The sequence below is a fragment of the Falco biarmicus genome, chromosome 1 (genome assembly GCF_023638135.1).
Source record: "Falco biarmicus isolate bFalBia1 chromosome 1, bFalBia1.pri, whole genome shotgun sequence".
Taxonomy (NCBI): Eukaryota; Metazoa; Chordata; class Aves; order Falconiformes; family Falconidae; genus Falco; species Falco biarmicus.
Window position 1 is genome coordinate 15688624 of NC_079288.1, and position 113134 is coordinate 15801757.

Genomic DNA, 113134 nt, shown 5'->3' on the forward strand with positions numbered 1-113134 from the left:
GTTCACAGGAGCCAGCAAATAAAACAGGCACGTCTATAGCCACCTCCTGCATTTAGCAGTAAACAGATTATGCCGATAAAGGAGAAGAAAATGCGCTGGCGGGAGCGATTTCCGACTTTATGCTCGTCACTCATTACTTACACTGGGAAGGAATTTGTTTACGTAATTATTTTTAGCTTGACAGCATCTCTGAAGGCTGCAACGATTCAGGTGCTGCCTGCCGGCCCCCCAGCCCTCTGCTGCGCTCCCCGTAGAGACAAGCCCCCACAGCAGGCACGGGAAGGGTGCTCTGCTCCTGCCACCGCGCCAGCCCCAGCCCCGCACCAAATCCAGCAGCGCCCACAAGCCCTTATGCAAACTCTCTGTGCCGAAAACACCTCCGCCGGCCTCAGCTGCAAACCCCCTGGCTCAGGTTTGGCATCTTACCTACAGCAGGGGGCATCCCTGGAGCCACCGAGCGCCCTGCCCAGCAGCCAGGACCACCACCAGCACACCGCACCTGGCGGGACATGCTTCGGCAGTGAGGGTTACACTGGTGTGAAATCCAGCCCTTGGTGCTGCCCCGCCGTCCTGGCCCGTGGCAGCACAAAGCGTCCGTTACTTCAAGGCAGTTTTAGCAATGCCAAAGGCAAAGGTTTAATTCAAAGTGAAACGCCTAGGAAAAGAAGGCCTTTCCTTTTATAAACAATTTATATTATTTGACTATTACCTGATCTGAATCTCTGCTCATTACCCCTAGCGATAGTAGACAACAGCTGTTAGGTTCACTTTCTCACGTGTGGTTGATTTTTTTTCCTGTGTGTGCAGAGTAAAGTTACATCAGATCGCTACAGAGATATGTTCAGGAGTGCTCCGGCCAAGCAGATCCCACACATGAATGCGTCCTCGTTAGTACAACTGATTTTCATTCCTCCTGCGATGCTGCTCGGACTGAGAGAGCAGGCAGGACGCTGCTCCTCCCAAGTCTGAGCTCCGCTGGCTCCTCTACAGCAGCTCACATCAGCTGCCGACTTTTTTTTCCTTTTTTTTTTTTTTCCTTTTTGGCTGATTTGCTAGATAGGATAAGTTGTTTTCAAACCACTGGTAAGAAAACATCGTGCCTCACTTCAATACTTGTACTTCAGAGGAGTACAACAGCAGAGGGGGAACAGCCAAAAAACTGGGTAATTTGTTGGGTGGTTTTTTTCCTTTTTCAGCCATCTTCTTATGAAGCCCTGTGCACATTCTGTGCCAGCAAGAAATCCCAGCGCTGGGACCTGCAGGGGAGGAGAAGGGGAAGGAAGGAGAACAGCACGTGCTCAGCCTCACCACACCGTGGCCAGCACCAGCACATCGCGGCACCTGGGGCTGTCACCAGCCACTGCACCCGCAGCAGCTGACGGGGCTCGTCCCCACCCAGACACGCTCTGGACCCAACCCCGAGCATGCAGCCCCCTCCTCCAGCCAGGACAGACGGATGGACGGGACCATTCGCACGCTCACTGGGAAGCATTCATCCCCAGGTACCTCTTACCATTTACTGCCCTTCCTTCGGCGTCTCCTCCTCCTCCCGGAGCTGCTGCCTCCGCGCTTGGAAGTCTTCATCTGGAAGGTAGAAGCAGGCAGGGGCTGTTGGGGGCTGCAGCTGCTTCCACGCTGGGATGCCGGCTTCTGCACCAAGGTCCCAGCTCCATTGGGTGCCCCAGCGGGGAGGCAGCCCAGCCTCTGCCCCCGAGCAGGGATTTCCTGGCCCAGACAGACAGTTCCCAGGGACTGGGACACAGGGACCCTCTGCCAGAACACACCTGAGAACACTGGAAGGAAGTTTTGGCCCATGGGGCATTTCTGCCATGTGGTCCCACCTGAGCCAGCCCGGGGTGGCCCAGGCTGACACAAAACCCACTGCCAAGCCCTGCTGCTGTGCAAATTCGGCTGACAACAGATTTGCCAGGACTGTGCCCCAGTTTGGGGCTTCACATCCCACAGGGCCACACAGCCCAGCTGCAAGCCCCTGCAGCTCCCGAAAAGAGGAGATCCTGTCCCTGGCCACCCCTGCAAGCACACTGTCACAGGAGAGCTGCGTGGGACCAGGGATGAGCCCATGGCATGGGTGGCCATGCCCTGGCACAGAGCTGATGGGAGCCACCTCCAGCAGAGCGATGGTGTGGGGCAGGATGTGGCCAGACCCCACGGGAGCCCAGCTCACCATGCTGAACACAGCACACACAGCACAGTACAGCACGGCACAGCACGGCACAGTACAGCACAGCACAGCACGGCACAGTGTGCCATCTCTTACCACATGAATGTCCTTCGACATCATCGAGAAGATTTGCTGTGGAAGCCGCTGTCCCCAGCCTGCACCCTCTGCTAAGGAAAACCAGTCGTGTGGCCAGGCCGTGGCCGTGGTAGCACAAACGCCCTTCCCAGCCATGGCCCAGCCGTCAGAGGCAGCGGGAGGCTCCAGCCAGACTAGACCATGGCCTTGGGTATCCCCAGGAGCACCCGAGTGAGGCCATTCTGACAGCCCCGCACCCCCCCACAACTCCCCAGCCCCTTTTAGGATACACCTGGTGCTTCAACAAGTGTTTTCTTTTTGATTTCCTCATCTTTGTCTTCTCGGAGAAGGCTCTGGCAAGTTCAAACAGCTTCTTGCGGGTGGCTGGAAGGAAGCAGCTGGCTGAGGGTCTCACCCCAAGACCCTCCCAAAGCTGCCAGGGGTGATGGGGAGGAGACAGCCAGGACCAGCAGTGTGATTGCTCCTCACCAACACCCTACAGTGATGCCCTGGGCTCCCCAGTGGTCCCTGGCGGGGGGTGCTGACGTTTTTACCCTTTCACTGGGATTTTTGTGACCTTCCCTACCCACGACTGACCCACACATCCCCAGTGTCTCAGGTGGCTGCAGCCGGACTCAAGCTGCCCCAAAGACCTCGGTCTGTTTTGCGATGGGAGAGGTGTGCTGTGACTCGCTAAGTGGAAAGGACTGGAAAATGGAGAGTTACTGCAAACCCTCACCTTGCTTTTCTAGGATCCACACAAACTCTGCCCAGAAATTCCTCTACTCCCCAGCACCACCTGCATCCTCAGCTCACACCACAACCCACGTGTGCACCAGGGACAGACGGATTGCGCAGAACCGGGGCGCCAAGACCCAGGTCTCCATCTCCCATCTGTTGTGCTGGTGCCCAGCCCCAGCGTGAGGCACAGGAGCTCCCTGCCACTGCTGAGGGCCAGGAGAGCACTGGTGCAGCGAGGATGCACCAGCCCAGGGCTGTAAAATGCAGCTTGAAACTCAACCCCAAAGCGCCAGTGCTGAGGCTGAGCACCCTCTTAGCACAAGGTGCCACTGCAGCGCACAATGGCCTGTGCCCTGCATGCCACTGTGCCAGCCCTCTGCGTGGCTCCCAGGGTGATGGGGACATGCATGCCCAGCTGCCCAGAGAGGAGATAAGGAACCCACACGCATACGTGCTGGCACGCGTGTGTGCACCGGCCAATGTGCACACACAGGCAGGCTCCCACCTCCCCCCAGCCCTCGCAGGCATCCCGGAGCTTGCGAACCAACTCACATTTTCCCATGTGTTTCAATTTGTCTCTGAATAAGGCATCATCAGACACGGCACTGCCGGCCTCGCTGGTTACAGAGGGGGCTATGTCACCTGGAAGGCAAACATCTGGTCACCGGGAGTGCGTGCGCGGTGAGGGGCAGCTCGAGACAAATCATTTCTGTGACCCAATTCCAGCGCCAGTGAAGCGCAGCCCTGCCACGAGCAAAGCTGAGCAAACGCAGCAGGATGGGGGCAGTGGCACCCCGTGGCTGGCTCCGGGCGAGGACCCTCTGCGGGTACAGCCCCCGAGCCTGTGGGTGCAGAGCTGCCAGCGGGCAGCATGCCCTTAGCCCTGCGGGGCTGCTCACCTTGAGCTGCCTGCGAGCAGATGTGGGGTGAGCAGCAGCTCAGCCTCACCACCAGCACCACTGCAGGGCAGGATGGTTCCCTCTGGGCTGCTCCAGGGACAGCAGCCCCAAATTACCCTGGCACTGACTGCACGGTGGCTATCAGATCATGCCCATGCTCAGCGCCGGGGATGGCTGGGTCACTGGATCAGGAACAGACGTTCAGGTGGCCCAGTGCCTCAGGTGGAGCAGAGACCCCAGCAGCCATGTCTTCCTGGCCACCTGGGCCCATGCCCTCCCCCAGGCGCGGGTGCCCCCGAAGCGCTGTGTGCCCCGTGGAGCTCTGCCATGGCGGCTGCGTCTCGCCTGCCCCCGCACGGGGCCACCAACAGACACCAGCTCTAATTCTGACTCTGGGCAGCTGTTCTGCTCACCGAGGTTAATCAGGATTACCCAGGGACAGTCATGCCTCCCCGGCACAATCCTCCGCTCTGGCCAAGACAAGGGAGGGCTTTGTCTCCCCTGGGAAGAGGAACCCAGCTCTTCCACCCGCAGGGATGGAGGGAGGCAGGATGCAGGAGCACCTCCACGTGGGGAGGTCAGCAGCACCCCTCCCCATCACCCACCAGCTCCTCTCCCGTGCTGGGGGGGCAGCAGGGAGGGACCAGCCAGTTTCCTCCCCCCGCAGCCACTTTGGAGGCAGCTGGGCAGAGGGCTGGGAACACAGGAGCTGCGGGGCATCCCGCTGCCAAGAGGCACCGCTCACAGGCATCTTGTAAGTTACCTGATATTACGGAGGAGAAACCGAAGTCGTTGCTGACAGCAATGCTGCTCGACTTGGATTTTTTTGACTCGTATTTCAATCGATCTGAAAAACAAAAAGCCCGGCGCCCTGCTTGATCAGACCCCCGAGGCAGCACATGTGGCTCTGCTCCCCTCTCCCCTCACAGCCCCCACAGCTGCAGAGGGACAGGCTGATGGCAGGGGACGGAACTCGGGCTTCACCCTTTTGGCAACCACAAGCACTTAGATGCGAGCCCACAACAGCAGGCGGGAGCGCTCCTCTCACCGCAGCCCACGAACCACCCACCCACCACAAGCATGCGGCGAGTGCTCCGGTGGTTCCCAGCCGCGGCGGCCGGGGACAAGCCCTGCCATGAGGATGTGCCAGGACCCTGCAAAGCACCAACGAGACCTCTGAGGGAGATGGCCCCTCGGCTGCGGGGCTTGGAGCCGGCAGCTGTGCAAGGGAGGGAAAGGGCAGCTCTTTGCTCAGCAGCAGCAAAACCACTGACACCCTCGAGCCCTGCCCGTGGCGCCAGGTGAGCAGCCAGCTGCTGGCCTGCCAGGAACGAGTGTGGTGACAGGGAAGGAGCAATCACAGCAAAACTGCTCTCCAGTTCAGGCCCTGCCAGCACCTGGGGAGGGCACACAGCTGGGCAGGGTGCACGGGCCAGGCTGGGCTCAGAGGGCATTTCCGAGGCTCCTTGCTAGGGATTTTGCTGGGCTTTGCCAGAGACACCACAGAGAGGTGGCCAGGGGGAGGACAGCCTCGTGTCAGGCAGCTGAGCACCACGAGAGTGGGGAGCAGCCCACTGCCTGGTGTCAGCAGCTCAGACCACCCACCACCAGTCTGGCCGCATCCTGCGCTGGCTCCACTTTGGCATGAGCCGGACAACGCCGCTAGCAGCCAGTGCAACAGTGGGGCATGCACCTGAAAAGCAGAGGTTTCTGAAGGCACTTCTCACCTCTCTCCAGGGCAAGGAGGAAATCCCGGTTCCTCTGGAGCTCTTTCATGAACTCTTCATTTTGCAGGAAGAGTGCGATCCGCTCATCTTCCAGGTACTGCTTCCACCGCCGCTCCTGCTCCAGGGAGCCCTGGCCACGCGGGGCAAGCCCCCGTGGCACAGGCTGCCGGCAGCCGTGGGAGCCCTGGGCAAGAGGCAGATGCGGCAGAGGTCGGTCGGTGGTCTCAGTGCCCGCGCTGGCACACACAGGAGGCTTCCTGCAGCAGCGCCTCAGACTGACCTTGGCCTTTTGCTCCTCTGTTATGCTGCTGCACCCGCAGCCCTGATGGCCATCGACTGCTGCTCCCCATCGGGGTCCCTCCCTCCTACACCCAGCGCCCGACAGCCCAGGGCAACCGTCCTCCCACACTGGCTGCGCTCGGGGCAGTGTTGCTGCAAAGGGGACTGAGGGGACAGGGCACCGCTGCCTCTGCCCGGCAGGAAGGGGGACCGGGCGGAGGGAGGAGGGGATGGACATCCCATGTGGGAATGGGGACCTCTTGGTCTGGGGTCAGCGTGGCACAGGGAGGAACTGGTGCCTCCAGAAGAGCTTCTCTGCAGAGTGCAGACTTGCCAAGATTTTTAGCTTTAAACAATGGGGTTGAACCAAGATAGAATCTGGTGCGGAGGCAAGGGAGAAGGGTCTCAGCCAGTGTCGCTGCTTTTATTTCCCCCTATCTAAAAAGCAGAGACTGCAATTTCCACTGACAAACATCCCTGCGCGAGGCACCTCATGCTCTACCCCCGCTCCCAGAGCAGTTGCACCTGGGGAGCAGCAGAGCTGCACTCTAGCTGCAGCCTCATCCTTGCATACAATATTTATCTGATTTGTAGCTGCCCTCAGAGACACATAAAAAGCAAAATCACACAATTACCATGGAAAGAAAAGGGCAGCTGCTCCTCTCCTCCCCCTGAGCCCAAATGAACTGGCACGTTCCTATTCCCAGAAAGGTAATATAGCCCACGAAGCTCAACTTGCAGGGCAATCATTTATGAAAACGTGGCAGGCCACCTTTGGAGCCAAAAGGGGAGGGAGGAGCTGATGCACGGGGAAGGCAGGGTGCCTGCAACCCCCACCAGCCCCTTGCTGTGACAGGAGCCTCATTTACGAGCTGGCTCCAGTGTTAGCAAAGGGGCCGAGGGATGCCCCGGGCATGCAGCGTGCCTGGAGCCGAGCTGGGTGCCCAGCACTGTCTGTCCCCACTGCAGGCAGGAAGGCACCCACAACCCCAAGCCTTGTGGCTCCAAAAGTGCCACAAAACACATGCAGACTCCAATTTCCTAGGGCCAAATCCTCTGGTTTGCACTACATTTTCCACCCAAGTTCCACTGCACCAACCCTTGTGCCCTGGCAGTGCCGCTCTCCCCCAGCATATGCTGGTCCTGGTCCCTACCTCACCAGGGTAGCAGGTAAGATTTTCAAGTAATTTAAAATATTAGGTGCTTATTGCAAGCGGCATTACTGGCACTAACTGCCAAGTAAACACCAGGAAAAATATCAAAGCCTCGCTGGGAGAGTCCTCTTTCACACCTTGCTCACTTCAGCCTCGCCTTGAACAACAAGATGCACTCCAAGACTTTCAGCTTGGTCCGCAGCCAGCACCCAGATGCTTTCAGAGCTCTAACGCTGCAGGTTGTGACCAAGGATGGGGTTTGGTGCTCCGTGTCACACCGTGGAGCCAGGGCATGGGCTGGAAGGGGCGGCAAGCCTCACCTGCGTGCTGGCAGTCTGCTGGGGCAGGATGCGGAGGAAGTCCTCAGGGAGGTTGCCCAGGAGCGGCGGGTTCCAGTTCCTGTAGTGCCCAGGCACTGGGGTGCTGCCGGGCCCTGGCACGTCTGTCCTGCGGGGCAAGCACAGACAGCACCACTGGTGAGGGAGAAACCCGACGTCTGCCACCACAGCAGGGCACAGGGCCCAGCATGGCAGTCCCCGCCCCGGCTACACGAGGGGTCCTGGGTACCAAAAACCCACAGTGCACCTCCCAGACCCATGGTGTTAGCTCTGGGGAGTGAAAAGCTGTCCTAGCAAGTTTGGAATCTTTGGGAGCTGCATTTCAAGCCTTGCCCTGCAACTGTGCGAGCTGGATTTCCCTTCTCCTCCCCTTTTTGCTCAGACTCCCAGCAAACAGCCCTGCGGAGCCCCAGCACTGCAGGATTTTGCTTACAAAGCTGATGAATGTCTCTCACCAGATGTCACAGCCCGCCTGCACAGCCAGCAGCGCCTTCACCCCAAGGGAGCTGGCACAGGGGTGGCCAGGGCTTTCCTGCAAGCCCCAAGCCTACAGCCGAGGCGGTGCTGCTGGGGGACAGCCCGCACCCCCGGGGCCAGAGACCCCCTGGGGCTCAGTGATCCAGCAGCAGCAAGTCAAACCAATCCGAGGACGCCCTTGCCGAGAGCCACAATGCGTGGGGCCCCCGCTGCCCAGCACCTGGTGTTTTTGAGCAGAGGCAAGCACTCCCCACCCCCGGTAGCTGATTTTTGCCATTCCACACACTGCCGGAGCAGCTTTCCAGGCCCCTCAGCTGCTCGCTTTTTAGGGCCTCGCAGGGATTTTTTTAGCCAGCTGTGAGCTCCATTCATCTCCCCTGGCTTGGTCTCGCCCAACCCTAATGAACTGATGCCAGATGCCCCTTGCTGGGGCCAGCTAACACACAGCAGGACCCCTCGGGCGCCAGCACAGGGTGCTTTGCCAGCCACCATGAGCAGAAGGCACGGTGCAACCGTGGCATGGGGCTGGGGGCTCACCTGGGCGGTGGGGTGGGCGGTGCGCGGGGGTAGCGGCTGCGGAACGCCTGGCTTTCGTAGGCGGGAGGGGAGTAGACAGGAGGGGGCTCCTCATCCGAGCTGTCCGGCTCCAGGGTCCGCTCCAAGATCTGCAGGGCGAGAGGACAGTGTGAGGGCGAGCCAGGGAAATGCGGGCCCCCGTGTGCGGAGCAAAGTGGGGACAGCACAGGCTGAATGTCACTGCGGAGAGGATCAGGGCAACCTCCTGGCACTGTCCCCCCTGCACTGCGGAGCTTTTGGTGGAGTTTGGAGATGCTGCTCTCAAGGGATGAAGTGCTGCATTTCAGGTGGGTGGCTGAGCCCGCCCTGGGGTGCATGCAGCCCTGGGGTGCCCCTCTGACAGCAGCAGAAGGGTCTCTGTTGCGTTCTGGGGTGGGAGAGCACTCCAGCTTGAGCCTCAAGCACTGTCCAAGACAAACCAGCCAGGCTGCACACTCCAGATCTGCCAAATTGGGCACTCAAATCTCTGCCTGCCTGCAGCAGCCGAGTAGCACCATGCTTGGGCAGAAATGAGGCAGGACGAGACAGACGCCCGCTCATGATGGGCCAGCATGGCAGCCAGGAGTCCAGGCAGGGAGCCCCCACCCACAGCCACACATGGAGGCCACTGACGGGGGTTACCTCGGCGGGGATGCTGTCCTCCGAGTCCGAGCTGTCGTCACAGCCGCTGCTGTCCAGGTTCATCTGGAGGAGCTGGTCGATGGTGGCATCCACAGCGCCGTTGTTAGCTCTCAAGACGCACTCAATGATGTCATAGTCCATGTTGGGGAACATGGTCTTGAAGTCCTCCATGGCCTGGTTGAACTCCAGCCGGCGGACCTGCCTGGCAGGGCGGCTGTTGTTGAGCTCCTGGGCGGAGGAGCCGCCACGTGAGCTGCCGTTGCTGCTGCTCCGACGGAAGAGGCTCGTCATGGCGGGGCGGCTGGCGCAGGGCCACAGCGGCTGCGGTCCCAGCTGCAGCGAGGTGGGCGCCCACCACCACTTGTCACGGGGCGCTGCCCCAGCAGCCGGCGGGGAGCATGGGTGGGCAGCGGGGGTCCCGCTCCCCCTGGCCAGCAGCACCGCGCGTCAGCCTCCGGCACGCTGCAGCATCCTCCCACCTGTGGAGGGGAGAGGGGAGAAAGTCACCCACGGGACAGAGCACCCAGAGGCACCGTGAGATCCCGCATCTTAGCAGAGACCATTTGATTCAATTTGACCCATCCAGCCACATCCTCGTGGGACCACCCCATCCCCGCAGCGGGACCGATGCCAGAGCTTGGATGTGCCACGGCAGGTGCTGTACAAACAAAACGCAAGGTAAGAGAAACGGCATTAATTCCACGGCCAAAGGCTCCCTGGATTTAACATTTCCAGGTTTAACATGTTTTTATAAACACAGTAAAGTCTCTCTTTAAAATAAAAAATTGAGTCAGCTCAGAGTTTCAGAGCAGGGGGCTAAAATACTCTGCAGCACGGCAAATCGACCCTTGGGAAAAGCCACCAAATCCAAGATTAACATTCACTTTAAAACCATAAACAGATTATAAAGCTACTGCTTCTCATTTGGAAATGCAGGGCCAAATTCAGTTCTGGATTAACTCCACTGTTGAAGCAGAATTACCCCAGGAACGCTTTAGATCCATAATATCATTTTCAAAGGCTTTTTCCTAAGTGGGCAGGCAGAGAGTTCAAGATAACTGTCCCTAAAATGGTATTTAATTCAGAAGAACGTGCCAAGCACACTTCTTAGCGAAACAGGGTATAATCAGATTCAAAGCCATTAAGTGCAGCAGTCACCTCTGAAGGTCACCCGGGCTCCCCCCTGCCCGTAGCGAGGCCGTGAATGACAGCCACATCCCCAGCGCTCGCCCAGCCTCGGCCACCACGCCAGCAGGAAGCCCCCAGCTGCTCCAAGGGGCTTCCAGAGGCTGCCGAGAGCAAAAGGCACTTGCAAAACGTGGGAAACTCAGTGTGATCTCTGGTACAAGGTTACTTTTGCAATGCAAGTTAACCCCTGTTTTCATCCCCAGGGACAGCCCTGCTCTGGCTTGGTACCCAGAGGAATCGCTGACAGCTCCAGAAGACAAGGGATGGTTCCTGCTCCATAGGCACGCTCCGCTCTCCCTCCCTGGTTGGTTTTTTTTGTAATCCTGGGTGCATTTGTGTGCCGCTGAGCCCCATGAGCGAGCCTGAAATGCAGCTCTGTGCAACCACCGCCACAGGCACCCGACCAGAGCCTGCACCTCAGCCAAGGGCAAGTGGTCCCTGGCTGAGTATGGGGTGCCACCTTCCCTGTGGCATTCGCTCACCCCGCAGGACAGGACCCGTGGAAAAGCAGCAGGAGGATCACTGCTGGGCACAAGGGGCCATTGCCAAACAGCACCAGGAACCCCCAGCTCGCTCCCCACTTGCTAACAAAATACATTTAACAGATCGCTCAGCTGAGAACTGTTTCCATCCCCGCGTCGCTCTCTGTCCCCAGGATCTGCTCCAGCTTGCCAGGAGCCAGGCGCGGAGCAGTGTTGTGTGAGCAGAGCAGGAACAATTCCGACAGCCCTGCCCGGCTCTATTCACTGAGGACAAATAAATCTGCTGGAGTCAATTAATAAAATACTGCTTCTCGGTTCCTCCTCTGCTACCATGACTCATTCATAGCAAAAAGCCGGCATTGTTCACACCTCTGGTATTATTCTTTAATTGCAATATTGCATGGCTGGTTTAGTCACATATGAAATTGAGTTATAACATATTCAGAGAATACTCACGCTCCTTAAAAGATTTGGCTACTCCAGGAGGATGGGGAAAGTGCCTGGACATCAAGGGGAAAACTGCTCATATAGGATACACTGCAAACATACACATGACCCAAATATGAAGATGAAAGCTTCTGCAGAGAGCCGTTAGCTCAGCAATGACATGCTAGCCCATAAACCTCAAATAGTACCATCAGCCCCCAAAATGAGCAAATGGGCTTGGAAATCCCCAGATCTATTTAAAAATCCTAAGATCTATAAAGTATCAAGAAGCACCTGTTGCTTGGGGGCTCTTCATCTCCCAGCGTTTGATCTTTGAGCGTATATTTAAGGTCCTCCCTGTAACCACAAAGGCCACCACTGCCAGGCGCTGGCACTTCCCCTGTGACCCCTCTGCCTCGCCAGGGGGGAACCGGCCACTCCCGATGCAAACGCCTCTGTTCAGGGGAAGATGTGAGTCAACGTGACATGACGGTCTGGGACATCTCACTGAAATCTCAGCCCGTCCTGGGTAGCAGGGCTGAGCGCAGCAGCACGCCAAGTAACTGAAAGCTTCTGGTCAGAACACAAACTAAATCAGGGACGCGGACAAGATATTTATATGCCAAGGAGGCTCTGCTGCACATCTGCCTTCAAACAGCCCGGAGGGATCACACTGCTGGGACCCTCCCCACCCTTGAGATACGGCCGCAGGCTGCGGGGCTTGCAGGAGGCTGCTGCGAAGGGCACGTTGGGCAAAACCAAGGTGCAGCTGGTGCCCCCAGCACAGACCAGTGCCCCCAGCACAGACCAGGGCAGCTTGGCGTGCCCCATGGGCAAACACCACTGTGGGCAGAGGTGGCTGTGGTGAAGCACTGCAAATGCAGGCTTTTAAGCCCATTTTTGAAGTCCTGCTGTTAACACAGAGAAATACAAACCACTACGCCAGCATGAGTTAAACATCAGAGAAAAGCAAGTCATCGCATCGTCAGAAGTTAATTTAAAAGATAAACCCGCAGTTGCATTGACAGGATCCTCCCCAATTCCTGCTCATCTGCATCAGCATCTTCAGGCGAGCAGTGGAGAGGGCAGTGGGACCCCCAGCTGCCAGCATGGGGAAGGGGCTTGGCACATTTCTGGCCCTTGTTTCTGTAATGTCAGTGAAGGGCTGGGAAGACGCCAGGAAAAGCAAAACCCTTTGAATTTCCCAAAAAGGAAAGAAGAAAGCTGGTGTCTGCCTGCCAGCCCAGGCATGAGCATGGGCATGCTTGGGGCATGACAGGGTGCAGACTGGGCTTCTCTTCACCTTGTGCCCCCCATTTGCAGAACAAGGCTGTGATGACTCATTTAGCTGTTGCCTCATCAACTTTCTTCCTGTCTTAAAATAGTTCTTGCTCTGCTACCACGCAAAAAGGACCCTGAATGCTGTTATTCATTCATCTAAACCCGGGCACAGGCATAATCCTCTGCCCTTCTGCTGCACCCAGCACAGGAGCAGCTTAAAGGCTTTGCAAGCTCTGGGTGTGCATGTCCCCATCCCACAGGTTGCAGGGAGCAGCAAGGTGGCAGCCGGGACCCCAGTGGGGCTGGCACTGCCCCCGTGCCCCCCACCAGCGCAGGGTAAAGCCTCCCATCCCAGCAGGGTCATGGGGCACAGGCAGTGCCTAGTCCCAGCTCACCCCAGGGACATGGTGGCAGCTCCCAGCAGAGCCACCTCCGTGTCCAGCAGCCATGGCTGGTCCCAGCACTGACCTGCGCCATGGAGAAAGTGCCAGGTGACATCCCAACACCAGGCTGGGGACCAGGCACAGAGCCAGCACTGCCCCTTCCACCACAACGCTGTAGTGGCAGACCGGCAGGAAAGGCTGCCATGCTGCCATGTCCACAGGAGCTTTTATTGGAGCAGCTCTGCACTCCAGGATGGGAGGCTAGCACCAGAAATGCCCACGCAGGTTTCGCCATCACTGCCTAGCCAGGACAGGGCAGGATGCTTGCCAGCACACGGCCAGGGTCGCTTTCACACTGCACGTTGCACTCAGGCATCAGCACATGTTTGGGTCCAGCTCCTGCCATTAGGTCCTCACTTCAAAAATAAAAAAATACAACCAAACAAAAGCCGACCTTTGGGGAGGAGGCTCACCCCTGCAAGCCCATGGGTGCACCCTGCCTTTCCTCCCACCCGAGCCACTAACAACTTGCACAATTCAGATCTGTCCTCGCCTGAGCCAGAGCCAAGAACAGGACGTCGGCAGCCACGAGAAACCCTTAATAAGGCTCCTTGGGGACCAGATAAGGCATGCACAGCCTGGGGGAGCACGTCCCCCCTGGTGCCAGCCGGCACCCCGCCTCTACAAAGCTGGTTTTCACCCAGCCCCGGGCATGGGGCACTCGATGCCTTGGAAAAGCAGACTGGGACAGCCCCAGAGGCTGCAGGCGCTTCGGGTCGGCTCCAGGCAGGAGCAAGCACGGTGCAAGGCACAGAAGAGGCTGCCTGCAGCTCAGCCAGCAGCCATCCAGGAACAGCGCAGATGAGCAGCTGGATAATCCCAGGGGTTGGCTGAACTGGTAATGTCATGCTGGAAACAACAGTTGCTCTGCTCTGCGAGGAATGCAGCCCAAACGGAGGAGCAAACAGCTGCAAAAGCACTGGGACTGATGGCTTGCAGCATGGGGAAGAGCTTTGGCATCAAGTGCAAACGAGAATATTCCCTTCCCCAGTGCCTGCTGCAGCTCAGACAACAGATGGGATTGCTCAAACACCGCTAAAACAGCCCCTTTTCCCCTGCTATTGCTATGCTCTGCTTGTAGATCATTCTTGCAAACATGCTGGAGCCATGACCCCCCTTTGCAGCCAGGACAGGGGTGACACCACGGAGTGCTTGTTCCCCCCAGGCCGGCACTCACCCGCTCCCTGGGGGTACCATCGCTCGGCAGCGGCGGCTGCGAGCCCAGGCCTGTGATGACTCAGCGGGGGGATGTGGAGCAGAAGCGCAGAAGGCATCTCCATGCACAGGATTATCCAGAAACAAGAGCTGCCAGCGCCCCGTCTTCTGGAGGGAAGACTCCCGGAGGAAATAATGGCTCCGGCCAGAGCAGATTTGCTGAGGTCTGCCTGCAGCCAGCCCCTGCAAAAGGATTGCTGGATACAGGCACAAGAAGTCCAGGAACATGACCGCTCTGTGGCTGCAGGTGCGATTACAATAGGATTAAGACTAGGATGAAAAGTAAATGATGGGGAACAAAAATTACAGCAGTGTCTACCAGCAAACTGAAAGGCAGAGCACATGCCGAGAATGTGTAGGATGGGGCTTTATCAGTCTCTCCAAAATCCCCTCTGTCACCTTTCTGTCTGCCTCAGGGGATGTGTGTGCCCACCTCCAGGGCCCACAGCCTGGGAAAACTGCTTGCAAGCAAATCCTTTTTCACGGAAACAAATAAGCACCTGAGGATCCTCTTTAATACTTGTTCTACCTCATATTAAAATGGCTGGGTTTAAGCCCTTTTCAAAGTAAAAAGCAATCAGGAAGGAGAGCAGCAGTAAGCCCTGCTTGAGAACCTGTGCAGCACGTAGCTCTGCAAAACAAAATTCCCCTCTTGGCTCAGAGAGCAGCATTCAAGGCCAGAGGAGCAGCCGAGAGGGGACCAGGGAGAGCCACGGAGTGACTCTGGTCCCGACACCCGGCATCATCAGTGTTACTGCTCAAGCACTCTCACCTGATGGCTTTACTGGGGAGCCCGTGGCCAGACCTGCGCTCTGAGATGCACGATAACCATGTTTAAGAGAAGAAGCGTCAGCTGCTGCTGCCTCGGGGCACCCATTGCTCGCCCAGCTGTGGCCAGCCATGCCATCCATCCAGACAGATTTATGAGGGCCCTTTGTGAGCCGACCAAATGTCAGCCTTCCACAGCACCCAGACGGCTCATAAACCAACGACACCCAGCTAAAAGCTGGGGGGCCGCACTCAGCTGGGGCAGGAAAGCTGGACACGGCTCTGCCAGGGGCCCCTCGACCCCCAGAGCAGCACCCGAAGCACCCATCTTCTCCCCGCCAGTGCTGGGATGCAGTGGGATCTGCAAGGGGGCTGCCCAGCACTGGAGGTCCTGGCACTGCCAGCCACACCGGGATGCCTCCAGCCCTCTCTGCCAAGGGAGGGCAGAGCCAGCCCCCTGCCCTTCGGCATTGTGCCGTGCTAATCCTGGGCTTTCACACATTTGCCAGGCCAGAGTTACAGCCACCCGCCTCTCCCCGCCCCAAACTAAGCCTATATTAATGAGGTAGCGCTAGATCTTGATCAAAAAGTTGCCTGCTTTTGGAGGCTGCCTTGCACTGGTTTCATTGAAGGTAATTTGATCTTGGTAGGACGACATTCCTAAAATAGTTGAGAGAATTCAAACATGAAATAAGATTTCCAGGAAGAGATTAAAAAAAAATAGGTCAAGCAAGTGTAAGCGGTTAAAGTAACCAGCATCCCTTTGTATGGTTTAACTGCATCTCTGTTCAGCTCTACCTTATATCAACATGTAATAAATTAGATGCAAGAGGTTGCCTAAAGCGGAGAGGACGATGTAAGATTATTCTGCAAGGTGGCTGAACACTGGTGACCTTTCCTCCTCCGGCTTTCACCACCACCATCAAAACACACATGTTCCAGCTGAAAAATCAGCTTAAAGCTCGTTTGAAACGGCTACGAGGAGCAAGTGTTGCCCGGTGCAAAGGCACAAGCGGCAGCAGCATGGTCCGGGTGCCAGCACTGCCGCTGTCCCACGGGAAAGCCCTGCACCCATCATCAAACTCCCTGCCTCAGTTTACCCACCCATCTCCAGCCTTGCAGGAGGGAAGCCCAGGCACCCCCACGCTTGCTCGCATCCCCCCCTGTGCCGGCCACAGCCGTCATGCAAAGCCCTCGCGCCATATGTCACACAAACCCACCTTTAACTGCTTATCCCTTCTTCTCCCTTTGTGCTCCCGGCTCGGCACAAAAGCCCCGGGAAGCAGCAGGGAGTGAAAGAAAATAAAAATTCCTGCAGAGACAAAGGTGTGCGGCTCTCCCCAGAGTCGGACTCAAGTCAGGGGGTGCAGAGAAGTCACCTCCGAGCAATTTTCGGGTTAGATTTGGTCAGCAAGCACCTAAGGGGGAGCAGGCGAAAGCAAACCCAGGCTGGGGGCAGGGTCAGCCCCACTCCCCAGCTAATTAGCACGGCTGATTCACAAATGCTAATTTGCCATTTTAGGTCAGGGGTCAAAGAAATTAAGGGACCAGAGGGAAAAATGGAGAAAGAGCCTGAGCAGAAGCAGCCCCTTCCCCTCCAGCTCTTTGCATAGCAGGAACATACTGGAAGTGGACTTGAATGGACTGGAATTAGACTGGGCTGACCCTGCCCCAGCCTGGTGGTGCACAGCATCTCTGCAGGATCTGGCCCAGGGCATCCCACAAAGGCAGGCAGCCTGTCGGCGACAGGCAGTGCAGAGCGGGGCCAACACAGGCAGAAGGCGGCACCGAGGTGCTGCCCAGCTACCCTCCAGCTCCTGCCGTCAGGGTTTAAGGGCCATCGCTTAATGTGCAAAGGAAAAAAAACCCGTATTGATTCGCCTGAGGCTCCATGGAGCAGTGAGACCGCACAAGTTTCTATGGAAACAAAATTAGTTGAGTAAAACTCTGACTGCACGGTGAATTATTTACCAGGACAGGCTCCTGGCCATTAGGGTCTGGTGAAAAGCTTTAGAGGTGATCACTGCGCGGGCTGCTGGCAACCCCCCTTGGGACGCCGAGCCACGGCCGGGGAGGAGGAAAGCCCCTGGGTTTCCACATGGTGGGCAGGGTGAAACCCGCCAGGATGCTGGGGGCACCCAGGCAGGAAGGTCCTGCACCTCCATCGCCACGTCTGCAGTTCAGGCGTCCCTGGGGAGAGGACGAGGGTGCTGCGGGGGGACAACAGGGAGATGCAGCAACGGGAAGATTGTGATGAGCGGGCAGGAATAAGCTGGCTTCAAAGAGAAGAGCTGCAGGCGTCCGAAGCTGTTGCCTTCCTGGGGGTTTTCATGACAATTTGACCATACCGATGAGCAGGGATGCTGCTGGACCGGTCACCAGCCAGCTCCTGCCCTGCCCTCCGGGAAGGCGAGTGGGCACAGACGTCCCAGCAGAGCCTCTCCAGGGAAGCCAAGGGAGCCCCGGCACTGTCCTGCGGGTATTGTGGGTGCAGAGGTGAAGCAGAAGACACCAGCCCACCCTCCCCAGCAGGACTCCTTGCCTTCCCCCTCCTCTCCAGCCCCTTGCTGCATGGCAAGGCAGCGACACGTGGCATCAGGCCAGTGAAAAGGCTCCTGCCTGATGCCCGCCTGCCACACACCGGCCACCCCGCGTGGTTGCCCATCCCTTGGCACCCAGGACGAGGGATGAGCCTGCACTGCTGCCATGCCACAGGCAGGAGCTGGCAGGAGCCACCCGCAGCCCCGCTCAGACTGCAGTGCCTCTCAGCACCGCACTTACAAGTTGGGATCGCTGGGAGCCAAGACCAAGGGGAAGAAAGGGACTAATTAAGTTGCAAATGGAGAAGCTTTTTTTTTTCTTTTATGAGTCACTAAGCCATATGGCTGATGCAAGCTATCCCACGAAAGTGCCGAGCCGACAATTCGGGCGCTGCTGTACCCTCGTTGTCCTGGGACACGGCGTCACACTGTAATTGCGCTGGTCTTTTGTCCTCCCTCGCGCCGGGTGACATTGCTCAGCAGAGGAGAACCTGCTTGAAACGCTATACCTCGCCAGGGACAGATATTTAATTAACACCAATACGTCATGCCCCTCCTGCCAGCCTCAAGAACAGGCTCCTCCATCCTCGGCACAACAGGACTCACCGCGGCACAGAAAAGCCCTTGGAAGCCGAAATACCAAGTTTGCTCTGTTCCTTCTGCTCCATCACAGCACATCTCAGTTTTATACAGAAAGTATACAGAATGCTAACCTGGATTTGAAGCCAGGCCAACGCTCAGATAAGCCCTCAGTCTCCTTTCAAGCTGAGCAGTAGCCTGCTCCCGTGGCAGCACAGCCCTGTTTCTCAGCAGCAAGGGAAACTCAGAGCCCCCAAGCAGCAGCTCTGCTCACTGTCCCCTTCGCCCACCAGCCACGTACTGTGCCCAGCCACCAGACTAGGTCGCGCTCTTCTTCAAACTCCCATCTCGCTTCTGTCTCGTTATTTTTGTTTGCAAAACTAATTCACATACAACCTCACCGTTGTCCCGTCCCAGTTGCTTTGCACTGGCCTGACCATGGCAATTGCCAGCCAGGGAGATTAAAAGCCACAAGGATTTTATAACTAACAGTTTAGACTCCAGGAGCGTGGGAATCCTCTCCAAAGGTTGTCCCCCACCCCCATCGCTGCCTTACAGCCCCAGCACATGATTCCAACACAACCCAGTGCCATCGGCCAGGGCTCTGGCTATCGTTCCCTCCCAACCCATGCCCAGCCTGGCTCTATGGAGGCATGAGGGAGAGCACCAGCAGGGTCCTGCTGCAAGCTGTGCCCAGGCTCCGGGTCCCCCCATCCTGCCCGCCCCCTCACAGATGGCACCTGGAGGTGAAGGCAGGGCAGAGGAGGGTGCGGGTGCAGCCTGCGGTACCTCCCTGTGCTCCCCAGAGCTTCCTGGCTGCTGCAAAGGTTGCACTCATGTGCGTTCCACCACTGCCCAAAAGCGTGGTGGCACAGAAAAACCCCACTGTTAGAACTGACTCTGTAACCGAGGCAAATACTGAAATCAGCTTTGAGCCTGAATGTCACTGTAACCCATCTAGCAGCATGCCATGCCCCATTTTCTGGAGCTGATTGGCCTGTTTCCCCCCTGTTCAAGCCCTGCTTTCCCACGCCAAGGACAGCGCGAGGCTCCATCGCCGGCATGCTTGCGTGCTCAGCTGCGTGCGCCTTCCCCGGGGAAGCGAGCGAGAGGCAGGGATCGACAAGCTGTCAAGCAGAAGGAAGAAATACCACTTCCAGGAGTCAGAGCTCATTTCCCAGCAATAAAAACAGATTGGGGCTGGGGGAAAGCACCACTAATGGGGATGTATATCCCACACCGCTTCAGCTGCCGATAGGAAAGGACCTAGGGGCTGCAGACTGGAAAAACAAAAGCCATCAACAAATGCTTGGATTTAAGCAGTACAGCCCTAGACTGGACTCGAATCGGCACATAAAGGATCTGCCCTTCCCCACAGGGATTACGGCTGTGGGCGAAGCCCTCCACGTGCCAGCCTCAGCTCCCCAGCTCCTAGCTACAGCTCCACCAGCAGATGGGAAAAGAAAACCTTACTGCTTCCTCCTGGGGGAATTGCTCAGGTCAGCATCCTCAACCTCCCCACTCTCTCCTCCAGCCCCTTCAGCTCCATTATCCCCACTCCACCCACTCACGCTCCTCTGGGGACCTGAGGAAGGGCCAGAGTACCCACTGCTCATAAAATGCCGCCTAGAAATAAAGACCTAAAGTGTTTGTGGTTCCTGGAGTTATTTGTGGGTGGATTTTACCTCCTTTTCCATCTATTCTTGGTGTGTCTTGGCAAGGAGGGTCCTTACCGGCGAGCCAGCAGCCTGCCTTCCCTCTGCCAGGCTCGCACCCTGCAGCTGCAGAGGATATGAGAAGGAGAGTTATCTCCCCAAAACAAACCCCAGAAGATACAGGAGGAACCCGCAGCGATGGGGACACACTGGAGCCCAGCCACGCACAACCGTGGCAGGAGGGGACAGTTCCTGCAAGGCAGTTACTTTGGGTTTTAAGGCACTTGTTTGTTTGTTTGTCGCTGGGCAACCAAGAAGATGGAAAAAAATATCAATGTCATATTGTCACCTATGAGTCACCGCTGAGCACGGGCTGAGATGCCCTGTTCCTCCTGCTGCTGAGCACGGGGCAGCCAGGGAAGAGCCCGAGGCACCCCAAAAGGGGCTCACCCCAGCTACTGCTGCCCGCCCAGTCCTACCCCAACACCTTCCCCGTCCCTGCAGCTGGGGACACCAGAAGCCCAGGAACATCGGTGGCCCAGGGACAACTTTTTGGGCCCTGGAAAGCTGCGCAGGAATTTGCATTCATATTTGCATTTCCTAATTGCGCCTGCAGTTTCCTGGGGCAGCGGCTGGCTTTGGTTTCCATGGCAGGTTTTGTGAGGACCCCAAGAACGGAGGGAGGCACAAAGGGGCCACAATGGACCTGCCACTCACCCGCATCAAAGGTGGCCGGCAGGGTGGGACAAGGGCACCATGGACGGGGGCACCACTGCCTGCCCCCCCCCAGCACTGCCAGCACCAGAGTGGACACAGGGAGCCCCCTGGGCCAGAGAAGAGGCTGGTTGGTGGCCGACACTCACGGGACACCGGCCGTCTCGGCACTGCCAGAGCAGTGGTGGGGACACGCCGCCAGCAGGGCTGCTTGACAGAGGAGCCAAGTCTCAACCACCATTGCCCAGAGGTGGCAGCTGCCCCATGCCCGTTGGTAGCGGTGCAAGAGCCGGACCCAGATGTTCCCCCTGTTTTCATTTCCCATTATTTTCAGCTGGCTTTCCATCCAGCTGGGGTGGGTTTCTTTCCCATTCCAACCTCCCTATTCCATTTAGGGACCATCTCGCCAGCAAGGCTCCCTGCTCTGCTTGCCTTGTGCACTGCTGTGCCCATCCAGCTCCTGCGCCGTCCCCAGGGAACCGGCAGACCAGCCAAAACCAGACCCAAGGCCTGGGAAAACCTGGTCCCTGAACTGCTGCTACAAGCCCAGTGCCACCAAGCAGAGGCAAAGCTCCAACCAACATCCCTCCACACACCAACCACGGTGACAGTGACGCTGCCACCCCAGCCACACCACACATTACCGCCTCACACACCCATGAGGGGCTCCACGTTATTACTTCAAGTATTTTTCTTATTTTATAGCATACAATTATCATCACCATCACTAACTGATGCTACCCAAAAGCTTCCCAGCTCTGATCACAAGCACCCTGCGATGCTGGCCAGCAAACACACCCGGAGCATTACAGCAGCAGCCCCCTCCCTGCAGGTCCCACCCTGGGATTTTACCCTCATGGCACAGACACCAGGCACAAATGACCCTCTGGCTCCTCTCCTGGCTGTTCCCCTCCAAATGTCAGCGTCAGTACGCAGCATCCTCACCCCCACGGAGGGTGTTTGTGCAGGCAGAGAAGCACCAAGCACTCACTACTACTCACTCGCTGCTTGCTCTTATCAGCGCGGGGCAGAGGGGGACCACCGCCCTGCCACCACAGCAAAGCCTGCTAACCCATGCTACACATCCAGCCAGGGGAAAGGGTTAGGTGCCAGTGCGTGGGTTCAACGCCGTTAGGTTTTTTTAAATTGAAAGCTCTGTTTTTAATAATGCTGAAAAAGTCAAAACTTCCCTGGGAACTTTGCTGCTGGGAAGAGGATGGGCGCCTTTGACCCGTCTTTGAAGGAAACGCTTTTGGCAACCAGAGGCACCAGCAGCACAAGGGGCTGTGAGCACCCAGGGATCAGCGTGTAAAGCTGTGCCAGCATCAGGCACATCCTCACTGTGGCACAGGCAGGCACTGCTGGGCTGGTCAGACATCATGGCAGGGAAGGCCGCAGGAGCAGGGTGCACAATCACAGGGAGCAAAAGGCACAGTGAGCAGACAACGGGCTGGGTCTCCTTTGCCACACGGATCGCCAAAAGCTTTCTTCTAGCGGCTCCCCTGGGGTCTCACTGCCCTGGCGCCAGGCTCCAGACGGGTACTTCCATGTGAAAACCTTCATGAAAATCACAAAAAGCTTTGCAGTGGAGCAGATGCTGCTTCAGCCTGTGTCGTTAGAGATGGATGAGGAGGAGGCGAGAAGAGCCACAGCTTCCCCGGCCACAAGGCAGCCCCGTCAGCAGAGCCCCAGTCGCAGACCCAGAGGTCAGCCCAGGATGGCGGCTTTCCCGCCCGGCTATCCCTGCTGCTCCGTCCCCCACGTTTGTTGTCAGCGGTAGCAGCAGGAGGAGGTGTGAGGAGGAGGTGCGACTCCACTGCTTTTTTTAAAAAAATAATAAAAATGAGCCTTTCCAACCCGCCTGGGGAGACAGTGCACGAGAGCGCTGCTTTGAACAGTGACTTCCCCAGGCGAGGCAGCTCTCAAACCCTTCCCCATTGCCGTTTGCCCACAGCCCACTGGCGGCAATTTCAGCGCTGGCCGGGAACGCCGGGTGAGGAGAGTTATGTCCTTATGGGGGGACACGGCCACAGGCCCACCAACAACCCCAAGCCCAGGAGGTGCCCCCCAACACCATGGCACGCCAGGGCCCCGCTGCGGCTCCTACACTGTGCTGTGACCCGGCTGAGATGTCGGGGTACCAAGTGCATCGCTCCACGAACAGGTGCAGAGGAAGGGGGTGACATCCCGTGGCGGGAAGCCACCAAAACACAAACCTGGGGGTGGCGATGCCCTGGGGGCAGAGGTGGCTGCCCGGACCTGCCCCACAGTCGGGGTCTGCGGTTCTGCTGCCAGCCCCGAGCGGGGTGGGATGGGGATGGGATGGCGATGGGATAGAGATGGGATAGGGACAGGGATGGGGATGGGGACCGGGACGGGATGGGGACCGGGACGGGATGGGGACGGGGATGCTTTGCCCTGTGCACCCAGCCACGCCGCGGCGGCTGGCTCAGGGACACCCCCATCCCCAGGGGCCCTCCCCACACGGGACGGCCTCTGCGGGACCCCCCGGTGCTCGGCGGGAGCGAGGACCCCGCACGGCCGCGGCCGGGAGCTGCGGGGCCGGGCGAAGCGGCGGGGCCAGGCCGCGGCCCACGGCCGCCCGGCGCCCGGCCCGGCTCCCAGCCCTCCGGAGAGGGGCGGCCGGGCAGCCGCCACAGGCGCAGCCCCTCGCCGGGCACCGGGCCCGGCCGCAGCCCCCCGCGCCCCGGGCCGCCCTGCGCGGGCCCCAGCGGAGGCCGAACCGGCGGCGCCCCCCGCCCCGCCGGCCCCGCCGCCCTCCCCGGGTTCGGCCAGGCGTTGCCCCCGCCCCGGCCGGGCCGCGCAGCCCCGGGGCCCGCCGCGCTCCGGGCCGCCACCCGCGCAGGCCGGCAGGCGCGGCCCGGCCCAGCCCGGCGCGGCTCGGCCCAGCCCGGCCCGGCGCACAAAGAGCCCCGGCCCGCCCCCCCTTACCGGCGGTCGGCGCTGCGGGGGCGGCGGCGGGCACCACTCGCGCCGGGAACCATGGAAGGGAGCCGGGACGGGAGACGTACGTGGCGGGCGGGCGGGGGCGGCCGTGCCCGGCAGCTGGGGGCGGCGCGGCGGGGCCGGGGCCGGGGCGGCCCGGGGGGGCGCCGGGAGCGGGGCCTAGCGGCGGCCGGGCCGAAATGCAGCGGCGACGGGGGGTCGCTCAGGGCCCCCCTCGGGGGGTCACCGCCCCCCCTCCCCGGGCCGAGGCGGCCGCTGCCCGCGGGAGCCCGCGCCCCCGGGCCCCTCAGCCCCGCCGCCCCCCGGGCTCTGCCCGGCCCCTGGCGGGATCCGCGGGAGCCGAGGGTCCCCGGCGCTGCCCCAGGCCCCCCGGCTGCGGGGTCTGGCAGGGCAGCATTCCGAGGAGCGCGGCTCCCCAGGGCCGGTTTTCAGTCGCCTCCGCGCTCCGGAGCGCGCCTGGCCCGTGGCTCGTAGCCCACCAGCAGCCCGAGGCACGGCGGGGTGAGGAGCAGGATGCCTGCTCCTGCCCCAGGGGCCGAGCGCGGCACACGGGTTATAACGAAGCTTCGCTTGGGCCACAGACAGAACGCAGCCGTATCCAGCGCCACAGCCCCTGACAGCTTGCAGCCATACCGTGGAACGGCTCAGGCCGGGAAGCAACCTCTTACTAATTACAGCAGCCAATTTACACAGGGCAAACACTTCCCGTTTTGCAGAGAGCGGAGAGAGACCGCCAGCGGCAGCAGGTCAGGGCCTCCACTTCCCTCGTCGCTCTCCAAACGCTTCCAGACACGCTGCGGGAGGAACGCCGCATCTCGGGGCACCCACGCCAGCCTCCCGCAGCACCCTGCCGTGGCAGGCCAGACCTGTTGTGAAGCACGGCTGTGGGTGCCAGACCCCCGCACGCCCATGGGACGGCCCAAAGCTCTCCCACAGGACAGCCCTCCATGCAGAGGTTTTTGCCCGCTCCCTCGTTTCATCCGCATCTGGCAGCTGAGTGATCCTTAGCCTGGCTAAAAATCTGTCAGGCTTTGACAAGGAACGCAGACATCAGTTCAGAATGCAAACGTTGGAGGCAAACCTTGGGCTTTCAGCGCGTACGAGCACACGTGCTGCAGCATTTGCTTTCCCAAAGTTAAAGGCAGATCAGCATCTCTTCCGGACACTGCACCTTGCAGTGAGCTTTGTTGACTGCAAACTCTTTTCCTAATCCAGGCTCATTTCAGGGGAAACAGGCGATTTTATCACGTTTCTTTACTGTCCTCTGATATGGGTCTTAGCTGCTAACGACACTAGGAAGTAAAAAGAAATGGGAATAGAAATACACAACTATGAGGAATTAAAATAGCAAATTTAATTCAGCCAGTTCCAACTAAATTGGCAATTCCCTGAAAAACAAACCTTGCACGGAAAACACAGAACACAAATGTTTTTGTCTTGACAGCTGGTGAGAACAACTAAGTGAAATGGTGACTGGAATATTTCTGGCTTCTCTGAAAAACAAAAGGTTCCACACATTCTGAAAACGCCCCTTGTTTTTTTACTGAAGGGGCTGATGTTGGAGGTAGCTATTGCAAATGCTTCGCGAGGAAAGCAAAGGTCTACACTCTGATGCAAGCAGTGATTTCAGATGCCCATGCTGAAATGTTTTACAAACGTCTCCTTTTCAAAAAGCGTTTATGCTTCCTTGAAGAAAAACCCAGGACTTTTAAAAATTATTCAAATTAGCCCAGAAACCTGAAGAACAAAAAAAACCCCTATTATTTTTAAAAATTGTAAGCCCGGCTTTCCCAATGCTCTTTACTTGGGCTTCCAGGAGATGCAATGTACAGCGAAACGACGTGACGCTAACACTTTCGCCAGGCTGCTGCGAGGGAGCTAGCTGGACAGCTTGGCTTGGTTTCTCTTAGTGCTGAAATACTTTTTTCCAAACCAATACCAAAAAAGGTTTGTTTCTAGGTCAAGACCTCAGTACTCAATTTTAACTAGGGACTGACAGGCAAATCTGAACACAGCTGTAAAACGAATTCGCAATAGAAGCTCAGGCATTCTTTTTCTGATTAGAAAACAGTCATTGAGCCTTGTGCGTTTAAAGGTGAAAGCTATTTTTGACATAAAAATTAGCACGTAGTTCCTCTGTCATCCTTCAGTTGCTGCTCTGGAAGCTGCGAGCAAATGATCCAAAGATGAGAAGTACAAACACACTGAATCAAACAAATAGGTAGAAGGGGATCAAGTTTTTAAGTTTTATTCTGCCTGACAGGGGAGGAAGACAGTTATTTTTACACTTACTATTTATCTTAAAAAGCACTGGTAAAAAGGTCCACTTAAGCACTGAGGCAGACCCAAAGGCATTTAAAAACTTAAAGTGCCCTTAATAGCTGCCTTTTGAAAATACTGTTGGATCTGTTTTTGAGATGGATAAACAAGCCACCAATAAAGCAAGGCAGGAGTTTTCAGAAGGACCCGGCAGTGAAAAACTGTAGTCCACCTCTCAACAACTCGGCTCCCATACAGGGACCCCGAGACTAATACCAGAGTACTGGATGCTTTTAAAAACCTAAGTGTTCCCAAAATTCAAATTTTCCTTCCTTCTTTCTTTGGCGGGAATCTAACCCCAACAGCCTTGGAAATTAACCCCAGGCAGTTTTCAAATGTGGCTGATTGACCGTTTCTAAAATAAAACTGAGCGAAAAGCAAGCAGAACTTGGGAGGGCTTATCACCACCAGTAATGCCACAGACTAATCCCTCGGCAACCCCGGCCCATTTATGTAACCTGGGATTGCTGCAGCTCAAACAGCTTATTGGGTTTTTGGCGTCTTTCTTTAAACCTCTCATGGACAAATGCAAACATGTTAAATACTTTTTTCTTCTGCCACACTAGTTATTGTAAGCGGGTGAAAAAGAATCTTCTATTTGTGAACAATGGCAAATAGAATTTAACTCACACTCTGCGAGTAACACGTGCTTCTCTCATCCATGATCTGGACTGACGGGAGATCTTCCCAATTTGTAACACTTGAGGGTAATTCTCCAATGGCAAGACATAAAAGGTCAAACCCCAAATTTCTCCTCACCCCAAACACCCTTTGGAAGCAGTGGAGTGTTCCAAATAGAGAAAAAGACATGCCCAAGGTAAACCATTTCTACAATATTCTGGCAGCGTGGGTGGCTGTGCCATAATACTTACTTCCCCGTGGCCGGCTTCTCCACGGTGCCTTGCCGAGCCAGGCACCCGGAGGCTCTCCTTGCGCGGAGGACAAGTTTTTGTGCCATTGATCTGACTGTTCTGACTTTCCACGGCACAAATCCTTCCAAGGCAAAATTCAATTTTAAAACTTCCAGTCGGTGCTAAGCCATTAACCTAATGCTGAATGCTTATGGAAACTTAAGAAGAAAAAAATAAAACCCCTATTGAACTACTTGCAATCGGAGACCTCAATGGGCTCGATATAAAACCCACTCAAATCAACGGCAGCAATAGGCTTCCCTGGATGTTGGACCAGATCCAGCTTAAAAGTTTCCATGAAATAAACTAGGCTAAGCGCATCAGCTGCATAGAAACTAACTCTGTGTAACAGCAGTATCTGTTCTTCACATCCACCATTTTCTTACAGACTTAATTCCCCAGTGCTGCAGCAACACGAGTTGCCATACAAATCACTCATTGCTGTCGTGCAACCAGACATCGTCTCCCAACAGCAGCTGGCCTCTCTCGTTACACTGTGGATGAACTATTAGTTGTAAGGTAGCATGCACGCCATATAAACTACTTGACCAGGTAGTTTTCATTTGTCAGAAAAACAGCTTCATGTATTTCGTATGATGGCATTACAAAGTGAAATTGATGTCTGTATCGAGACAGCTGAGGAGCACACCTCGGAACCATTTATACACAGTACAAAGCAAATGTTTACCCAAGTACAAATGAAACAGGTTGACAATTAGCTAATGCAGCTTTGTGGACATAAACCAGGTACATTTGAGCAGAACCAACATAAAATAAAAAGGAAACAGCCCTTTTCCTATCCCATGCTAAGAGCGCCATGGTTAGTGGCTTGGGAAGCCTCTGTCACGTTGAAACATTTCCTTGCCAGTGTTTAATGTGTTTATTCTACTGCTACACTGCGGGGATAAAAATAACATCAGCAGGGCACGCTAGCTGTACGGAGGACCCACTGTCAATACTGCAGTAACTGACAACATACAATGAAGTCTCACACCTGTTTATTGTAAGTAATTCATAGATAACCACTTCTAGTACACATTTTCATACTGGCTTTTAATGCTTTTGGGTTTTTAAGCTCAGGGACACCCAAACTTCATCTAAGGGTCATCTCTGCAATTTACCCAGATCCAGAACACTACACCTTCTATGTAAAACTGGTGCAAGTTGGCGTCATTGCCACAGGGTAACAGAGATGCTTTGGAAACTACACATCCCAACATGCAACGTCCCACTGGCACAGGCTGCTCTACGTTATGGGAGGAAAGATTTTTGCTAGGGTGAATTCGCCTCACATGCCTCATTTCAGCCGTACTGGCCTGTCATGCAGCTGTCTGCACGCAATGCTCTACACAGTGCAAAAACAAAGACCTCTACACATCTGGAGTAAGAACAATGGTAACAAATTCATAGCTACATATTCTTCTCTACATTTTTGTTTATTGAGACAAACTAATTAAAAGGCACAAACATAGGGCATATGTTTACATGGACATTATAACAAACATATACATTAAAAGTGTAGGAATGTGTTGCCTTTCTGCTAAACAGAAAGTTCCTAAGCTTTTATATATACAAAAGTTGTACAATTTGATGTCCTAAAGTACAAAAGATCATTTATAAAATTATTTTACACTAAGCTCTATTTTTTTTTGTTTTTGTTTTTGTTTTACTATGTAGTCCAAGCCCCTAGAACAGTTTCACGTAATGATACAGATATCTGTCACCTGAGCCAGCAGCCTGGCAATCACTGCTTGTACTGACATGGCAGGGTAGAAACAGAAGCAGTCCATTTTGACTAGTCAGTCCTGCTAGCACTCTGTGAAAATGCGCACACGCTAACCTCCATAGCTTTCAACTCCATTAAGATAAAAACATCGCAACTGTAATTTTTTATTTATTTTTAATGTAGAGTCTTGGGTTTAGGGTGTTTTTTTTAAACAAAGTTTTAAAAACGTGAATATGTGACGTGATAGTCTAAAAAGTATATCTGTTTCCCTAGATTTTGCTTTCTACTTTATGTACAGATAAACAAGTTAAGAAATAAAAAGCACATGTAGCTTAAACATGTGTGACCATTTGTGGAGAAGTTCTGGGCTGGATAGTCCAAACCATCACCCCAGAACTCCCACAAACTGATAGAAATGTGTTAACACAATAGAAGAATAACGTAAAAATGATGATGTTTGCAAATATTTACAAAGTTGAACAGATTTGCACAACACTTGATTAAGAAATAGGGGAGAAATTAAAAGACGCTCTCTGCTTGTCCTGGAGGGGCATCCTACCTAGTTAGTGGTTAGAATAAAAACTGTATACAATTTAATATAAGACAAAACTTCTAGTGAACAACTAACACGTCTGTCCCCTGCTGTAACACCAGCAGGCTCTGATTGAGAGGCAGAGAGCATAAAAATCATACCCAGTGCCTCCAGAATCTTCCAGCTTAAAGCAATATTTTTTAAGTTTCAAAGCACTCCTTTTGCTCCTAGATAAGAGTCCCATAGGGGTCTGACTGTTCAGAGACCATGTTTACATACATTTCGACTCCTCTTCTCTCAGCCATGGCTGTTTCTCATCAAACAATAACAGTTTTTTTAAAAAATGTTGACTACAATGCTATATTCCCTTAGGGTAATATGTTGGGTAATATTTACATCTCCAAATATCAGGTCACAATCCCTATTATATGTTGAAGTTAGAATGATAAGTTATCATATGCTTTGCATATCAGAGCTGGTACCACCTTTCCCATAGGGAATGCTGCCTGAAATTATCATATTCCCAAAGGTAAAATGCATATTTTCTCCAAAATGCATTTTTTTTAAATGACAACATTGTAATGCATTTACTCATAAAAAAAAACATCAACACAGACAAAGATTCTACACTAGCTCAGAAACAGTGGACTTAATGACTGGCAAGTTAAAATTAGCCATCCACCCTGTTAAAGATACAGGGGTCTTTGCTAGTGTTTAGATTAAAATAATTTTCTAAGTTATAATTTGGGGGATAAAACATAAAACTGTTTTTTAATGATTATTTTTTTTTAAACTCTGGCAAATAAGTATCTGCTCTAATTCAGCATCAGTCAGCTAAAAGGTAAAACTTACTTTAAATGAAGTGCTCCAGTGAAAATCAAGTTTGAACCTTATGAGCCAAATCAAAAGGGGAAGATGCAACTATGGTCTCTGATGGTGCATGTTGCCCCAGTGTCTTAGTCTGGATTTATTACTAACTAAAACAAAACAAAACAAAAAACGAAACGAAAACCCAACAAAAAAAAAAAAACAACCCAACCAAACAAAACCCAAAAAAGAACTGCTGGTAAGGATTCCACTTTAATCCTTTTTAATACTGTTTAGAAATTCTTTACCAGGGAGGAGACGTGGGCAAGGCCTGGGGCAGGAAAGGCATGCTCTCGACTGGTCTCATTGCTATATTTAACGGACCAGCTAACGTCATTGGCGTGGGGAGGTTCATGGGAGATGTTATAGTGACTGGATGCGCTATATTCACTGGAGCGGTTACTGGGGTAGGTAAATTGACTGGTGTGGTGAGCGTTAATGGAGATGTCATGGATAATGGACTTGTTATAGTTACAGGATGCCCTAGGTTCATCGGACTGGATATATTAACTGCACTTGATACATTTACTGGACTTCTCATGCTCATTGCAGCTGCCACTGTGACTGGGTTTGTGATAGTCCCAGAAGCCACAGAGGACGTTATATTGAATGGAGTAGTAAGAGTCACAGGCGTAGTAGCAGCAGTGGAGGTTTGGCACAAGTTAGCAGCTTCTAAAAATGAGACATAAAAAGACAAAAAGTTTTTAACACATAAAAAACCATGGACGAGATTTAAAAAAAAAAAACAAAACCAAAACCAAAAACCAAACAAGAACAGGTACAAATTCTGGAATAATTTTCTTTAGGAATTATTAGTAAGTTAAAACTGTTAACATTCTATAGCCTACAAGAAATACAAACTCTCATGCAGTTCATTTCAATTCAATACTTTTTTCCTGAGAAGTGAGGTTGTCTTATAAAGAGGGTTTCGATGTTCATAAAAACAGTATTGTACAATCAAAAAAATCCTCCCAAGAGGAACATTATAAATAGAGGAGAGAGTGTACATACCGAATGGTACGTACTCTATAGCCTTCTCAAAGGTGAACTGACATTCTGTGAAGGTTTTAAAAAGTCATTATTAGGGACTGATAAGCAAAGCTTGTTTCAATATTAACCTGCTTATTTCAGTCTTAATTATCGCTACTAAATTGTTCCACTGATCACAGTACTTCTACTTAGCAATTTTCCAGGCTACCCAGTCAGTACATCTTCCAACCCCCATTATTTCCTCAGCTTTCACATAAGCTACAGCTCCACACCAAGTTGTTTTGTTTTGTGGTTTTTTGGGTTAGTGGTTGCCTTTGTATTTTTTTTACTTTGTTTTGCAGTAAGCAGGAATTAAGTGCCAAACAAGGAAGACTCAGGAAGCCAGTGCCCGGCCCTGCTGCTGGTGGGCTCTAGCAGGGCCAGGCACTGGGGGAGCGGGCAGCGGTCCGGCCGGCGGAGGGATCACTAGGCATCCATCAGCACCACCTGCCGGCTACCCATACTAGAAGGCTCCAAAACCAGAAGTGGGTTGGTGGACGCGGGTAATGGGAAGGGATGACTGCTAGAGAAACCGACAAAAATATATTCTAAATCAACGTAACGTTACGGCACTTCTAAGTCGTGTCTTATTCCACATTTGTAGGGTAGGACACCAAGCTCAGTCTACACCCACGTTTCTGGAGGTAAGCCAGGAGCATAGAGTCCACTCTTGCCACTTGGGCAATACAAATGTACCAAGACAGAGTTAACTTTGAAAGCAACATTAGCCCCATTCAAGGGTTACTGTTGGTTCTTCAAAGTCCATATCTAGGAGGGGTGGAAAGGAAGGGAAAGAGTAAAAAAAAAAAATAAATGTGAAAATAAATCGTATCAGACTAAAAAAGAATCCCATATAGTGTTGTAAAGCCAATGCAACAGGTGGCACCAGCACAGGAGAACCAGCATGGAAAGAGCAGCACATAGCCATGGCACTGACTGGTCTAGCTTCACCTTCCAAGTGCAGCAATATGCAAACACATCCCACCCCATGCCCCTTCCCCAGTTAAGTTAAGCTAATACCATCAATCTGACAACATCTCTACCCACCCACCTCCCTCACCCACCATTCTGTCCAAAACCACCATTTCTGTTAAGGCATATTCAATCATCTCAGTAAGAAAGGAAAGGAAGAGGGCACAAGAGATAGAGAGGAACAAGCAGAAGAAAAAAAAAATCTTAAAAGAGATTTTCTAAAGGTCACACCCATTTGTTTTATCTATTTAGTGGCCTGATGATATGTTTCTGTTATTGCTACATTTTAACATGAATCAGCTGTTTCTATCCTGTCTGATCACAGAATTCAATTCAACTGGAATAACAATCAAGGCGAAAGGAGCTAGCAGCCTAATACACAAACAAGACCTAGAAAAGAAAAAAAAGATTGAAGAAACTGAAAGGAAGTTTAGGAGAAAAGAAAAAAATAAGGTGAGTCAAAAACATTTATTACTAAAAACAGCTAGTGAAAAACAGTAAGTGATCACTATGAATTTCTTGTAAAACATATAATCCATGAGAGTCACATGATAGGCATTGGAAATCAAACTGTTGTGAAAAGAATAAGCTAGCAGTGACAGAAGACTTTAAAACTATGATGCTTCTAATGACACTAAACTGAAGCAATCTATTCTTTGCAAAACTGACACACTGACCAACAATGGGAAGCTATTCAACTTCAATTACAGCAGCATAGGTAAGCTAGCAATAATGAAAAACACAATCACTTATTAGTTAATTCTGTAATTAAAAAAAAAAAAAACAACAAAGAAATAGCAGGGTAAGTTCTATGAGTTCTGGAAAACTTTATGCAAAATCAAGTTAAGTGATGATAAAGTAAATGGACTAAGTTGGGAGAGAAAAGATGAAAGGACACAGAAAGCACCCACATGCAAACTGATGATGATGCAACAACAGAGGGTGTTGTATGTGTGTGCATATATACATACATATATATATGCACACAAGTTAACAACTGGTAAGTATGCATAAACACAGCTAAAACCACATGCAAGTCAAAAAAAAAACACACTCATGCCTTGGAGCAGACACAAACATCCCTTTATAATTGATGACTGCTACGTACACGTTCAAGCACAGAGACCAAAAGGAAGCAAGTAATAAGGAGTTCATTTACAACAGCATAGTTTTGGTCATGTTATCCTCCTGCTAGTTTTTAGTTATTACTTCTAATATCGAGAATGAAATTTTCATGTAAGACATCCTTTTCTGGCACCTTAACCTCCCTATATAACTGTAAACTCCGGTATCTTGTAAAACCAAGACCGTAAATATTGTTTTGTTTTACCTTTCTTCCTTGCTTTGACCGCCTCTTCCCACAATCTCAGGGTCTCTACCTGCTTTCCAGGCCAACTTGTTACATGTTGCTGCTGCTGCTGCTGTTGCTGCTGCTGCTGCTGTTGCTGCTGCTGCTGCTGTTGCTGCTGCTGCTGTTGCTGCTGCTGCTGCTGTTGCTGCTGCTGCTGCTTCTGATTGCTGGTCTCTTCACTCATGCATGCTATGCCAATTAAGTAAGAATACAAATTCACCTTGAAAAGTTACTCTGTTTTCTGCTGAGATCACAAAGACTTCTTCCATAAAGAGTGTGTGGAATCTCATAGGAGTCCAAGAGCAAAAATCACAGAGGTGTTTAAAACCATATAATTAATTCCATGCTTTATAAAACTACTTTTGCAAGAGCTAAAAAGCAAAATGTTAGTTGGGAACATCTGCCTTCACTGCCAAAAATGAACTTCCTTTCCAATTATTTCGTTTGTATTTTAGGAAGAATGAAATAAAAGACTACATGGGGTCTCCAGAAATCGAGCTGGTTAGCCCATTCCACTTTTTCTAAACCTCAGCTCCAGTTAACAAAAAAAAAAAAAAAAGCTCTTTTTAGTTTTTATTGCAAGTATGACAAAATTTTCAGTTTAGCTCTACATCACAGAACAGCATGTTACTACTCTCTGGCCACATTACAGCTCACCATTTCCACCTCTAACAACTGCTGTAAATGCCTCCAGTGAACAGGCTTAGCACCACCGAACTGGCTGGGGAAGCCAGAGCTGTAACCCTATACCTTAAAAAATACTTCACATCCAAATTTCATATTAAGCTCAACAATCAGGCATTCCCGGTACCTTCAAATTATCCAGGAGTAACAGGAACTGAAAAGATGTTGTAAATGAATACTGTTTAAAAGGCTTTAAGGACAAAGTTTCCAAAGGCATTCCTTCTCCCTCTTCATTCCTCTGAAAACCCATTTTACATCACTAACCATGTGAGTTAAGTTACAGGTATTTTATTAGGGAAGATCTGAAAGTCAAGTCTTCGTTTGCTCACTAGGCACTCCCAGGTTCAAGCTTCCACACTTCCAGAGTTTTAAGACTAGAAGCAACTATTACAAACATCTCATTTGAACTCCTGCACACCACCAGTTAAATGCCATTAATGCCCACAACATATCCTGGATTTAAATGCTTTTCTTGTCAGCTACTGCCAGAGGGAGTAATCACTCAGCCCCAGGGTCAAAGCTCAGAGAAAGCAGAGAAATCTTTCTCCTAATTTTGATGAGCTTTACAATGAGGCTTCAAACCTGAAACTTGGCAGATCTTAGCAGTCGTTGAACATTCTAAAATCTCCAGAATTATCTGTTGGGCTTTTAGGCCTGTACAGTTCAGGAACTGGCACTGTACTTTGAAGATGAGAAAACTTGGGAACTCTTTTCTTCAAGAGGTGGGTTATTCTCACAAACTGCAGGGCATTCCTAAGGGATAAGATCACAGTCTAGCAGCAAACCAACTCCACATATGCCAATTCTTGAGCGGAAGAAGATTCTGTTATCAAGTATCTATTTTAATAGGTGTGAATACCCAGACTAAGGGGTATGTTTTTGCATTTTAACGTAACCAAAGGCAATTCCCTTTGCAAACACATTGTTATTATAAATGTTTTTAAAACGTTCACCTACTTTTATTGATGCCTTGTTTACAGGTATTACAGTTGATACTTTGGCTCTGCCCGTGTGTCTTTAAGTGGCTGGTGATATATGCTGCACTCAGAAGTTTACCACAGATATTACACGATACCTTTCCTTCATGGCGCACCATGTGTGTCCGCAGTCTGTCTTTGGTGGCAAAGGCAGCAGTGCACGTCTATATGAAGGACAACAGTCACACTTGAAGCGCAGACAGCATCATTACCATATGCATTACATGCCCACTGTAAGCCCATTTTACCTTGTAGGTGCAAACAGCATCCTAAGTAAAACCTTAAGTTTTACCTGCCTTTACAGAGAAACCAAAATCAAACTACTCAACAGAGACTGAAAATGGAAGTTGGCTTCTGAGACAATGAGGACAAACATCATGCGCTATACTACTTGAACTTCCTTAAAACAGCGGGTTGCCTTACCTACCAAAGCAAGAGGTAACTTATAAAAAAGCCTGGAACAGGCAAAGTGGGTTTTTTGATACCATTTAACTGCACAAATATGAGCCTGATATCTTAAATTGCTCAATTACTTCTGTTCCCATCCAAATCAGAACAAGGAAACGGAACCTTTTTCTAACGCTATTCTTTTACACAAGACTTCTATTTAATATGATGAGTCACTAAAACACAGGCTGGAACAAGCATGGATATTCCAAGCAAAACAGTTAATTGTTTAAGGGCAGTCAAGTTATGTCTCTTATACCAAGTCATCAACTTACGACAATTTGCTTTCACCTTCCAGCAAAATAATGCATCCAGAATCAACTATTCTGATCCATTTTGAATGGATATACTGAGAAACACATTGCACATATCAGTCCTGTAATCAGCACTGAACTGCGGACACCACTACAATCCTAAGTTATATAACAAATACTAAGTTAAGCACATCGTAAAACGGAGCACCTGCGTTGTTCTCCAAGAAAGCAAAAAACCCTCTAATCTTCCTAGAAAAGAAGCCACAGCACCTTTTAAACTGCCTCTAGACTTCCATCAGAACTACAGTGCTGCTGGTTACGTAAGGCGGGTGTGACTTCATTCCTAAACTTGCTTTTCAAAGAAAAGTCCAGGAGCAAATACAGCTCTGGAAAGATTATTCACCTGAGATTCTAATGATACAATCAGGTATTGTTCTTAATAAATCATTTTAGCCCTTACTTGGCATTTGAAGGGTCTCTCTGTTGAGTGAACATGTTTAACGTGACAGCTTAAATGATCAGGCCTGCAAAAAAAGAGAGGAACAGAAAAGAAAATGCATACTGTTACAAATACATAGTAACGACACCTTGGCTAGTGAACACTGCGCTGGTGACCCCTTGCAGCCCACATCCCTCCGCACGGCAGGAATACATTCCCCTTAACCTAGGCAGTGGCTTTCAGCTAGAGTAACAGTTATGCTGAGACCCAACCTGCAGTTTAAAACTTAACCGTGTTCTTCTCACGCACTTGAAAATGGTATGTTTGGTCATACCTTGTGCAAAGGTGACAGATCAACAGCTCTAAAGTTTTCTCTGTTGCAAGCACAGCTATAAATACAGCCAGCAGCAATGCAAGCTCCCCCACAATGCTCTGTCAGTACGCCTCAACCTTGCTACAACACAAGGAGACAGTTTGCCTGCCGTGCCCCATTCGGTCACCGACCTCTGCAAAGGCTGGTAAAGGGGCTCCGTGACCACCGCCAGTGACACAGACACGTGTCCTACGGGACCTGGATGAGGTCATGAAATCATTTTGAAACACTCTCATAAAAGAGCGACCACTTTTGGCCACTGCCAATCTGGCTCAGATCAAGACCCACACCCTAGAGGTAAACAAGGCTCTTTATCCCCTCACCAATCTTCTAAGATGTCTGGTTCTCCTAGCCCCTCGCTATGATAGCTTAACCCTTCTTGGTTATGAAAAGCCAACACTTGAGCTCGCCTGGGATTTTCTACATGGTACCTCGAGAAGCCTTTTCCACAAACACCACAGGTGTACGGTTTCGTGATGCCACCTTCGTGAGACCTCACGTGGTAGGTCATGCGATCCTTTCTCTTGAAGCGCTGATTGCAAATTGGACATTCAAAGGGTTTTTCATCTGAGTGGGACAGCTTGTGCCGGTTGAGGTGGTAGACATCCCTGAAGGCCTTTCCGCACATCTCACAAGCGTGGTTCTTCTTAACGGGCTTGCTGGGCTTCTTCACTGTCTGAGTCACTGCCATAGCCGTTGCACCGGCACTACTGCTGGGATTGGTGGCAGAGGAAGACGTAGTGACTGTGGACAGGATGCCTGCAATAGTTGAAACCAATGAACTTCGGCTGTTGTCACCAGCGATGGTCGAGATAAGGGGCACCATTGTGGTGGGAGTTTTCTTTGGCCGTGACACTAACTTTATCCCTGTGTGGCAGGACTCATGACGCCTCAAATGGTAGCTGTCCCTGAAAGCTTTGCTGCAGTAAGTGCACACAAAGGAGGTTTTAGGTTTTTCCTTTTTAATCCCAACAATAGCATCCTTTAATGTTTCTGCTGCAGGCTGAGGTTTCTGCGTTATTGGTAAGGGCAGAATCGGCTTCTGATCGGGTGGCTCAACAGCAGAGCTCAGGAGAGGCAACAAACTGTTCTGTGCTGCCTGCTGTTGGTGATGTGAGGCTTCATGTGCCTAAAACCAAACATTCACACTTAAATTCTATTGATGGGTGCTCACTCTGACACGGTGAGAACATTTACAAACTACAGGAAAGCACATTCTAGACCAAAATCCATTGATGTAACAACTGGAAAAGATTACATAATTTTGCTTTTGGACAATATAAACCGCTCACACCTTAAATGCATTCGCTGTGCAGGTTCTGTAGCAAGTGTAGGATGGCACACATCGTAACAATCAAATAATTATTAAGTTTCCGGAGGGCAACACTTCTTACGGAAAACAACTAGGTGCTTGTCAGATCTTTTACTAACACAGCATTTGATCTTTACGTAACAGATAACTTGTTTTGCTAACGATCATATCAGATGCCACCTTGGGACTATCTTTGGAGCGTATGCATGTACTGATGGGAGTTGCAAAACAACACCCCACCTTTAAGCTGAGCTTAATGCACACTGAGAATTAAACTGCAGCCACAGAGAGCCAGCATACAATAAGGCGCCTTATTTAAACATGTTCATACTGGTGTGTTAGCACTGAAACCAAAGCACCTTGAATCAAGAGCTGTCTAAAGCCACATTTCTATATTTAGCAGGTTCCCACTGCATTTATACACTGACCACTGTACTCTCTGCATCCGGAAACTAGTAAGCAACACATCCTTTTTCTCTTTGCAAGCTACCTTCTGATAGGAAGAGAAGCTAATCAATAAGCACTGGTAGACATCTAGAGATGCTGGAGAACACAGTTGGAGTGGCAGGTGTGGAAAAAAACCCACAACCCTGAAAGCTGTCTCAAAACAGCCAATACCAACTGACTCTGAACTACAGAATCAGCAGGAAGAAGCTAAAGGGAACAGACAGACACACACACACCCCCGACGAGTGTGCCAGGGCAAGCACCGCTCAGCTGAGCTGCAGCCTGCACTGCTACAGGCTGTTCTATGCCACACTTGTATTAGGCGCTGTTTATTCCAAGGGAGAAAACAGTTACTAAAACTCATCCAGTCAGACTAGGACAAAACCCTAGCAGATACAATTTTAAAGTGGTTTAGAAACCACACAGACCAATTCAGCCTAATGGAGCATTAAAATAAATCACTCTAGCACCTTAAGCCAGTTTAAGCGCATCTGTATTCAAGATGTGCCTCAGTCTCATCAGACCAGTTTTAAATCAGTGCCGTTATTAACGCAGCGTGCCAGGTCTGAAGCTGAGTTTGGGGAAACTTGCATTGCTATTAAATCAGTACCGAAGCCTTCCAGGACTTCTTTCCTACAGTTTCCTTCACAAAATAACACGACTCAAGGCTGTGAGAGCCAAATAAAATGCTGTGCTGGCTCGCAAACCCCAACCTGTCTACTTTTACATCGGTTGAGGATGGACAGTGTTACGAAGCACGCCTGGTCTAATACTCTTCCTACGTGAATCCATCTCAGCACATCCTTTGGAGAAGTCAGTATTTCTAGAAGCTCACTTGGGGACTTGTTCTTAGTTGCATCCAAGCTCCAGCCGCTTTGCCTCTCCCAATCGCAGCAGTTGACTACAGCCACCTTGGTGCAACATTCCCTTGGCTGCAGGGGGGCTCCCGCCTCCTCCTGCCACCACACAAGCCCTGCATCACTTCAGCCACTCGTTTTTCAGGAGCACGATGCAGTGATCTTTGGATAAAAGCCACCAGTGGACACAAACACTTTACCCACACGGGTATGAATACGTGCTCCCTAACATTCCAAGCCTATCTGACAAGGAAACAGTTCACGGGAGAAAGCCCAGATTTGGTATGGTTACAGGAGACAAAACTCACGGGAATTGTTAGGAGCCAGGCCAGCCTGTCCGCTTTTATTTGCATGTTACGTCCCATCTGTGCTGAAGCCTGGGATGCAACAGGTAGGCTGAACATTACCGCACCGCACCTGGCCACAGCAGCCACCTTCAACAACAGCCTAAGGGGCTGGTTTGCAGAAGCGATTGCTGAAGAGTCAACTGCAGGACTGTCCTGGTGGCTACGCTGCTAAATCAGGGCATGGCACAAGCTCGAGCATCTCCAAACTTCTGTCTGACTTCAGTGACAACTGTGGATTTTCAACCATTTATTTTCCGTGGTTTTAAAAAGCCATTCAGACATCTACATTGCATAAGAAGAATAGAGTATGCACAATACACATTGAAAGCACAATATTAAGCAAGTTAAATACAATTTTAATTTTAAAAAATTCTGAAGTGTTTTACAGCCAACTTTAAATAAGCATTAAACAATGTCATTAAACTGCATCAGAAGACACTTAAGAGCACCTAAGGATAGCTCCAGAGATACAGTTTCAAAGGCAGAGCTAGCAGATCGGATAATAGAGAGCCCAAATCCTTTGGACAAGGTTCAAACTTATGCAGTTTATGGATATTTTTAAGCCTTAAAGAATTGTCAGCACTTCAACGTAATGATGCACTTACTCCTATGGAACCGATAGACGGTGGACATAAAACAATGTATATTCATAAGGCTACAGGCTATGAAGCTGCTACTTATGTAAGTCTGCTTATCTTGGTTCCCAGATAGCCAGCGTTATTAGCAGCGCCGTCTTTCTAACAACCCCTCTTTGCAACAAGCAGTATTCCTCAGTTTCCAAGGGCTGCCTGCATTAAAGCCTTTTAAAAAAGGATCAGGCAGTATTTTTTTTTAACTCTGTGTTCGAGAGGGGAAGACAGCACCTGCTGCACGCCTCTCGCAAGTAAGTCATTTTTATTCAGGCAGAGACCACGGTTTTACTTGACCTAGCATTAATGTCAAGTCAACATTTTTGCAATATTATGATCGCCTGGGACAGGCTCTCATGTACAGTACCCTCGCTCTATCGCTAATTTTTCTTTCCTGGGGGGACAGTAAACAAAAAAACCTGTAATTCGTGACCTGGAGTGGTAGGATGTGGCATTGCGAACTTCCAATGCCAGAGGCTAAAATGTTTTTGCACTCCAGCCTTAATGTGAGAGCAACAAATTAGCATGAGTCATATCTTGAACACTCTGATGGATGATTCCTCCTCACACTAACAGATGCAACTTTCACTTTCTGAGCAGATACTAGAAGTGGTTTTCAAAATATGCATTTCAGGGACTAAGAAGACCCAAACAAGAACTGTTTATTCAGTATCACAATTGTTTCTTTAGAAAGAGATACAATTCATCAAAATGCCACCTAAACACAATCAAACAACTTTATTTGGAAAGAGCAATTTACAGTCACATAACCCACTGCTAGCAAGACTAAAATTTAGACATTGAAACCTCCTCTAAAAACATTTCGCTAAAAATTACAACTTTACACACTGTATATTAAACCGTCCCTTTAGCAATCCTGTCACAGCTGAAAAACACACTTGGTAAAACTCACCCCACAAAGAATAAGCGTGTATATTCAGTCACTCGCATTTGTTATTTAACTGATACCGAGGAGGGGGCCAGGAGGGGCTTTTAAATCCACTTTTTGTTACTAGTTTTAACTAGTCAGTTGGATCTTAGCTGACATGCTGATGGTGAGAATGGGAAGAAGAAAAACTGAAGTTATGTCAGGAGTATCTTAACAGTGCTTTCTGCTGGGTGCATTAGGATGCTCGCACCCTAAATCATTGGTTTTAATGAAATGACTCAAGAAACAATGTTCAGCATTTATTATGAGGTCTTAAAGCTTTATTATTTGGGGCAAAAAAAAAAAAAAATCAAGAGGAAAATTTCCACGTCACAGTTTCATGAAGATGCTTCCAAGTCACACATAGCTAAGTATGTTAGGAAAGTGAACTGCTGACTTCTTAATTAAAAGCAGCAAAGCCTACTCCTAAATCAAAGTGTGACATCGCTATTTCAAAATACAGTACCCTTCAAAAAAAAGTAAAGACGAGCAGCAAGAAGCTGGACACGTACTTGAAAGTATTACTTGGCGTTTTTTACAGAGGTTGCTGCAATACCGTATCGTCAGCCTGCGAGTAATTTCCCCTCCAAAATGCTCAGCTGTGAGCCTGGGAGGCAGAAAGGTGATAAAAGAGCCCCAACTCAGAGGGAGATGGCCCTAAACTAAGGAGATTAACTTCTTAGCACGAAGTTTCCTATGTGCGAATCACAACTGCCCACTAGAGTGAGAAATAATTCACAAGACCTCAGCCAAACTCGATGGCATCACCCGCATTCATCACGAAAAGGCGGAAAACCCAGTGCCCAGCTCCCGGTACCGGCTCCCCGGAACATTCCCGGCGTGTTTTCATAGGCAGAGCACCCTGGCCAGTGACTCATCCCTCGGTACTTGCAAGGGAATAATTTTTCCTCTCTAAAGGAATGGTGCTCACTCTTGGCGGATTTATTCATTCAACTCAGGTTTTCAAACTCGTGTCACGGGTTGGGTTTGGGTTTAATTCCGAGGAGGACAGTGAGTAAGCGAGTGACCGCCGCTGGGAACGTGCAAAGAGGATTATTTTACCTTGAGAAAGGTGATGTGTGGGGCTTTTTATTTTTTTTCCCCCTCTGTTTTTTTTGCTGCTGCTGCGATTACGCATTTTATGTTTTCAAGCTAAAAAAAGAGCAAGAGGCATCAGAAAACAATCCGGAGTGAAAGGGTTCGGCTCACAAAAGCCAAAGGAAGATTATTTTTTTTAGGTTGGGGTTGGGGTTTTTTGGTACATTGGATTTTCTTCGGAATTACATAAACAGCGGTGTTTTTAAGTCAGTCTTTCGCAGACAGAAGGGGGGAAAATAGTGACTCAGTTGGCAAAGGGAGGGGTTGCACGCTCCACCGTCCCTATTCCTCCCTATTACCGTTAGCATTTTGCCAGTTTTTACAGAAATCCGGCCCGCTCCCGTCCTATTTTAAAAGAAAACAAGATCCCTCGTCACCCGGCCCCTGAGTCAGGCTGTTTAAAGAGGGATTAATTTATTCTCCCAGACACGGTGTTTGTTCCATCGGGGTTTTGTTAGAGCCCGGTGGAAGGCTGGGGGCTGTTGGGGAATTTTTTTGTTGTTTTTCTTAAGGGGCGGGGGGCGGAGAAAAACAAATTTAAAAAACCCGCTATTTCGCGTTTTGGGGGAAAAAAAGAGAAAAATTTTTAAAATTAAAATATAAACACTGCTCCCCGTCTTTTTTTTTTTTTTTTTTTTTTTAAGGGAAAAAAGGGAGAACAGCGCGGGGCGGCGGCGGGGCCGCGCGCGATCGGCTCGGGGCGGCGGGCGGGGAGAAAGTGCAGGAGGGAAAGGAGGGAAAGAGCTGCCGGCGGCGCGGGCCGCTCAGCCGCTGCCCCGGGCGGGCCGGGCCGGGCCAGGCCAGCCGCCGCCGCGGGCCGGGCCGGGGGAGGCGGGCGGGAGGCCGGGCGGCGGCGCTGACTGACAGCCCCGGCCTAGCGGGGAGCCCGGCGGGCGGCCGCCCGCCCGCGGCCGCTAAGGGGAGGGGGGGCGCGGGCAGCGCCGGCGGCCGCGGGGCCTCACCTGAAAGAGGAACGCGGTCCAGTTGGCCTCCATGGCGGGGGCGTCCCGGCCCTCGGCGGGCGGCGGCGGCGGCTCCGGCGGCGCGGTACCCCCTCCCTCCCCCGGGCCCCAGCTACATGGAGCCGACAACAAAGCGGCGGCGGCGGCGGCGGCGGCTCAACATGGCAGCGCCGAGCGGCCGCTTCCGCTAACCTCCGGGCTGCACCACTGCGGCCCAGAGGGGGGAGGTGGCGGCGCGGCGCCCCGGCGGGGCGGCGCGGGCCCGGGCCGCCGCGGCGCCGCCCCCGCCGCTCCCCTCGCCTCGGGGCGGGCGGCGGGCCCGGGGCGGCGCGGCGGGGCGGCGGGGCGGGCGGCGGGGCCGGGGCGGCGCGGCGGGCCGGCCGCCCCCCCCGCGGGGCTGGCAATGGGCCGGTCCCGGGCTGGGGAAGCTGAGGCGAGCTGTGGCGAGAGAAGATGGAGGAGCGGGCGAGGTGTCCAGGGCCGCCGCCGCCGCCGCCTCGCCGCGCCCCGGGCCCGGCCCGGCCCGGCCCGCGGGGGCCGCCCGCGCCGCCCGCCCTCCCCTTCTCCCCTCCCCGCCCGCCCCGCCGCCCCCGCCCGCCGCGCGGGGAGGGGAGCCGCGGGGGCGGCGGCGGGGGGCGGCTTCGCCCGCGGGTGCGGGCCGGCGCCGGCGGGGCCGCGGCGGGGCGAGAGGGGGGGCGCGGGGCCGCCCCGGGGATCGCCCGGCGCCGGGGCGCCCCCGGCCCTCCCGGGGCCCGTCCTCGGTCCGCCCGCGGCCCGGGTGGCCGCCGCCGCCCCCAGCGGGTTGGCCCCGGGCCTGGCAGCCGGCCGGGCCGCGGCTCCTGGCGCGCAGAGGCCTCCGGCAGCGGCACCCCGGGGCTCCCGCCCGCCGCCCCCCCCGGCGGGCACACGCCGCTGCACGGCCTCGGCCCGGTTCCCGCGACCGGCGGCTCCCGCAGCCCCCCACCCGCTGTTGCACGCTGGCCGGATTTGCTCGTATGCAAGGCATCTTCATTGCAGCACCTGAATGCAAATCAAAGCCGCAAGCAATTAAGTATATACTTACCGTTAATTACATGTTTACACACATCAAGCACATCCCTGACAGGCGGCAGGACAGGGACGGCTCCCGCCTCCCCGCTGCTGCTTTGGGAGGGAGGATGCGGGGTGGGCACAGGAGCACGGCAGGTTAAACGCTGCAACAGGATGAGTGCTTTGAAACCAGACTGCTGCTCACAGACAAGGGCCATCTTTCCCCAGGATGGGGGGAGATAGGAACAGGCTTACAGGACTTTATTATTTTTTCCACCCCGAGCTCCATTCAGTTCCCTTTGCTCAGGCCCGGATCCGCGCTGAGCCATGCTGCACATCTGCCTCAGCCGTTGCGGCACCCGCTTCACCAAAACCACCCTGCAGGTCGGATGCATGAAGAAATACAGCCGTGTCACTGCCGGCTGCCACGCAGCCTGACCTTGGCGAGCAGCACTAAATATGGCTCACATCAATGAAGTTTTCCATACTACTTCCTCCCTTATGGGAGAGCCGGGTGGTTTTGTCTTGTCTCCTGTGACAAAAAATGCAAGGGCTCGTTGCGAAGCCCCAGCTCAGCGTCATGCTGGTGCCGCGCTGCTGTGGCGGGGAGGAGGGACGGCAGGGACCCAGCAGCTGCTGGCAGAGCACTCATCGGGGTCCCAGCCCGCCGGCTTGGCCATCACTTTGTGCAATCTCGGGCAAGTCACCTGGCTCCTGTGGCGCTGGTCCTCAGCCCTCCCTGAGTGTTTCTTCACTTTCCAAGAGCATTGCAAACCAGTAGTTGTTCTGTTCAGAATGACGCTTGCAGTTGTTTCATGCCTCTCAGGCTACCTGCTAGCGTTTTTCCTTGAAACTTCAGCTCCAGAGTCAAGTGGTTACGTCAAAATCTGTTTGCATTAAAAAAAAAAAAAATGTTTCTTGACCTTGTGACCCCAGAAAAAAGTTTGTGGATATGTGTCCAGGGGGGCTCAGCTGCACCGAGTGGCCCAGCCACCTGCAGCTCTCAGAGTCCCTCTGCCCTGGGGAATTTAGAGCCTGCTTGTTTTTGACCACCCTGTCTGCGAGACAGTAGACCTCTGTGCTTATGCATCTGTTGGGCAGCGCTGGAAATGTGCAAAATACTACCCTTGCTCTGCAGAAGTTCTGAATGAAGAAAAACAAACCAAAAAAAGGAGTCAAAAGTTTGCTAACATGCGCTCTCAACCCTGCTGGGATCGCACTGGCCCAGCTCACCCGTGGATGGTTTGTTCTGCTCAGCAGAGATGCTCTTCCCAGCCATGGCAGAGGGTTTCCTTCTGCTGCCCTTTATTCCATCCCTGGCACTGCCACCAGCAGAGCGGGGGCTGCAGCACAGCCGAGAGGAAACCCACATTTGCAGAGAGGGGGACACCACTGCCGCTCCTGGTTATTTTTCTCCCAGTTGGCCAGTTATTTTTGTTAACGCTTATTAATGAAGACTTGGGAGAGCTCTCTTTGTTAAAGGCTCACACTCACTTCAATTAAAGGCTAAGAAAACTACCCAAGCGTATCACTGAGTCATCGAAGAAATCCTGACAAGCATGTAGGAGGCTAACTCCACGTTCTTGTTTTTACAACTAAAGAACCAAGAGGGTATAACAGAAACAAAACATGGAGGACTCAAATCCTTCTCACTAAGTCCGAGGAGAGGGAAGCAGAGCTGGAGCCCACTTTCCTCTCAACAGAGTCTGGCTGAGCCCCCCCAGCCCCTCTAGCACCCCTGACACCCCATAGCAGGGCAGTGATTGCTGGGGAAAAGCTGTGTTGGGAGCAAAGTGAACCAAGGCACTGCAGAAAATCCCCAGGGGCAGACAGAGCTCGCAGGAGCTGTATTTACAAAGGGCAAGTCTCTGCCAAACCTGACGAACTTTCCTTTACCCAGAATTATAACTGGAAATATAAAAAGCCACAGTATTTGAAAACACGTATTTACATTTTATATGCCCCAAAGCAGAATAAACAAAGGTTAGATTTGTAAACTCTCCATCTTAATTAAAGCAGTGCTGCATTGGACAAACCCACATAACAGGTGGCTTGAAGTGTTGTGTTATTTAATTTATACCTTCCAGCTCCCTTAGTCATCAAGCTGGGACAGCGATAGCATCAGCAGCCATCCTGCTGCTGCTCTGGTACCCGCAGCGAGCGAGCGTGCAAACGGAATTTCTAGGGCACCAGGAACCATGTGGCCCACTTATCACCATCCCGAGGCTGCTCTTTTCTGCCTTTTCAAACAAAAATCTTCCCTTCTTTCTTCCTCAGCACTTCCCACATTGTTGGGAAGGATAGGAACACTGCCGGGGCATCCCCCGCCTCCAGCACCCGTGCCGATGCTGGTTTGTTGGAGGACTCCCAGGGACCAGGACAGCACCAGGGCTGCCCCTCAGTGCTGCGGCCACGCTCTGCCCAACACCAGTGCTGCCGAAACCCCCGCGCAGCCCTTGGCCACCCGTGTGCCCTCCTGCCACCCAGCACGTGGCTCCCCAGGGACGTCCGCCTCCAGAAGAAGCAGTACCCACAGATAATTTGTCAAACTCACCTTGCAGTACAACTCATACAGAGAGGAGCAGTTTCCTGCACTGTGTTCAGCCACGAAACAGTTAATCAAGTGTCTATTTGCACAGGTGCCATTAGCTGTCCTGTGTGCTCGGAAGCTGGGCAGGGCAGGGGGATGCAGGTGCCCTCTGTGAACCCGGGAGCCCCAGGAGGACAGTACGAACTCTACCGATTTTTACCCGTTATCCTTGCGGGATCCCCCTGTGCATTAGGACCTACAGTGGGACATAAGCAATAAAATCATAATTTGCTTTTCCACTGTCTGTGCATCTCCCATGGTTATAGAACCGATGAGTTGGGCTGGGCAAGAGGCTGCCCCACGGCAGGCGTGTGCACCCACGCACCCTCCTTACCTGGGACCTTCAAAGTGTTTTCCCCCAGCCCCTGCCTGCCTGCTGACAGGCTGTGTTCTGATTTCGTTCGGCAAGCATGTGCTTGCATCGCCAAGAATAGAAAATGTTGTCAAATATTTCAGCTTTAGAGGAGCCCCTTTCTGTTTGCGCTCTGCTTGCTGAGTGATGCGGCGGGCTTTGAATTTTGCAGCTCCACGGGGCTGAAGAGCCCTCGAGTGTGTAAATAAGCTGCGAGACGTTACTGGGAATGTGCTCCCTGCAGGCAGCTTCCTTTCAGCTGCCTCCCAAGTTCATATCCTCTCTGGTTTCTCTCTTTACAGCCTCGACTTCCCTCTCACACTGATCAGGGAAACTAAAAAGGGACAGTAAAACATCAGCGGGAAGCACACGTCCAAGCAGCGCATGTGCCCGCTGCAAAGCCTCAGCCGCTGGCGGGCAGCCTCCCCAGCAGCACGGCCGTCCCATGCCGGCTCACACCGTGGGATGATTCAGCATCCTCTGAAAAGCATCCTGCCACATCCCGCTGCCCAGCGCCTGCCGGGCGAGTGCGTCCCTGACCTGCAGCAGAACATGGAAGGTGCTGCAGAGGCAGACAACCCGTTTGCTAGGCAGAGGGAAAGGGAAAGCTCTTGCCAGATGGCTGCCCACAGTTGTCTCCGCTACCACGTGAGCCTGCTGCCATCCATCCCACCCTCCATCCCATGCCCTCGGGCAGCGGCGGCAGTGATGCCCTGCCCGCGTCACACCAGGGCCACCACGCAGCCTGCCCCAGGGCTTGGCAGGAGTGCTGCCGCTGTAGAGAGTGCTGTCGCCTTCGCGTAATTAGCACATCTGAAAGATCGCTCCACTTTTCAAAAGAGAAAAATAGGATGCAGGAAATTACCAGCCAGCTTGGCTGAATCACTGCAGAAAGGCACTACGACAATCAGCGGAGAAGCAGCAAGAAGCTACTCAAGGGGAAGGAGCCTTGTTAGCATGGCTCAGAAGGGATGGCTGAGCACTGCTCGACTTTTTCATGTTTTCATGCTTTTAGCACCAAACCTTGAGGTGTGTCTGCAGCAGAGATGTATAAGGAGGCAGGGAGGGAAACTGGAAAAGCCAGCATGATGCCCATGGCCACAAGGGCCACACCTGTCCCGGCAGTGGCAGGGAGACCCGCGGGTCCGTACGGAGCTGGGTGTCAGCTCCCACCACGCTCTCACCAGCCCAGGGCTCCATGAGAGCCGGGCGATGCCTCCCGCCAGGCAGGAGCAGCATTACAGCTACTTCACGCTTTCAGGCATCATTTCCCCTTCCCCCATGCCAGACAGCCCTGCAGCCGTCACTGCCCCCCGTGCAGTACTGGACTCTTTCCTTCCCGCTGCGCCTGCTGCACCCCCTGCTCTGCCTCAGCCATGCTGCCAACCTGCCTTGGGAAACCCTTCCCACCCTCCCTGGGATTTCATCACCCTCCCTGACCTTTGCCACCCCCATGGATCTGGCACCCTCCCCGCTCCCTGCCGTGCCGCAGCAGGTGGATTCCCGCTTTCCGGCAGCCTGAGCTTTGCTTTCCCAGGCACGCAGCACCGCCGGGGGCCGGCTGCCTTCCTCCATAGCTCCACCGCTTCCCTCGCAGCCTGGCACACACCACGGCCATGCGGAGGATGCTCCATGCTTCCAGCCAAGGTGGCCTGCGGGCTGGTGGCCAGCGAGCCACTGCTGCGGAGGAGCCAGCGGGGCTATGTTTAGCCCTGCCGCTGGCGGACAGCGCGCCGGGAAAGTGGTGTTATCTCTTCCCACCTCCTTGTCCTCAGCTGCGCCTGGGCTAATCTCTGCTTGGCACCTTGAGCAGCGGAGCTGCCCCGCGCTGCCAGCGCCCAGTGCGCTTTTGTTATTATTTTGGTTATCTCTGTCACAACTTTTTTCCCACAAAGTGGCTGCTGTCAGCTGCCACACCAACAGAGCGGGAGAGCTGCTCTCCCCACTCGCCATGCCGGCCCTGGGGATGGGCGGCAGGCTGCTGGCTTTGCCACCGTCCTCAGGCACGTGCGAAACTACTGCCTGCGCCCCAACAGCGGGGCTGTCCCCTCCACGGGTGCACACGTGGGGGACACCCCGGGGCAGCCAGCACACGGCGGGGGGCATGGTGCCGGGGCAGCGATGCCATGCAGCACAGACTGCACATGCTGAAGATCAAACGCTCAGTTCTACACACCTATATGATTCATATATCATTTACACAGAGACATGCGAATACACAGCATTTTCTGTTTCACACAGGGACGTTTCTGAGACCTCCTGGCAGGTGCTCGCTGACCCCTGCCCTTGGCACTTTGCCGTTGAGCAACCGCTGCTCTCCAGAAAAGCATCCATAGTTTGATCTGAACACTTCACAAGACAGAACGTGCACCAATTACCGAGCGGCACGCTCCTCCAGTTAATCACCAGTGACCATTTTTAGTAATAATTCCTCTGGGGCCAAAGACTGCAGGGAGATATCTACTCCAGCCTTGCTCCCCTTCCCACCATCTGCCCCAGCTCCTCCTGGGCATGGGCTGTACGGCCGCAGGCACATAAGGTCAGTGCATTTAGGGAAAAACACAGGCGCTGAATTAGAGCAGCCGAGCCGGCGAGGAAATCCTAGCGCTAATCCCTGATCTTTCACTGACACACGGCAAAGCCCAGGCGAGCCGGCTGCCTCCCTCCTCCCCAGCCACAGCTGGAAAACACGGATAATGCTGCATTACCTTCCCTGCAGGGCTGCTGCGATTAATAGCAGCAAAGAGCTCGGAAATCCTTCAGGGAAGGGGATAGCAGGGATTAATACCCAGCTAGATGGCTGCGGTCCCCCAGGACCCACTCGTGCCTTTGCCAACACCGTGCCCCATTTTCTTTATTCCTTGCTATTTACTTTTTCCTGGGACTTGGGTGTTGTTTAATCTCGTTTGGCAGCTATGGATTGTCTCCAAAATAATTAATGTTTGTGCATTCGTCTGCATCGCTCAGCTGATCCCACGGGGGTGAGCATCCAGCACTGGCCGAAGCGATGATGCTTTGCCTGAGGCTCCTGCCAGCCAAGGAACCGACTCTGCACCACGTCTCCAAGGGACAAACAAAGCCTGTGGTGATACCCACAGACCGCTGCCAAGCCAGTGTGCAGGCACCCACGCAGCTCTGGCTCCAACAAATTTTGGTGCTGCCAGGAAAAGGTCCCACATCGGCCCAGAAGTCAGGCAGGGGATGATGCTCCCCCTGCCCTCCCTCCTGCCTGCACCCTGCCGCTTGGCAGCGCGCACCTCAAACACCCGCACGTGCATGGGGACGGGGAGGCAACACGGCCAAAGGAGGCAGAGTCCAATCCAACCCAGAGCGGCACAGAGGAAGTTTTTCCCAAGTTTAAAACAGTATCAAAAATCACTAGAAAAACACAGACCTGCCCTTTGTCAGAAGGAAAATACCCGGAGTTCAGCAAACTGCCAAGTTTTCAGTTTTACATTTCCGCTGGCACGCTGGAGGCAGCAGCTCCCTGCAGCCTCTCAGGATCCCAGCGAGTGAAACACTCTGCACCATCCCTGCCGCGGGAGCCAGCCCCGCACCGGAGAGCCCCGTCCACGCTGGCAAATCATCCCAGGTAGATGTCCGTGTGGTCTCAGCTCATCAGGCTCCGTCACATCATCAGCTACGCAGAGTGCAACCAAGTCATGCGAGAAATGGGTATTTTTTTAAAAAAATAATATTATACCCGAAGCGTGAATCCTTAGCTGACTCATAGAAATATGAAACTCACTTAAGGGATGAATGAGAGCTATTAGAATACAGAGGTAATTACTCATATGAACAATGCCCTTCTCAAGTCTTTAATGATTACACAAATTAGTGCATAACATCATGTTAATAGCCCTACGACTGCTGCACATCCACGCGGTGAGCTGGGACCCCCTCACCGCCCGGGACCCCCTCGCCACCCGGGAGCAAGGGGCTGCGGCCCGTCCCGGCTCTCTGGGCTCAGCATGCTGCCAGCAGCACGCACTGCCAGCGGGTACGTCAGGCTCTGCAGTCTGACTCACTCGCCTTCTTCAGGCGTGCAGGAGAGGGATTTTAGGGAACATTTGTTACACAGGGAACTTCCTGGAATCTTGGTTTTAAAAAAAACAAAACAAACCACCAGCTTTCTGTTTGAAATAGAACAGTCTGTTGAAATTTCTGCAATTCGACATAAACTGCTCTTCACTGTGCAGGTGCAGCAAGGATTATTTTGCACTTGGCATAGTGGACTCTTACCAAAGCTGTCGCTATTTTTAGCCAATCTAGAAATTACTGTAATTTTGCTCTACAGCTAAAAACTATTTGCTGTTATCAGGAGTAAGAAATCTCAAGGCACGACTAATGTGAACAGATGAATGAATGAGTCTGCTGTTCTAAAGCAGAAGTTTCTGTTAAAAAGAAAACCAAACCAAAACAAATAACAAAAAAACCCAAACTGTGGTTTCTAGGTGAAACCACAAGTTTTCTAACCATTTGTATTTCAGCACTGATGTTAGGTTTATTAAGTACTCTGCTATCAGTATGATGTGCAATTAAGAAGGACAGCCTCCCTCCCTCCCCACTGCGCTTCCCCCAGTGTTTGCACAATGAAGGCAGTATCGACTCCGCTGCCAACGGGCAGCTGCGCCGGCCCAGGGCAGGACAGAGGGGCCACACAGCCCCGGGGATGACAATTGCCCTCAGTCGTACCAACAAAGCGGCACTATCGGAAGCACAGGACCATCTGAGAAGGCAGATTCCCTGCGCACGAAGGGTGGAGAGCTGCTCCGGTGCTGCCAGGTTGAGAGCACGGTGGCACCGGGGAGGCAATGCCTCCGGCTGGGATGCACAACCAGCCGAGAAACCCACCTGCTTCTGTCCTTGGGATGGAAAACAGAACGATTTGGAAGAGGGTTTGGTTGACCCCTCTGCTTTGACAAAGGTGTTTCCATCCTCCAGTTGCTATCACTTTCCATCTTCTTTGGAGCCAACAGACTCTTGAAAACATTGAGTTTTGGGAAGAACATGTTCACAAAAAAAAAAAAAAAAAAAAAAGACACTGCGTGCCTTGGTTTTGATCTGTTAAAATCCTTGAAAATGCATTCCCGGAACAAGCACCAGCAGAACAGCTAACGTGGTCTGCCTGCCTGCCTTCCAGCGAAACTTGTTTCCACTAATGTATGTAAAGCATTAAAATAAATGGAAGTTTTACCCAAGAGCCGCAGCTGGGCGAGCGGCTGACTGGCGGCCTGTGCCTGGAAGCCAGCATTCACCACGGGGGAAGCTAAGCTGGCGCTGACTCAGGTTCATTTCCATCCTCAGCCCGAGAAGCCAAAGGGGGAAAGAGACAGCGCAGTCTCCCCAGCCGTGCCTGGCAGGAGCCGCTGCTCCCAACACCCAGCTGACTCCTAACCACCTCCATCACAAAGCTAACGAGCTCAGAGACGTGGTGTAATTAAAACTGAGAGTACATTAGAAGGCAGAGACTCCTCCACTTAACTCTTCCTAGCGCTATCAAAACTAGTTTATAGCACATTTCTGAGATATTAATTTAATTCATCTATTTGTAAAGTCCATTACACCAATCAGGGAACACGATACTCCCCCTGAAGACAGCGAGCCGTGCTGGATGCTGCCAATCAGAACCAGAAATTAAAAACCAAGGCACCTGGGGAAGCCCTTGGTTCACCCAGTAGCACGGGCTTTCCTGCTCCATCAGCCACACGCCTGGCCATTACCAGTACAACAGAAAAGATTTTACGGGGGGGGGGGGGGGGGGGGGGGGGAGGCGGGGGGAAGTCTAGAGGTAGAGGATCTCAAAGCGCTTTACGAACAGGAGCACTCAACAGCATCGCAAGGCACAGATAGGGAGAGCAAAGCCAGCGGCTGGCACCGCACGTGCGGGGCCGATGCACAGCGGCAGGGACGCAGGCAGCGGGGTGTCCGCCACAGCCGTGCCACCTCTGTCCCCTCGGTGTGGAAAGCCAAAATGAGAGAAAACTCCAGCGCTGCTCCATCCCCTTCCATCTTCTTTAAGAACCCAATGTCAGGAGCACTGCACAAAGTGGTCCATGTCACCAACTCCCAATGCAGAGCAACACCGGCGTTACCCCTTGGCAGAGGCCAGTGCCCTCCCGCGCTCCACGCCCGGGAGGAATGGCCTTTTTATGCTGCAAACCACTGCTGAGATAATCTCCGAAGCAAACAGTCATCGTTTCCCACTCGCGCAGCTCAGCTGCACGTAACAGAACTGAGCACTGAAGCACCCCAGGACCAAGCTCCACATTTTTAAAGTCCTCCTGCACCTCTAACAGATTGTACAGGTACTTCTGTGGCTCAAACTCAGCTGAACCCGCTCCTGAATTAGTGCTCCAGTGCGTTAATTAGCTCCTTATGAACTTGCTTAGAGCCACTGGCTCTGCCTGGACTCCCTGGGTTGGAACCCAGACTTCTGTTATCTCAAAGAGGGGACTGAGAGCCCTCCAGCTGCAGGGGTCCCAGCCTTCCTCGCTCTTCCTCCCCCAGGGACTTCATCTTTCCAAACTGTCCGCAGCCAGAGCAGAGTCCTCCCCAACATCACTTCACTTCAGCCAAGTTTCAAACTCTTCCAAGTTTCCTTTCCTGAAAGAAAAGGTTTTGCTTCCCTAAGCACGTTTGTAACCGGCGCTTTACGACTGCTCCCATTTCACCCTTCTTGAACAGGGGTGACAGAACCGATCAGTGCCCAGATTTGGGGGTTTGGGGGCCAAACTTCCCCATACCTTAACAGCACGTACCTCTGTGCCGCCCTGCATGTGCTGCCTGCTCCCATTTCCCACACCCCGACAAACAAACTGGTGAGAGCACTGCACCTTCCTGCTCCTGCTGCTCATCCCTGCAGCTCTTCTCATCCCTGCCAGCACCGTCCCACAGCCACTCAAGTGTCTACGTCTGTTCTGTGCACACATAGCTCTTGCCTCTCCCAGCAATGCTTTGCTATCAGGATTTTATCATTTTTGGAAAACAGTACATCTCATGTACACATCTTTGGCAACATTCTGCAAACAACCTTCCGCCACAAGCCGTCACCATGCACAGCGCCCTTCACGTTTCACACATGCCAGCACACCACGCTTAAACCCCAGATATGTTAATCCTGCCCCAAAACACAAATCCCACCTGAGAACAAAGCCGTCTCTTCCTGCCCCCCTCCCCACAGGACACTATACAGCCCTGCCACACTGAACAACCTACTCCCACCCACCTCTGAGATTACACACACACCTTCCTGGGGGGTGCTGATCCCGGCTGGGCCAGGCAGCAGGCGCTCACCAAAGCCACTGTCACCCCTCCTCAGCCGGCCAGGGGACAGAGAACAGAACAAAAGGCTTGTGGGTCCAGATGGGGACAGGGAGATCACTCAGGAATTGCTATCGCAGGCAAAATGGGCTTGACTTGGGGAAAACTGATTTATTACCAATTAAATCAAAGGGTAATGAGAAATAAACCCAAATCTTAACACACCTTTCCTCCCCACTTTTCTCTTCATCCTGGGTTTGGCTCCACTCCCAATCTTCCCCCAGAGCAGCACAGGACAGGGAATGGGGGTTACATTCTGCCTCACTCTCTTCCCTGGCTCCAGCGTGGGTCCCTCCCACAGGTGCAGCCGGCCCCCAGGCACAGCCTGCCCCAACGTGGGTCCCCCAGCTGTGCCCGGAGCTGCTCCAGCACAGGCTGCCCATGGGTGACCGCTCCTTCAGGCACCCCCTGCCCCAGCATAGGGCCCCGGCTGGGGCCACAGCCTGCTCTGGGCTGCCAGGGACCCCCTGCTCCACGCCTGGAGCCCCTCCTGCGCTGACCCGGTGCCTGCAGGGCTGCTGCACTCACACTCATACTCACTCTTCACCTCTGGCTGCGGTTGCACAGGATTTCTCTCAAACACATTACCCTGCCGCTGTGGCTGACGGGCTCAGCCATTGCCAGCAGGTCGGTGGTGGAGCCGGCTGCACTGGCTCTGCAGGGCACGGGGGAAGCTGCTGGCAGCTTCTTCCAGACACCACCCCTGCAGCCCCCCGCTACCAAACCCCTCCACACCATCAACTCAACCACGAAGCTAAGAGGCACCTGTGCCACGCTCCCTAGGACAGGCCTCCACGCTGGCCGTTACCTTGTGCAGAAACGCCTTCCTGCTCCACAGCAACGCTCTGCTCTTTAATTCATTGTAAATTATTCAGGCACAAGCAACGTCATTTCATCAGACCACCAAAGGAATAAGCTCACATTTTCCCTCTGTGATCTCTTTTCACCTACTCATATAATAAATTCCACCCATTTCCCAGGGAACTGATCCTTTATTTAGGAGAAGCTCAAACACAAACGCTTCCTGTGAAACACTACATCTCTGTTGAGCACAAAAGCCTTTTGTCTGAAAACTTGCAATTTCACAATGCTACAGCGGCAAGCAAAGACTAAGACTCTTAGCAACAAATGATGACAACCATGGGCACTTTTTAAAAAATTTTATTTGTCAAAGAAAAAAAAAGGCAATAGCCAATTGAAAACCTACTTAAATCTTTAACTCCAATTTTTGTCTTTAAATTTAGAGAAATGACTTATTTACTTTTTTTTTTTTAAACAAACCCCCCTTTTTCCCCTTTAACGTTTACCATCTACTCGTGCTGAATCCTTCCAAGGAGATTGCTCCAGCGTACCTCTCCAGGTCCTCGCTTTGCTCCTTTTACCAAAAAACATGAAAAACTCCATCGTGCATCTTAAGGGCTCCAATCGTCAAAAATAGGAAAAAAATATCTTTGGAATAGCCAATTGAGTTGAATAAAAAAAATCCACACGAATGCGGTTTGGTTGGGGCAGGAATCCACTCCTATGTTCCTGGTAATTTGATCCCGCTCCATGAATCCTTGTAATTCAGCCTCCCTATCCTATCCACATTATGATTTGAATCCAATGATCCAGCTCCAAGGATTGGGATCCAGTGAGCCCTCTCCAATCCAAACCTTTATAACCAGCAAAACCAAAAAAGAGGAGGCAAAAAGTTAGATACTGTAATGAAAAAATAGGATTCTGGGGAATGATCAGTTATGTTTGCCATCAATTAATACAGATGTACATTAATAACTATCAATTCCCCAAAACAAACTTTTGAATGGTGATGCTCAGATAATTTTTAGAAATGTTAATTACTATTTGGAGGAAACATCGTAATATTTACAATATGTCAACTGAAAATGCCAACATACTCATTGCTCGTACGGTGGTGTGCTACAGGTTTTGTGGTTGCAAAAAATGTTTATGAAACTGGAAAAGCTTACTGCTAAAGCTATCCACCTACTGTGTGTCTGAACTATAGCTAGCACTCCCAGCTGGAAGGTAACAAAATTAACTAACCGGAGTTTTCAAACATATCGGTGAGTCAATTGTGAATTAGTCTGAGGGGGCAGGGCTGAGACTTTAAGAAATTATTCCCACCTAGGTTTTCTAATTTTGCTTTCATTCTGATACTTTAAAAAAATGAAATAGCAACGCTGTATCAGTCACACAGAGGACATGCAGATTTTAGCAGTATTGATATTATACTCTGATTTAAAGATACCCTTGATCTACTACAAGTGTACAAATACTACATAACATTAACACTTGTAACCAAATGCTGCGTGACAAGGTAAACCAATACTCCCACCCCCGTCCCAGGTTATTCCTTTAAAAAAACTAGAATGGAATAGAGAATTACAAAAGCAAGTATTTAGCCACAACTGCCCCCCCAAAAAAAAGTTTTAAAGAAAAAGGGCAATTGTAGGTCTGCAGTAACTAGAACATGCCTGAAGTGACACGCACTCAATTAACCTGTCTCTCAGTATAAGGTCAATACTGCCAAGTTCATCTGTGACAATAGCACTTGGAGTCATACCATTGCCTCCATTATTGATCTGATCCTCCTCAATCCTCCTTTTGACAATCCTAAAATGATTGACATGTGCTCCACAATCCTTTAATCCAAAGCATTCTTAATCCATCTCTTCAGATATGTCTACAGAAAGACACACGAAAAGGCAAGATAAAATATAAGATCCCCCAGAAGAGACAAGTTAGCCACAAACATCCCAACATCCCCAGCTCGTATAAACCATAGCTGAACACTGAGACATTTACACAGCAATACCACAGTTCGAAGAATGTTGGTATTTAACTAGAACTGAATCGAAACAATCCTGACTGACATCAATTAAAATACAATTTACCAAAGACATGAGGGGAATGTTGATGTTAAGGAGCAAATACTCACTAGGGATTTTACACAAGAATGCAATTCAACACTTCAGCCAATTTGAATAAACAGTTTGAATTAAAAAAAAATGAAAGACTATACTAAGTAAAGGAAAACTGTGTACAACATGGGGTTCTACAAAAAGATCAGAGCTAGTGATCGTTTATGTACGAGATCGGGATCTGCTGTGGCGGGGAGAGTAGCGTGGAGATCCTCTGCTTCTTCTTGGGGAATAACTGCGGCTTCTGCTGTTGCTTCGACTACGGCTTCTGCTACGACTACGGCTGCGTGACCGAGATCTTCCATAGCTTGGACTTCTTGGGCCATCAACTTTAACACGGATGTAGGCAGTTTCTCCCTATTGAATAGACAGAACTTTCGATTGAAAAGTCTAGGCTTTAGGGCCATCTTTTTAGGCATGCTGACAGACTGAAGATACCGTTTACTACAGCACAGAAATAGACATCAAAACTTTAAAGTCTATCTCCTGACAAACTGACCACAGACTTATTTAGCTGCTTTGCACATAAACAATGAACGCCACACGTTCCTTACCTTCAAATCCTACTGTTAAGCCCCTTGTATCCAATTCTGGCCAAAGAAAGTAAGTATGAAACCTACCTCATGAGATCTAAATTTAGTGTTATCCAGTTTTCGCACAGCGTAGGTCATATCTTCCTTCCGTACAAACTCCACGACACCAGTGCCATCTCGGAAAACATCAGCATAACATACATCACCTGCCTCACGCATGTGATCCTTTAAATCCTGCCAACTTCCACTTGGAGGCAGCCCTATATAAAAAGCAAGACGTTTCTTTAAAACCGGATTACGTTCTCACCTCCTGCAGTTACAGCGCCAGCTCGCAGCAAGGGAAAGCCAGCTATTTTGTAAGCCGAGGCGCTGCCCGGAGGAGCGGCTCGCACCGTGCGGACAGCGTTCCTCCCCGGCTACGCGAGGCGATGCTTTTTAAGAAACTTGGAGCTGCATCACCTCTGGCCGGGCAGCTTGCCTGCGGGACCCCGGGGGAAGCGCTTGAGCTAAGAGAGAGGAATGACTCACCCGAGACGATCACTCTGTACTCCGAGCGCCGGGACGGGGGGCCGTACCTGCCCCGGGGGGCTCCACCCCCGCCGCCGCCGCCGCCGCCCCTGCCGGTGCCCCGGCCGCTCCGAGGGAACTCCACGCGGAGGCGATACCCATCGTAATCGTAGCCGTCCCGCCCGTAGACGGCGTCCTCCGCGTCCCTGCGGGCCGGGACAGGGCGGTGAGCGCGGCCCCGCCTGCCCCCGCGCCGCCCCCCCGCCTTTGTTCCCGCTTCCCGCCGGCCCCACCCCGCGCCCCCCTCGGTCCCCCGCGCCGCCGCCCCGGGGACGAGGGCCCGATGCGGCCCGGGCGGGCGGAGGCGGCTGCCCGCGCCTCACGCTCGGGGGTCGGGGGGGGGGGGGGGGGCGGACAGGCCGCGGCGGGGCCCGATCCCCCTCCCTGGGGAGCGCCCGGGGGCGGGGGGGTGGGGGTGGTGTCTCACCTGGGGTCCTCGAACTCGACGAAGGCGAAGGGCGGGCCCCCGCGGCGGTTCTTGAGGTCGATGTCGCGGATGGCCCCGTACTTGTAGAAGACGTCCTCGATGTCCTTGGTGCGGATGTCGGGGGGCAGGTTCCCCACATAGATGCGGCAGTCGTTGTTGCCGGCTGGGCCGCGGATCACGCCCCCTCCGGACATGGCAAGGTCAGCAATGGCTGCGGCGGTGGAGGGCCGGAGCGCGGAGAGCGGGCGGGCAAGCGGGCGCGGGGCCGAGCCGGGCACACGGGAGCGCACACGCCGCCTCCCCCAACAACCGCTTCAAAATGGCGACGGCGGCTCCCCTCGCGGTCCTACTGCGCGCAGCGATTTCACCCCGGGACGCAGCACCGCCCTCGCTGGCGGCGAGCGAGACGGAGCCGCGTCTACGGCCGCGCCCTCACTCGTCCGCGCTGCGCATGCGCGGCCTCCAAGGAAAGTAGTCCCTCCTTCCTTGCCCCACTCGGCAGCTCCACCCGAGAAGTCCAACCCGTTCTGGTGGTGCAGCTGCTGAGCGCGAAGGTGCGACGAGCCCAGCCCGACCTCGGAAAGCCGCCACTGCCCGCCGCAAGGGAGGAACGCAATGCCCGGCCGCGGTTTTGACGGCGGTAGGCCGTATGGTGTCACATCCGGTGCGGCGGCCGCGCCAAGAAGGACCGGCCGGGGCCGGGGAGGGTGTGTCCCATAATGCACCGCGGCGGCGGGGGCGCTTGGCGCCAAGGCGCGGGGAGTGTCCCACAATGCCCCGCGCGGGGAGGGGCTGCAGCGCCGTGTGCAGCGGCAGAGTTGGGGCGGGCTGGCCAATGGCGCGGGGCCGGTGTTTTGCTCCCGCATGTGGGCCGAAGCGCTGCGGCCTCAGCCGGGCCGCGGTCCTGTCAATTTGGTGTGGGCCCAGGGGGGCGTGGGGAAAGAGCTCTGAGCTCCCCGAGGCGGGCGGAGGGCCGAGGGTAGGACGGAGGTGAGCTGGGACAGGCTCGGCCGCGCTGAGGTAAAATGGCTGCCCTGAGGGCACAAGGAGCCGAGTCCAGGCCTGGGTCCGCTGCTCAGCCATGCGAGCATCCTGCTTGCATATCTTCTTCAGCAGAGCATTAAAGTTAAGGTTTAGGGCTGTCGGTCTTTTGTTTTTTCCCCAACACTGTGCTCTCCCATTTCCAGACACTATATTGTCATTCCTAGGGGCTCTTGCATCAGACTAATCTCACAGCCTGCTGTGGCAGGGCATTCAAATCTGTTTCACAGGCTGAGCACGATGACTTTGGCCAGAGCAAACTGTAACAATGTACAGTTTATGTAAGTTAATACAAATGAAGGACAAAAAAAGCACTTGGGGCTGAGGCAAAGTTGTATCTGGAGTGGATGCATTTATGAAAACATTGTCTCCTGTGGGCTATGTGCTCCCTCAGAAGTGTGTGCTAAGTGGTGCGTCTTTAGAGGTTTAATGTAGAGATCCATGAGAAATGTATGCAAAAATAGGGCAGAAAAGGATTTTCTGGGGAAGAAGCAAGGCGATAACGTACAACTATGTTTATGAGGTTGTAAGTCACTTTAAAACACCAGTGTCAGTCTAGTTTGTCACAAAAGCCCTGAAAGGTATGAAGGCAGTAAAGGCAGTGTGAGACAGACTGCAGCAGCGTGCCCCAGCAGCTCCTCCCTGGCGTGTCCCACCTTGGGACCTGACCAAAGCTTGTTCCTCTGCTTGTGTGCACTGCTCCAAGATCAGGTCACAAATTGCTTTTGCAGTGAGAATTTTTGGTATCCACAAGATATAACAGATGTGGGAGGGATACTTCTAAAAATGTTTGAAATAATTGTACTTCTGCAATGTGGATGTCTCTCGTTTATCGCTTAGTATCTTTCCTATCTGCACACGTGAGCCCACGTGGTGCCGGAAGGGTTGAGTCACTGTAACCACCATGATGGGGTTAAAGTAGTATCTGAGCTTGTAGAAAAACCCTTTAGGCTCCTAAGTTAATTAAGGGATTTTGAAAAATGTGTCATGCCTCTTTAGGAGAGTCTGTCATGCGTACTTCATTTTTCATGTATTAATTAAAAATGTATATTCCTCTAGAAAAACAGCAATTCCTGATGACTTACAGTTAGAAAAATATTTTTGGTCTAACGTCATAATGTGCTTGACTGTTACAAATGCTTTTCATTTTTCTCTCGTATAGGTTAAAGTACAGCAATGTGCTCTGCTCTAGTGATTTCTAACATTGGTAATATCTATGCTAGATTGCTAGTGGTTTAAATAAAGACTGCTATTAATCACTGAAAGATGTTATGAGAAAGCCCATCTTCAGAAGTGGTGGTTTACAAAGTATAGATGACCAGCTATCTAGGGATTTTCTACATTGTTAAAAGAGTATTGTGGTTTCACAACTCTGTAGCAGAATACACACTGGCAAGACGGTGACTGCGGAGCTCCTGAGGTTGGAGCACTGAGCTGCAGGACTTCAGTGGGAACTTTAGGATAAATAAATTTTTTGAAGCAGCGAGTTTAACAAGCTAATTCAATTCTTTGCCCACTCAGTAGAAATACTTGTTGCATATTTAAAAAAAGAACAATTTCCCTTCCTCACAAAAAAGTAAATCTCAAAGACCATGAATATGCTTCTTCCCAGGTTCAGGGAAGGTTCCAGCCCTTGCCAAAAAACGAATCTTTGTTTCCAAAAGCTTATTAAACTGCTGGAAGTTATTCTTAAAGGCATAACAAAAAAGTGGTAAGTCTGCCTATTTTGTGAAAACCCTACTGCATAATTTCTTTTGTGTGTTAATAATCCTCATAACTGCTTTAAATTACTGCTTTAATTACCTTAATGAAGTGTCTCTTTATAGAAATATTGACTGTTTTCTCCCTCATTACCTTTTTTAGCTCTGTGTTATCAGCGGAACCCTTAAAACAGTCGGGTAAGCTGCACAACATTCATTTTCTTTGTTGGAGTCGCTTTTGGCTTTCTGGTAAAATGTGTGTGGAGAATCATTAAATAATTATGTGGAAAATAAATTACTGGGAAGGAAAAGGCAAATAATCTTGCTGAAAAAAAAAGAAGCCAACTACTGTAAAACAACAAGCTTTTGTTCTCAAAAGAAGAGTGATGAAAAACAGGGGTTTCCAACTGAGAATATTGATGGATAATGCAAATAGAACCGTGCCACCCAGTACACGAAGTGTCAAGGCAGGTGGGGATGTGCTGGGCAGCACTTTGTTACGGCTGCTCCTCACTCTGCTTTAGGCCTGCTCATGCACAGAAAGAAAACTAGCCGCTTTGTTTGGCCCTCCCTGGCATTTCCGCAGCCTTCACTCCCAGGCCTCTTCCCCGGGTTAAAATGCACTCCCACTCACTGCAAATACCCGTCCCGGTGCCCGGGGCGGGGGGGTGGGGGCTTTTTCTGCAAAGATACTGAAATGCTTTACAATGGGCTCACCGCTCGCTTTTATTTAGGATGAAACAGAAGCGCTGGGAGGTTTCCCAGGATGAGCTGGTAGGGCTGGGGGCAGCGCCGGGGTGCAGCCCACCTCTGAGCAGGGTGGCCGTGGCTGTGGTTCTGCGTGCTGGCTGCCATCGCTCTTGCTGCTCCTCTGGCTCTGTTCGCAGAACCTGTTTTTCCTAATCTGAAGTACGTAGGATCCAGCTGGGATTAGTTTTGACTAATCTTACTTTGTTGCAAAATAACAGTTCATCAAAGCTCAGATTGTTTAGAAGAAAAAGAATGGTTTTTAAAGCCACCTCTTAAGTTGTAACTGTTTCTTCGGAGAACTAAGCTTTGAATTGTCCAAACTTGCCGTTTCCATCCCGTAACAGCCCTGGATATGCTGCATGAGTGGTTTCATCTGGCATTTCACAGCAGCACAGAACCACACGGGTAGGGTCTTTGGAATATAAATTTGAAACATAAAGCTGGTATTTTGGGGGCCTTCAGTTTTAAGTAGTGCCTCCATGTTACCAACGCTATTAATTTTCATGCAGAAAAAAGATGCAAAAATACAGCCTGCGATTTTTTTGGAGAAACTCTGAGTGCATTGGTAAGACGAGGAAAGTGTGTGTAAGTTTGAAAGTATTTCCCACAAAGGTGGATGGTGGCAGAGCTCGTTCTGTTTGCATAGATTTATTTGCAAGCCAGAAGGTTTTCACGTGTGCATGCTGTAGCATGTCTCGATGCAAACGAAAACCACAACACACTTAGGTGAATTTCTCAGGAAAGCCAGCCTGAAAGGGAACACACAGGCAGAGATTTAAAGAAAAGCCACACGGAAGAGCAGGCTGCAGCGACTGGCCTTTTCCATAGGTAACACCACCGGAATTCAAAGCACTCCTGGAAGGCATTGTGAAAATGCTCATTTTTAGAAATGAAACATCAATCTTTTTTCTTTATTAGAGCAGCTACACCATTACAGCTGTTAAGCACGACGTGTTTGGCAGGGCTGTGCTCATGAGGCCCCAGAGCAGACAGCTGGGGTCTTCACGGGACCCTACAGCCGCAGCTGCGCAGGACCACCAGCCACCTCCTCACCCTGGGCTGGTCTCCAGCAGCATGCCAGGCCGGCTGGAGGGGCGCAAGTAATCTATTTAAATTGCATGTGGTTGTTTGTCTTGATAGTAGCTGTTAAAGGTTAATTTAAAAAAAATTTAAAAATCAGGGGGGTTGATGTGATTTCTTCTGTCTTGTTTTTATGTTACTCTGATTTTCAGCGCCTGGTTTCACCTTTGATTTCCCACATACCAGTGCACTGCATCTGGGGGTGGGGAGGAGAAGAGGCAGCAATTAGTACAGACTGAGAAGTTTAAATGGCCCCCCCAACCTGTTTTAATTGATTTCATTCTCTGGGAAAACATTTATGTTCATACAGGGCTCTGCGGGCTCCTCCTGCCCACTCTCCCTTGCTCCCTGTCTCCCGCTGTAACTGAATATTGCAGCAGCTGGTTACATTGCTCTTCCCTCTCCCACCCTGGTGGGATGCTCCAAGGCCTGGCATGGATGAAGGAAAATCAATGGAACCTGTTAATGAAAACAAACCTGCTAAGGTTTATCCCTGCTAGGGAATAAATAAGCAAAAGGGAGCGTGTCCGTGTGGGTTGCTCATTTCAGAGAGATCCTAGTGGTTAGGGGGAGACTGGCCAGTGAGGGTTTCCCTGCAACTGTTCCCTTGCTCCCTTTTCTTTTGCTATTTGTATTTCTCTCTGCATTCCCAGGAGTTGCCTCCTTTCCTCTCGATGCCTTCCCGCACCCAGGCGTGTGGCATATGGCTGGCTGAGCTGGCTGTGCTGGGATCCACTGAGGAGCCACTGTCGTAGCACAGGCTGGTGGCACGGCACCGGTGCTGGCAGCTCGCCGGCTCAGCACCTCCTTTCCCACCACTTGTGCTTTTGACTCAGAGCAAGTGATGCCGTCCTGAAACAGGGAACTGAGACAGCCAGCGGTGACAAAGCCCCTGGGAGGTAGCGCTGAGCCAGCCAGCCCTTGGAGCAAGAGCCCTGTGCTGCAGGGCTTATTGAACGGGCAATATTTTGTATTTGTCCATAAGAACTCTCGATAGCTTCTCATCTGTGCATGGCATCTGTCACCTGCCCCGCCAGGAAATGACAGCGCCATGGCGCTGCCGTCAGCTGCCCTGCCACAGGCAGCGAGAGCTTGGATTTAGACATCCCAGGGGACATCTTCGTGGTAGCCATGCCACCGAGCTGAACCTCAGGAGCATGGGTAGAGCTCAATCTTTTTGTTCTCCAAAAATAACCCCAATTTGCTAGGCCTCGGTGGTTTTTAAAAGGAGGTTTTCCATTAGCTTTCCATCAGGGAGCCGCTGGCAGCACTGCCGACGTCCCCGCTCCCTCCTCAGCTCGCGGCTTTCAGAGACGATGGACACAGCCCCTGTGGCATCAGTGTGGGTTTGCTGGGTTTTTTTAATACAAGGAAAGAGAACGAGTAAGAAATGCATTAACATTTGTTTCAAGCAGAATATTTTTAAATACAAATAAAGTTTTAGGAACTGTTTTATTGACATCTGTAACTTTATGTAAACATTTGAGAAAGGTGAGGGATTGCGATAACCACTTGAATACAAGGAGCAATGCAGACCAAGGCAGGAGTGACACCAAGCCATGTATTTTTACTATCTGAGCTCGATGAAAGGCAAACAAACGAGGAAAAATAAACTAGACATTTACAAAAGGCCTGGGGTGGGATCAGGGGCCTTGTTCCCAAGCCATTTGCCGAGCCCAGCACCACGGCTAAAAGGTGCTGCAAAAGGGCTTGTTCCTGGTCCCACTGAAAATCCTGTTTCACAGCATTTTTTTATGCAGATGTTTGCCTTTTAGGAAACCTTGCTGCTCATATCCCAATCATTCTTAAAGGTGAAAGGTGCAAAAGCAACTGCTTTCAAATAAGCAAGTTAAAATACGTCATCAGAAATTAGGAGTGGGAACACGCTGGCTATCCGCTGCTGGCAGTGGCTGTCCCTCACCGCTCTGCGGGGAAAAGCAAAACCCAGTCAATGTTCATTCCTTGTGTGGTACTGGGCTTACTGGTAGCACGATAGCCCACCTACAATGTGAAATACAAAGAAGGAACCTTCTTTTTTTCTTTTTCCTAATATGCCTTTTGGGTGCAGTTGCTTGAGGATAGTAAATAAGAATAGCAGATCATTCTAATTTAGAGGCAGCATGCAAGTATGAACATCAGATATTATTTTGATAGTTTCCCAGGAAGCATATTAACATTTTTATATGCTGAAATACCACACATGAGAAAGGAAGGATCAAAGGAGCAGCGAGCTTCACGGGATGAGGAGGTCTGGGAGAGCTGGGCTGGCGAGGGTGGGGAGCCGCAGCACCAGTAAAAGTCGCATTTCCTTCATGGGAACCAGTTAACCATAAACCCAACAGTTTGGATAATGTTGCGGCATATCAGAGGACATTACTGCTTCCTTCCCTCGCCTTTCCATAACGGAGGTTTTCATTAGACGTGCACCACTTCGCGTTTAAGGAGACACAGTGGGTGTTCTGCAGCAGGAGCTGGATTTGCTGAGTTCAGCCTCTGCAGCGCTGCTGTGAACAGAGAAGGCAGCCTGTGGGGAGGTGGGACACGACGGGGCAGAGCCCTCCCAGAGCCAGGGGATAAAACACGCTGCGCTGAGCTCCTTGCTGCACCAGCCCTTGTTCCTGCTCCTCATGGCTGCCGACCTCCGAGCCCAGCACACGTTAGCCTTGCCTTCGGGAGGCCACCACCACTGAGCCGTGTGTTCTCCACCGACGTGATGCCCCACACGAGGCACTGGCTGCGGTCCCCAGGCACCACGCGGCGGCGGCGCGCAGCCAGGCTGTGCACACACATGCTGCTCAGGGTCCATCACGTCTCCACCGTGGCCGCGCGGCCGTGGCACGCTGCCTGGGCTGGCCCCTGCCGGGATTGTTTGCTGTTAGCAGCAGAGGCAGAAGGAGCAATAAACGTGTGCTGCTGGGCCTAGGGGCATACATAAAGCAGTGCCTCTGCATACTTTTGTTTGCTCCGAGAGCATCAAAGATGTCGCTGAGTATTTTTTTTCCTCTAGGGCTTCTTTTTTGTTGTTGATTATTCCCCTTTTTATTCTTACTACTACTACTGGGCAGAGAGCAGTTTTGCTCCCTAACCGATTGCTCGCCTCTTTGGAGTTAAACATGAGCTGAGCACTGTGATGGACCCCCTAAGCACTGGTGGGACTGGGCTGAACTGGAAATGAACGTTCCAGACACCTGCTTTGGTAGTTCACACTGACAGCTCGGGTTTGGGTGCTGCTCCAGCCATGGGGAGCCTGGGGACACTTGCCGGCTTCCTGGGGCTCCATGGCAAAGACAGACGTGTTTGGTGGTGGCTGACATACAGACTCGTGTGGAGCCCGGCAGGGAGGCAGAGCTGTCTGAGGCCACCCAGGGCTGTTCCCAAGGACACACGCCTCTGTGCAGAGGTTTGCTCCCCTCCCATGGATATTTCCTTGCCGTGGGACCTAAGCAGCTGTTAGATTCCCTTAAAACAACAACCACCTTTGCAAACCTTGGCAATGTGTATTTTGTTTGCTAAAAACCTCTACCCTTTGCTTGCCACGAAATGCATTCCTGACACCTCCCCGCTGTATTGCCATAGATAACTAGCACCACTCAAACGGGGGATGTGGCTGGACCCTGCCCAGAATTCCCACCCTGGGGGGTGCCAGGCAGGGGATGGGGTGCACTCACATGAGTTACACCCTGATAAATCAAGTCTGGGCATGTGTTGCTGCGTGCAGGAGAGGAATGGAGAGCACAGCAATGACTAGCCATGCACCCCCAGCCCCGCAGCCAGCACCAGACTGCGAGGGCGAGGCTGTCCTGCTGCAAGGGGCTTCCCTGGGGCACGGGCTGTGTGCTGGAAGGATACCACGACATTTTGTAAGTATTAAAATACCAAACCCTGGGGTTTCTTCCTGCCTCTGCAGGAAGCCCTGTGCTTTTTAGGTAGGTGCTGTGCCTGTTTGAGGATATCTCCCCAGTGTGGCTCTGTTGCGGTGGGCAATGGTTGGATGCTCGACTTTCCTATACAGGGTGCCTCTGTCAGGAGGAAGAGCCCCATCACTGGCAGGAAAGCGGGATTATTCCCTGCATCCCAACAGAAGGGCCCCCTTGCACTCATACTGGAGATGCAAGCAGGGTTTCAGCCAAGCCTTTATAAGTCAGTCCCTTGTGCCTAGAGAAGGAACTGCCACTTTCTGTGCTGTGAGGCTTGTGGCAGGAGATGAGCTGAGTCCAAAGGGTGGTGGGGTCAGAGCCGCCTCCCGTTAGCACCGCTTACTTTCCTGGCTGGTGCTGGGGGTGCCAGAGGGAGGTGGGTACAGACCCTGCTCTGCCCCGTCTCCGTTGCTGAGCCTTGGGGTTGCTGCAGGCAAGAAGCTGGGCTGTGAGCAGAGCTCTGCACCGGGACCTTTCCCTGCTCTATTTCCAAGGCAGATTAAGTGGTAGGCAGAGTAGCCCTAAGCATTCCTCTAATTAAAACAAAATCCCTCATGGCGGCTTATATACAGAGAGATATTACAGACTTAAGGGATGTGTAAAATGTGTATTTATTGATTGGATCAACTGTTGCAGCTCCTTCCACAGGGTTCAGCGAGAGCATCAACAGATGACTGACCAGGCTGGCGAGGAGGGCTTGGCTAGTTCTTTCACTGGTGGGCTGGCACCTGTGTCACAGTGAGCCCGTGAATACCTGCCTGGTATATATATACATGTATACATTTATATACATAGCTACCTAGCTAGGCATCACCTCCTGCGCCCATCCTGGGAGCCCCTCGGTTCTGGTCCTGCTTTGCTGGGCTGGTGCTGGCTGTGCTGCGGGACTCCTTGCTCGGCACGGGGCTCCCACCACCCCCCGTTTGATGGCTGTGGGATTGCAGAGTTGCACCCATAGTGGGTTGTTTCCAGCTGCTTTGCTTCTGAGTCCACTCATAATGGTCAGTATTTTTAATTCAGGAAGGCAAGATCATTTCTGGTAAAGCTTCAGTAGTGATTGAAGGACGTGATGTACTTTCCAGTGAGAAACATCCACTCGACAGCTTTTGCAGGCTGTGATTTTGTGCTTAGCAAGTTGCTCCACCTTGAAGAACAACCCCAAGAAATGTGAGTGTGTTGTGGAAATGTCTGCAGGCCTGGATTAAAATGGCACTGGCAGATGATGCTGTAGCTTCCACAACATAAACATTACAGAAAAATAGTGTAAATATGGGGGATTCTATTTTTTTCCCCTCACTGAGGCCAGGAAGTGCCGGAGCTTAAATAAATCATTGCAGAAGTGAGACTGACCTAGATCATTCTACACAGTGGAGACCTTGTCTCCTGCTTTTGGAGCTTCTTGTATTTATGCTGTGCCACAACAGAGTGTAAGTTGTCTGCATGGCAGTAGCTGCTTCCTACGCCCTGGGGAGCTCGGGGGAAGGTGTGAGATCAGCTCGCGTGTGGCGGCAAGGCTGCTGGGGAGACAAAACCACCAGCTCATGCGTGCTGGGCAAACCAGCGGGTATTTTTGGTGCTGCACTGCCCCATGCTTGGCACTGGCAGGTTTCCCTGCCCTGTATGGGACTGCGGCTCTGCTGGGCTCTGCTTGTCCCTGCATGAGCACCCAGTCAGGTCATGCATGAGTGCCTGATGAATTCATGCACAGATGTCTAATCAATGAATGCACAAGTGTCCAGTTAATTTACATTTGAGCACCCAACAAGTTCGTGCATGAGCACCCAATTAGTGCATGCATCAGCACCCAATCAGTTCATGCATGAGTGCCTGGGAGGTTCATGAGTGCCCAACCTGTGCATGCATGAGCAACCAAAAAGATTCTGCATGAGCACACAGTGAACCTGCACACAGATTTGTTCAGGCACAAGTGTAGCATTAGTCCACGCATGAATGCCCAGTTAGTGCATGCATGAATGCCTGATTACTGTACAGATAAGCCCCCAATTAGTGCATGCATGAGCACCCAAGTAGTTCACGCATGAGTGCCTAGTTATTTTGTATATGAATGCCCAATTAGTGTGTGCATGACTGCTCAATTATTTCATGCAGGAGCACCAAGTGATTTACATGAGGTTTCCCATTTTGTTCACCTATGAACGCCCAGGGGTGTTCCTGGAGCAGGGACACCCCTGGGGACTGCAGCCCATGGCTGACCCGCAGCAGGGAAGGAAGGACCGTGGCAGAGTGGAGGAAATGCAGAGGGCAGACAGAGCCATGGCTGCTGTGGATGTGCCATGGTGGTGCAGGAGGAAATCCCCCCATTGCAGCCAGCCCAAAGCAACCTGGCATGCCTTGGCACCCCGGAGCTTGTCTGAGGGCAGCGCTGTGCTCTGCTTGGCCACAAAACACCAGCCCTGGTGCATGCTGTGGCTCGCGGGAGGGTGGAGCATATCATCACAACAGCCCTTCCAGCCTTAAAAATTTAGGAAGCCTTTGACATGCAGGCAGGGCCCCTTGCAGGTAAACCACATTGGGTTTAGGGCTTGTGCTGGAACACCAAGTCCAAATAAGAGGAAGGACAGAAAAGAAAAAATGCAGAAACTCAAGGGAAGAAGTAAAATTAACACTCGACCTTGACCTGGCCCTGTGAGCACACCAAATCTGTGTCCCAAAACCTCTGTCTCACAGTGGGACTGGGACCCCAGCACACTCCGCTGCATGGTCACACAGCATGTGGCTTTGATGTGACTTCTCCTTTGGTGTTTGTTGTCTCTAAACCCATCTTCCACCTCAGGAGAGATCAGATTAAAGGGAGTTCCCAGCTCTTGGTGCATCCAGCTGCTGTGGGAGCCTGTGCTGGACTGCCGGGACCTGCGAGCGGTGGGCTGGGCAGCTCAGCCTGGCTGGGCTGTGTCGCCTCTTGTCCCTCAGCACGCATCAAGGCAGTTGTTATGTTCCTGTGCTAATATGACCCCGCCAAGATTCCAGAGAGATATTTTTATTTATGGATCCTACATGAACTGCACACCGCAAGTCACTTGCAAAAACTTGCAGAGCGTAGATGACCTGAATACATATTAATAAGGCTCACAAGTCATTTAGTGTTAGTTTTTTCTATCACGCTTGCGGGATGGCAAGGAACGCACTACCTCGTGGAAAGCAATGTTTAGACAAAGAGCCGTCTCCAGCTTGTCACATTTTTAAGCCCATTTGCTTTGGAGATAAGCCCAGGCTGCCCTGCCGTGGTGCCACGCTGCAGCTGCTTCTGCTCGGGGACAGACCTCAGGAGACAAGCAGCGATGGCTCTGTGCTCGCCCGCACCATGGAAGGGCCACTCTGGCTTTGGGGACAGGGCAATGCATGGCCAGAGGCCACGGCGGGGGGGTTCAGAGACCCGGTGCGTGACGCTGATGGGATGTGTTTGACCTGGTCCTGGGTGGTTCTTCTGATGAAGGAGCATTTCTCCCTGGGCAGGACCACCTCAGCCCCCGGTGCCTGCTACCCCACTGCTGCCAGGGTAGCGATCCCTTTCCTGGCTGGGGGACATGGGGGACAGCCCCAGGGCTGGTATTTATGCACTCTGGTCTCACTCCAGACTAAGCCTTTGCAAATCAGGCATGGGGACGAGGTGCTCAGAGTGCCAGTCACAGGGAGAACCTGGTTCCCATTCCCCATGGGATGTGAGAGTAATCCATGGGGGACCGAAATGCTCCCAGACTGGATCTGTGCAGGGAAGAGGATGGCAGATAGTGAAAATGCTTTATCATCCCAAATTTGTGAACAATAAACTGGGGGACTTGGGGTCTGATATTGACATTAACCAACCGCTTACAGCGATCAAACACTCGGCATCAGCGGTCGCAGCTCCCGCTGGAGTTTTACAGAGCGTTTCCTTTTACAGCGCATTTTCTTTTTCCACAGGATTTATTCAGGTTCTATAGCAGGGATTCAGGGAGATAATCACGTACATTAACCAGGGCACTGAAAACTGCTTCGCAAACAAGATTGATCAAAGCAGCCCTGGACTGATAGCAAACCCTCCATAATGCAGTTTGCAAAACACTTGCCAAAACAATTGACTCCTGGTAAAAAATAACGCACTGGGCAGCCTGGGGGGTGGCTGCGGCCGGCGAGGGGCCCAGCTCCAGCAGCCGGAGAGCTGGTGGCTGGGGACCTCAGCAATGAGGAAGGGCCAGGTCTGGCTCCCCTCGCCCAAGGCAGGCTCCAGGCTTTGGCATTGGGATATGAGCACCCAGGAGGAGCAGCTGGCTGAATCCTGCCCCAGGACAATGTGGGTGCCAGGATGGCAGGTCACTGGGGTGCCTGGCCACATGCGGAGCCATCCCGCTGGGCAGTGCGTGCCACCCCATGGGTGCCTCATGGACAGGCTGTCACTTGCAGGGGAGAGCCATGCAATTTGCCAGGGGTCAGACTCTGCAAGGCTTTTCCCCTGGCAGAAGCTGAACACCGGGCTGAGCTGCCGGCAGTGCCGCCCTCTCATGCTTGCATCTCGTTTCTGTGCAGCTGCTTTGCAGCGTATCTCCGCAAGGAGATCGGGAGCTGCCAGCACTTTGCTCGATGCATCAGCCACAGGAGGATGATTATTGGTGATTGCGATGAGGAAGAGTACCCGCAGCCGCCCTGGCTGTGATGTTCACACTCCAGCTGCAGCAGGCAGGACCTGACAGAGGGGGTTTGTGCTGGTAGGGTGAAATGGCCAAAGTCCACTTTGTGGGGAGTAGCAGCCCTGCTCTGAGGTACCTGGGTGTCACTGCTATGCCCACACCCCTCAGGACATGTGGGGAGAGCAAGGAGGGGAATAATAAAATAAGGTACTTTCCTGGTGCTGTTGTTTTTATCAATTATTGGGAAAAGAAAGCAATCGATGGAGCCTGGAGAAGAGCAAGGAGTCAAGCAGAGGTGCAGGAGACACGCTGGAGGAGAGAGGGAAGGAAATCCTGCAGGGAGAGGAGATGAAAGCAACATTTCTAGTTTTCTGCTGTGGGCACATGCTTCAAAACACATCCATGTGCTATGTCCGTGACAGGGCAGAGCAGAAGTAACTGGCTAAGTTGTAGCAAAGCGGGTGTAGGTTAAAGAAGAAAAATCTCCTATGGGGGTTGTTACTATGGAGGCGCAGCATGGAAGCAGAGCTGGTGTGATGCTGCAGCCTCACTGTCAGCCCAGCTTTTGGTTCCCAGACCTCTGCATTTATTATGGCTGTGCACAAAGTCTGTGTTTTTTGACTTAAAATTGCCTGGGATTGGAAATGCATCCTGTGGGGAAGCGTGCAGCCACAGGGCAGGAGGAGCACAGCCTTAGATGGCAAACTGCTCCTCACCGCCAAGCCCTTTTCCTGTGAAGTGCCTTATATAGTGCACTCAGAGGAATTTATAAATAAATGCTTTTTGTCATGATTCAGGAACGCATCTCCTTCCGTGGCATTTGAAGCACTTTCTTCCATCAAGGCTGTGTTCCTTGATGTGCAAAGAGCAGTGCTGAGTCCACAGCACCCGGCAGCAGCTATGGCCAGGGCTGTGCTGGGCAGGAATGGGGCTCCTGCACCTCCTCTCACTGCCAACTGCTTTGGGGAAGGAGGCAGCATGTAACTGGGATGGGCTTACACTGGGATGACAGAAGCAACCACCCACACTGAAGCCAGCTCTGTGGACCATTGGCTGTAGCCATTTGGGTTCATGGCCATTGTTTTATACCTTGTCTCTTTGCATCTGGGTCCACAGGGCAGCTCCTTCCCGCCCTGGGCTGATGGCACCCACGGGTGTCCCTGGGACAGGCAGGGCAGGAGGGAGGCAAGCACTGCTTCTGCACCCGCTTGCACCGGGAAAACAGCAGGAGCACAGGAGTCCTCATGGGCAAGCCTGGGGCTCCTGTTGTGCAGGACAGACAGGACGAGCATCGCTCAGCAGCTGCCTCTAACCTTAAAACCTGCCGAGCCCCTGTCAGCTGCCTCAGCTCAAGATTAATAGTACAATAAAACCAGACTTGGTGATTATCACTGTATCACACATGAGCATTAAGTAGAAACTCATGGTAGTGGGAACAGAAATCTGACTTACAGCAGCTCAGATCCCTCCCCACTAATGAAGCTCCTTCATTAGTCTGGGATGGCGTGGCAATACACGCTGGGCAACCTGGCTCTGCCACGGGTGATGGCATCCCGACCCACAGGCCTGGCTCACCCACGGCAGCAGCACTGTGAGAGTGGGTTTGTGTTTGCCAGATACCAGAGCTCCTCAGAGGAGAAAAAGCGGAGGGCTTTCTCCACAGCTTAGTGCTGGGAGGGAGGGAGCTGCCTCCTCCAGCCCAGCCGGGCTGTCCGCGTGCCTCACGGGGCCATAGCCAGGCTCTGTGCCCATGGTGCTGCCACCCTGATGCAAACCACGGCTCTGGCCTGGCCTGGCAAGGGGAGAGCCAAGGCTCTGTGCCTCCCAATCTGGGATGCTCATAAAAAAGATTCACAAGATTCAGATCTGTTGCCTCAACAGGGACTTGGCAGAGCTATAAATAGCCCAGCCAAGCGGCGTGCAGCCAACCTGAGCAGAGCTGCTGCCCTCGCAGCCCGGCACTCCTGGGAGCCTCCCGGGATGACCAGCTCTGCTGCTTTGCAGCACAGCATAGGGGAGCCTGCCTGCTCCGGCTGGACAAGCCTGGACCACAGCCTACAGGGACCTGGGTCTGCCCCATCACCACTCCTGGGGCTCCCTGTGGGCTCCCCATCTCTGGCACCCCAGGGGGACTCCAACCTCCTGCCTCTCTCAAGTAGGTCTCGCTCTGGCAGCTGCCCATTATCTGCCTGGGCATGGCCTCTCCCACGCCTCAGCCCTGAGATCAGCACCTGCAGCTCCCTCCGGTCATGTGGAGCCTCTGGAAACATCATCATGAAAATATTTAGTCCCAATGCCACTGAGATGGAAGCTCATAAAGGGCTGTAGCTGAGCCTGTTACTGCATCAGCACTGGCATCCAAAAGAGAGGAAGGCATGGTCCCGGCTGGGGGTGGCCTGTAGTGACCCAGCACATGTCAGTGGGTGCAGGGCATCACCTGCATCCCAGCAGGATGGGCACTGTCAGCTCTCCTGTCCTGCAGAGGGAGCAAGAAAAGTCAGCCTGCAAGAGAAAGCAAGAACATTGCTCCAGGGGTTCAAAGTGACCATCAGTTAATTCCCAGAGCGACACAGAGGGTTCTGTAATTTGACAGCTGCAGCCCAACCCTCCACTCTGACCACATATTTTTTTACTGACACTTCACTTCTTGACCAGAGCGGTGCTTGGTGCAGCCCCAGGATGACTGCAGCTCCCATGTGTGCAGTGCTGACCAGCCAGCAGGCAACCTGCAGCCATTCCCCAGCCCGTGCACCCAGGCTTGGAGCATTTAGCTCCAAGGGAATGCTGATGCCCTCAAATTATCCATCTGAAGGCTGAAGGTCAGGTCCTATGCTGCCAGTGGTAGTCTTACAAACTTAGTGCCGCACCCTGCGGTGGTAGTCCTCACTTGCTTTTCTGCTGCCTTCTGGCTTCTGCTATCTTAAGGCTGAAGATTAGGTCCAGACCTATTTGGGGATAGTAAATATTTTATTTGCTGGGAGTTTTGACCAGTATCTCAGAAACTGCAAAGGTCACACCAGGAAATATCCACTTCATTCGCAAAAAGGATTGGTCCATTCCCAGACTGCCTGCTCGCAAGGCAAAAGCACAGCCGAGGAGTGAACTCCAGCCTGTCCCCCGAGTGCTGTTATCAGCTGTAGCCTTCTCTTCCTTGAGCAATCAAATTAGATAGATCTCAGTACTCGAAGAGGTCTCCCTGGTTCTTAAGGCCACACACGCAATTAAAACTGGTCTCATTAAGCGCCAGCTGAGCCCAGCAAGCGCTGTTTCCATCTCGCTGCTGGTCATACCAGGCAGTGCTGTGCATGCACGGTGGTGTGGAAATGGGGACATGGGAACTGGGAGTTTTTTTGGTTTGCTGGGCTTTTCTTCAGGTGCCTTCTGCAAAGGATTTCTTGGCACCTCTGCTCAAGTGAAATGGAGCAACCAAAATGGGAGCTGGCTGGTGGCCAGTTTAACAGATGGGCCTGCAGGGGCAGCCCTGGGGGCAGGTGTATGCCTGGAGCACATTTATCCAGGGCAGGAGCCCCGTGCGGGAAAGCCAAGTGGCTGCAGCATTGGTGTCACACCTGCATGCCAGGACCCTGCGAGACCCCACAGGCAGCTGTGTGAGCAGCAGAGGGTTACAAGTGTGAGTCTCCTCCACTGTTTCCCACCCTGAGGTCTGCACAGAACAGGCAGTGCGGGGTTTGACTGCCCACCACCCTGGTGGGTACCCTGCTGCAGGACTGCTGGCAGTGGGGCTTGGCTTGGCTCTGGGGTCTGCCACCAGACATACATCCCTGTCACACCTGGTACAAGGGTAGAGCCAGGCCCACCCCAGCAGCAAGGTTCCCCCCAAGGGATCAGGCCCTCCCCAGGCGGTTACCCACAAGGGAACCAGGTCTCCCCAAGGCAGGGGATCACTCGCAGGAGTCAGGGTTACCACCCAGGGCCCCAAGGCAGAGGGGACCCCCGCAGAGGAACCACGGCCCCCTAAGCAGCAGAGAGTCCGCCAAGGGGGTTCATCCCGGCAAGGGGTCAGGGCGACGCGCACCCCCGCCACTGCCCCTCACAGCGCCGGACTACTCCCTGCCCCCGCGAGGCACCGCCCCGCCCCGCCCCGCGCTCGCCCCGAGGCATTGTGGGATGAAACAGGATGTAGGCAGAACAGCGCGGGCGGACGGGCCGGGGCGGCGGGCCGCGCCGCGGAACAGCCAATAGGGGCGCGGCGTGCCGGGCAGCGCAGCCAATGCGGGAGCGACGGGCCGCGCGCCGCAGCGGGCGGGGCGGTATTTGAGCGCGGCGCGGCGGCGAGGCGCAGAGCGCTCGGCGCGGCGCAGGGAGCGGAGCGGGCTGAGGCGAGCGGGTCCGGGCCTCCTCCCACCTTCTCTTCCTCGGTGCCGTGCCTCACCCTCGCGGGGTGGCTCTGTCACTGTGAAGGTGAGCGACGCCGGCCGGGGGGGCGTGGGCCTCTACGTCTCGCCTGACACCGGTCGTTCCTTGGGCGGGGGGGAGGAGACGGCTCGGGCCCCAGGGCGGGGGGGCTACTGGCGGCGGCTGGAGCCCGCCCCACCTCGGTGCTCCGCCGCCGCTGCGTTGCCGGCCCCGCTACAGGCAAGGTCATCGCTGCCTCGGGCGCCCCCGGGGCTCCCCCCCGTGAAGGTCACGCAGGGCTCCGGCCTGCACATGCGCCCGGCTCCTGGGAGCCGCCTGCCTGGGCCCTCTCTTGCGCTGGTGGGGAAGGGGCTGTGCCGCACCCCCGTCCCGGGGCCCTCCCCTGCCTGGGTGGGCGAGGCCGTGGGTGCCGGCCTTGGGCCTCGTCCCCGTCCTCAGGCTCTGTGCTGGCCCGGTGAGAAGCGGTGGGTGCAGGGCTTAGGCCTTGTCCTGCTTCTAGGGCCCTATCCTGCCCGGGGAGGGAAGGAGTGGGTGTGGGGGCTTGTGTCTCGGCCCATTTCAAAGCTGCGTCTTGCCCCCTTGAGGGAAGGGATGGTTGCTGAGCTTGAGCATCATCCCCTCCAAAGCACCATCCTGTTGTGCTGGGGTTGGTGCTGGGCTTGAGCCCCATACGCCTTCCAGGACCTCATTCTACCCGGATGAGGGAAGGCTTGGGTGCTAGCTTGGGCCTAATCCCGTTCCCATGGCCTCATCCTGCCCTGGAGCAGCTGCCAGGGCTGTGGTCTTTTGTTCCTCCTTCAAGACCCTGTACTGGTGAAGGGCTGGCTGCTGGAGCTGTACTGCTACCCCCTTCCAGGCCCGTCCTGCCCTGGGCTGAGTGCTGGGGCTTTTTGGCTTTCTTGAGAGGACCAGACTTATGTGGCAAGACCCTGAGGGCCAGGTGTGATCTTGTGGCTTAGGGGTAATGTGTGTGTGTGTATATGGTGGTGCTGGGCTGCCTCACAGGGAGGTTGCCTCTAGAACCCCATGGGGGAATGAGCTGAGGCTGGGGCTGCTCTGTGGTGGTCATTTGGGTGGGTGGAGTGATGCTCAGAGATGCTCCCTGCCCTGTGGTGGGTGCAGGGGACCTTCCTCCCAGCATGCTGCCAGCTGCGCCCCCCTCCCCGCCCCTCCCCCGCCCCCGGTTGGCACGTGAGGGATGCTGTGCCCTGGAGCAGTGCGGTGCTGGGGAGGGCAGGTTGGCCAGCACTTGCATCTCTACTGAAGGATGATCAGTTTTTTCTATAGCGCTGTTGGCCCTTGGCGGCATGGGCCTGCACTGAGATGCTCCTTGCCTAAACAATGAGGAAAGAAGATGCTTTTTGCAGGTCACTCAGTGGCTGGTTATGTAATGGCAAATGCCCTCTGAACTCGGCGTGCAGTGGAGGTGTGCAAAGGCCATATGTGTGTGAGGACTTGGTTGCCCTCTTCCCTAAAGAGGCTTTCCTGGAAGAATAACCCACAAGTGAATTTCTGCTACTTCCCTTTTCCTGTAGGCTGGGCCCTTGAAAGACTTTTCCAAGGGATTGCTGGATTCCTGGGTAGTGAATCCAAATGTATGGGCAGTTGGTTAGGCTGTTCTGAGCCCTGTCTTGTCCTGCCAGGGTTTCTGGGCCACAGGCTCACACCCACTGGCTTAAACCGGAGGGGAGCAAAGTGCCTGGAAGTGGCTTTTCCAGAGCTGTGGTAGGGGCGTGTGCTCTGTTGGTGTTTGAGCTCAGTGCCTGTCATTCTTCCTGATGCTATTAGGGTATGTTAATAGCAGTGCTCTATTAAACATTGTATCTAAAATGTATAAATTAAGGTGGCGATAGAAGTCTTCAACTGCAGGCAGAGTGAAGAATTGAAGTATTGTAATCATAGGGCTGCAATTATGTAACTGGATTTTCTTTCTCTCTGGATAGCAGGCTCCTTTAATTGCTGTAACAAAGCTGCTCCTTCAGTTTTCTGGGACTGTTCCAGCAAGCAATCGTTGCAGCAGATTTTCTTTGCTCCCCAGTAAAGCTAAAAATGTGTAGTTTCACTATTTCAAAACATGCTTGATAGTATCACTCTAGACTTACAGCATTGTAAAAGGTTTTAGGAAACATAATGGTGCTCTACAGGCTTAATTGGAGGCACTCCTTGCCATTAAGAAGCTTATTCCCACAAAGTTTTAATATGCTCTGGTAAGAGCTGCTGCCAGGGTAAGCAGCTATGGTCCTTCTCAGCACAAACCTTGGCTTGGCTGCTCCCCCAGATAATGTTTGCATCCTCACCAGGCCTCACGTGTGGCTTGGGAGTGAGGGGTCTGGTGCCTGGAGGGGTGTTGGCCTCCTGCTGGCTGGCACACTCCTGCATGGGCCTCCTTCCCCAGGGCGTGTGTTGTGGCCTTTGCTTGAAGAAAGGCTGCAGGGCTGGGATTGCAGGATTTCAGTTTTCTAGGAAAATGAGAACTGCACTGGAAAATTCCCACTGCTGAATGGCTCCCTGGAAAGGCCATGCAGATCTGTGTGTAAATGGCTTTGGTTATTGGTAGGAAGCACCTGAACTAATTTATAGAGTGAAGGGGGCTACATGCCCTGCTCCAGTACACTGCTTTCTAGTTTCATAAAGGTCACAGGCAGCACTACCATGCTGGTTTCTAGTGTCTGTGTTGTGGTTCACAAACTGGGGGGGATAGGGGAGGCTGCTTTGCCAGGTGCTAGCTGCTAGCTCTGTGGTGGGGCTTGCTTCCTGCTGCCCCTGTTTCTAGGCTGCAGTGTGGTGTTACCCTGTTTCTGGCTTGTCAGACCAGCTTTGTCCCGTGGGAACAGCTGAAGTCTGGGTTTCTGTGGCAAAGCAGCAGTGAGCTGAGGGGATGGTAATAGGCTAAATGTGGAACAACACTCCTTCCAGGCTAAACTAGCAGCAGTAACTGTAACTCCTGGCAGGGGGTGGAGTAAAGCACTGCTGCTGTTAACATCCTTCTGAAGCCTCCCTTGCTGGTAACAGTCTGGGATCTGTTGCTTGCAGGGCTCTGAACAGATGATGCTCCAAACTGCTGGTGCACCTGGAAGGCAAACTTGGCTGTAGCCTACTGATGTATGAGGGCAGTGGCTCTCTGCAGATCCCGTCTCCTCCCACACAGTAAGCTTTCCCTGCCTGTGTTCAATGCAGGTGGTGATGTTGGACTATCTCTGATCTAACCTCCAGACAGTGCCAGTGCTCCAGCTATAAAGGGGCACCTTAGTCTGGGACTGCTGTAGGCTACCCTGATAGCCCTGTTATGGTCAGGGTGAGGTTTTTTAGTATCGGCTTGTGACGCAGCCTGTGATAGAAAGGACAACCTCTGATGCGCAGGAAGCTTCTCCTTTCTTGGGGAGGGATTAAAGGAATCTATGTTCTGCCTTAGGTTCACGATGTCTGACAGAAAGGCTGTGATCAAGAATGCGGACATGTCCGAGGACATGCAGCAAGATGCTGTAGACTGTGCTACACAGGCAATGGAGAAGTACAACATAGAAAAGGACATTGCAGCATATATAAAGAAGGTAACTACGGGATGAGGGGGCTGCTCTGGCTGAGACTTCCTGAAGCTCTTGAGTATGTGTGCCTGTCATGAGCCTGAGTGTCTGGGACTTCTACTTGCGTGTTTGGAGGGAGAAGATGCTTTCTTCTTGGCTTCTTTACTGCTATTCCCAAGAGGATGGAGTGACTTCTCCAAGGTCAGAGGAGGGCTGTGGCAGAGCAGAGCCAGGTCTGTTGCTCTGGCAAGCTCTGCACAAACAGTGGGAGTGCTATCCCTCTGGATTTGCCAGCCTAGAAAGAGCTGGCTGCAGTCTGTGTAGGACTTGCTCCATAGATCCTGCTGCTTGCTTTCAGTACTGGTACAGGGTGGGATTGCTCTGTTTCATTCAGAGTGGGTATCTGTGCATGTTCCTGGCTCTGGGGTGGGTGGTGTGAAGGATGATGGGGCCTTGTGCTGGCTGGCAGGGTTGTGAAAGGTGCTACTTCAAAAACAGTGCAAGCAGCTGCCCTGGCTTCTGAAGAGGTCTCTCTCCCTGTTTGCAGGAGCCAATTAGCTCAAAGTCTCATGCCTGATGGCATCTGGGGAGCTGTCTGTTCCCTCTGTAGCCACTTCTCTGAATGGTCAGGCAAAGAGCTTTTGAAGGAGGAAAGTATGACTTCAGATGCAATGCAGTCCTGCACCTGGGCTAGCTTTTGGGACTTGCTTGTAATCTGTGCTTGAATGTAAAGGATTCAAAGGTGTCTTCTAACCTCTTGGATCACTTTGAGGCAAGACTTAACTTAAAGTGCTTGGGGCAATGCAGCCTGTAAAGTGAGTGCAACAGAAGGCACCCAAAAAAAGTTGGCCTTTATATCCTGAGAGTGTGTTGGGAGGAGGGAAGCAATTTGACACACCTTCATGGCCTGGCAAGAAAGCCTTTCCCTTACTTCAAAGGTTACCTGCAAAGAGCTCAAACTGTTTTGCTGCTTTCTGAGGACAAATGCTTGCTTTAATCTTGAATGTTGAGTCTTTTCTTCTGCCTCTGTCTCAGGGGAGGTAAGGGTGTCCTTAGGAGTTGTGTATGAATTAAAGGGAGGAAAATGGTCTTTAACCCTGTCTTCCCTCCTAATAGGAGAAGGCTGGCTATCAAGCCAGCATTTGGCTTGCTTGCCTCTGACCTCTTAGGTCTGTGTGCTGTCTGGCCTGTGAATTTGCCTGCTAATTCTCAATGCAGACTTTGTCCCTTCATGTGAAGAAGAGTCCCAAACAGCAGAAGGCAGACTTCTCCTTCCTTTTTTTTTAGGTGACCTTTAAGCTCAAATGCCTTGCTGGAGCAGACATGCCAGAATCTTTTTTTTTTTGTGAGTGGGTTTGGAATGGGAGAGGAGAAATATTCCCCTGAGCTAGCCTACACGCAGGGCTTGCATAGCACTGTACCAAGGAGGGCTCTTGCATCTGCTCTTTCTGCCCAGGGCTGATGGGTGCTCCAAGTCTCAGGAGATCACTTGTTTCTGTTGGATCCTTCAAACAATCCAGTGCGGAGGCCTGGTTGAATCAGTCACTACCTTGCTTGATACAGTAGTGTCTTGCAGTGGGGAATCTAGAGGTGCTGCAGCTGGGAGGAAAGGTGATAGTGTGTGAACAGAGCCAGCTAAGAGTTTGTGCTTAGAACTATTTTCATGTGGGCTTTTTTGGCCTTAATGCCTCTCTTCTCTTTCTTCAGGAATTTGACAAGAAATACAACCCAACTTGGCACTGCATTGTTGGCAGAAACTTTGGCAGCTATGTAACACACGAGACAAAGCACTTCATCTATTTTTACTTGGGTCAGGTTGCAATTCTTCTCTTCAAGTCTGGATAGGAAGTAGGAACAAGTGAAATTTGGACTGTAATGCACTGATGGCTGAAGCCACAACTCCCTTTAACATGGCTATGCCGCTGCATGGACTGTATACTATATTTAATGTGTATATGTTGCAGTAAAAATCTACTTCTGTTTAGTTGCCTGGGAAGAAGGCGGCATTTTTTTTGTTACTGCTTTTTTTTGGTTGTATTGCACTAGGAAACCTGTAAATGCTTAAACAATGGCCTTTACGTGGGAAGAAATAAAACTATTCCACAACAGCTCCCTCAGTGGTAACTCCTTTTTTGAGGCTGGGAAAACTTTGGGCAGGCCAAAAAGACCCTGACTTCCTTACTGAGTTTTATTAGACTGTTAATCTTGTTACAAGGAGCAAAGCCAGTGTGAGCCTCTGTACCCACCCTGCAGACTGTAGAGAGCTGGCTCTCCCAGTAACCTCAGTGCAGGTACTTAGACCTTCCCTGACAGCTGGTGGGGTGGCTCTTGATTATGTGGCTTTCACACACAAGTTGAACTCCACCTTGGACTGTGATAAACAGACTTGCAGCTGGCACCCTCGGTGTTCTCTTTCAGTGCCCGTATTTTTGGCTCTGCTGAAACATTGACCTAGACTTGTAAGCAACTCAGCCTGGTCTAGAAGACTTCAACAGATAACCCCCTGAGCTGCCGCTTGCCGCAGAAAGCGGCATCCTGTGGCTGAAGTCTTTAGACCTTGATACTGATATCTAAAGCCACGTGGCCCATCCCTGCAATGGAGTAGGATATCAAATTGGTGACTACTGACAACAGCTCTATTTGGTGTGTTCTTAGCCAGTTGTCTCAACACTGCCTTAACTTGATGCTCTCCTTAAACCAAGCTAGTCGTGTGGAAGACTTGTAAGTGGCCACTGTCTCTTTTTTTTTAATTATTTTCTGTAGCTGATAAGCTATTTCTGGAGGACTGTTCTCCATGTTCTGATATCTGCTTTTGTTCTTAAAGCACAGTACCAAGAAGTTTAAATTTACGTGTGATGTTTGTGTGAAGGAAACTCATGTGACATCTGCTTCAAAGGCAGACAAATGTCTTGGTCTCAAATAGGTTCAGCAGTGATGTTGTCTTAGTATGTACTGGCTCTTGGATTACACTGCAGGAAGTTTTTTTTATCTGGGTGGGGGGAAATGCTGTGTGATGGCAAGTAAATAGCTGGTGCTTGTCAAAGTCTATTTATTGGTTTGCTAACTAATGCATAGACAGTATCACTGGGCTGGTGAGTGTAATGTGTCTGAGATTAGTGTTGGTAGTCAGTCACTGCTGGGGGAGAAAGGGCAGAATGAAGGGAGCTCTTCATTGTGAGATGACTTGACCCAGGTTGACTACTTCCTGAAGTAAAAGTCCTTCTTGTCTCTGTGCAAAATCCAAAGTATGCCTAATTTTGTAATATTGATAGAACAATGTTGTAACTAGAAAGAATGTAGCTGTCATAACTTCATGTTGATGGAAATGTCTGCACTGGAGTAATGTGCCTTGGACTGTCTGGGGCACTCTTGTGGTCTTGTCTATTCAGAACTTTGCTCTGGGTCTGAAAGGAGAATGTTTTGGGTTTTTTTTTTCCAAGCATGAGTCTAATGTGAACCTGTTCACGGTCTCTTGTGGAGCAAGATCTGTTCCCTTCATAACTGCAATGGCTCAAATACCATTTATTTTTTTCAAACATTAAAGGTGAATTGACACATTTAAACAGCCTCTAGTTTCTTCTTCATTTCCAGCTGTGCCAAGCAAAAACTGTACTTGGCCAGAGAGAGTGGGAGAGAGTGAGCTGCGAGTTCTCTGCCCTGGAATATGCTGATGACCCAAAGAAGGCAGGTCTGCAGAGGGAAAAACTTGACCTGAAGAACATATGTGGCCAGTCTGTGCTGGTGCTGACCTCTAGCCTGGCTCCAACACTGCACCAGAAGGAAGGGTTAAGGGGAGTGTGTCCTGCTGTGGCCCTGATGAGATGCTTGTGTGCCAAGTAACCTAGATATGAAGGCACTGGGGATAACCTCTTAATGGCTTCAGACAGACTGGGGGTGGTAACAGTTTGAGTCCTGTATGCACTCAAAGGTGTCTCCCTGCTTCACAGGAAAGTAGGCTTTGCCTTCAGGTTTCCTGCCTGTGCTCAGTAGAGGGGTGAGACCTGAAACTTGCCAGTTGCCTGAAGCTGATGTGTGTTTAATGCCTCTTGCACTGCAGGGACTGTGGACGTGCCCTTAAACAAACCCCTTCAGCTTGCTGTCTTGCTCCTGATGCAACATAAATTTGAGTTTGTGGCCTTCCTGGGATCTTGAAAGCTGTGGGCATGTACCAGCTACAGGAGTGCAGCAGCTGCACTGTGGGATGGCAACACTAGCATGAGAAACAAGGGGAAGGTGAGCTGTGGATGAACATGCTTCATGCTAGGCAGCTATAAAATGAGCTGACCCCAAAACTCCCAAGCAAGCAGCGGTGTGGCTGTCATGCACAGGCAATCTGCTGTGACCTACCCCTGGCAGTGCTGAAAAATAGAGGTGGTTTTAACTTTGGGGAGGAGCTGGGAATGATGTTCCTCCTCCAGTAGGCCCAGCCAGCCTTTTAGCTGGAAGTGTGGTTGCTGGGCAAAGCTCCAGCTGTATTGGGGCTCTGTACTCCTGGCCTGGCTAGGTCTGGATTAATGCTGTAGCTCCAAGAAAACATTTGCAGCCTTGTGGGGCTGGGTAGTTGAGCTCCCTTGGTGCACAGGGCTTTTAGTCAAAGCAGCTGGCAAAGAAACTGGCTTCTGGATGCCAGCTGCAGCACAGGAGGCTGTTAATCCAAACTTAGGGTGAAGAACTTTTCCAACCTGAGTTCTATTTGTGGGAAAGCACCACTTCTAGCCACATATCCAGTGTCTGTGGTGCTGGTGTAAATTGGTCCCTGGCAGGACAGCATGACCTGGCACTGACATACGCAAGTAGAAGGGGTGTTTGGTTCTTCCTTGCGTGTGTTGCTGCAGCAGGAGTCCTGCTTCAGGCTAAGGAAATGCTCTGGCTCGCACCTTTAGCAATTAGGCAATGAAACAGTCCTGCTCACCTCCCCATAACCCCTGCAATGGACAGTGGTATCATCTTGTGTCCTCAGCCTTCTCCCTAAACCATTTTTTGCATTGTACAGGGGCTCAAGGTGCAAACTGCCTGAAGTTGAGCAGTGCTTTCCCTCCACAGCTGAGAGCAGGGTGAGGTTTTAACATGGAGCTTTCTGTTCTTGCTGCCTTCCCCTCCCGCTGCCCAGCAGCTGTCTGACACAGCTTTTTGGCTTCGACTTTTTCCATTGCTGGGCTCCACTTTGTCTCTAGTTTCCATCAGGCACAGGTGTCCTGCATGATGCCTTGGAGTGTTAACTGTTCCTGTGCTGGAGGGGCCAACAGTGTCCCCAGGACGGCTGCTCAGGTTCGATGGGGGCCTGAAGCTATTTGGAAACATCTGGATCTGGGGCACTAAGTGGAAGGTATGTATCTGGTGGGGGACATCTGGAGAAAGAAACCGTTTCCAGATGTGTTTGGGCAAAAATGCTATTTAAATGTGAACTCAGTATACGGTACTGTCCTGCCTTACAAGCATTTGGAAAACGTCTGACCGCAGGGGAGTCTGAGGTGCTGGCTGCTGTGGGTGGAGGTCTGGGTGCAGGACAGTGTCTGCAGATGTGCGTGTGCATTCGCTGCAGGTAATGGTGCAGTTTGTGGTTGGGGAGTATCACATTATTTTCTTTTGTACAAGCCAAGTTACTCCTCATGTTGAATATTTCTTCCATATGTGGCCTTACAAAAGCAAAGCTTTGCAGCACTGAAGAGCAGACAGGCTGTTTTCTGGTAGCTGTGCTCCATGTGTGTGTACCAGACGTTGCCTAGGATTCATCCTTCTGCAGAAGGAGCATGGTGTAAAGCTGCATGAGAAATTCTGTGACTGTTAACAGGGAGAGCTAGCTTTGCTCCCTGCCTGCCTGGCACAATGTTCTTCCCCCTTCTCTGTGACCACCTGGGACTCCAGGAAGGGACAAAGTGACAGTGCTGTCCTCCCTACACTGAACATTCTGCACAGGGACTGGGTGTTGCACCCTGCTCCCATGGGAACAGCCAAGTTGCAGGTCCGTGCTCTCCTTCCATCCAGCAAAGCCAGCCTGCGGCACTGCCATTGCAGTGTTAATCTTCCCCAAGCACGTGGAAGCAGAGCCTGTCACTGGTAAATCCTGGTACCCAATGGACATGTTCCTTCTCGCAGTACTTTTGCGGGAGATTTGAGATGAAGAGAGAAAATGTGGAAATCATTTTTATCTCGCTTTCTGTCTCCGACGAGTAAATCCTTGGGAGGCTGGTGCCACGCGGTGAAGGAAGCAGGGCTGTGCCATCCCTGCCCACCCGAGGTTTCCCTGCTTTGTTCTATTTATTGAGCAAGGATTCTGACACCCTTTCCCAGACTGTGACTCATAGCAGCGCTGTCTGTGCCTAAGCCATGTGTCTCAGAGCGCTTTGTAGATACAGGAGCTGAAGGAGCCTTGCAGGAGCCAACTGTGTTTATTAAAAGATGATCAGATGTTTCCTCCCTTAAGGGCAGTGTCTCTAGCTGAGGCTGAGTAATAACTCATTACCGATGAGACAAATAACTGCTTATCATCAGGTCAGTGCCTTCACCAGCCCTGCTGTCAGCCGCAGCAGGCGCCATGCTTCTCCTGCACTGAGCACTGGTGGTCTTGGCACTCAGTGCAGGGGGTTAGAAGGGAGCTGCCCTGCTCAACGCCAGTCTGGTCCCCGTCCCTGAGGAGGGGCAACCTCAGGCTCTGCTCTGCTGCTTAGCAGGGTTTGGCCCTGGGTTAAGCTCGAGGAACATTTATCCCGCCCTGGTGTGGCTTGTTCCCTCCTGCCTGTGGAAGCAGGCTGCTGTAGTGGCCTCCCAGTCCGTGTCTTTCTGTCGTAGTGCTGGGGACTCACAGCAAATGCACCAGAGCCTGCTGTGGCCTGGTGGAAAAATCGATGGTGGGCCAGCGCAGTGTGCTGCAGAGGCACCCCGGGAGCGCTGCGGGGGCTGTGGGTGAGGCGGGATGTTGTGCTCTGCCACGTCTCCTGTCCCCATGTGCCCCTTGCTGCCCAGCACAGCAGCGCTTGCTCGCTGGCCTCTCTGGAGAGCTGGGAGACATGGGGCCAGGACCCTCGCAGACTTGGTCAGAGGCTTTCCTCAGACGCCATCCTCTGGCGCGGCCACCACGGCCCTCCCTGCCAGATGCCATGGCATCTCTCCATGTCCTTTGTTCCCTCCCTTGCTTACGCGTCTCCGTTGATTTATGGCCGTTGCAGAGCAGCCTGACCGCAGCTCAGCTGCTTGCCCAGACCCTCGCCGGGCTGCGTGCCCTCGCCCCGGGTCTGCTGGGCGGGAAGGCTTTTGGGGAGAGATCCGAGCCCCTCATGCTGTAGGGCCCCCCTGCATTTAAACATGTGCGTGGCCTTTTCTTTCACCTCCTTCCAGCCTGGGTGTGAATGAAGTGCTTTCAGGGGGAGGAGATTGCTGGGAGCCTCACTCTCCCTGTGCATTTGTTGCAGCCCATAAAAGCATCCGAGGAATTCGCAGTCCCTGTGCGTGGTGAGCGCAGTGAAAGCCGCCCTTTGTTCCCGCAGCCCCGGCCACCGAGTCCCACACACCCACGGGGCTGGAATCTGCAGAGCTGGACGCGCGCTCCCACCAGGTGCACGTTGCCCGTAGCGGCCCTTGCATGGGTGTCATGCTCCACCGAGGCCATCGGGAAAGGGGTTTCCCACGTCTTACCCCAGCCCCGGCAAGCAGTGTGGGGTGAGCAGCATCAGGCACTGCCGGGCCACGGTGAAAGGATTTCCTCGGGGGTTTACCAGCAGGTGAAACGCCAGGCGGTACACACGTGTGACCTGAGCCTCAGCCCTATGCTGCTTAAGCTGAGTCAGAGGAACGGAAATCCCTTCTTACACAGATATTTTTCCACAAAGTGTTCGATTACAGGTTTGGGGTTTAATCTCGCACCCATCTCGTGCAGTTTCCCAGCTGGCGATGCCACTTGCCCGCTGCCTGCTGGGGCTGCTCCGGCAGGGAAGGACGGAGGGCTGACACCGAGCCAGGACGTGCCTCCGCTGCAGCCTGCACACAGGCGGCTGGCGCCCAGCCCAGAACATGGCTCTGGAAAAAAAATAAATGCCTTTTTTGTTTTTGAGGAAAGCCCAGAATGCTTCGACAAGGGCAAAACCTCTTCCTAAATCCGGTTCTAAAAGTCCTGTTTTCTCTAACGGTTCAAAATGACCTGGCCAAAAGCATCTGCTCCTCCGTGGCCCAGCTTGGATGGGGTAAACCTGGACCTGCGCTGCAAAGGCTGCCTTTGAAACTGCGGCTTGCAGGGGGACTGAGGGACAGCACCCATGTGGCCCCCTTCCAGCAGGGTCCCCACCCATGGGTGCTGGTGGTCCTCCTGGCAGGCAGTCCCTGGTCCTTTTCTGTGTTGTATTATCAGAAGAAACCCATGGGGTGACTTAGCAGGTGCTGGGTGCCAGGCCAGGGCTTTGACGCTACTGCTGTCCTCCAGCAAGACTGACACAGGCAATTCAGGCAGCCTGGGCTGGCTAAAGATACCGTATTACTTAAATATTTTATAGAAAATCATTAAGCAATTAATTCTGGCAGGTCTCACATCACAGAAAAAGCAGCTTCAAGTCTGTGCAGTAAACAGGGCAGCACTTCCTGGTCATTCGGGATGTCTTCTTGGAGTCTTAACTCCAGTCCCTGCTTCAGAATAACTATAATTATCTCTTATTTGCCATTATTGTTTAACATTTTTAGCATTTGCAAGTGCAAACTGTTACAGTTTTCCATGCAGATACAATCAGTAGCCAGGGTTCACAATGAAAGCAATTAAAATCCTGTGATTATTACAAGCCTGCATGTCTGTACAACAGCTTCAATCTGCATAACTTGCCAAGATGTAGGCTAGAAACTCAGACAAATTTAGCATTCATTTAGTAACCCAGCAAAGCTACTACCTCTTGCTGCCTCCAGTGATTTGCATCTATGGCACTTTTTGGAAGGACGTGAGCGTTGAGGGGAGGGGAAAGAAAGCATTTTCTAGAATACATCCCTGGAGAATATACAGCAAAGATAAAATTATGTGTATGAATTATGCATATGAATTATGATTTCACTCCTATTTTTGTTCAGATTAGCTCATGTTTGGTGCGCATCCCTGGCAGGTTGCTGGCGGTTCGGCAGCTAGCAGAGCGTGCTCTCCAACTCCCAGCAGGTCGCTGCAGTTTCAGGTCCCGTGTTCCCCGCTCCAGCAGCAGCCACCTCCCGTGGGCTCACAGAACTGCTCGGGGATCTAGCCCACCGGTAACGACGCAGCCCCTGCTCCTTCACCCGGCTCATGTCTGGGCAAGTAGTTTTTCTGTGTTAATTTATGGCATCTCTTCTGAAAAAATGGAATAGATGAAAACAGATTTAGATATACAACTAAAAAAGCAACTGTGTGCTATTTTGTATAGAGGGGGAGGTGTCGGCAGGCTCTGCTGCCACCAGCCAGGCTTTGCTGGTGTCCCCTGGGTCCCACCATCTCCCAGGGAAAGCAGACATGGAAACATCCAGCCTCTGCCAGCTCTGGGGAGATAAAGCCTGGGGAGAGGAGCGCAAAGGGGAGGCAGTAGCAGCGTTTCCAAAATCTCCACACCAGACTCGGCTGCAATCCCAGCACACAGTCGATTAAAGCCATGTTAATTAAAGCCAGCAATCCTTCCAGGGGAAACAGCTTGGGAATCCTGAGCCCTGTTTCCAGGAGGGCTGGTGACCCCAGCCTACGGGCGTTCCCGTGTGAAAGGAGGTTTAATGGCCCTCGTTGCAGGGGAGGAATTATCCTAACTAGCTAAATCACCAGGGCTCCTGAACCAGCGCAAGGAACCCAGCGGGGGGGTCCAGGCTGGGTGGGTGCAAGCACGGGCACCCTTTCTCTGATGGGGGTGTGCTGGGGGCTCGTGGATGCTCCTTCGCCAGGTCCTTCCCTTGCCCTTGCCATCCCACATGCCCTATCCCATCCCCACGTCCCAGTCCCATGGAGTAACATCCCTGACAACCCATCAGTCCTTTGCATGAGAAAATGAGATTAGGAAAGTATTCCAAGTATTTGTGTCTGTTGTTCAGTGGCAAACAAGCCTGGAGCCAGCACTGTTTGTCTCTTCAGCTGGCCCACAGCTTGGGAAAACAGCTGGGAAGGCAGTGGGAGACAAGTATCCTATCGAGGGCTGAATTTGCAGATACCTTTGGGAATGGTAAAAGTGTAGCATGGTGCAGACGGGGGCACTCTCTAAATCCTCTTCCCAGGGAGGGAGTACCTGCATGTGCATGTCTGCAGGCACCCCTCTGTGGCCGGGGACTCCTCGGGACAGCCCCTGCTCCTTCACTGATCTCAGGTCTGGGGCAAGGAGCGTTTCTGATCCCACTGTCCCCTGCTCAGCTGCTCTTGCTCTCCGACCTGCGGAAGTCGCCTGAGAACCAGCGTGGCTCAGGAGGATGGCACCGCTCATGGCACTGGTGTGTAACACACAGGATGCTCCGCAGGGCACAGGCAAAATGCAGGCACCTTGTGCAGCCACATGGACTTCCCCGGATGGATGAGCACGTCAGAGGATCGGGGATTTTCGTAGGTTCAGGTATTTCTCATCTGCTTTGAAATGCTGCTGTTAAGAAGTAAAAGTCAATAAATTTGGACAGTCCCGGGAAAGAGAAACAAAGGCAGGACTGGCAGAAATAGCGGAGTCTGGGAAAGCCTGGGACTGAAATCCCCCAAAATTCTCAGCTGAGAATTTTGGACCAGTTTATTATAATAAGGTTAAGATGAACTCTCTCCATTTTGCCTTTTAGAGGAAGAGACACAGCTGACAAATCTGAAAGGCAAGGAGGAGGCAGGGAGAACTGGCAGCAGCTCCCAGGTCATCACTTCGACAAAATCAGCAGGTATCTGCCATGCCCTTGAGCTCTCTATTGTGGCTTCTCTTTAGTTTGGCTTCCCCGTGGCAGCTGTCACCATCCCTGCATTATCAAACCACCTGCCTGAATTGCAAGGAAGTCATCCATATATTCAACAGGAATATAAATTTCCAGGAGCTCTTGGGGCCTTGAGATCAGAGCAGCTAAACCGGGGATTTCTGCTGAGCTGTGGAGCTGGAATTTCTCTTTGCCAGGATGGCTGCCGGGGGGGCTGCAGGGAGGTGGGGATTGTTTAGACAGGGGTGGTAAAATGTTGTCAGCATTTGCCTGGCCTCAGCCCCACTCCCTGGCAGCTGGAGGAGCGTGGATCCCACAGCAAACAGGGCCAGCTTCCCCCGTGGTCCAGGGGCACAGCATGGTGCTCGTCTGTCCTCCTGGGGCTGAGCCACATCCCAGTGGCATCGCGGCTAGTGGGACCCAGCCCAGGAGAAACAAGCCCACGTCACGCAGCCCAGGGAGGACACCTTCTCCATGTGTTCTTAAGGCAAAGGTGGCTCCTGAAATCAATACAGAAGGAGATTCCTCTGCAGCCTGGGGAACCATCCTGTCCACATTCTTCCCTGAGACCTTCAAAGGAGCTGAGGAATCCAATTCCCGCTAATTTGCTTTGAAAACACCAACCTAAAACTGTAATTATGGCATGCTGTATTGCAGGGGAGGAACAATCCGACCAGACTGTAGCTACGTTGTTTTCCTAAGACATCACTTTTGATGATTTATTAAGACTCACGTTTTTAACAGTATTATGTTGGTTAATGTTGGAAGATGTTCCTACAATTAATGAAAATTTCATAGACTGACTGGGGAAGAAAGAGACCATTTTATGTCCCCTACCAGATGGCTTAGACCAGCTGCTCACTTTTTTCTTTGAACTGTGATTCTAATGACTTCTCCGACCTTTGAAGTCTGCTTCTGAGCTGCTGAACCAGATGTATTTGCATGATAGTAGCAGAGCATGTCTAACATTGGAGGACTTGTGCTATTTTCCCTCACGGCCACTGCTGGATACTGCATGATGTTTGCTCTCATTTTGGGGGTTTTGAGGGGTGAGTAAATGCAAAGGCTCATAGGTGCTGGTAAAATGTGTCTTGGTGTAACGTGGCTGGCTTCTGTGGAGTTACTCCCTAAACCCACAGCATCTTTACCCAACTCTCAGCTGGTTTTATTCCTTTATAAACCCATGCAGTGGTGTCAGTCTGCTTTCAGTCACGGATTTTTTAGGGCCTCCCAAAAGCAGGGGCTGCTTGCACATTTCAGCGCTGTTTTGAAACAGAGGACAAGAAGAAAGGAAGACCTTTAAGTATGTATTAAGAGGTTTTAAAAATAATAAATCACAAAAGAAAATGGTGACAAAAAGGAACAAAACCAATAAAGGTCCCCGAGTGTGGGTTTGGTAGAAAGCAGAGAAGCTGGGGAGGCCACACAGCATTCCTGGCTTTGAAATGTCAAACCCAATGCAGTTCTGCCTGAGTCCGTCCCCAGATGCTGTAAAAACCTGCGGGATTGCAGAGCGGCAGTGGGTGTGAGCCCAGATCCTGGCTCTGGCATGGCTGCTGCATCCAACCCACCGAAGCTGCAGGCACACGGAAGGCTTTCCGGGATGGAGTGAAGTGACATAGAGTGGGTGCCAGGGGTCTCCCCATTCCATCCCCTCCCAGGCAGGGTCAGACCAGCTCACAGGCGATGGCAGTGTCACACGGCACCTGGCAGTGCATGGGAGAGTGCAGCTCCCAGGCAGCACTTACCCACCCAAGCTTTCACACCAACACCATGCCTGCGTTTCTTCTGCCAGGGATGAAGACCCTTGCACAAAGGCTCTGCCACAGTGAGGGTGGCCACGTGTTCCTCTTCTTCGTGCTGCCTCCCAGAGCACTTACCCAGCAGCTGCTCTCCCCAGAGCAATGGCTGGGCTGGGATGGCAGAGAGCTCACTAAAATCATCCTTGCACAATATTAATATGCTTGAGGCTGTCTCTTTGCTACATGTTTCACTCTGCCTGCCTCAGAGCCCTGTTAGGGACTTTTGGGGAACAAATAATAAAGAATAAATGGAATGATAAAGGTAAGAAGCAGAGCAATTAGCCATAACCAGACAGCCCTGGGCAAAGAAGAAAGCCAAGGCGCTGGCGGTGCAGCACGTACTTTTCTTACTCAAGGTGCTCAGTCTGATAAGGAAATGAAAGGAAGGTAAAGCAAGGTAAACCGGAGGCAAGACAGTCTCTTGAGTGAGACGTTGGATTTGCTGGTTGTGACACAGCAGAGGACACCGTGCCCCAAGCCTGCAGCCCTCCCACTCCTTCCGGGGTGATGCAGATCCCGGTGTTGGCAGCTGTCCATGTGCAGCAGGGCGGTAACGCTTGGCTTGTCCCTGTTCAAGTGTTATTTCCCCATCAACTGGAGCCTTTCAGTCCTTGGCTTCTCTCCTGGGATCCTATTCACAACAAAACGTGGGAAACTGTCAGTTGATTTGATGTTACCTATCAGCAAGAAATTAATTCCAGGTGAGGTGCAGATCCTATCTGCACTAATGTCCTCCAGGCGAGCAGGTTTCTCTTCCCAGCTGCCAGTCCCTTGTGTCCCCAGTGCAGTAAATCTGTGATGTCCCCTGTCTGTGCCTAAACCAGGGACAGGGCAAAGGGTGTGGAACGGGAGCAACCTGTAACAGTGCAGTAGCCCTGGACTGCGGTCTCATTTCAGGTTACATCAATCACTTGCTGCTGCTTTTAAAGAAGCACGTGTAGAAAAGCATGTGTTTAGAAAAAGTGGAGCGTCCATGATGGATAAAGTCTGCGCAGTTCCCCCAGCCCGCACCCCGGGGAAGCATGGCGCATGGCTGGGTGGCGAGGCCAGCCCTCGCCTTCTGCCCCAGCCAGGGGCCATCAGCCTGCAGCCAGGCTCACTCCGGGCACTGTGGTCACAATCATGGATGGGCAGTGCTACCTACCACGGTGCTCCCAGCCACCGGCACTGCTCCTGCCCTGGGATGTGCCCAGCACCGCCCGGGGCCCCGCTGGGCCCAGCCTCATGTCAGGACGTGTTGAGACCCGGTGCTGTGGTCACTGCCTGGGGCAGGCGTTGGAGCTCACGAATTCTCCCTCCTGCCTGGTCTGTGTTGTGTGAGTGTGGCATGGCTGTGAGCGTGGCAGTGCTGTGAGCGTGGCAGTGCTGTGAGCGTGGCACGGCTGTGAGCGTGGCAGTGCTGTGAGCGTGGCAGTGCTGTGAGCATGGCAGTGCTGTGAGCGTGGCAGTGCTGTGAGCGTGGCAGTGCTGTGAGCATGGCAGTGCTGTGAGTGTGGCACGGCTGTGAGCGTGGCAGTGCTGTGAGCGTGGCAGTGCTGTGAGCATGGCAGTGCTGTGAGTGTGGCACGGCTGTGAGCGTGGCAGTGCTGTGAGCGTGGCACGGCTGTGAGCGTGGCACAGCTGTGAGCGTGGCACGGCTGTGAGTGTGGCACGGCTGTGAGTGTGACACCACTGCAAGCATGGCACAGCCACAAGTGTGACACCACCACAGCCACGAGTGTGACACCACATGGCATGGCCACAATCGTGACGCTGCCACAAGTGTGGCATGGCTGGAAGTGTGACACTGCCATGAACATGACACCACCGTGAGTGTGGCATGGCTGCCAAGTGTGACACTGCTGTGCGCATGACACTGCTGTGTAGCACGGCTGCAAGTGAAACCCAGTTGTGACTGTGGCATGGCTGTGAGCGTGACACTGCTGTAAGCGTGATACTGCCATGAGTGTGGTGTGGCTGCAAGTGTGACACTGCCATGAGCGTGACATTGCCATGCGTGTGGCATGCCTGTGAGCATACCACCGCAAGTGTGACACCACCATGAGTGTGGCACGGCTGCGCGTGTGACACCAGTGTGGCTGTGAGCGTGCCACCGCTGTGAGCGTACACCACCGTGAGCGCGGCGTGGCTGCGGGTGTGACACGTCCCCGGCCCCTGTGGTGCCGGACACGCACCGGGCCCGCAACTCCGGCCCGCGCCAGGCCGGTGCAGGCCGCGCCGCCGGCCGGGCACACCGGGCATACCGGAGCCGCCGCCGGGCCCTGGGGCTCCCCCTTTCCCCATTCCCAGGCTGCTGCGAGGTGCAGGGCGGGCCCCGTAGTGCCCGTGCCCGTCACCGCGGCCCGGCCCGGCCGCCGTACCGCCCCGCCCCGGAAGTGCTCCCCGTTGCCATAGCGCCGCGGGCGGGAAGGCGGAAGATAGCGGCCATGGCGGCGGTGGGGCCGGAGGAGCTGGACAGCTCGTTCCGCCGTTACCTGGCGCGTCTGGGCGCCCTGCGGCCTCAGCCCGGCGCCGAGCGGCCCGACGGCGGCCACCGCCGCACCGAGCTCCACCTGCTTTTCGACCAGCTCATCTCGGAGAGCTGCGGGCCGGCGCCGGTGGCCGGGCCCAGCCCTCAGGTACCGCGCGGCCGGGCCGGGGAGCGGGGCCGGGGGGCCGGAGGGTCGGAGGGTCGGGGCCGGGGGTCCTGCCGCCCGCACACGCGCGGGGATGTGCCCGCTGCGGGGGGGGAAGGCGCTCGCACGCGGGCGTGCACGTCACGGGCGGGTTCACGTCACGCGTGCGCGCGCTCTCGCCCCCCCTGCGCGCGGTGCCGGTGGGGGGCACACGCGCGCGCCCCTGCCCCTAAAGCCGGGGGTGCGGGGGTGCGCGGGCTGGCGTGGGGCGCCCGTCGCCATCGCTCCCGGTGCCCCCTGAGCCACCGGCCGGCGGCTGCCCGGGCCCGCTGGCGGGTGAGGCCGGGGGGCGGCGGGCCCGGCCGGTGCCGTGCCGTGCTGTTCAGGCCAGCTCTCGTTAACAGCCGTGAGGTCTGAGCGCTGCCCTGTGCAGTGTCGATACTGCTTCCTTGGGAGCACGCTGTGCTTCCCTATGGCCCTGTAAACGGTGCTGATTTACCGGGTTTTCTTCATTCTATTTCCGGAGTAGGCTTGCGTTTTGAAATTAATTGGGTTTTTTTAATTATTTTTTTTTTTGACAATGCTGCTTTCCCCCCCCTTCCGTTCCTGTATTTTACTTTTGCCATTATTATTGGCTTTGATTTTGCTCCAGTGCTGTTTGAGCAGCACTCCTGCAATCTGAGTCCATGTCGGCACGTCCCAGTGCGGGGATGAAGGTCTGTGGATAAACGAGGGGCAAGCTCACTACTTGGGGTTTCATTCGTTTTGTTACATTGTCCATGTGTATTGATGTTGGTGGTATCCACACGCAGATATGGTTATGTGATCAAAGTCATAGCTGATGATGTGGTTTCCACCCTGGCTTTGTAGTCTTTAAATAATACACTGTGGCTTTCTTTTCTAGGATGTTTGTACTCTGCTTGTCCAAGCCTGTCAGCTGGTTCACCTTGATCAGGAACATCTTGTCAGCAAAGTTTGTCAGCTTATCCATCACTTGCTTAACAGATTTCAGGTACAAAACGTTTGGCCTTGTCCCACCTTTCCCTGTGTGTTGGCTCCCTGGTCTCCCACTAAGCCAGGGAGGCCATCTATCTTTTTACGGGGCTGCGGAGCTGACCTTCCTGCAGAGTTTTCTGGATTTTCACTGCATTTCTTATTTATTCTTAGCTGAGGTTCTGATCTGTAGCCCTGCCATAGTTCATTATATAAAACCAGTTTTCAGTCAGAAGCAATACGCCATTGGCAGTACTCTTGATTGTAGGACACTTGTGTTGATTTATCAGTTTCCTAAGTGTCAGCTGACTCTGTGACAGTGTGGAATTGTAACAGTCAGATCACCTGAGTCTATAACCACTATATCTGGGTATATTGACTCTTAACAGTACATGACATTGTTTTCTTGACCACAGTCCTTTTCTGTTACAACAGGTGATGGTTGATGAACAGAACCTGAATTTTCTTCTTTCCTACTGCATCTCTGCTCTTAAGCAGTGCAGCTCTTGGACGCATGTTGAAATTCTGCAAGCCGTAGCAGCTCTTCTTTACAATAATGGACCTAAATGTCAGAAAGTGAGTTTACAACCTAAGAGAAAGTAACCACAAAAATATTTGCACCCTTCTCCTGTTTCTACTTTCTTTTAATTTTTTTCTTAAAAAAAAGAATAAAAAAGTATCATGTTCTCAAATTGCATTGAAAAACCTTTCATGCTAAGGTTAGATCCCATTTAAATAGTGACTGATAGTTATGGAAAGGTCTAAATTTCAGGTGTCATAGGTGTGTATACTAATAATCAGGAGATAGCAAAGATTCTTCCCGTGCTGAATACTGCTGTAGCTGTAGGGATCACCTATTACCTGGCTTGAGCCAAAGGCACGCTATTAAAAGGCACCAGATGTAGTGTGCAGAGTAACCACACGAGTATGCCTGTTTATCAGGCAGGAAGAATGTGGGGAGCTTCAAAAATTGCATGTTACTCAGCAGACTCATTGAATATCCTGAAATTTATTCTCTAACCAGATCAGGTCTTTAGTGTGGAGGCTCAAAGCTGTTTCAAAGCAGAGACTATCAGGTTATCAATCCTGAGGTTTGTATGAAGCTCCTTGTAGCTGCAGTGTGGCTGGAAGTGTTTGATACGTTGAATTCTCCTGCTGTCACCGGCTCTTGGCAGCTTGCAGAGCAGTTTCTGCTGTTGGGCTGAAGCACGGGGTGGTGATGCTAGCACTTTTGGAGCTGCCAGCTTGCGTGGGTTTGTAGCCTATATAATGGCAGCAGTTTGGTACAGCAGTTGTTACTAACATAGCTTTATGTCTGAGGAGAAAGTGTAAACTGAGACTCAGTCTGAACTATGCTCACACTTGATACTTTTTTAATACAAAATAAGAGAACTTTGGAAATTAATATTTTCATGTCGTATTTATAAACATAATCTGTCTATGGAATCTGATATTGCAGCTGACAATTGTAGCACAGACATGCTTAGCTACCAAACAGAAGAACCAGGAGGCTGAGGGAAGAGCCCTGACCCCTAATGACTTGTGGTTTGTTTTAGTATCTTCCAGATTTGCTGGGCAAAACTGGGCTCTTGGTGCAGTTCAGTGATTCTGCTCAACCAGACGTGGAACTCAGGAGGGCAGCAGTACGCAGCATGGCAAACCTGTGTCTCAGGTGCGTGTGAGCCTTTTCAGATGGTGGTGTAGATGCTTTAGAAGATGTACATCTGACAGCACAAACAGCTGGTCTGCTCTGTTTGTGCTAGGAACAGCAAATTCAGGACTGGTAAGGTGTATATGCATGAATCTGAAATGTAAATCTTTAGTGCTCCAAGATACTCTATCATCTGTGGATAAAACTATAAACTCAGTCTTCCAAAAGCAATGTTACAGAGACTAGGGAAGAAAAGAAAAAGCGTTGTGCTGTCTGGTCCCTGCAGTGATTCTGTGAGTTAGTTTTGCATAAGAAGTGGTCAGCTACAAATTTTTATAGTGATTGTCTGTTATTCTTTTGTGATTCATGCATTTTTTCCACTCCACATGTAAATATGCTGATGCCACAGCAACATCAAACCTTCATTTGCTGCTATATGGGAAGAATTTTGACTAACCAGACTCTGTGGGCAAGCAAGCAATTAATAAAAGCAATAGATATTTGGACTTGCTGTAAAGAGTTTTGATTAACAGTTCCCCTGAACAGATGGCTTGTGGTTTTATATTAAAAAAAACCCCAAAACAAATGGAAAACCAGAAAAACTTGGACTTTCAGCATTTATAAGTGAAGTCTGAAGAACTAATTAATGTAAATAAATGCAGCATCTGGCAGTTTGGGGCATGATGATTTTTCTGTGTGGGGACTTGGGATTGTTTAACCTCAAGAAGAGCAGGCTCAGTGAGGATCTTACCAGTGTGTATATACACATGATGGCAGGGAATGAAAAAGACAGAGCCAGACTGTTCTCAGTGATGCCCAGTGAAAGGACATGAGGCAATGAGCACAAACTGAAATAGGGGAAATTCTGATTAAACATATGAAGAAAAAAGCCCACAAACCCAGAAGTAAGGATTATTGAATACTGGAACCAGCTGTCCAGAGAGGCTGTGGAGTCTCCATCCTTGGAGACAGTCAAAATCTGACTGGACACAGTCCTGGGCAATATGCTCTGATTGAGCCTGCTTCATGCAAGGGGGTTGGACTAGATGATCTCCAGGGGTCCCTTCCAACCTCAGCTGTTCCCTGATTCTAATTTCAGACAAATCCCTTGCAATATTAGAGTTGTCCTGTGAGTATTATCAAGCATGTGTTGATGGCTTGAAGTAGTTAAATGTGTTGGAACCAAGTGCTTAGGAATCCATTAGAAAAGAATTTGTTTAATGACTCTGAATCCACTGCAACAATGGCCAGCTCTTACTAAAAAGTCCTCAAGGTGGCAAAGATGAAGTGGTGCAGTTATCCTCTCCTTACAGTAAGACAAGTGGATATTAAAATGTTTCAGCACATGAAGGTTGCCCAGACTTCATGGAAACTAGGGAAATGTCAAAAAGTTATTCTAAGCCCTTTTCAATGCCAGGTTTTGCCTAAAGAGCATTTATAAGCATGACAGCTTGTTAAGCTACGCTCGGAGAGTCATCGTAATTGAGAAGGTGGCCACAGAAGCAGAGTAGGTGTAAGGCATACTATGATTGTGCTAGCTCTTTGTGCAGAAGGTTTCCTTTTGTTCTTTGTAGCAGTAATGCTGATCCCTTTCAAAGAGCCATCCATCCATCTGGGATGTGCTCTTCAGTCTAGCAGAGGGCTTGGATATAAGTGTGTATCTTTATTAAGCTGTGGGACAGGCTATAAACCAGCCGTTTGTCTCCTCTTGCTTTAACTTTAGTGTGCCTGGACAGCCATACTTGGATGAGTCCTACAGAAGTGTCTGTTTTCAAACTTTTCTAAGTGTTCTGCAGTCTTCAAAAACCTCTGATGTAGATGACATCACTTTTTGCATGGTAAGTGTGAGTCTAATTGTCTAGAATAATTAAGAGATTGTGCTACTGGAATATTGGAGTTTGGAATAGATGAAATTTGGAGTGTTGTCAACTGAGATTTTGCTTAAATAGTTTTTTTTTTTTTTTTTTCTTTTTTAATATACATAAGTAACTGTCCCAGTGATTATGTTGAGCAAAACAGTAATTGCTTAGAAGGTCATTTGAAAGATGTGAACCTTCAGTGTTTTGGGAAAGAAAAGTAAGTAGTTCTGTGTTTCGGTTTTCAGTTACTGCAAAATGCACTGAAAGGTGTCCAGTTGCTTCTCAATGGTGGGAAGATGAAACTGATGCAAACTGACCAAATTGGAACTCTTCTTGCAGTGCTAAAGGTAAATACTTAAACCCACCTTGAGAAAGAGGCAGGCACTGAAGCGTGCATGTTCCGGATGCTTGTTAAGTGGAAAACAGTAGAAGATGAGAAAGAGGGAGCAGAGAAGCCCGAGTGTGGTGGGAAATGTAGTGTAAGATATAAACAAAAAGACATTTTCTCACAGCATCTTAACTGCATTTCCCACAAAAGAATTTTAGAGAAAGATGGGAGGCTGGTATTTTTGGACCTACTTAAAATCATTCTGGATACAATTGAATTTCAGATGTTGCCTAGCTGTTGGCGTAGCATGGGGAGAGGCAAGACCTGGGCAAGGATCACAAGCCCAGCTGAAAATTGATGAACACCTGAGTAAACGTGCAGCAAATCTTCATGCATCAAAAAGGGAAAGAGTGTTAACGTTATTGTTTCTCTTCTAGAAATGTATGTTTCATGGACTGCCAGGACTGAGCATAGAAATGCCTACAGCCTTGTACCCGGCTCCTTTACCTCAGTACGATAAAAGGTCGCCTGTCAAACAGGAACAATCAGAACCAGCCGCCTTTAAGCAGACAGGGGTAAGCTGAAATTATACTGATTCTGCTGCACACTTGTTATGTGCAAGTTTGTTGCGGTTGTGTGTTACCTGACATATTAGTGGCTAACAGGCTCTTTGTCTTCTGAGCGTGTGATCCATTTCACATCCTTTGCTTTAAAAGTATTGGTTATAAATCTCTGCGCTGAGTAAAATTGCTTTGTAAACTCAGGTGATGAGAACAAACAGCTCTGCAGAGATCGGTTTTCCGAGTTAAGCTGTGTGCATCAGTTGTTCATCTGCAGCCAAGATTTCTTGGCCTGCAGACACGGGATTGGTGCATGCAGATTAGCCAAAGCTTTTAATGTTATAGATTATATTTTCTTTCCTCTAACACTTGCACAATTGCTTGACTCATTCTTAGGGAAGTCAAGTTCATCTAGAGACTGATTTCCTCCCTCCCTCCCCCATGTGTTCTGCCTCTGCAGGTTATTTTTTAACCCTGTAAACATTTTTGGATTACCAATTATCTGAAAGACATTAGAGAAAATAAAGTTGTATAGTCATGTTGACTTGTTTATTTTTAGATGTTCAATACCTACTGTAAATCTAAAAGAACTACAGAAGTATTTACTGTTCCTCTTCTTTAATCGCTTTTGTGTGAACTATGATTTTTAACTAGAAGTTTTCTTGGAAATCTTTTGCTTTACTGATGAAGAGGCCAAAGCTTAATTTTTGAGGCTATTCAGATATAAACTGCTTGCTTACACTAAGGTATTACTGTACTGATATTACTAAAAGCAGAGTCTGCAATCTCTCAAGTACTAAAGAAGTGACTGTTTCTGTATGTATAATATTGCACATATCTATAATTGCACTTGCGTGCAGCATTGTTGCGACAGAAGACACTAAATAGGTGTGATAACTCTTGGTTAAACTAAATCTCATCTAAAAACTCATTTAGAAACTTGTATAATTTGATGTTGATGTCCTATAAAGACAGCATGATTTATTATATTAAACTGTGCTTTTATTCTGGATTAGCAATTAGTTTTGTTTTTAGATGAGACCTATTTCCCTTAGATTTACAACTACAAATTGTTTGCACATCTTTCTAGATATTATTTCAAGAGGTTAAAAAAAATAAATCTATTTTTTACCTTAAAACAGAACCGAAGAAAAAAGTCCAAAGGGAAACAAAAGAAGGGAGAGTCTGGGGAAGAAGGAAGAGATTTGAGTGATGCAGGAAAGGAATCAGTCCTTGGAGCAGACATGCAGAGATTACGCTTGGGGGATGTGCAGAACAGTCCTTGTTTGGATCCTCGGACTCGTGCATCGGATGTTGCATACGTGCCTGCTGGAAAGAATCACTTGTCCTCACATTATACTATTTGGAAACGAATCAGCAGCAGTGAGTCGGAATATTCTGATGCTGAAGGTGGAATACAGAGCAAAACGAGGTGATTGTTCATGTAAACATAAAGCGTGGTAGCAGAGTGTACTCTTGTCCGTAACACTTCAAGCTCGTGTGTCATGTTTAGCATACCTTTTGGTTCCTGTAGATCAGGCACAAGTTTTACAGACTCTTACACTTCCACAGGATCCTAGTGTGTTGCTCTTAATCAAAACTGTTGAGGAAATTGCTTTCTCTGTTGATTTATGTGGTGAGACAAGAAAATTGGTAAGCAGTAAATTTGTTATTTCTCTTCCTGTTCTTGGTCTAAAAAAATTTCTTATCACAGCTAGCCACTAATACAAGTGCAAGAAGTTAAGTCCACTACTTTTCACTGCTGTTATTTCATTAATCTTTTTGTTTGTTTTTAAGATCTTATCAAGCCAATGTTCGTCAAGGGGCTCTAGCCTGTTTCCTCTCCGCTATAAAATCAATAGAAAAAAGAGTTCTTTATGGCTACTGGTCAGCGTTCATTCCTGATGCCCCTGGTATTGGCAGCCCCCAGTCAGTGTCCTTGATGACTATTGCTTTAAAGGACCCTTCTCCAAAGGTGAGGCAGTTCTGAGTAGAAAAAGCGTTGTATTTTTTCCATATTAATCTTAAGAGTTGTCTTCTCTGGCCTTCAGTAAGTACTTTGGCTACTATATCTGTGTTGCTTGATCACTTACCACAAGTAATAAAAGAGGATGTACTGGTTAAGGGAAAAAAGAATTGGTTGTATACTGCTTAATGTTATGAGGAAAGATAGTTGGAATTAAATTTTCCCAGAGACTTTCATAAACTTTAAAATTCTCCATCAGCTTGAAAGAGGTGTTAAAAGTGGGTAACAGAAATGTTTTATCATTTCAGACCCGTGCCTGTGCTCTTCAAGTTCTCTCAGCCATCCTGGAAGGTTCTAAGCAGTTTCTTTCTGTTGCTGAAGATGCTAATGATCACAAGACAGCTTTTACTCCCTTCTCTGCAACTATTGCTTCTAGCATCCGGGAGCTGCACCGCTGCCTGCTGCTAGCCCTGGTGGCAGAATCCTCTTCTCAAACACTGACGCAAATAGTCAAGGTAACTGTCCTCTGAATGTTTCAAATGCTGCCCAAGAGGTGATGTTGGTCTCTAGATTAAGTCTTGAAGAAAGGTTGAACAGAAATGATTGAGCTGTTGAGGACTAAGGTGGTGGTGGGAAATAGACTGTTGTGGTCTCACAAGGCTTCATTGACTGAGTCTTCCTACAGAGTCCCAGGGTTTCCTTTCAGCACAATTCTCTTGTTCCTGCATTTCTTTCATGTAGTCTTTCTGGAGCTGAATGAACCTATGAAGTGATTCTGAAGACTCACATTGGCTTTAAAACTGGAATGCAAATTGGCAAAAAAAAGCTTTCCATGGGCTATTGAAATTTCTTGGTGTTTATGTCAGGTCACGGTAGTTGAATACTTGATCTTAGGAGCCAAGTTTGTAACCAGTTTTCAAACAGCAGATAAGTGGGCCATTTGTTTTCAGGTGCCTTCAGATAATTAGCTGTCTGAATGACCTAAATTGCAAATGTAAAAACAAATCGGTTGGAGGCCAGCTTGACATTGTAACCACCACTCCATGTATGTTCTTTTGTGTGTTTCAGTGCCTTGCAAATTTGGTTTCAAATGCACCATACAGCCGTTTAAAACCTGGGTTGTTGACAAGAGTTTGGAACCAGATAAAGCCGTACATTTCTCATAAAGGTTTGCATTCTGTTTGACTGGAGCCTTTTTGTATATGCTGTATCTCGGTTCAGCATTGCTTATTACAAAATAGTTGTGGATTCCTACCCCACCCCCCCCGGCTTCATAAATACATAAACATATATATTGCTATTGAATCATATGTTGTGATCTGTCTTGTCTGAAAACGGCTGAAGAAGGATGCTGACATGGCAGTGAGATGCTAACGGACTGGCTTTTTCTTCCCCTACCTTGTTCTTTCTTGCAGATGTTAACGTTCGAGTTTCTAGTTTTACATTATTAGGGGCTATAGTATCTGTCCAAGCGCCTTTACCAGAGGTGCAGTTACTTTTGCAACAGCCCAGTTCTTCAGGGCTAAATAATAGTGGTAGCACAACACCTCACCGTTTTAGTTCTTCTGAGCAGTGGAGAAAAGCACTCCCCTCCGAAAGGGAGCCTCCAGAAAATCCAGTGGGATGTGCATCTTCAGAACCATGCTGGCTTCTCCGTCTCTGCGTTTCCATCATCATTCTGCCCAGAGAGGATTCCTGTTCTGACAGTGATGCTAACTTTCCATCGTTTTCCAGCATTTATGAACCGTGTCCCCTTCGACTGGAATCCTTGCAGGTGGGGGTGAACAGCTAGCTTGTAAAATGAACAGCTTGGTACGATATCAAACTGCCTCATGTCAGCCAAGCCTCAGCCACGGGTTGCCTTTGCTCCTAGCTCTTTTGGTGAGACTTGAGCTAAAGCATTGGCTAGCACAGCATGTCTGAGCTGCTGTGACTGAAGGAGTATTTTGATTCCATGCCTGTGGAAGTGTAACTGTCCATCCCATAGTAAACCTGCTGCAACAAGTTCATCTGCCTGCGATTTTCTTACCTTTGGTACTTTAAAATATTATTTGGTTGTGTGTGCTGGCATCTGGTGAAGACTGAATCTTCCCATGCAGACTCCTCCATACAGAATCTAAATTAAGGTTTTGCTAGAAAACAGCAGGGTAGAACCTTGCAGTCAAAAAACAGTCTGCAAGGGTCTGTGGAATGGTGCTGGTGTGACTGAAGGAGTACCTGTAAATGATGAGGCTTGGCCTTGTTCTTCTTCATGTAACCACAGAAAAGATGTGCATCCCAAGGAGTCTCACTCTTACTCTGGAACAATGAGTATTTGTTAAATCCAGCTTCACAGAATGCAGCAGCAGTATTACAGGAGACAGAGAATGTGTTGCTCTTACAGGCACTCCAGCTTAGTTTTTTAGCTAGAGGAGACTTCACTTACAGTAAATAATTAATTGTGTTGCTACCCAATAGTGCTTTTGTGGCTCTTCTTTGAATAAGATAATGGAATAGGGAGGTTTTTAATTAGCTCTAGTATTCTAGAAGTTGTGCTGCAAGGTATATCTGTTACATTAGAGTATAGTTTATGGTCCCAGTGTTGATCAGCCCATTAACATCTTCTCTGTGTGTCTTTGGGGTATTTTGGTTTCATAGAAGGAAAAAACACTGAATGGAGATTTTTTTGTGTGTGTGTGTGTTTAGGTGTTGGCTCTTCTTGTAAAAGGTTATTTCCCTATGGCTCAGAGCTATTTCCTAGAACTTGGAGAAGTGGCTTGCAGATGCATGGAAGAAATGGATCCATCCATTCAGCTTCATGGAGCCAAAGTAAGAGCATGAGGAAATGTCTACATTGTTTTGCCAAGTCAGTTTTAGCTATTAGTGTGCTTTGCAAATACAGATGAGTAGTGATGAATATTCATAGCATCTGTGCGCGTGTGTGATGCAGCACACCATAAAGCTGGTGCCTGCTGTAGCTCTTTGGGAAGTGTAGTACCCTGACACTGAGAAATGTACCTTCTGCTTCCAATCTTGAATTCTGAGCAGAGCGTCTCCCAGGAAGCTTGGAAAATGCAAGGACTGTAACACTGGCCCTTCCCTGATTTAGCATCAACTGGTGCAGGAACTGTAGTCTGTCACCCAGAGGAAAACTCAGAGAGATTTTGTCTTTGTGTAGCAATCTGTTGTGCTGCTCAGGCTGGAGACTGTAAGCAAGGCTTCTTCTCTTGTTTCTTCACTACCAGGAACAGAATAGTCTGAAACAATACTGAACCTTTTATTTTTATTCCCTGAGTAAGTATAGTCCTAGGTAAAGGCTGCTTACAGTGCAGTGGTACTTGAGTCATCCCTGATAAAGACCTAGCTGCTTTTTGTTTCCTTGCAGCTTCTGGAGGAGCTGGGCACAGGTGTGCTGCAGCAGTACAAACCTGATTCAGCTGTTGCCCCTGATCAGAGAGTACCAGTCAGCGTGGTAAGTGTGTGGGCTCCCTCTGAAATTCCGCTTCACTGAGCTTCCTTGAACTCTGCAAAGTCGCTGGCATGGATACAGATAAATCAATTGCAGAAAAGCAGAAAGGGACTCGGTACCCTGCAGCTTTATAGATGGTGATGTGTACAATTTTGCATTATTTTGGCATTTATTTTTGTCTGTAGGCAGGTATGTTGGGGTGGTTTTTTTGTTTGTTTTTCTTTTACATTATGTTAATGCTGCTTCTCTGGCTTCCCCCATCCCTCCTTCTCCTGCCTGCTGTAAGTCAGAAAGCTGGAAGAACAGTGCTGATTTTGCTTGCATTATTACTGCTGCACAAAACCTAGATGTACGCTTTTAGAGCTTTGGGGACTTTGCGTTGTTACAAGAGCCAGCCTACATAGTCTGGTTGCTCACAAGTGCAGAGAGAGTGGCCAGAACCACAATAAAGGGTGATTTCAGAAAAATTCATTGTCTGAGGCTGGCTGTTGGTTAAGTTTGTAGAAGCTGAGGAACTGGCATTCTAGAAGTAACATAGGCCTGTTTTAAGTCTTGCTTCTGTGAACAGAGTCAAGGTTGAAAATTTCTTTGACTTCTGCTAAGTTTTGAGCCGGTTGCCAATGACCTTATAAGACAGGAAATGTCTGGTAGCACTAGATTCCAATTGCTTGCTACAGATGTAAATTGTCAGACAAATGAAAATACCCAGCTGTGTGGATTCAAGAATGGGATCGTAATTCTACCTAATGGAATCTAATCTGAGTGTATGTGGCCTTGAGAAGGAAACAAACAGAACTCAGTGAATAAGTACTTGACAGCAGTACTAAAATATCTTTAAAATGTTTCTGAATGCTAAGTGTTCTAAGCTTCCAGACAGCTGTAATCACCTTCACATGTGATGATGCTACCTGCTGTAAGTATCTCTTAAAGATGATGATGGGAAAAGAGAATCTATTGTAGAATTTAGGTGTAATTGCTGAGTTTAAATAGGTAAACCTGGCTGCTTCTTCTGTAGGTTGTAACTTTTTGGACTATGATGTTAAATGGCCCTTTACCTGGCACTCTTCAGAACTCTCCACATGCGACTCTTCAGACAAGCGCTTGTGATGCCCTGTCTTCAATCTTGCCAGAAGCTTTCAGCAGTCTGCAGGTAAGAGAGCACTCCTTGAAGTGTGGCGGTTTTACCTATTGAGGCTTTGTTCTTGTGTACCAGATTACAGTACTGTAAACCCTTTAAAAACTCAAAAGGAGAGGGTAGAGAAACCTTCCAGAGTTATTTTATTTTTTTTAACATTCTGAACAAGTTGTGACTGTTGAAGATTGGAGGAGGCAATGTTGGGAGTGGTCTGTCAAGACAATTAAACCATGGGTCACCAAAGGTGTTTGGCCCTGCCATGAATACTCAGCCTTGGTGATGATGCATGGGAGATGAGGGTAAGAGTTTCATTGCCTGAGTGAGGGGAGAAGGGATATTGCTGGTTGAGTCTTTGAAGAGGCGGCTGTGCTAACAGCCACGGACTGACGTTCACCAGTTTGCATGTATTTTTTTTCTTTTGGCTGGCTTTTAAAACACCATACTGCGGTGATTGCCTTGGCAGAAGCAAGCAAAAGTGTTGGCCTTCCTCTCCTTTTGCAACACGAAATATGCTTTTAAACATGAAAGCCTTGGCAGTGTATCACCACTGCATTGTGCAGCTCCTTTTATGTCACTGTGCCCTTCTTGATGGGGTGTACTCTGCCAGATCTCATTTGCCCAAGAATTGCTAGTACAGCAGTATCTCTGGAATTCTCCATCTGGTTTCTCAAAGTACAGCATGTACTTCATCACCCTGTACTTTGATCCCATACACTCTCTTGTCCCTGTCGCCGTGTGGGGTCGAGTCAGTGCCCACTCTGACCCTTTGCTCTGATGAAACAAAGTTCTTTGTCATGGGTTGGTAAACTGACAATCTGTCCAAGATGAACTTAATCTGCCTGGCTGTCCTTGTTAATGAAGGGGAAAGAGCGAAGTAAGACAGGAAAACGCAAACGATCCAGTCTGTTTTACCTCTGATGGGCCATGCTGTCTGCGTTTAGATGATAGTTAATATTTTGGTTTCCTTTGTGGTCTTATCCAACAGCAACAAGATAGTGTTTGCTGGAACCATTCCCATTTCCTGTGTGGCATCCTGAAATGCCAGTCAATTTGCTTTTAATAAAAAGAGTACACTCTAAATAGTAGCTTCTATAGATTCCACTATTAGGGTCTTTCAGAGTATTTGTCAGCTGTCTTACTTTGTGGGACAGAGATCTTTCCAGTTTCTCTCTGTTGCCATGACTGCTTGCTTATCGTTGCAGAATGACCAGCAGATACTGTGCGTCACTCTGCTCCTTGGCCTGAACCACAGTGAGAACCCACTCGTAAAAGCTGCTGCTGCACGTGCGCTTGGAGTCTACATCCTCTTCTCTTGTCTTCGGCAGGTCAGAACTGGCCTTTTTTTCTTATCTTGAGCCATTTTATAATGGGTTTGATGAACCGTAAGATGTGGGACAGGAGTTCTTTTGCAAAGAATTGGCCTGCCTTCTTGCTTTTGGTCTGTAGCGTGTATATAGCTTTTCCTTACTGTCTGCAGACCTGCTCTTGCCTTTTGTGTGGTGAACAGAACCAGTGCAGTTTTAAGTGAGGTGAAGGAGAAGGCAGAGTGCCTCATAAGTGAGAGCAAAAGGAGGGAGGTCAGGATCTTGCCCAGGCTCTCGGGGACAGAAGTGGGAAAGGCTGGGTTGGCACAAAGGAGCTGCAAGAGATGGGGTAGAGCTGGGAAGAAGGGGACAGCTGTACACTGCTCTGTAGAGTTTAACAAGTTTTTGATGTGAAGGCTTCAGTTTTCCTTAAAAAGTGAAGCTTATTTAGAGAAAAATGCTGGTTTGTTTCCATAAAAAAAATTGATCTTAGCTTGGCTGAGCTGGAAGACTGTAGGTTTTGCCATGTGGCCTGAAATGAGTGATTGTAATAAAAAACCCAATGCAGTAGCTGACATTAAGATTTGATTCCGAAATATTTTGAAAGAAAATCCTTTACTGTAGGTAAGGGAATGAAAATTAAATGTAATATGCCATAGAAGAGAAGGTAAAACAGGCTGCTCAACAGGGAATTTGGAGAAGCAATTACTTTAAGAGGGGGATTTGATGAGCATTAGATTGGCAGTCCAGGTAATTATGTTAAAATCCGAAGTAACTAAAGCGCCAATGAAATGAAATAATATATTGAAACCTTTCAGCGACAGCTACCTAAGAGAGTGGTGAACTTGGTCAGCATGCAAGCCTAGACTGTCAAACAAAGCTGTACAGAGAGCACCATAAACACGTTAAAAGTTGTCACCTACAAAAGAAGAGTATGTGAATAAAGCTGGTCTCTGTGCAGGTATCACTTTCCCTAGAAAGGCCAGAATGTGTATGTTACTAAGGAAATCACCTGAGGTTTTTAAAACTTCCTGACTTTGCAGCCTTTTTTACTTTTATAGGACGTGATGTTTGTGGCAGACACAGCAAACGCTATTCTGAATTCCCTCCATGACAAGTCTCCCAACGTCCGTGCCAAAGCAGCTTGGTCCCTGGGCAATCTTACAGACACTCTGATCATCAACATGTACGTAAGCATGCCTTGGCCTGTGGAGCTCCCCTCTCTGCCCCTATTCCCATAGCGTCAGGATCTACTTAGTATCAAAAAAAGCAAAAATTTGGCTTGGATGCTTCTTTTTAACCACTTTTTAGCCTGTGTGTCTGCCAGTGCACGACACTGTATTATAAATATCCTGTATTTGTCTGGGCTTGAGTTCTACTAAACTGCATGGGTTTAGGTCTTTCTAATCATTAGTTCTGGAGTGTGTTCCAAGTTTACTTTTCAGTTTTCCATTTCTTGCATGTTGCTTTGTGCAATTGCATGTTCCCTGGTTACTTTACTTTCAATGTAACACAGAAGTAAAATTAATAAATATTTAACATTTCCTCAAGCCAAAGACTGAAGGAAGTCTAACCTACTGTTACATTTTTAACAAGAGAAATAGTTATCATATATTCCTGCTACAGAATTGCCTCTGAGCAATTCATTGCCCTCTGTTTTTTATTACAGACTTAATGCATTGCTAACCAGCTTTCTTGCATTGATAGTTTGGTTTTAAATTAATAAACATAGTGGTCACATGTAGTAAGGTCTGCCTTACATATTAGCCTTCGAAAGAGTGAAGGTTGTTCATACGCGTTTATAAAGGATTGTATCGCATCTCTGGGGATGGATCATCTGAACTGGCCTTTCACAGTGTGGTTCTTCTGCTAGGGAAACCATGGGACAAAGTTTTCAAGAGGAGTTTTCTGATCTGCTGCTGTTGAAAATGTTACGATCTGCGACTGAAGCATCCAAGGACAGAGACAAGGTATGACTGAGGGGAAGGAGGGTGGAGTTACCATACTGTAGTTAACTGTTGCATTTTTATTTCAAAAAAACAGAAGAGGCACCAGTTACTTTGGGGCGTTTTGCCCCAGTGGCCGGGGAGCTGCAACTCAATATCCTCTTGAGGGCTCCTGTTTGGAGGTTTCCTGTGTTGTTTGATCTGCAGGGCATTTGATTGCACTTTTCCGCAGTGCAGGGTTGTTCTCGTGTTTGTTTTGGTATTTTTGTTTTGTTTTCAAGGTGACTGTTAGCAGAGAGTGATCTTTCTGGTGGCATTTAGGAAGTTACCATCTGATTAGACGCAGTCTGATTCCAGATGAGCTCCTTGTTGGCTCTGAGCACAATTTTGTAGCAGGCTTGACAAAAGCTTTGCCTGTAAGCTGAAAGCCAGAATGGTGGTTCTTTTTTTTTTTTTCTTTTTCTTGTATGTGTATTCCAGGTAAAGAGTAATGCAGTCCGGGCTCTCGGGAATGTGCTTCACTTCCTCCAGCCCTATCACATAGCAAACCCCAGGTTTAGGGAAGCCATCGAGGAATCTCTTCAGGCCCTTATTTCTACTGTTCAGAGTGAGGCCGCTATGAAAGTGCGCTGGAATGCTTGTTACGCACTGGGGAATGTATTTAAGAACACTGCCTTGCCACTCGGTGAGTAACTTGTCCCGCTGGCTTTGGATTTGCACAGCAGGTTGTGGTTTTGATAAGGTCTCTGTTACAAATGTGTTGGGGAAGAGGGGAGAAATCAAACTGAGCTGAATCTTGCTGTCATAGCTTTCCTAGAACTCTTGCCAGTGAAATAGGTTGAGATCCTGCGAATCCCAGTACAGGCATAACTGTGCTGTATTCAGTTGGATCTGTCACATTAGAAAAGAGTGTGAGGATGGGATTATAGCTGTGAATAGATGCCAAATGTCACTTTGCTGCTTAAAAAAGATTAACTGTTTTTTAACTAATTTTTCATTTCATAACCCCAGATTCTCTCATTTAGACCAGAATAAATACAGTAAATGTAAACCCATTAAATGTTTAGGAGATACACTTACAGTTTTGTATATTTTGACTGATTGAAAAGGAGGTCTTGGTTTTTTGGGATTTTTTTAGGAGAGGCTCCTTGGACCATGCAAGCGTATAGTGCACTTTCCTCAGTAGTGAAGTCCTGCAAGAATTTTAAAGTCCGAATCAAATCGGCCATGGCCCTCTCCATCCCTAGCAAGAGGGAATGCTATGGCTCCACTGAGCAGTTCTGCCAAATCTGGAGTGCCTTGGTGGTAGCCTTGCAGAAGAGTGAAGACACTGAGGACTTTCTGGAATTCAAGTACAGTGCCAGCCTCAGAACGCAGATCTGCCAGGCTCTGCTTCATTTATTGAGTCTGGCAAAGAGCACAGACCTGCCAGTCATTTGGGAAACCATAACGGAACATGGGGATGCGATCAAATCCTACGTCTTGCAATATCTGAAATCAGGGGTTGAAGAGAACGAAGCAGGAAATCACACGGACTTGTGCGAGAGGGAGAGAGTATTAAAAGGAGCTATCGAACATCTCAGTGGGATAGAGAAACAGCTGGAGGGCAAAGCTGGAGTAGGACTGTCTGTTTATCTGGAAGATGTCTTGACAAACCATGGCAGTGCCACTCTGTTAGCAGAGGCCTAGAAGGAAACACCTGTTTCAGTGACTTCAGTCACTTCTGACTGGGCACAGAAGAAACACGCTACTTCTGCTTACATGTGGCATCCAGAAGAAAAGTTTCTTTCTTGCTGGTAGTAAACAATTTATTTCAAACTTATTAAAACCATTCATAATGCCTGATGAAAAGATCTGTAGAACTTAATTTTTTAAGTTATTTATTTATTTTTGTGTTCAATCAACTCTTAAGTTGTCTTCACTTGATTTCGTTTTATATTTAACTGTTGCCATGTTCCCACTTGGAAAAGAAATGCCTTTTCCTTCATGGGATATTTCATAACAACAGCCCGTTCTCTCAGCTTATTTAAAAGCATTTTGTTGCTATTGCTGCTGTATTCAAAACTGTTTGTAAAGGAGGGGTCTGGAAGAGTTTTGGTTTTCTGAGCACTGCAAATGTTGTCTCTCTTGTGTTCCTGCAATAAACCCAAATATGCCAATATTTGAATAATAGCTTAGAGCAAACACACTTTGCCTTTACCCATCTACATTCCTGGTGTCTTACACCTGGCCTGGCCCTCCCTGCTGCCTTCGCTCATCCTGTCTTCCAGAAAGATTCCTTCCTCAAAATTTGTTGTTTCCAGGTGGATGGTACTGTGCTGCCTAAGCCAAAAAATTCAAAGCAGGTCTCCGAGGCTGGAATTTTGATTCTTCAAGCAGTGCTGTCTGCCTTTCTGTGGGAGGTGCAGTGGTGTTTTAAACCGCATGTGGGTTTGTTTCTGTTTCTGTAGTTCTGTCCCCTTCCCCTTCCTTCGTGACTATGTTACTTACTCTGTTTGCTGTGTGCTTACTGCGCTGATAGCCAGTGGAGGGCTGAGCAGTCTGATGTTGCTGGGGGCAAATCCATGCCTCCAGGAATGAGCTGGTCTGCGGGGCGCTTTGGGAGTTAAGTGCCTGCTGCCCTAACCTCAGGGTGGATGTTTGAACAGAGCTTGGTTGCAAGCCCTGGCTGTTGTAAAAGCTCTTTGGGAAACAAAATTCATCTGCTTTGTTTTTCCATCTTTGCCGCTGGTTTCAGCAGGCCTCAGGTCAAGAGCTGCAAGTACCAAAACCTTTTGGAGTAACAGACTCTTGCTGGATGTGTGGGGCCTGTTCCCTGCCGTTCCCCCTGTAACAGCCGGCAGCACGAGCAGCTCTGCCCATGTCTGGGGTATGGTCAGGCTTGTCTGAGCGCTGTGAAATGCTGAGCAGCTGCCTAGGAGAGAGGCAGCGCTGAGCATCACTGCTGGGCCCCAGCGTGGCCCTTGCTGGGCCTTAGTGGGGCATGGGCCCTATCCTGGCTCAGGAGCACCCCAGATATGCTTCATGTTACAGATTTGCACTTAAGCTGACACTTGCTCCTTTTCTCTCTCTGGCTGCTGCAGTTGCACCTGTACTCATCTTTTGAGTTCTCACCATTTGAAA

At 51.1% G+C, this 113134-nt stretch overlaps 5 protein-coding genes across 13 annotated transcripts; 2 read left to right on the forward strand and 3 right to left on the reverse strand.

The window, feature by feature from the left end:
* Positions 1-607: 607 nt before the first annotated feature.
* Positions 608-27120, reverse strand: CUEDC1 (CUE domain containing 1). The gene is made up of 11 exons (XM_056324832.1): positions 23313-27120; positions 9070-9548; positions 8410-8537; positions 7378-7504; positions 5625-5808; positions 4661-4744; positions 3551-3640; positions 2548-2641; positions 2279-2337; positions 1514-1584; positions 608-1256 (listed from the first exon to the last, which is right to left on the reverse strand). The coding sequence occupies exons 2-10, from the start codon at positions 9358-9360 to the stop codon at positions 1517-1519; spliced, it is 1125 nt and encodes a 374-aa protein (XP_056180807.1). The 5' UTR covers positions 9361-9548; positions 23313-27120; the 3' UTR covers positions 608-1256; positions 1514-1516.
* Positions 27121-27974: 854 nt separating this feature from the next.
* On the reverse strand, positions 27975-43040 carry VEZF1 (vascular endothelial zinc finger 1). Of its 7 annotated transcripts, XM_056324767.1 has the most exons (8): positions 42789-43040; positions 39133-39453; positions 36532-37337; positions 35857-35920; positions 34676-34859; positions 33014-33223; positions 30694-30738; positions 27975-30354 (listed from the first exon to the last, which is right to left on the reverse strand). In XM_056324767.1, the coding sequence occupies exons 2-8, from the start codon at positions 39226-39228 to the stop codon at positions 29927-29929; spliced, it is 1833 nt and encodes a 610-aa protein (XP_056180742.1). In that variant the 5' UTR covers positions 39229-39453; positions 42789-43040; the 3' UTR covers positions 27975-29926. The 7 variants fall into 7 exon arrangements, with proteins under 7 accessions (XP_056180742.1, XP_056180761.1, XP_056180790.1 ...); XM_056324786.1 differs by lacking the exon at positions 39133-39453 and having other exon boundaries at positions 42789-43036; XM_056324815.1 differs by lacking the exon at positions 39133-39453 and having other exon boundaries at positions 36640-37337; positions 42789-43026.
* Positions 43041-55227: 12187 nt separating this feature from the next.
* SRSF1 (serine and arginine rich splicing factor 1) lies at positions 55228-58891 on the reverse strand. The gene is made up of 4 exons (XM_056324845.1): positions 58534-58891; positions 58068-58252; positions 57627-57799; positions 55228-57363 (listed from the first exon to the last, which is right to left on the reverse strand). The coding sequence occupies exons 1-4, from the start codon at positions 58725-58727 to the stop codon at positions 57169-57171; spliced, it is 747 nt and encodes a 248-aa protein (XP_056180820.1). The 5' UTR covers positions 58728-58891; the 3' UTR covers positions 55228-57168.
* A 17018-nt stretch (positions 58892-75909) lies between these two features.
* On the forward strand, positions 75910-81657 carry DYNLL2 (dynein light chain LC8-type 2). Of its 2 annotated transcripts, XM_056351041.1 has the most exons (3): positions 75910-76068; positions 79436-79574; positions 81255-81657. In XM_056351041.1, the coding sequence occupies exons 2-3, from the start codon at positions 79443-79445 to the stop codon at positions 81390-81392; spliced, it is 270 nt and encodes an 89-aa protein (XP_056207016.1). In that variant the 5' UTR covers positions 75910-76068; positions 79436-79442; the 3' UTR covers positions 81393-81657. The 2 variants fall into 2 exon arrangements, with proteins under 2 accessions (XP_056207016.1, XP_056207007.1); XM_056351032.1 differs by lacking the exon at positions 75910-76068 and having other exon boundaries at positions 79422-79574.
* Positions 81658-94593: 12936 nt separating this feature from the next.
* On the forward strand, positions 94594-112172 carry HEATR6 (HEAT repeat containing 6). Of its 2 annotated transcripts, XM_056350517.1 has the most exons (20): positions 94594-94824; positions 95726-95833; positions 96250-96390; positions 97371-97486; positions 99189-99303; positions 99570-99671; positions 100090-100227; positions 101355-101644; positions 102010-102187; positions 102487-102693; positions 103247-103346; positions 103594-103952; positions 104864-104986; positions 105543-105629; positions 106642-106776; positions 107964-108086; positions 109127-109251; positions 109939-110035; positions 110492-110696; positions 111150-112172. In XM_056350517.1, exons 1-20 carry the CDS (start codon positions 94633-94635, stop codon positions 111698-111700), a joined length of 3492 nt encoding a protein of 1163 aa, XP_056206492.1. In that variant the 5' UTR covers positions 94594-94632; the 3' UTR covers positions 111701-112172. The 2 variants fall into 2 exon arrangements, with proteins under 2 accessions (XP_056206492.1, XP_056206501.1); XM_056350526.1 differs by lacking the exon at positions 107964-108086.
* The last annotated feature ends 962 nt before the right edge of the window (positions 112173-113134 follow it).

What these genes read in the sequence shown, in the direction of transcription:
- CUEDC1 (XM_056324832.1), bottom strand. Translation starts at nt 9,360, where the DNA reads ATGACGAGCCTCTTCCGTCGGAGCAGCAGCAACGGCAGCTCACGTGGC. An exon ending in AGCAGACTGCCAGCACGCAG is followed by an intron (nt 5,809 to 7,377) that starts GTGAGGCTTGCC and finishes CCTCTTGCCCAG; the next exon opens with GGCTCCCACGGCTGCCGGCA. An exon ending in TTTCTCCTCCGTAATATCAG is followed by an intron (nt 3,641 to 4,660) that starts GTAACTTACAAG and finishes TTTGCCTTCCAG; the next exon opens with GTGACATAGCCCCCTCTGTA.
- VEZF1 (XM_056324767.1), bottom strand. Translation starts at nt 39,228, where the DNA reads ATGTTCAGCCTACCTGTTGCATCCCAGGCTTCAGCACAGATGGGACGT. An exon ending in AGAGACCCTTCAAATGCCAA is followed by an intron (nt 34,860 to 35,856) that starts GTAAGGGCTAAA and finishes TCCTTCATATAG; the next exon opens with ACGTGCACTGCTGCCTTTGC. An exon ending in TATAGAGTACGTACCATTCG is followed by an intron (nt 30,355 to 30,693) that starts GTATGTACACTC and finishes TCTCATTTTTAG; the next exon opens with AAGCTGCTAACTTGTGCCAA.
- SRSF1 (XM_056324845.1), bottom strand. Translation starts at nt 58,727, where the DNA reads ATGTCCGGAGGGGGCGTGATCCGCGGCCCAGCCGGCAACAACGACTGC. An exon ending in GTACAGAGTGATCGTCTCGG is followed by an intron (nt 57,800 to 58,067) that starts GTGAGTCATTCC and finishes CTTTTTATATAG; the next exon opens with GGCTGCCTCCAAGTGGAAGT. An exon ending in CTAAATTTAGATCTCATGAG is followed by an intron (nt 57,364 to 57,626) that starts GTAGGTTTCATA and finishes TCTATTCAATAG; the next exon opens with GGAGAAACTGCCTACATCCG.
- DYNLL2 (XM_056351032.1), top strand. Translation starts at nt 79,422, where the DNA reads ATGTTCTGCCTTAGGTTCACGATGTCTGACAGAAAGGCTGTGATCAAG. An exon ending in TTGCAGCATATATAAAGAAG is followed by an intron (nt 79,575 to 81,254) that starts GTAACTACGGGA and finishes CTCTTTCTTCAG; the next exon opens with GAATTTGACAAGAAATACAA.
- HEATR6 (XM_056350517.1), top strand. Translation starts at nt 94,633, where the DNA reads ATGGCGGCGGTGGGGCCGGAGGAGCTGGACAGCTCGTTCCGCCGTTAC. An exon ending in AGAGAGTACCAGTCAGCGTG is followed by an intron (nt 105,630 to 106,641) that starts GTAAGTGTGTGG and finishes CTTCTTCTGTAG; the next exon opens with GTTGTAACTTTTTGGACTAT. An exon ending in AAGCTTTCAGCAGTCTGCAG is followed by an intron (nt 106,777 to 107,963) that starts GTAAGAGAGCAC and finishes TTATCGTTGCAG; the next exon opens with AATGACCAGCAGATACTGTG.